This window comes from Haematobia irritans, chromosome 1 (assembly GCF_050003625.1).
Source record: "Haematobia irritans isolate KBUSLIRL chromosome 1, ASM5000362v1, whole genome shotgun sequence".
In the NCBI taxonomy this organism is placed as follows: domain Eukaryota; kingdom Metazoa; phylum Arthropoda; class Insecta; order Diptera; family Muscidae; genus Haematobia; species Haematobia irritans.
In genome coordinates this window covers 258,589,198-258,711,093 of record NC_134397.1, presented here as the reverse complement: position 1 = coordinate 258,711,093, position 121,896 = coordinate 258,589,198, and the positions used below count along the sequence as shown (strand labels likewise).

Genomic DNA, 121,896 nt, shown 5'->3' with positions numbered 1-121,896 from the left:
ATTGCACCACGGTGGCTCCCGTCACATGGTGTAGAGAATTATCTAGAATATTTTAAAAAAAGTTTTTTTTGAGCTGCATTATTTTTTCATCTTGTACAAACACAAAAATATTACACTATTCTCCCAAACAAATTTTATTATCGAGAAAAGAAATTTCCAAAAACATGTTAGTTGACATCTGTATTTAATGGTAGGGTATTGCTGAAAATATAGAATTAGCTATGACAAAAAGCCAAATCGCCTAAATACAAACAATAAGAAAATGCCGCCTCATTTAAAACGATTCGATTTGAAACTACAATGTATGGCAGGCGCGGACAATGAACAGCCAGAATGGACGTCAAATGTATGGGCCATGTACACCAACATCTATCTCAAAGCACCAGTTCACTATGAGAGAGTGCGGGAAAATGAAAAATTTCTGTGGCGCAATGAGATAGTGAGGAAAAAATAGCAAAACAATTCAACACTCGTTTCAGTTGTTTGAGAGCGTTAAACGTGAACGGTTGGAATACAAACAAAAAAAAAAGTTTTGAAAACGAATTGAAAATTTCCGTAGAAACAATCGAACGTGTCAACGACAACATCATCACAAATCAAAATAACGGTCGGTGAAATTTTCAAAAAAAAAAAAAAATAATTTTGAAAAGTGGCAAAAAATAAAATTTGGCAGTGTTTATATATTTTTTTTTAAAGAAATGATTCAAAATATTTTAAAACAATAAATAATTTGTTAATATTTTGAATAAACAAGAACAAAAAAAATCATATGGTGACCAAATTCAAAAAAAAAAAAAACAACAAGAAACCAAAAATATTTATATCACTATCTAAAAGAAATTAATAAATTAGCAAAAATCCCCAAAAAAATGAACACAGTGGGTCACATAAGACCAATGATTCACCATCGATATTAACGTCATTTGTATATGTAAACATAAATTGAAAGTGGGGATCATCGCCAGCTGACCCTATTGGGATTATATTAAACATTTTTTTTCTAATTTTCTTATGTTACCTTTGAAGTGTTTTTAGTTTTTCCTTATGGCATTGCTCCAAAATGCAACACACAAATTGTTACCCATTGCCTATGGAAGATCTTCTTTCATCATAAAATTTAACTACCCGTCTGGGCATGTGACACAACGTAAATCTTTTAAATGCCTGATTTTTTGGTTGTGTTTTTCCTGAAAACTAATTACCATACGTAAATAAATATTTTTTTCATTATTTTATGTTTATGTTCATTGCTAATGCTGGGCGCCAAGTATAAAATACATAATTTTTATGTAAATATCTATAGCCAATTCTCTATATGGGTCCATATATATATATATATTCCCATATTAAAATTTGTTTTATATACCCAGCCACATTAGGGTGGATAGAACAACTAATTTTGAAATTAATTACACCTAAGAAAGTGAACCCAGTTTTAAAGAAAATGTTGATTTATTTTAGAAAAAATTAAAATGGTGTCATAAATGCTGCAGTGGTTCCAAATCACTTTTCTGGAAATAATTCTGCAACTTTTGAACGGATAAAAATAACAACATAAATTTGTGTGAAAGCTGAGGTCTTTTCCTCTAAGTTTGCAAGTTTGTGGGCCCCTAATGGGTCCACCGGCTGACCTGTAGGCGTTGAATACTTCGGGATATGAATTTTAGTTGTAGCTCCCAAATCCGCAATTATGAAACGATTTCGATTATTTTCTTGTAAAGCCCTTTTTATACCCTTCACCACTACTGTGGTACAGGGTATAATAAGTTTGTGCATTTGTATGTAACGCCAAGAAGGAAAAGTCTGAGACCCATCGTTTAGTATACCGATCGTCTTAGAATTAAATTCTGAGTCGATTTAGCGATGTCCGTCTGTCTGTCTGTCTGTCTGTCTGTCCGTCTGTCTGTCTGTTGATGTATTTTTGTGTGCAAAGTACAGCTCGCAGTTTTAGTCCGATTGTCCTAAAATTTGGTATAGGGTCCTGTTTCGGCTCAAAGACGATCCCTATTGATTTTGGAAAAAATCGGTTCAGATTTAGATATAGCTGCCATATATATTTTTCACCGATCTGGTCATAATTGGCGTGTATATCAACCGATCTTCCTCAAATTCCGTACATCAAAATATTTTATGAGTCTCGAAAAACTTGCAAAATATCAGCCAAATCGGTTCAGATTTAGATATAGCTCCCATATATAGCTTTCGCCCGATTTACACTCATTTGCCCACAGAGGCCAATTTTTTGCTCCGATTTAGTTGAAATTTTGCACAGGGAGTAGAATTAGCATTGTAGCTATGTGTGTCAAATTTGGTTGAAATCGCTTCAGATTTAGATATAGCTCCCATATATAGCTTTCGCCCGATTTACACTCATATGACCACAGAGGCCAATTTTTTGCTCCGATTTAGTTGAAATTTTGCACAGGGAGTAGAATTAGCATTGTAGCTATGCGTGCCAAATGTGGTTGAAATCGGTTCAGATTTAGATATAGCTCCCATATATAGCTTTCGCCCGATTTACACTCATATGACCATAGAGGCCAATTTTTAACTCCGATTTAGTTGAAATTTTGCACAAGGGGTTGAATTAGCATTGTTGCTATGCGTCCCAAATTTGGTTGAAATCGGTTCAGATTTAGATATAGCTCCCATATATATGTTTTTCTGATTTCGACAAAAATGGTCAAAATACCAACATTTTCCATGTAAAATCGCCACTGTTTAGTCGAAAAGTTGTAAAAATTACTCTATTTTTCCTTAACTTCTAATGCATATATATCGAGCGATAAATCATAAATAAACTTTTGCGAAGTTTTCTTAAAATTGCTCCAGATTTAAATGTTTCCCATATTTTTTTACTAACATTGTGTTCCACCCTAGTGCATTAGCCGACTTAAATTTTGAGTCTATAGATTTTGTAGAAGTCTATCAAATTCTGTCCAGATCGAGTGATATTTAAATGTATGTATTTGGGACAAACCTTTATATATAGCCCCAACACATTTGACGAATGTGATATGGTATCGAAAATTTAGATCTACAAAGTGGTGCAGGGTATAATATAGTCGGCCCCGCCCGACTTTAGACTTTCCTTACTGGTTTGTTTTTGCAAAAATGTGGGGTCAGTATTTGGAAACTAGAAGTTGCGTTATCGGGCAAATCCTTCTTACTTCTTTTCTTAACTGCATTCCGGTGGGTCCCTAATGGGTCCACCGGCTGACATGTAGGCGTCGAATATATCGTGGTATGAATTTTTGTTTTAGATGTCAAATCCGCAATTATGAAACGATTTCGATTATTTTCTTGTAAAGCCCTTTTTTGTTTTTGCAAAAATGTGGGGTCAGTATTTGGAAACTAGAAGTTGTGTTATCGGGCAAATCCTTCTTACTTAAGATTATGGAACTAAGGGCATTAGCCACCGTGGTACAATGGTTAGCATGCCCGCCTTGCATACACAAGGTCGTAGGTTCGATTCCTGCTTCGACCGAACACCAAAAAGTTTTTCAGCGGTAGATTATCCCACCTCAGTAATGCTGGTGACATTTCTGAGGGTTTCAAAGCTTCTCTAATGTGGAACGCCGTTCGGACTCGTCTATAAATATGAGGTCCCTTAAACATGGAATCCGGCAGCACTCAGTGATAAGAGAGAAGCTCACCACTATGGTATCACAATGGACTAAATAGTCTAAGTGAGCCTGATACATCGGGCTGCCACCTAACCTAACTTAACAGCATTAGTTACAAGTTGAAAATTGTAGGCTCCAATATTTGGTATTAAAAAAAATACCGAAAAAAATAAATTTAAATTAAAATTCCCCATGAAAGTCCCCAATATATTGTTGACAAGTTTTTATGAAAAGTAATAAAAAGAGTACCAAACTTGGTACGTTTCCTTCCCCTAAATTCTCCAATTTAAAATAGAATTCCCCACATAAATTCCAAAAAACGGTTTGTTAAGTTTTTATGAAATACGAGTATAGTGAAATAGTCTCTCCTTCCTAATTTATTTTCATTTCTATAGTTATAGATTATATCATCCAAATCAGTGATGAAAGGATTTCTCAATTGTAAAAAAAATATCTCAATCATGCTAAGTAAAATTTTAAATAAGCCTTTGAACCCCCGCAATAAAATGCTGTCTCCATTTCTAAGCCTTTTGCTCCATTTATACCCTATTTCTTAAATTTTGAAGAAAAGAAGGACAGCTCTTTTTTAATAAAAGAGATATAGGCAAAATTCTTGTAAACCTGATTTATTATATTGGGTCGATTTCAAAAAAAAAAAAAAAATCCCAAAAAGTTCCCACCACATAAATGTCGCCTCCATCCAAAAACAAAATCTCAGATACTGGCAACTCTGGTTGTAACACTGTGTCGTATTTTCTCTCATTTTAGTGTTGTACTTTGGTACATCAGCTTATCCATGAAGTGAATAGTGTGATTGAGGATTTGGTGGCGAATATCCTCAAAATTGTAGTACTCTCTTTCTCTGGAATGTCCAAAATATACATTTACTATCTATGCAGGTGTAAACGAATTTTTTCGTTCCACCCTTATGTAGACATGTACATCTATTATGTCTTGTGCATAACGTAAATTATGTTACGTTAGATTTTTGTTTATTTGAAAAACAGCAAAAAACAAAAGAATTTAATATTTAATCATATCATTTTTTTGGCATGAAATTTGAAAGAGCAATGCACAGTGGGTTAGTTTTTGAGTAGATTTGAAAAATATTTTACACATAATAACCCGACAAACACTGGATTAGTAGTTGAGGTGAAAAAGTGATTACTAAGAGAATTTTTGGCATATCCACAGCAATACCTCATGCTTCGGAATAATGGTAAGTCATTATTCCTCATCGGAGGGTTTCGGTTAACAGACATCAGATTATTGTGGGTAGTACTACGAAGAAAAAATATATGTTTGTTTATTGCTCGCAAATTACATTGTTTGACCAAATCTCGTTCATGTTGTAGATAAACAAGATTTCCATTTAAAGGAAATTGCTTACTAAGTTACCTCCAAGATTATTTGGTAATGAGAATTGTGGCTGGCAACCGTTTAACTTTTGTTTTTTAGATTTTAGGACTTCGAAATAATGGTGTGAAAATATTTTTGTATAATGTCGTTCTATCTGAATTATCCTATTAAAATAATTCTTCAAGTGCACGATCTTTGATATAATATGATGAGCGTTGTTGTTCGTATATACGATTATTTGAATGATAACTGAAAAAAGTGAAAGGTACATGATTTCTTTGAGGTAGGTTAACTCATGGATACAAAATTTCGTGAGAATTTGTTAAATTTTTTGGTATTCTCTATATCTGACGTTTCTAAACATAGCTGTCTTGATCAAAGCTTTAGTATTATTTAGTGTATCCAAAATGCCACAGGCGCAAATGTCCGTTGGATTGAGATCCAGAGAGATTTGGTGGCCATTATGCCGTAGAAATTCTTCATTCTGCGTTCTTTGTTGGAATGTCGATAGACTGCGACCGATATTTTTGTCTGGCCAGGACTTCAATACTGCAATATTTATCAACTTTTGGACAAGCAAAAAAACATTTATATCACGCAGAAAAAATATCACCAAAAAGTTGTTCAATTAAAATTTGAATTGAATTTAAAAAAAAAAATATTCAATTAAAAATTTAATTGGTTCAACAAATGTTTTAATTGAAATAAAAATCAATGACAAACATTAATTGTATTAAATTGTATTTAAATTGGAACAATACATTTTTTATTGACTTTGGTTTATAAACTATCATTTCTGTGATTGAAGACATTTCAATAAAAATTAATTGGATCAATAATTTCATGATTGAAGACAAAACATTTTTTTGTGTGCCGAGAAATGTGTCTTCTATGCTAAGAAAAATTCGCATTCGTATTTTAAGGACATGACACATTTGGCTTCACGACAATACTTTTTCAGTGCATATAAGGAATGTGATCAACTCCTAGAGCAAAATGTTATTTTTGTTGTCATGTCCATGTTCCCGGACATGATTTCAACAACCATTTTATGTTTGGCTAAAGACTTTATGGATGTAGTCCAAACACATCTTGTGGTGTTGCATCCGTGATATCTTTCAGCTCATGAGTAATTTTTCTACCACTGAAGCCTTCGCTTTTCGGTCCGTCTGTCTGTCGGTCTGTCTGTCCGTCTGTCTGTTGTAGTCACGCTACAGTCCTCAATAATGAAGCAATCGTGCTGAAATTTTCCACAGACTCTTCTTTTGTCTGCAGGCAGGTCAAGTTCGAAGATGGGCTATATCGGTACAGGTTTTGATATAGTCCCTAAATAAACCGACCTCCCGATTTGGGGTCTTGGGCTTATAGAAACCGTAGTTTTTCTCCAATTTGCCTGAAATTTTAAATCTAATAGCATTTTAGGACCATAACAAGTAAGGAATGTCTAAAGTCGGGCGGGGCCGACTACATTATACCCTGCACCACTTTGTAGATCTAAAATTTCGATGCCATATCACATCCGTCAAATGTGTTGGGTGCTCTATATAAATGTTTGTCCCAAATACATACATTTAAATATCACTCGATTTGGACAGAATTTGATAGACTTTTACAAATTCTATAGACTCAAAATTTAAGTCGGCTAATGCACTAGGGTGGAACACAATGTTAGTAAAATATATGGGAAACATTTCAATCTGAAGCAATTTTAAGGAAACTTCGCAAAATTTTATATATGATTTATCGCTCGATATATATGTATTAGAAGTTTAGGAAAGTTAGAGTCATTTTTACAACTTTTCGACTAAGCAGTGGCCATTTTATAAGGAAAATGTTGGTATTTTGACCATTTTTGTCGAAATCAGGAAAACATATATATGGCAGCTATATCTAAATCTGAGCTACAATGCTATTTAATTCTACTCCCTGTGCAAAATTTCAACTAAATCGGAGTAAACAATTGGCCTCTGTGGTCATATGAGTGAAAATCGGGCGAACGATATATATGGGAGCTATATATAAATCTGAACCGATTTCAACCAAATTTGGCACGCATAGCTACAATGCTAATTCTACTCTCTGTGCAAAATTTCAACCAAACTGGGGTAAAACTCTGGCTTCTGGAACCATATTAGTACATATCGGGCGAAAGATATATATGGGACCTATATCTAAATCTCAACCGATTTCAATAAATTTTAGCACACTTGACTATAGTACTAATTGTTCTTCTTGTGCAAAATTTTAAGCAAATTAGGGTAAAACTCTGGCTTCTGGGCCTATATAAGTCCATATCGGGCGGAAGATATATATGGGAGCTATATCTAAATATGAACCGATTTCTTTCAAAATCAATAGGGTTCTATCCTGAGCCAAAACACATACTTGTGCCAAATTTGAAGTCGATTGGACTAAAACTGCGACCTAGAGTTTGATTACAAAAATGTGGTCACGGACAGACGGACATGGCTATATCGACTCAGGAGCCCACCCTCAGCATTTTTGCCAAAGACATCATGTGTCTATCTCGTCTCCTTCTGGGTGTTGCAAACATATGCACTAAATAATAATACCCTGTTCCACAGTGTGGTGCAGGGTATAAAAAAGTGTACCAAAAATGGTGAGTATCGGTCCATGTTTTGGTGTAGCTCCCATATAGGCCTATCTCACGATTTTACTTCTTGGGCTTCAAGAATCCGTAGTTTTGAAATCTGGAAGTACTTTAGGACCATAAAGAGGTGTGCCAAAAATGGTGAGTATAGGTTCATGGTTTGGTATAGCCTCCATATAGACCGATCTCCCGATTTTACTTCTTGGGCTTCTAGAATGCGTAATTTTTATCCAATTTGCCTGAAATTTGAAACCTAGAGGTATTTTAGAACCATAAAAAGGTGTGCCGAAAACTGTGAGTATCGGTCCATGTTTTAGTATAGCCCCATAAGACCGATCTCCCGATTTAACTCCTTGGCTTTCCAGATTTTACTTCTCGTAATCATTTAAATAATGGGGGTGATAATCTAAAGATTTTAGATTTCAAGTCAAGACGTTATTTCCTCATTTTCTTGCACACTTAGAATAAATAGATGGTAATGAATCCTCTAAACCTCAAACAAAAATGGTTCTTATATATCCAGAATCTGATATAGTCTTCTTAGGTAAAATCTTTAAACTTATCTTCGGGAAGTGTACTTGTTGAACTGCTCTGCTTGGGAGAATATCTGTCATCAAACTCCCCTGAAATTTTGAAGGAAACTATAAAATTCGATTCGTGGTAGTGGGTATTTAAGATTCGGCCCGGCCGAACTTACTGTTGTATATACATGTTTTGTCCACAATTTGGACCCGATGCAATATAATGGTATCGAGAAATTGTACAAGAATCGAAAGATTGATTTACATTTAAATGTTGGATGGCTCTAAAGATACCTGCTAGTGGTTTTCCAGCCAAATAGAAAACTAAGATACTCACACGTTTGAGTTCCATCACGAACGAAATTTTTTATACCCTTCACCACTACTGTGGTACAGGGTATAATAAGTCTGAGACCCATCGTTTAGTATACCGATCGTCTTAGAATTAAATTCTGAGTCGATTTAGCGATGTCCGTCTGTCTGTCTGTCCGTCTGTCTGTCTGTCTGTTGATGTATTTTTGTGTGCAAAGTACAGCTCGCAGTTTTAGTCCGATTGTCCTAAAATTTGGTATAGGGTCCTGTTTCGGCTCAAAGACGATCCCTATTGATTTTGGAAAAAATCGGTTCAGATTTAGATATAGCTGCCATATATATTTTTCACCGATTGGCGTGTATATCAACCGATCTTCCTCAAATTCCGTACATCCGAATATTTTATGAGTCTCGAAAAACTTGCAAAATATCAGCCAAATCGGTTCAGATTTAGATATAGCTCCCATATATAGCTTTCGCCCGATTTACACTCATTTGCCCACAGAGGCCAATTTTTTGCTCCGATTTAGTTGAAATTTTGCACAGGGAGTAGAATTAGCATTGTAGCTATGCGTGTCAAATTTGGTTGAAATCGGTTCAGATTTCGATATAGCTCCCATATATAGCTTTCGCCCGATTTACACTCAAATGACCACAGAGGCCAATTTTTTGCTCCGATTTAGTTGAAATTTTGCACAGGGAGTAGAATTAGCATTGTAGCTATGCGTGCCAAATTTGGTTGAAATCGGTTGAGATTTAGATATAGCTCCCATATATATGTTTTTCTGATTTCGACAAAAATGGTCAAAATACCAACATTTTCCTTGTAAAATCGCCACTGCTTAGTCGAAAAGTTGTAAAAATGACTCTAATTTTCCTAAACTTCTAATGAATATATATCGAGCGATAAATCATAAATAAACTTTTGCGAAGTTTTCTTAAAATTGCTCCAGATTTAAATGTTTCCCATATTTTTTTACTAACATTGTGTTCCACCCTAGTGCATTAGCCGACTTAAATTTTGAGTTTATAGATTTTTTAGAAGTCTATCAAATTCTGTCCAGATCGAGTGATATTTAAATGTATGTATTTGGGACAAACCTTTATATATAGCCCCCAACTCATTTGACGGATGTGATATGGTATCGAAAATTTAGATCTATAAAGTGGTGCAGGGTATAATATAGTCGGCCCCGCCCGACTTTAGACTTTCCTTACTTGTTTCTGATTGCAATTGACCAAATTGTTTTTTAAGCTTGTAAGGAATAAAATAAACTGTCACTGGGTTAAATATGTCAGCTGTCAGACTGGAGATGTTTTTGAAATAATGTCGGTTTCATTACATATCAGACACTGAATTATTACTGATTGGTTTAATTCCAAAGTATCTTTTTGGTTTGATCTCTTCTACCAATGTGCCTACCATAACGTTTTATATATTTCCCCCCAAAAAAATAAATGGTTTGCATAACACCCTCCAGACTCCTTCTATTGATTCAATGTAGTGATGATATGAAAAATTAAACAATCTCAGAAAATATTAAGTGCAAAAAAATAATTGTTTTTTTTTTCTAAAATAAAATAAAAAAAAACGAATATAGTTCATTCATTGGTTCTCTGGGTTAATGAGAATGTTGTACAGCCGCTACGTTCCCATTCAAACATCTGTGTTGTGTCAGAAAGAAGTCTGATGATGTATTCAACATGTGATATATAGACGGATAGGAGATTGCTCGATCACCATGGCATGGAGATTATACACTCGTAATCCATAATGAAATCTTTTTACACGACGACCGATCTTATCTAATTGTAAATGTGTTCTAGTAAAACTATGATGGTTTTTTTCCTCCATTTTTTATATTTCTAGAAAAGTGAATAAATAAAAAAAGGAGATCAGTTGAATAAATATTTCCATAATCTCATTTTGTTTCTTAGAATGGATTTTATAAATATTTAAAGAACAACTAGACTTTGTGCAAATGCATGTATATTTTTGTTTTGTGTTTTTTTTCTCGCTTTTTTATGCTGGGAATTTTAATAATGATTTATAAACATTTACTAGAAAAATTATTGTAAACACTGTGTGTGCAAATTAAAATTTACATTTCGATTTATTCAACCTTAATTTGATAGATGAAGTTGAGTTTTTATCCTGCACTATCAGTGTATCTGGAAAAATGATAAATATATTTCCATACACAGAAAAAAAATTTCCGTAGTTAAACTAACGCTAAATTTAACTTATTTTTATTGGAAAAAAATTATTTGCTTGTAGTTAAATTTTATTCGAAATTTACCACAGCTTAATGAAATCTTACTTTTTTTAAGTATGTCTCAAAAATTTTATGAACTAAACGTTAGTATAAAGTTCTATGACCGTACACATAAGTTCAATATGAACTAAAGCAAAAGAAGATTTTCATACGATTCCCAAAAATAGTAAGAATGAACTACTGTATGGTTAAAATGGTTATGATTTGGCGCCAATGATTTTCTTCTTTACTTTTAGTTAATTTTTTCTTCTATGAGATTATGTAATTTCGTGAACTGCAGTTAAAAAGTACAACAGGGCATTAAAATTTCCTGGTTTTAACAACGCTTTGTGGAAATCTCAAAATGTGGAGTAAAATTTAGTTAAATTTTCGTGCGAGGTAGTTTATTTTTATACCCTTCACCACTACTGTGGTACAGGGTATAATAAGTTTGTGCATTTGTATGTAACGCCAAGAAATAGTGGTCATAGGCCCATCTTTTAGTATACCGATCGGCTTAGAATTAAATTCTGAATCGATTTAGCGATGTCCGTCTGTCTGTCTGTCTGTCTGTCTGTCCGTCCGTCTGTCTGTATATGTAATTTTGTGCACAAAGTACAGCTCGCAATTTAAGTCCGATCGTCCTCAAATTTGGCATAGGGCCGTTTCTTGGGACAGAGACAATCGCTATTGGTTTTGGAAAAAATCGGTTCAGATTTAGATATAGCTGCCATATATATTTATCACCGATCTGGTCATAATTGGCGTGTTTATCAACCGATGTTCTTCAAATTCAGTAGATCCGAATATTTTATAAGTCTCGAAAAACTTGCAAAATATCATCCACATCGGTCCAGATTTAGATATAGCTCCCATATATATCTTTCGTCCGATTTAGACTCATATGACCACAGAGGTCAAAGTTTACTACCGATTTACGTGAAATTTTGCATAAAGAGTAGAATTGACATTCTGTCAATGCTTGGCAAATTTTATTGAAATCGGTTCAGATTTAGATATAGCTCCCATATATATCTTTCGTCCGATTTGCACTTATATGGCCACAAAAGCCAGAGTTTTGCCGTGATTTGCTTCAAATTTTGCACAAGGGGTACGTTTAATGGTATCGTTAAGTGTGTCAAATTTTGTTAAAATCGGTTCAGATTTAGATATAGCTCACATATATATCTTTCGCCCGATTTGGACTTATATGGTCTCAAAAGCCAGAGTTTTGTCCTGACTTACTTCAAATTTTGCACACGCGGTATTTTTACCGATACTATTGTATGTGCCAAATATGGTTAAAATCGATTCAGATTTAGATATAGCTCCCATATATATTTCGTTCGATTTAAACTTATATGGCCTCAAAATCCAGGGTTTTGCCGTGATTTGCTTCAAATTTCGCACAAGGAGTACGTTTAGTAGTATAGGTAATTGTGGCAAATTTGGTTGAAATCGGTTCAGATTTAGATATGGCTCCCATATATATCTCCAGTCCGATTTGCACTCATATGACCTGGGCGGCCAAAGTTATACTCCCATTTACGTGAAATTTAGCATAGATAGCAGAATTATTATTCTAACTATGCATGTCAAATTTAGTCAAAATTGGTTCAGGTTGTATATAGCTCCCATATATACGTACACCAGAGTTGGGGAAATATGGTAGACTGTTTCATATTTTAGACTCATTTTCAATGGGATTTTACTCCAATTGACTGGATAGTTTCCTCAGAGAATACAAATATGGCCAAAATTCTCACACTCTACACAAATTTCTGTGATGATTTCCCCATATCATAGCCATATCCTACACACTGCAATGCCAAAATTTCCACAGAACGGATGAGTTTTAAGTAAGGCTCCAAGTCGCCCGACTAGACCAAATAATATATCACAACCCACACTTGACCACATATCTTGGCGAGATTTAACCAATATCCTTGTAAAATTGCCACTGCTGAGTAGCAAAAATTGTAAATATTACTCTAATTCTCCTATATCTCGAATACATATGTATCGCCTGAAAAATCATAAATCTCTTTTGTACAATTGCATTAAAATTTCTCTCGCTTCATATTTCCCATATTTTGTTACTAACATTGTGTTTCATCCTAGGGCGTTAGCCAATTTAAATTTTAATTCTAGAGTTTTTGTAGAAGTACAAAAAATTGTTTCCACAAACAAACAATTGATTCCTTCGAACCGAAATTTTTCACTAACGAAGTTTTTTTTCTTATTCACAGAAAAAAATATCACCAAAATATTTCCAATTAAAAAGTTGAGTTGAGTTGAGCCTACCAAATACTATCGTGCGTGAGTGTGCGTGAGTAAGATTTTTCCGGCGTGAGTGTCCGTGAGCGTGAGTAAACTATTGCTCACGTGCACACCTCTACTATACATACATTTTTTGTCTAATATATACCACGTTTTAGTTTACCACAAGAAGTTTTAAGATACCACAACCGAAATAATTCAATTGTGGATGACAGTCTTTCGTACAAGATTCTACGCAATCCATGGTGGAAGGTACATAAGATTCGGCCTGGCCGAACTTACTGCCGTATATACTTGTTTTTTTTTTTTAGTTTTAATTAAAAATTTATTTCAAACAATCAATTTTTAATCAAACTAAAAACATTAATTCGGTTAAGAAAGTAATTGAAAATAGTTAAGTTTTTAATCAATAAATTAATTAAGTTTTGCAATCAACATCAATTAAAGCTTCAATCGAACCAATTAAAAATTATTTGAAATTTGCCAAAGAAATCATATTTTATCAAATGTTTTTTTTTGTCCAATTAAAACTGTGATTGATACTATCATTTTCAGAAGACAGAAGACATTTTATATAAAAAAATTAATTGGATCAATTAATTTCGTGATAGAATCAGAAGAAATGATTGAATCTTTGGCACTCGTTGCTACGTTTGTTCCCAACAAATTTTATATAGCCTGAAAGAAACAACTTCAATAGCAAAATAAAATTTCGATTGTCTAAAATTTTTTTTCCCAGAAAAGAAATTAATTTTTTTGCGTGTTTAATTGCCCATTTTCCTAAACTAATTCTCAAAATTTCCCACATCATTTTTGTTACATTTCAAATGAATCATAATTACAATATAAATAAAATAAAATTTCATTTGAATCTTTTCTCCATGGTACGTCGATTCACATAAAATCGTCACATAAAAAAACGAAAATTTAATGTCCTCCCATCTCTGTCGATATTGTCGATAATTTACGAGATCATTGACCATTTGTAACAGCACATGTCAATACATTCTAAGTTCTTTTACATCTCTAGCGTGAAAAATACTTTTCCAAATGTCTTGAAAATGTAGCAACAAAAACAAAGCAAAAACTTCCGGATAGCGACAATATGGCCAAGTTAGAAATTGTTTTAGGTATTGAAAGGCCTGTGCTGAAACATATGCTGTTCACATTGAGTATCTGTAAGATTCGCACATTCGAGAGATGTTTGACATGTGTGTGTGTGTGTGTGTGTGTGTGCGAAGTGGTCATATAAGTTCATTGGTTCCATCGTTCAGTATTTGTTTCAAATGATTTTTGAATGAACATTTGAATATTTGTAACAAATTGTTGATGTTGACAAGTTCTTTGCAATTTCATGTTTACTATTTTGAGAATTTTATATTTTTTGAAAAGCAGAAATACTATGAGGAAAAATTAAATTTTAAATCTATCAAATAATTAGGGAATAACCTGCAATTATATTATATGATAATTTATCGAATTTTTTGATTTTGCCCCAAATAAAAATTTATAGTTATCTACTATCACTTAGCAAAAATTTTGGCGGATATGGAATTTTCAAATTTCCGTTCACAAAGCAACTGTGTCTTTCGCGTAGATTTTTTTTTGAGCTTCATAAAAATTTCCAAAAAAAGATCTAATTTGTCTAATAGACCAGCATATATGGCATATTTCATTTCTGGCTCCTCATAATTAATTAAACCTTCAATTCCACAACCGTATAAATGAAGACCATTCACCAAATTCAAAAAAAAAAAAAAAAATTAAAATTTTATTGGGATATAGCACAGAAAAAGTTATTAACGCTTATGTGTAGAGAATGAAATATATGGCTGTTGATGCCCTAAAAGGCAAACAATTTAATTCGTTAGAAATTTATTAGAATGACAAAACATTTTGACATTTTCTTTTTCGTTTTTGATTGTTGATGATGTCTATGTTGATGGTATGGTGTAATAAAACAAATGTTGAAAGTATTTTTATGGTCATTAATGCGGGTAGCATGACACTTGCGTTACAAGGCTCGATACATTTGTGGAATATTAAATTGATCAGTCATAATAATTAAAGTAATTATCGAAATTATTATGATTGGATCCGCTACTTATAATGTGTGCTAGAGTTGATTAATAGAAATGTATTAATCATAAAATTTAATTGATTTTGTCTGTTGCGAGTTTTACATACTTAATTCTATGGTTATTGACAAAATTTATAATCTCACCAAAACATTAGGTTTTTTCAAATTTTGAGCGACGAACGGCACGTGTTAACGTCGTTTAATCAGGCTCAAATTTTGGCTATCCCAATATCTGGAAAGGGGATTCGTCTTGTGGGGTTAAGACGAACAAGATTCCGACATTTTTTTTGCCCCATATAAGTTGCGATCACTCTAATGTGTATTTATAAATCAAAATATATTTTTAAACCAAACAAGTATATACGGCCGTAAGTTCGGCCAGGCCGAAGCTTATGTACCCTCCATCATGTATTGCGTAGAAACTTCTTCTAAACACTGCCATCCACAATCGAATTACTTAAGTTGCGGTAACGCTTGCCGATGGCAAGGTATCTTAAAACCTCCTAACACCATCTTCTAAATTGTATGTAAGTACATACGAGGTATATATTAAATCAAAAAAGATCGATCCAATACGTATATAATTCAGTTTGACAAAGTAGACATAAAATTTTGACAAAATTTTCTACAGAAATAAAATTTTAAGAAAATTTTCTATAGAAATAAAATTTTCACAAAATTTTCTATAGAAATAAAAATTTTGATAAAATTTTTTTTATAGAAAATTTTGACAAAAATTTCTACAGAAATAAAATTTTAACAAAATTTTCTATAGAAATAAACTTTTGACAAAATTTTCTATAGAAATAAAATCTTGGTAGATTATTTTTGGCTCGAGTGGCAACCATGATTATGAACCGAATAAAATTTGAACAAAATTTTCTATAGAAATAAAATTTTGACTATGATGAAAATTTTATTATGAACCGAATTTGCTGCAAGTAGAGGATGCTGATGAGGAATGTGGTAATTCCGAAACAGCTGTACATCCAACCATCTTGCAGTCTATAGGGCTTTGCCCAAATAAATTTGACAAGCATACTTTTCCTCTGTTGGTTAAGCTACACTTGTAGCTTAGTCAATGCATGGCTTTAAGCTGAGATCAAAAAACAAAAAAACAACAATAACGATTGAAGAGAAGCCAATAATAACAAACAAAACGAATGAAGATAGAGGAAGCACGCTCAAAAACAAACCCAGCCTAATACATACAAATCGATGATTTGAGTTTGGCAAAGGAAAAGAGATATGCTGGCAAATTTGTTTAGGCAGTAGCCGACTATCAAACCCTTTTTCGGGAGGTTCAAGTGTAGTTCACGTTGGGTTGAGTGAATTACCCGAATTTATTCTGATAATTGGTTGATAGTTTTGCTGCAAGTAGAGGATGCTGATGAGGAATGTGGTAATTCCGAAACAGCTGTACATCCAACCATCTTGCAGTCTATAGGGCTTTGCCCAAATAAATTTGACAAGCATACTTTTCCTCTGTTGGTTAAGCTACAATTGTAGCTTAGTCAATGCATGGCTTTAAGCTGAGATCAAAAAACAAAAAAACAACAATAACCGAATAAAATTTTAACAAAATTTTCTCTAGAAATAAAATTTTGACAAAATTTTCTATAGAAATAAAATTTTGACAAAATTTTCTATAGAAATAAAATTTTGACAAAATTTTCTATAGAAATAAAATTTTGACAAACTTTTCTATAGAAATAAAATTTTGACAAAATTTTCTATAGAAATAAAATTTGGAAGATTATTTTTGGCTCTAGTGGCAACCATGATTATGAACCGATATGGACCAATTTTTGTGTGATTGGACCAATTTTGGTATGGTTGTTAGCGATGATATGCTAACACCACGTTCCTAATTTGAACCGGATCGGATGAATTTTGCTCCTCCAAGAGGCTCCGGAGATCAAATCTGGAGAACGTTTTATATGGGGGCTATATATAATTATGGACCGATATGGACCAATTCTGGCACGGTTGTTAAAGATCATATACAAACACCATGATCCAAATTACAGCCGGATTGGATGAAATTTGCTTCTCTTAGAGGCTCCACAAGCCAAATCTGGAGATGGGTTTATATGGGGTCTATATATAATTATGGACCGATGTGGACCAATTTTTGCATGGTTGTTAGAGACCATATACCAACATCATGTACCAAATTTCAGATAGATCGAATGAAATTTGCTTCTCTTTGAGGCTCCGCAAGCCAAATCTGGGGATCGGTTTATATGGGCGCTATATATAATTATGGACCGATGTGGACCAATTTTTGCATGGTTGTTAGAGACCATATACCAACACCATGTACCAAATTTCAGGCGGATCGGATGAAATTTGCTTCTCTTTTAGGCTCCGCAAGCCAAATCTGGGGATCGGTTTATGGGGGCTATATATAATTATGGACCGATGTGGACAAATTTTTGCACGGTTGTTAGAGACCATATACCAACACCATGTACCAAATTTCAGACGGATCGGATGAAATATGCTTCTCTTAGAGGCTCCGCAAGCCAAATCTGGGGATCGGTTTATATGGGCGCTATATATAATTATGGACCGATGTGGACCAATTTTTGCATGGTTGTTAGAGACCATATACCAACACCATGTACCAAATTTCAGGCGGATCGGATGAAATTTGGTTCTCTTTTAGGCTCCGCAAGCCAAATCTGGGGATCGGTTTATATGGGGGCTATATATAATTATAGACCGATGTGGACCAATTTTTGCATGGTTGTTAGAGACCATATACAAACACCATATACCAAATTTCAGCCGGATCGGATGAAATGTGCTTCCGTTAGAGGCTCCACAAGCCAAATCTAAGGGTCCCTTTATATGGGGGCTATACTTAAAAGTGGACCGATATGGCCCATTTTCAATACCATCCGACCTACATCGATAACAACTACTTGTGCCAAGTTTCAAGTCGATAGCTTTTTTCGTTCGGAAGTTAGCGTGATTTCAACAGACGGACGGACGGACGGACGGACATGCTAAGATCGACTCAGAATTTCACCACTACCCAGAATATATATACTTTATGGGGTCTTAGAGCAATATTTCGATGTGTTACAAACGGAATGACAAAGTTAATATACCCCCATCCTATGATGGAGGGTATAAAAATAAAATTGGGTTATCGATCAATATATGAAGGCGTTGTTGGTCCGATATTAACCCCATTCTGCACTGAAAAAAATATTGTCGTGAGGTCAAAGATTTCATGTCTTTAAAATACGAATGCAAATTTTGCTTACCATAAAAGACGCATTTCTTTAGCATATAGTTTTTTTCCTTGACCAAAAGTCGATAAACTTTTCAATGAAGTCGTATTGTCCTTATAATTAAGTGGTTTGATTTAAAAATGGATATCATAACATGAAAGAAAAAATGTTTGGGCTAAGGTCAACTTGACTTTAATAATTCAGAAAAATATCTTTAAATTTAATGAAATTGTCTTTAAATTTGTTATCTTTTTGCATCTTGACTACAAAGCAAAAAATCGTTCAAATATAGAACATGTTTTTCAACACTTTATTTTAAAGACATTTTTTACTTGAAACACATCATAATTTCTACTAGAAGTCGAGTCTTAATTTGGAAAATAAAGTCGTCGTTAACTGGTTTTTAAAGGACTTTGATAGCATATGAAGAAAAAAAGCTGAAAAAGCGAAAAATTAAAATTTGCTTCCTAGGAGCAAGTACACAAAACCCGATTTTAAAAGAGAATTGTGTCTTAAAAGTATCCTTACTTGTATTCTCCGCTTCTTTGGCTTGGAATCAATACCAAATTTTTTAAAGTAAAGACAAAATCTTTGGAACCGAGTATGCTTTTTTTTCAGTGTATATATATGGGATATACTGTCCAAATCAGTAACGTAGGCACATGAGGAGGCAACTCTTCGAATCCTCACGATATAATTTCACAAAAATAGTAAAATGTCTAAGTAGAGTAAATTGTAAATTAGCGCTTGGGCCCCCAAATAAATGTCGTGGAATAAAGACGAGGAAATGTTTTTTTTTTAATATTTTGACCCATTCAAAGCCTTTTGTAAGAATGTAGGAATTAAAAAGAATTTCATATAAAACATGATTGCAAACCTGATTTATTAGATTGAATTCGAAAAATCTCCACAAAAATTGCCAAATTCGTGGAAATTACCCACCAAATCCCCACACAGAAAAAAATATCACCAAAATATTTCTAATTAAAAAGTTAATTGAGGTTGAACAAATTAATTGATACAATTAACTTTTTAATCAAGATAGAAATATTAAGTCAATTAAGTCGATGATTGGAAATTTAAAAAAATTTAATTAAAACATTAATTTATACAATTAACTTTTTAATCAAATTCGGAAGACTAAGTCAGTTAAAGAAAGTGATGAATATTTTTTAATTTTTAGTTAAAAATGTATTTCAAACAATCAATTGTTAATCCAAATAAAAACCAATTCAGAAAATAATTGAAAATAGTTGCATTTCTTAATTAAAAAATTATTTGAGTTTTGCAATCAACATCAATTAAATTTTTAATTGAATCAATTAAAAAATTAATTGAAATTTGCTAATGAAATCAATTAATATTTTAATCAAGAATTTTTTCTATGACCAATTAAAACTGTGATTGATACTATCATTTTCGTGATTGAAGACATTTCAATTAAAAAATTAATTGGATCAATTAATTTCGTGATTGAATCAAAAAAATTTTTTTTTGTGTGCAAGTACTCAAATCAAAACTTTCGTCCCCTATCCACGAAAAACTCCGATTGGGGGAAAATTCCCAGTACTGGCAACACTTCCCAGGAGGCTCATGATTTCAAGTGGATGAGGCTCCACAAGAGGCTCCGCAAACCAACTCTGAGGATTGGTTTATATAAATAAAGGTCCTATATGGACCAATTTTTACATGGTTGTTAGAGACCATATATTAATACCAAGTACCAAATTTCAACCAGATACGATTAAATTTACACTTCCATGAGGCTTCAAAAGCAGGGTTGGCCTGTCGCAAACTGTGACTTTTGTGACATACGTTTACGACGGTATAATACGTTGTCGCAAAAGTCGACAACAATGAATTTGCATCACTTCTTAAGTTGTGTACCGAATTCAGTGTTTTGGATGTGAATTAAAAAATTGGTGATATTTTGCCAAACAAATAATTTTTAATTTTTTTTGTGATATTTAATGCATTCTATCTGGAAAGGATTTAGCATTTTTCAACAATATTTAAATAATTTGCACCCTTTTAGTAATTATACCCTAAACCACATAGTGGTCAGGGTATAATAAGTTTGATCGGCCAAAAAATGTGCCTACCAGAAATATTGATTTTAGACCACATAAAATATATACCGATCGACTCAGAATCACCTCCTGAGTCGATCTAGCGCTTGGTGTCCGTCCGTCTGTCCATGTATTTGTTGTTCACAGGATTCCGGTCGCAATTATTAACCGATTTGGATGAAATTTGGTACAGGGTGTTTTTTGGGCACAAGGACGAACGCTATTGAATTTGGAAGAAATCGGATCAAATTTAGATATGGCTCCCATATATATGTATCGCCCGATTTCGACATATGGAGTCACGTTGCGCTTTTTTACTCACCGATCGTCATCAAATTTTGCACATAGTAAACTTTATGTCTGCAAAATTTTATCGAAATCGGTTCAGATTTAGATATAGCTCCCATATGTATGTATCGCCCGATTTTCCCAAATTTGGCCATAAAAACCTTATTTATTAAGCGATCTTACTCAAACTTGGCTTACTCTAATCTTTTATGGTACTGACAATATGTGCCAAAAATAATCGAAATCGGTTCAGATTTAGATATAGCTCCCATATAAATATATGTATCGCCCGATTTTGCCAAATTTGGCCGTAAAACCCTTATTTATCAACCGATAGTGCTCAAAGTTGGCTAAATATAATCTTCTATACCTCTTACTGTATATGCGCAACTTCATCGAAATCGGTTCAGATTTAGATATAGCTCCCATATATATGTATCGCCCGATTTTGCCAAATTTGGCCGTAAAACCCTTATTTATCAACCGATCGTAACCAAAGTTGGCTAAATGTAATCTTCTATAGCTCTAACTGTATGTGCGCAATTTCATCGAAATCGGTTCAGATTTAGATATAGCTCCCATATATATGTATCGCCCGATTTTGCCAAATTTGGCCGTAAAACCCTTATTTATCAACCGATCGTAACCAAGGTTGGCTAAATGTAATCTTCTATAGCACTAACTGTATGTGCAAAATTTCATCGAAATCGGTTCAAATTTAGATATAGCTCCCATATATATGTATCGCCCGATTTTGAAAAATTTGCCCCTAATAACCTTATTTTTGACCATAGGGGCCTCATTTACTAACTGATCGTACTCAAATTTTACACAATGTGACCTTCTGTGGTATCAATCATACCTGACAAATATTATACAAATTGGTTCAGATTTAGATATAGCTCCCATATATATCTTTAGCCCGATATGAACTTATATGGCCCCAGAAGGCAGATTTTTGGCCGAATTTGGTTGAAATTTTGCACCAGGAGTACAATTAGTAGTATAGTCAAGTGTGCAAAATTTGATTGAAATCGGTTCAGATTTAGATATAGCTCCCATATATATCTTTCGCCCGATATGGACTAATATGGTCCTAAAAGCCAGAGTTTTGGCCCAAATTGGTTGCAATTTTGCACAGGGAGTAGATTTAGCATTGTAGCTATGCGTGACAAATTTGGTTGAAATCGATTCAGATTTAGATATAGCTCCCATATATATCTTTCGCCCGATATGCACTTATATGGACCCAGAAGCCAGAGTTTTATCCCGATTAGCTTGAAATTTTGCACAAGGAGTACAATTGGTAGTATAGTCGGTTCAGATTTAGATATAGCTTTCATTTATATTTTTCGCCCGATATGGACTTATATGGCCCCAGAAGCCAGAGTGTTGGCCCAATTTGGTTGAAATTTTGCACTAGGAGTACAATTAGTAATATAGTCATGTGTACCAAATTTGATTGAAATCGGTTCAGATTTAGATATAGCTCTCATATATATGTTTTTCTGATTTCGACAAAAATGGTCAAAATACCAACATTTTCCTTGTAAAATCGCCACTGCTTAGTCGAAAAGTTGTAAAAATGACTCTAATTTTCCTAAACTTCTAATGCATATATATCGAGGGATAAATCATAAATAAACTTTTGCGAAGCTTCCTTAAAATTGCTTCAGATTGAAATGTTTCCCATATTTTTTTACTAAAACTGGGTTCCTCCCTAGTGCGTTAGCCAGCTTAAATTTTGAGTCTATAGATTTTGTAAAAGTCTATCAAATGCTGTCCAAATCGAGTGATATTTAAATGTGTGTATTTGGGACAAACCGTTATATATGTAGCACCCAACACATTTGACGGATGTGATATGGTATCGAAAATTTAGATCTACAAAGTGGTGCAGGGTATAATATAGTCGGCCCGCCCGACTTTAGACTTTCCTTACTTGTTTTTATACTGTTTTTAACCTATTTAAAAAAAATAATTTTTTTTTCATTAAAAATATGAAAAAAGCGAGGTATAAAAAAATTGAGTTAAAAGAATAAAGAACAACTTTGGAAGGACAGTTTTGGAAGTGCTTTTAAAGTTGTGTCTTTTTTGCTGGGATATATTATAAGCTAAATTTGAAGACACTCAATTTACACAATATTAAAGATAAATTTCTCTAGAATAAAGAACTTTTAATTAAAATAATAACTATATTACTTTTCTTTAAATTTTAGGGTAGAAAATGTTATATTTGTGTGCCACCATTAAAGTCACATGTCTTTTAAATAAAAAATCGTTAAAACAAATAAAAACATTTTTGGTATTAAGAAATAATTTTTAAATTAACTGCGATGTTGAATTTTTACATTTTTAAAGCTTCAAATATAGGCTAAGACTTGTTTTGAAGATTTTTGCATCGTTGCTTTAATTTAATTAAGAAAACGTTTTTTACTTTAAAGTATCTATTATAATTTGGATTTTTAAACTGACATTTAATTGTTCGTGAATAGCTATAGGTAATATATCGCAAAAACAGAATGAAAATTGTATAAATGAGATCTGTATCCGAATTTTAATTTTTAGAACTTAAATTTAAAGCTAGATAGTTAAAAAAATGCCTTTATTTTAAAGAAACAGCAAAAGGAAGAAAAGGTGCAGATTTTAGATTTTAAAATATAGATTTGATCTTTTTTTTATTATTTAATAAAATTTGGGTTTAATTTCAACAGGATTACGATTAGTGACCCAAATCGTAATCTTGTTGGAATTAAAACCTATCTACAAATATTTTCTAATTTATTACGAGAATTATTTGTATATCCATGTGCTTTATTATAATTTATTATCCATAATTGTTTAATTAGCAATTTCCTTGGCAAATTTTTCTCAGCAAAGATCATGTAATAATAAGATCAATAGCATCGGCTTTTTTGTTTTTCTATATAATTACAGATAGGAATTTGTATTTTGTGTTTTAGATGAAAAGACAATTAAAGTTGTACGTTATTATTTAATCAGTTGAAATTAATTGCCTTTGGCAAAATAAAAAAAAACACACAATGGCAATATTTACGGTTTCCATTGTTGGTTGTGCTTTCAGCGATGAAATAAAAACAGCATCAACTCATTGATCTTTTTCATTTCATTCATGGTAAATGAAAATAAAAAAAAAAAAACTAAAAACATTTCAATATCGCCAAACTAGATAACAACAAAAGTGTATAGTAGAACCAACAATTAGCGTAGGAAATACCAATAGAGATATCCAATCGCCTCTCGGAAATTTTCAATTAATTTAAGCTAAATGAAATTTTTTTTTTCAAAAAAAAAAAAAACACACACACACACAGATCGATAGATCCCACTGAGACTATAGGAAAGGGAGGCAAAATATGTATTAAATATGTGCATATTAAGCCTTGAAAATAGATTACATTCAGTCTACCAAAAACTAAAAAAGATAATCGCATTCTCCGGCAGCCAACCACACACATATATAAATGTCAATGTCGAATTGCAATGGAATTGCTTTTACCCTCTCTTCTACTACTAGAATTATTTTAAAATGTGGGCTAATTTGCTTTCTATACACATTTCTTTAAATATAGAAATGCTATAGTACATCGACAAAAAATATATAACAATAATATTTTCATTTAAAAAGTTGATTGAAAGTGAATATGTAATGAATTAAAAACAATTAACTGACAAAATGTATATTTTAACTAAATTAAAATATTAAGAATTTGATTGAATATATTAATTATCCCTATGCAAATTTTAATTAAATTAAAGAAAACAAGTATATACAGCAGTAAATTCGGCCGGGCCGAATTTTAAATGCCCACCACCATGTATAATAGTTTACTATGAAAACTCTTCGTCGTAGTGGGTTACTTGATAATATATATATATATATAATTGTAGGGGGTTTGATGACAAATCTTCTCCCAAACGAGCCAGCTTTAAAGATTCTACCTATGAAGACCAGATAAGATTCTGGATTTATGAGATCCAATTTTGTTAGAGTTTTAGAGAAAATATAAACATATCGTGTATATGTTGAAATTACGCCTTGATTTAAAATCTTAAATCTGTAGATTTTTCCGCATTTATTTAAATACGATGAGTAAAGTCTGGAACTTTTACTTTCAGTTTGAAGCAATTTTCATGATCAGTGCGCCTGCTATACCCTGTGTATTCTGTGTATTCTTTTTTGAGAAAATAAAAATAATTTTCGAGCGGAGAAATATATAAGTTGGCAATAAGCATTTAAATGGTTCTCAAATGCCGCAAACATGTTCTATTATTTAAATTATAGAATTTGAGACCATTATATGGTCAGGAAAATCATGTACCTGACCATTCAATTTTTTTACTTTTTTGCGGAGAAAAAAGTATTTTTATAAAGGGTGATTTGTTAAGAGCTTCATAACTTTTTTAAAAAAAAAAAACGCATAAAATTTGCAAAATCTCATCGGTTCTTTATTTGAAACGTTAGATTGGTCCATGACATTTACTTTTTGAAGATAATTTCATTTAAATGTTGACCGCGGCTGCGTCTTAGGTGGTCCATTCGGAAAGTCCAATTTTGGGCAACTTTTTCGAGCATTTCGGCCGGAATAGCCCGAATTTCTTCGGAAATGTTGTCTTCCAAAGCTGGAATAGTTGCTGGCTTATTTCTGTAGACTTTAGACTTGACGTAGCCCCACAAAAAATAGTCTAAAGGCGTCAAATCGCATGATCTTGGTGGCCAACTTACCGGTCCATATCTTGAGATGAATTGTTCTCCGAAGTTTCCCTCAAAATGGCCATAGAATCGCGAGCTGTGTGGCATGTAGCGCCATCTTGTTGAAACCACATGTCAACCAAGTTCAGTTCTTCCATTTTTGGCAACAAAAAGTTTGTTAGCATCGAACGATAGCGATCGCCATTCACCGTAACGTTGCGTCCAACAGCATCTTTGAAAAAATACGGTCCAATGATTCCACCAGCGTACAAACCACACCAAACAGTGAATTTTTCGGGATGCATGGGCAGTTCTTGAACGGCTTCTGGTTGCTCTTCACTCCAAATGCGGCAATTTTGCTTATTTACATAGCCATTCAACCAGAAATGAGCCTCATCGCTGAACAAAATTTGTCGATAAAAAAGCGGATTTTCTGCCAACTTTTCTAGGGCCCATTCACTGAAAATTCGACGTTGTGGCAGATCGTAAGTCTATTCATGATGAAATGTCAAAGCATACTGAGCATCTTTCTCTTTGACACCATGTCTGAAATCCCACGTGATCTGTCAAATACTAATGCATGAAAATCCTAACCTCAAAAGAATCACCCTTTAGTTTACGTATAGACATGTCTACAACCATTACATGGCCATAAAGACCATGTACATTGTTTTCGTGACCATTTAATTTTTTAATTTTTTTGCAGCGACAAGAATTTTATAAAAACATTGAGCAGGTACACACAATTTTCATTTTGCGCGTCAGTCGTGTGTTGATTGTTTCTAGGAATGGACGGAGAATACGGAATTATTGTGTTTTGTGTTAATTTATTTATTCAGAAATGGCACGTGGTTTTATGTGAATACAAAAAAGGAAAGTGTAATTGAAAAATTGTACCTGGTTTTTGTTCTGTATTTTGATATATGGTATAATTTATTTTTATTTGCAGTTACATGATGTCTGCGTTGGTACATTTGATGGGCACGAAGTAAATATGGAATGATTACTTATTGTTGAAATTGAACCAAACTAGATTGTGTAAAAATATGTGATGTTTGCTTGCACGACATTATAAATACAAATAAACAATGACTTAGTTTATAAATAAATAAAAACAAATAAATAAAGTTGATTTTGTGTTTTCTTTTCTCAAGTGGCGTCCTTTTTTCGACGACGAAAAAAGTTTTTTCATAAAAATCAAAACATTTTAGGCTGTGACCATGTTCCATGTTTAACTAGAAGAAAAACATTTTTGACGAATAACATAATATTTTAGATCGTGACCATTGTCTTTTAATGGAAACAAAATTCTTGTTATCAATATAATAACATTTTAGATGAGGACAATTGTATTTTTCTTAGAACCATGTTCACTGAGCCAACATGGTTGCAAGTTAAAATGTTACATGGTCGCCGCAAAAATAGCTGCTATCATATTATTTTGCTCTTCGAATATGATTGTGACAATCATGTTTCTTCTCTGCGTGTAGAGACAATCGTTGAATAAACGAAAACACTTTATAAGAAAAAGAAATTTCGTTTGTCTAAAATTTTATTATAGATTACTAATTTCCAGCAAATCGGATAAAAACTACGGATTCTAGAAACCCAAGAAATAAAGCCGGGAGATCGGTGTATATGGGGGCTATACCAAAACATGGACCGATAGGCACCATTTGCTACTCACATATTTGTGATCTTAAAATATCTCCAGATTTTCAATTTTAAACAAATCGGCCAGAAAATAAGTCTCTAGACGCCCAAGAAGTAAAAATCGAGAGATCAGTCTATATGGGGGTTATACCAAAATATGGGCCGATATACCTCAATTTCGGCACTCTTATTTGTGGTCTAAAAATACCTCTAGATTTCGAATTTCAGGCAAATCATGTAATAAATACAGTTTATTGTAGTTCAAGAATTTCAGGCAAAGCGGATGGTAAATATAGAAGCCCAAGAAGCAAAATGGGAGATCGGTCTATATGGGGGCTATACCCACAAATGGACCGATGGGCACCATTTTCGGCAATCCTTTTTATGGTCCCAAAAGAACTCTAGATTTTCAATTTCAGGAAAATCGGATAGAAAATATAGTTTCTAGAAGCCCAAGAAGCAAAATCGGGATATCGGTCTATATGGGGGCTATACCAAAACATGGACCGATGGGCACCATTTTCGGCACACCTTTTATGATCCTCAAATACCTCTATATTTCCTCTATATTTCAGGCAAATTGGATAAAAACTACGGTCCTACGGTCAACTATAGGCCCAAGACTCCAAATCGGGATGTTGGTTTATATGGGGGCTATATCAAAACATGGACCGATGCGGACCATTTTCGACACACCTCTTTATGGCCCCAAAATGCCTTTAGATTTTCAATTTCATACAAATCGGATAGAAAATTCTGTTTCTAGACGCGTAAGAAGCAAAATCGGGAGGTCGGTCTATATGGGAGCTATACCAAAACATGGACCGATATGGACCATTTTCGACAAACCTCTTTATAGTCCCACAATACCTCTAGATTTTTAATTTCAGGCAAATCGGATGGTAAATATAGTTTCTAGACGCCAAAGAAGCAAAATCGGGAGATCGGTCTATATGGGGGCTATATCATAAAATGGACCGATACGAACGATTTTCGACACACCTCCTTATAGTCCTAAAATACCTCTAGATTTTCAACTTCAGACAAATCGGATAGAAAATACTGTTTCTAGACGCCTAAGTAGCAAAATCGGGAGATCGGTCCATATGGGGGCTATACTAAAACATGGACCGATACGGACCATTTTCGAAACACCTCTTTATGGTCCCAAAATACCTCTAGATTTCCAATTTCAGGCAAATCTGATAAAAACTACGGTTTTTATAGGCCCAAGACCCCAAATCGGGAGGTCGGTTTATATGGGGACTATATAAAAACTTGGACCGATATAGCCCATCTTCGAACTTGACCTGCCTGCAAACAAAAAACTAATCTGTGCCAAATTGCAGGACGATAGCGCCATTATTGAAGCCTGTAGCGTGATTACAACAGACAGACAGACGGACAGACGGACAGACGGACATGCTTATATCGTCTTAGAATTTCTCCCTGATCAAGAATATATATACTTTATATAGTCGGAAATCGATATTTCGGTGTGTTACAAACGGAATGACAAACTTATTATATCCCCGTCACCATTTTATGGTGGTGGGTATAACAAGTATATATGGCCGTAAGTTCGGCCAGGCCGAATCTTATGTTCCCTCCACCATGGATAGCGTAGAAACTTCTACGAAAGACTGTCATCCACAATCGAATTACTTATGTTGTGGTATCTTAAATAGTTTTCTAAATTGTGAGTTAGTCCATACGTGGTATATATTAGACAAAAAAAGGTACATCCATAGAAAAAATCATGAACGGCGTTGTCATTTTGAAACGATCCGTTCATGAAAATGAATCGACACACATGTGCTGTCAAACTGAGAACAGATGGGGACAATCTGACAACGTAAAAATGACACCATAAGTTTTCAAAACAACAACCAGCGTTCATGATCTGAAAACGTAATGGTTACGAATTTATAAACAAAATTAAAAAAAGATTTCCCCTACCGTGACTCGAACCTGTGTTGCCTGCACGATACACGTTAACAGTCGCCTTAGCACATTGCACCAACGGCGGAGTTGACATAACAACGTCTAACGATTATTTTAAGACATTTCATGACCAAAGAAAAACGAATGCCGTTCATGAAATCGTGAACGCCCGTGGACGAAATCGTGAACATTCCGTTTTGATTTTTTGTGAACGTTTCCGTTTCATTTTGACAACGTCCGTTCACGATTGTGAAACGCAATTTTTTCTATTAGTGTATGTGTAGGTAAGTCTACAAATAATTACTAATCGATATGGACTTTTGCACGGTACGTAGAGAGCCAGAATTGAAATATGGGGGTCGCTTTTATGGGGGCTATATGCAATTATGAACTTGATATGGGCCAATTTTTGTGTGATTGGGGATCGATTTATCTGAGGGCTATATATAACTATAGACCGATATGAACCTAGTTAGGCATGGTTGTTAACGGCCATATACTAGCACAATGTACCAAATTTCAACTGACTCGGATGAAATTTGCTCTTGCAAATGGCTCCAAAACCAAATCTCGTGATCGGTTTATATGGGGGCTATATATGATTATGGACTGATATGGACCACTTTTGGCATATTGTTAAATACCACATACTACCATCACGTACTAAATTTCAACCACATCGGATGAATTTTGCTTCTCCATAAGGCACCGGAGGTCAAATCTTGGGATCGGTTTATAAGGAGCTATATAATTATGGACTGATATGAACCAATTCCTGCATGGTTGTTGGATACCATATACTAACATGACGTACCAAATTTCAACCGAATCGGATGAATTTTGCACTTCCAAAGGGCTCCGGAGGTCAAATCTGTGGATCGGTTTATATGGGGGCTATATATAATTATGGACCGATTTCGACCAATTCTTGTATTGGTGTTTGAGGCCAAATATAAACACCACGTACCAAATTTCAACTGAATCAGATGAATTTTGGTCTTCCAAGAGGCTCCGGAGGTCAAATCTGGTGATCGGTTTATATGGGGGCTATATATAATTATAGATCTATGTTGACCAATTTTTGCACGGTCATTAGAGACCATATACTAACACCATGTACCAAATTTGAGCCCCATCGGATGAAATTTGCTTCTCTTTTTGAGGCTCCGCAAGTCAAATTTGGGGATCGGTTTATATGGGGGCTATATATAATTATGGAATGATGTGGACCAATTTTTGCATAGTTGTTAGAGACCTTATACCAACACCATGTACCAAATTTGGGCCCCATCGGATGAAATTTGCTTCTCTTAGAGGCTCCGCAAGCCAAATCGGGGGATCGGTTTATATGGGGGCTATATATAATTATGGACCGATGTGGACCAATTTTTGCATGGTTGTTAGAGACCATATACTAACACCATGTACCAAATTTCAGCCGCAAACACCGCTCAGAATCATCAACACTTTGTTGTTTTTGGTCAAATGTGAGCTCGCGCGGCACCCATTTTGCACAGAGCTTCCGCATATCCAAATATTGACGAATGATATGACCAACACGTTCCTTTGATATCTCTAAGGCCTCTGCTATCTCGATCAACTTCATTTTACGGTCTTTCAAAATAATTTTGTGGATTTTTTTGATGTCGGTAACCACCTCTTTCGGGCGTCCACTGCGTTCACCGTCCTCCGTGCTCATTTCACCACGCTTGAATTTTGCATATCAATCAATTATTGTTGATTTCCCTGGGGCAGAGTCCGGAAACTCATTATCAAGCCAAGTTTTTGCTTCCACCGTATTTTTCCCCTTCAGAAAACAGTATTTTATCAAAACACGAAACACCTTTTTTCCACTTTTTTCACAATAACAAAAGTTGCTTCACAAAAGACGCTCTATTTCATAAACTAATTGACTTACAGATGTCAAATTTTGACACGAATCATTTGGAGGTTGGTACTATATAAAAATAATATGCATTTAATACTAGCGACGCCATCTATATGTCAGACCGGGGTCTTATCAGCCAACCTGTTATGTATTAACCGGTTTTGCCAAATTTGGCTATAAATTCCTTATTTATTAACCAATCTTACTCAAAGTTGGCCAAACCTAATCTTCTATAGTACTTACTATATGTGCAAAAAATTATCGAAATCGGTTCAGATTTAGCTATAGATCCCATATATATGCATCGACCGATTTTCCCAAATTTGCCCATAATACCCTTATTTATAAACCGATCTTACTCAAAGTTGGCCTACTCTTATATTTTATAGTACTAATTATATCTGCCAAAAATCATGAAAATCGGTTCAGATTTAGATATAGCGCCCATATATAGACATCGCCCGATTTTCGGAAATCTGGTCATAATAGCCTTATTTATTAAGCGATCTTACTGAAATTTAGCAAAAAGTAACTTTCTGTGGTAGCAACCAAACCTGCAAAATATCATCGGAATCGGTTCTGATTTAGATGTACCTCTCATATATATGTAGCGACCGATTTTGAAAAATTTCCCCTAATAAACTTATTTTGACCACCATTCATTCATTTTCGACTTCATTTGTTAACTGATCATATTCAAATTTAGCACAAGGTAACCTTCTGTGGTATCAACCAAACTTGGAAAATTTCATCCAAATCGGTTCAGATGTAGATATAGCTCCCATATATGTACATCGCTCGATTTTCTTAAATTTTGGCCATAAGACACTTATTTACTAACTAATGGTACTCAAATTTCTAATATTGAAGTATTAGCCGATCATAGTTAGACTTACATGTAGCTCTTACATACATATATTTCCCAAGTTTCACAAAATGTGATTTATTAACCACACTAATTTAGCTATTTCCTCTTTTTTAATAATGGACTCAATATTAATGGCATACTAACTCTGTAGGTTCAGAACCAACTATATCTCCTAATATCAGACATTTCTGTTCAGATTGTGATACAACTCCTATGAACATGTACCCCTTAATGTTCTTAAATATGGAAATGCGGTTTATGCTCCAAACCTATACCAATAATACCCCACAAATGGATATGTTTATTAATTCAGTAGGGGTGGTTTAGGGTATGATATAGTCGACCCCATCCGACTTTCTACTTTACTCACTTGTTTTGCTTATGGCCCTCCTTAAAAAATCATTTTTTTATGTGTATTTAATTTGTAATAATTTTTTTTTATTTTTTCAAATTCTCACCCGAATTATTTCTAAGTGTATGTGAAAATCTGTTTAACATTCAATAAATTGCCAAAAGCAATAATTCATTTGGAATGGCAATTCAATGAGTGGGCGCTCCATTAGAATAATCTAATACTGCGTCATATTTATATAAAATTTAATTTCATTTCGATTCATTTCATTGCAGTAGCCAGAAAAAGCAAAAACAACAATAATTTCTATTTTGGCTTTGAATATCGAGTGTAGTGCACCATAACCACCACCAACAAATCGTACATTGCATTTTGAGACTTTGTGTGGTTGGGTTGGTTGGTTGTTTGGTTGGGGTACACTTAATATTTTAATTATCTACCATGCCTTTTAAGGAGATCATAGCCCCGTTATTACCACCCAAGTGCTTGTGTGTGAGGTTTTGTGTCACTACACAAAGTTCAAGCCTTTTTGTAAGGCCATGATATTGTATGCTGATGGTACTCAAAGTATCCTCTTGCCCCTTTCTATGGTAAAAAAGAAACATTTGGAATGCCTTGAAGTGTATACTATAATTTTTTCTACTATAATGTCAATGAAGAGTGGGAGGATTTTTGGTTTTTCATTGGTTGTGGGTTGGGAATGTCTTCCTTTATTATTGTTATTACCCAGTTTGATGATTTGCCACTTTGGATTGGCAAATTTAGATATTTTGTGTTAGCTTGAATTGCTAATGCCTGACACGCGACAACAATTTTTCAATTGTTTTATTCAAGGTGTGATAATTTGCAAAATGCAATTGATATTCTAAATAGGGTGGCTCGTGGTAATAGAAACAAGTTCCATTTTAGTTATTTTTGTGAGATTGTGGTTAGCACTGGAAAAAAATATTGATGTAATATGAAAGATTGTGCAGCCTAAATTTGAAGACCCCGATATTAAAGACAAATTTCTTTAAAATAAATAAATTTTAATCGCATGTCTGTGAAGTAAAGTAAATTTCCCTTAAAATACAGAAAAATATTGTTGAGTTTAAAAAAATAATTTTTAAATTAACTGAAATATTTAAACTTTGGATTAAAGATAAAAAGTCTGCAAATATTTTTATTATTTTGTTTTTTAGGGTTTTTCATATTTGGTTTAAATTTTTTATTGAAATTAAGAAAACAAACTAAATTGAAGTACACTCAAAAAAAAATGAACACTTTACACTTTACAGCCAATTTAATACTATTTTAGTTTATGAAATTATTATGTTTTGATAAGGTTGTCTTCACTTTAATAATTTTTTGCGTACGTTAGTTAAATGCACTAAAAGAGGGGGAAATTATTCAAAATAATGTATAAAGATTTATTAAATTCGTGTCGCCCACAAAATAATTCAGAATTTCTTTAAATTTGTAAATTTTACCAAAATTTACAAATTTTGGTAAAATACTAGACATTTTTGCAAAATTTTAACTCCAATTTGTTCTTTCAAAATAATATAATTTTCTTTAATAATAAAAAAAATAATTTTCTAAAACATCCAAATTTTTCCTTCTTGTGGTTTGACTGTTTTTTGAGCGTAACATATCTGGTCTGTTTTGGATTTTTATACCCTGCGCCACACTGTGGAACAGGGTATTATAAGTTAGTGCATATGTTTGCAACACCCAGTAGGAGACGAGATAGACACATGGTGTCTTTGGCAATAATACTCAGGGTGGATCCCTGAGTCGATCTAGCTATGTCCGTTCGTCTGTCTATGAACACATTTTTGTTATCAAAGTCTAGGTCGCAGTTTAAGTCCAATCGCCTTCAAATTTGGCACAAGTTCCTGTTTTAGGTCAGAATTTGGAAGAAATTCAGATTTAGATATAGCTCCCATATATATATATATATATATATATATATATATATATATATATATATATATATATATATATATATATATATATATATATATATATATATATATATATATATATATATATATATATATATATATATATATATATATATATATATATATATATATATATATATATATATATATATATATATATATATATATATATATATATATATATATATATATCTTTCGCCCGGTTTTCCGTCATATGACCACAGGGGTCAAAGTTGTACTCCGATTTACGTGAAATTTTGCACAGAGAGTAGAATTATAATACTGAGTACACAGAAAAAAAATTTCCGTAGATAAACTAACGTTAAATTTAACTTATTTTTATTGGAAAAAATTATTTGCTTATAGTTAAATTTTATTATTTTTATCGAAATTTTCCACAGCTTAATGAAATCTTACTTTTTTTAAGTCTGTCTCAAAAAAATTTATGAACTAAACGTGAGTATAAAGTTCAATGACCGTACACATAAGTTCAATATGAACTAAAGCAAAAGAAGATTTCCGTACGATTCCCAAAAATAGTAAGAATGAATGATTTTCTTTTTTATTTTAGTTAATTTCTTCTTCTATAAGATGATATAATTTCGTTAACTGCACTTAAAAAGTACAACAGGGCATTAAAATTTCCTATTTTTAACCAGGGCTGTGGAGCCGGAGTCTTGGAGTGGAAGTCTGAATATTTTGCTGGAGTCGGAGTCGTAAAAATTTTGCTCGACTCCGACTCCGGCTAAACCAAATTTTTTAAAACACTTCACATTTTTGTAACTAAGCAAGTTTTTTTTATGCAAATTAGTTTCCATTGCCTTATTCATTCGATCAATGTACAGCATGATTGTAAATGAAAATCAACTTCCAATTACGTCTATCTTTTTATTTTTCCTAGAATGTTAGACTAGCAGATGGGCTGGATCGATCTATTTTAATGCCCATATCAATTTATTTGAAATATTTCGAACAATAGAAATTATTTTTTTTTAAATTTTATTTTAAGGCCATATACATGTTGAATATTGACAGAATTTTTTTTCAAAGTTGTTTTTGATAGAAAATTTTGTCAAAATGTTATTTCTATAAAAAGTTTTGTCAAAATTTTTTCAAAGTTGTTTTTATAGAAAATTTTTTTCAAAATGTTATTTCTATAAAAAGTTTTGTCAAAATTTTATTCCTATAACAAATTTTGTCAAAATTTTATTTCTATAAAAATTTTTATTACTATAGAAATATTCTTTTCTAAAGAAAATTTAGTCAAAATTTAATTTCTATAGAAAATTGAGTCAAAATGTTGTTTCTATAGAATATTTTGCAAAATTTTATTTCTATAGAAAATTTTGCAAAATATTGTTTGTTACACAAAAATTTTTTCAAAATTTTATTTCTATTGATAATTTTATTTCTATAAAAATTTAAGTCAAAATTGTATGGTAATAGATTTTTTTATTAGAAAATTTGGTCAACATTTTATTTCTATAAAAAACTTTGTCAAAATTTTATTTCTATAGAAACTTTAGTAAAAATTTTGTTTTTGTAGAATATTTTGCAGAATTTTATTTACTACACAAAAATGTTTCTAAAATTGTATTTTTATTGGTTATTTTTTCAAAATTTTATTCCTATAAGAAAAAATTGTCAAATTTTATTTCTATAGCAAATTTTCTCAATTTTTTTTTACTGATGCTCACTGATACTCACTGCTATAAAAAATGTATTCAAAATTTTATTACTATAGAAATATTTTTTTCTATATAAAATTTAATCAAAATTTTATTTCTATAGAAAAGTTTGTCAAAATTTTGTTTCTATAGAATATTTTGCAAAATTTTATTTCTATAAAAAATTGTGCAAAATTTTATTTCTATAAAAATTTTATTCAACATTTTATTTCCATATATTTGGTCAAAATTTGATTTCTATAGAAAATTTTGCCATAATTGTATTTCTATAGAAAATTTAGTCAAAATTTTGTTTCTGTAGAAAATTTTGCAAAATTTTATTTCTATATAAAATTTTGCAAATTTTTATTTACTAGACAAACATTTTCCCAAAATTTTATGCTCACTGATACTCACTGCTAAGTCGAAAAACTTATAGAAATGACTCAAATTTTCAAATTTTTCAATGAATGAATCATAAATGCATTTTTGCGAAATTGTGTAAACAATTATAAAATCGCCACTGCTAAGTCGAAAACTTTTAAAAGTGACTCAAATTTTCCTTTATTTCTAATACCAATATTGTCAGATTTATAGGTACGTATTTGGGACAAAAACCTTTATGTATAGCATCCGAAAAGCAAACTAAAGTTTAGGATCCGCAGTTTACGAAATAGTAAAGACAAATTTCCATAAAAAAATGAAATTTTACTACATATTATTACAAAAATTGTTCGAGCTTATTGAACAGGAAGATTAAGGGAAATGATACTATTAAGATACTGAAAATAAAATGCCAGATATCAATCTCGCAAACCTGTCTTTTATTACTGGACACTAGTATAAGCTGTATTATAGATGCAATAGTATTTTATCGAGAACATCTCATCGGTATGGACAGGTTGCAATCCATTTTCAAATATTGTTTGCTTAATTTAACAAATTTTCATATATTTATGTTGATTTTCTTACTATTATATCTACATTATTTGACCTATAGTGCGAATGAGTAATTTTAAAATTGGGACATGTTTGCGTATGCCTAATATTAATGTGATTCCATGTTATTCATACGCTATGTATTTCAAACTTAAAGGATTTCAAAGAAAAACTTATATATATATATATATATATATATATATATATATATATATATATATATATATATATATATATATATATATATATACATATATATATATTTATATATATTTATATATATATATATATATATATAAATATATATATATATATATATATATATATATATATATATATATATATATATATATATATATATATATATATATATATATATATATATATATATATATATATATATATATATATATATATATATATATATATATATATATATATATATATATATATATATATATATATATATATATATATATATATATATATATATATATATATATATATATATATATATATATATATATATATATATATATATATATGTGTGTGTGTGTGTGTGTGTGTGTGTGTGTGTGATCGAATCTACGCTTCAAGATTTTAATGTATTACAAAATTAATAATTGCAAATTTTATACATTTATTATAAAAAAATATAACATATTACTTTATAAACTATCACTTTATAATCCCAATTAAATGCTTTTAGAATAGAAGTGCAGTGAACCCTGAAAAAAAAAACCTCCCCAATTTAAATGAAATTGCGGAAACTGTGATATTCGAAACACCAGATGTTACTACGGGAAATGCAATTGCAAGCACATAGAATTGTATAAATCTGCGTAACGTTAATGAATGAAGCAAAAAAGTGAATGGGCGAAGTGAAACACCAACATGATAATTGAAATATTAAAATAGAAAGAAATGAAAGAATTATTGAAATAAATAAAACCAACCATTAAGGCGTGAAAATCTAATTGAAATTCAAATATCAACAAGAGAAATATCGAAAACCAACACTTGAGTATCAGTTTAATTGAAAATTTTACGTTGGTTCTTTCTTTTTTTGTTTTTGCTCTAAGGAAATACAAACGTTTTGTTTTTATGCAACATAAATTTTCTATTGCACACTAGTCTATATTAATTCAACAAGGAAATCATCAGTCAGCATCAATAACTCGACATCAGTGAAAGAATCTACGGGAAATAATATTTTGTGGAAATAAAAATAATTTTAAATAAAATAAAAACAAAACTCAACATAGCTGCCTAAAATGACGAAAGCTAAATGGATTTGGTATTTGCCATTGACGATATTCGGTGAGTAAAAACAAACACAAATTTGCAATATGTTTACCATTTAATGTTCATGTATTTATGGCCTTTCGATTTATGTTTTATTTTTGTATTTTTATACCCTTCACCACTACTGTGGTACAGGGTATAATAAGTTTGTGCATTTGTATGTAACGCCAAGAAGGAAAAGTCTGAGACCCATCGTTTAGTATACCGATCGTCTTAGAATTAAATTCTGAGTCTATTTAGCGATGTCCGTCTGTCTGTCTGTCTGTCTGTCTGTCTGTCTGTCTGTCTGTCTGTCCGTCCGTCTGTCTGTTGATGTATTTTTGTGTGCAAAGTACAGCTCGCAGATTTAGTCCGATTGTCCTAAAATTTGGTATAGGGTCCTGTTTCGGCTCAAAGACGATCCCTATTGATTTTGGAAAAAATCGGTTCAGATTTAGATATAGCTGCCATATATATTTTTCACCGATCTGGTCATAATTGGCGTGTATATCAACCGATCTTCCTCAAATTCCGTACATCCGAATATTTTATGACTCCCGAAAAACTTGCAAAATATCAGCCAAATCGGTTCAGATTTAGATATAGCTCCCATATATAGCTTTCGCCCGATTTACACTCATTTGCCCACAGAGGCCAATTTTTTGCTCCGATTTAGTTGAAATTTTGCACAGGGGGTAGAATTAGCATTGTAGCTATGCGTGTCTAATTTGGTTGAAATCGGTTCAGATTTAGATATAGCTCCCGTATATAGTTTTCGCCCGATTTACACTCAAATGACCACAGAGGCCAATTTTTTGCTCCGATTTAGTTGAAATTTTGCACAGGCAGTATAATTGGCATTGTAGCTATGCGTGCCAAATTTGGTTGAAATCGGTTCAGATTTAGATATATCTCCCATATATAGCTTTCGCCCGATTTACACTCATATGACCACAGAGGCCAATTTTTAACTCCGATTTAGTTGAAATTTTGCAGAGGGAGTAGAATTAGCATTGTAGCTATGCGTGCCAAATTTGGTTGACATCGGTTCAGATTTAGATTTAGCTCCCATATATATGTTTTTCTGATTTCGACAAAAATGGTCAAAATACCAACATTTTCCTTGTAAAATCGCCACTGCTTAGTCGAAAAGTTGTAAAAATGACTCTAATTTTCCTAAACTTCTAATACATATATATCGAGCGATAAATCATAAATAAACTTTTTCGAAATTTCCTTAAAATTGCTTCAGATTTAAACGTTTCCCATATTTTTTTACTAACATTGTGTTCCACCCTAGTGCATTAGCCGACTTAAATTTTGAGTCTATAGATTTTGTAGAAGTCTATCAAATTCTTCCAGATCGAGTGATATTTAAATGTATGTATTTGGGACAAACCTTTATATATAGCCCCCAACACATTTGACGGATGTGATATGGTATCGAAAATTTAGATCTACATATTGGTGCAGGGTATAATATAGTCGGCCCCGCCCGAGTTTAGACTTTCCTTACTGGTTTTTTACTAACATTGTGTTCCACTCTAGTGCATTAGCCGACTTAAATTTTAAGTCTGTAGATTTTGCAGAAGTCTATCTAATTCGGTCCAGATCGAGTGATATTTAAATGTATGTATTTGGGACAAACCTTTATATATAGCCCCCAACATATTTGACGGATGTGATATGGTATCGAAAATTTAGATCTACAAAGTGGTGCAGGGTATAATATAGTCGGCCCCGCCCGACTTTAGACTTTCCTTACTTGTTTTATTTAATATTCGATTGATTTCTTGTTTGGTAAACTGCCATACATTTTCGAAAGACAAATAGTCACTACGAACAGATGGCCGAATATTTCCTTTATGATTGAAAAAAGGGTGTCCATATTGGAATGTTATTTAATTTGCATTCAAATTTTGCAAAATATTTCTCTCCAACACAGAGGTACTTCACAAACTTTCTATAGAAATAAAATTTTGAGAAAATTTTCTATATAAATAAAATTTGGAGAAAATGTTCTATATAAATAAAATTTGTACAAAATGTTCTATATAAATGAAAGTTTTACGAAATTTTCTATAGAAATAAATTTTGAAACATTTTCTATAGAGAAAAACTATTTTAGAAAATTTTCTGTACAAATAAAATTTAGTCAAAATTGTCTATAGAAATAAAAATTTGTCAAAATGTTTATAGAAAAAAAACTTGACAAACGTTTTTATAGCAATACAATTTTGAAAAAAAATTCTATAGAAATATAATTTTGACAAAATTTTCTTTAGAAATAATATTTTAGCAAAATTTTCTTTAGAAATAAAATTTTGACAAAATATTCTATAGAAATAAAATTTTTTGACAAAATTTTCAATGGAAATAAGATTTTGACAAAATTTTCCATAGAACTAAAATCTTGAGAAAATTTTCTATAGAAATAAAGCTTTGAGAAAATAAAATGTTGGCAAAAATTTTTATAGAAATACAATGTTAAGAAAATGTTTAATAAAATAAAATTTAAGAAAATTTTTAATAAAATAAAATTTTAATAGAATTTTTAATAAAATAAAATTTTAAGAAAATTTTTAATACAATAAAATTTTAAGAAAAATTTTAATAAAATAAAATTTTAATAAAATTTTTAATAAAATAAAATTTTAAGAAAAATTTTAATAAAATAAAATTTTGAAAAAATTTTAATAAAATAAAATTTTGAAAAAATTTTCTATAGAAATAAAATTTTGACAACATTTTCTATAGAAATAAAATTTTGAAAAATTTTTCTATAGAAATAAAATTTTGACAACATTATCTGTAGACATAAAATTTTGACAAAATTTTCTATAAAAATAAAATTTTGAAAAATTTTTATATAGAAATAAAATTTTAACAACATTTTCCGTAAAAATAAAATTTTAACAAAATTTTCTACAGAAATAAAATTTTGAAAAAATTTTCTATAGAAATAAAATTTTGACATTTTCTATAGAAATAAAATTTTGACAACATTTTCTATAAAAATAAAAATTTGAAAAATTTTTCTATAGAAATAAAATTTTGACAAAATTTTCTATAGAAATAAAATTTTGACAAAATTTTCTATAGCAATTAAATTTTGACAAAATTTTCTATAGAAATAAAATTTTGAAAAAATTTTCTATGGAAATAAAATATTGAGAAAATTTTCTATAGAAATAAAATTTTGGTACAATTTTCTATTGAAAAAAAATTTGGTAAATTTTCTATTGAAAAAAAATTGTCAAAAGTTTCTATAGAAATAAAATTTTGACAAAATTTTCTATAGAAATAAAATTTTGACATTTTCTATAGAAATAAAATTTTGACAACATTTTCTGTAGAACTAACATTTTGACAAAATTTTCTATAGAAATAAAATTTTGAAAAAACTTTCTATAGAAATAAAATATTGACAACATTTTCGATAGCAATTAAATTTTGACAAAATTTTCTATAGAAATAAAAATTTGTCAAAATTTTTTATCGAAATAAAAATTGACAAAATTTTCTATGACAATTAAATTTTGATAAAATTTTCTATAGAAATAAAATTTTGACGTTTTCTATAGAAATAAAATTTTGACAACATTTTCGGTAGAAATAAAATTTTGACAAAATTTTCTATAGAAATAAAATTTTGAAAAAATTTCTATAGAATAAAATTTTGACAAAATTTTCTAAAGCAATTACATTTTGACAACATTTTCTATAGAAATAAAATTTTGACAACATTTTCTGTAGAATTAAAATTTTAATAAAATTTTCTACAGAAATAAAATTGTGACAAACTTTTCTATAGAAATAACATTTTGATCAAATTTTCTATAGGAAAAAAAATTGGTAAAATTTTCTATTGAAAAGGATTGTCAAAAGTTTTAATATTAATAAAAATTTGACAAAATTTTCGGTAGAAATAAAATTTTGAAAAACATTTCTATAGTAATACAATTTTGACAACATTTTCTATAGCAATTAAATTTCGACAAAATTTTCTATAGAAATAAAATTTTAACAAAATTTTCTACAGAAATACAATTTTGACAAACTTTTCTATAGAAATAACATTTTGATCAAATTTTCTATAGAAAAAAAAAATTGGTAAAATTTTCTATTAAAAAAAATTGTAAAAATTTTCTATAGAAATAAAGTTTTGACCATATTTTCGATAGAAATAAAATTTTGACCATATTTTCGATAGAAATAAAATTTTGACAAAATTTTCCATAGAAATTAAATTTTGACAAAATGTTTTATAGAAATAAAAATTTTCCAATATTTTTGATAGATATGAAATTTTGACCAATTTTTCTATAGAAATAAAATTTTGACAAATTTTTATTAAAGAAAAAAAAAATTTGGTCAAATTTTCTATGTAAATAAAATTTGGTAAAATTTTCTATAGGAAAAAATGTAAAAAAAAAATTTTCTATAGAAATAAAATTTTTTAAAAATATTCTATAGAAAAAAAAATGTCAAAATTTTCTATAGAAGTAAATATTTTTGAAAATTTTCTATAGAAAAAAAATGTCAACATTTTCTATAGAAATAAAATTTTGACAAAAATTTTTATAGAAATAAAAATTTGTCAAAATTTTTTATAGAAAATAAAATTTTGACGAAATTTCCGATAGAAATTAAATTTTGACCAAATTTTCTATAGAAATAAAATTTTGACATTTTTTGTAGATATAAAATATTGACAAGCCTCATAAATGTAAAAAGAAAGATAAATACTACTATCAAATTATTGATAAGTTATCTTCCATCACTTACTTTACTTTTACTTCCAGACTACTATATATGGAGGCATAGTTATGTTAGTTTATTTTGTTTTACATTACTTCGGTCTACATTGCGAATGATTAACTTTAATATGCGGACATACATGCGTATGAAAAATATTACTATCATTTCACGTTATCAAGACGCAATATGGGCCAATATTAGATGCTATCATTGCTATGAAATAAAATATTTTCGTTATAGTTTACATCACGCCAAACCATTCGGTCAAAAATCATTTAAATGACGTATCATTCACCATAGAAGCTATGATATATATTTACTATCAACATTTGGACAATTTGTTTTATTTATATGACTAAAACAAAATAATGTTAATGATTTTATGTATAAATTTAAAATCATAAAAACATGAAAGAGGTATTCAAACGTCACATGCCGCACAAAATGCGTCAATCGAAGGAAGACGGAAAGACTAGTGAAATAAAGAATTTTCAATTAGTTTTCATAAAATAGAAATTTAAAGACTGACCAACCCCTTATTTAAAAAAAGTTAACATTTACTTGAAATCTACAAAATTCCTTGGAACAATTGTGCACTAAATTGCTACTATAGACGAACCGTTTTTTTAAATTTGTCTTAAATTTTTTTATATTGTAAAAAAATATAGTTAATTGAATCATTTTATTTGAGGTATTTGAAGAGGTAAATTTTCCAAAGCCTTAGCATTATTTTTTTCGTGAAAATTAAATTTAATTGTCTGATCACACTCCCAGCTGAGTTTACTGGGTACATTGTGTGGCTACCGTTGTTATGGTTGAGTTGTGGATTTAATTGATCTCAATTAATTAGAAAAACTCAATTAGTGGGATTATATTTTTAATTTTTCTAGATGAATATAATCAATTGATAGGTATATTAAACATTTTCAAATGAAAAGAAATTAATAGATGGTACATTGGACTAAGATAAAAACATGTTGAACTGAAAAACTTTTTGGGGTTCGGTTGATACTGTGATTGATCCCTGGACCCTTTATGTAAAAAGCGACAAACTAACCATTGCACTACGGTGCCTTCATAATCCTTTTGTTAGCTCAATGTAGCACAATGCTAATCACGCGCACCTTTCCTATAAAGGATCCGATATTCGTTCGCACACCAAAGATTTTTTCAGCGGTTCAATTTCCAATACAATTTGAATAGACATTGCGACATCTCTTTTGCGAGCAACAAATAAATGATGCCACACAGAAAACATTTTTTGATTCCATCAGAAATTAATTGATATAATTAAATATTTCATAGAAATTATGTTTAACTTTGAACTAATAACGTAGTTTGTAAATACAATTTTGTTATATCAACAAAAATATGGTTGAACTTAAATATTTTCTTTAACAACAATTTATTGCATGTTCAAAAATTATAATAGGTGTGTTCCTTTACTTTACTCGTAGTAAAAAATAGTAAAAGAGAGAAATATTGAAAATCCTCTCAGATTTCTATATTTGCTAAATGTACAGAAACGAAAATATAGTAAAAATGTCAAATAAAAAATAAAAGAAGTATTGTGATTTGAATAAATATTTTCAAAACATGTAGGTAAATTAAATACTTTTATATCGAAATTTTTTTTGACAAATGGCAGATTTTTTGCAGGAAACTTTGAAATCCTTATTACGATAGAAAGAAGCTATGGTTTTTACTTTGTTATAAAAAGTACTCCTTTTGCAAAATTTTTAATCAATGTAAAACTCTGGCTTCTGGGCTATAAAGTAGAGTAATAGCGCATATTATCAGTATCTTATAAGGTGGGGTTTTTCATTCCGTTTGTAACACATACAAATAACGAATTCTGACTATAGAAAGTATATATAGTCTTGATCAGGGAGAAATTATAAGACGATGTCTCTCTGTCTGGCTATCTGTTGCAATCAGGCTACTTCCTTCAATAATGAACCTATAGTGCTGAAATTTTACCAGACACGTTTTTCTTCTACATGCAGGTCCATTTTGAAGATGGGACTACTTCGGCCTAAGTTTCGATTTTGCTTCCATATGAACCGACCCCCCCAATTGGGGTCTTCATGACATAGACATTAAAACTTTTATACGATTTGCATGAAATTCAAAACGTAGAGGTACTTTTGATCCATTAAAGGGGGTGCCGAATTTGGTGTGAGTCGGTCAATGTTTTGGTACTTTTTTCGAAACAAGTGGTATTGGTTCGGCATTGTTTTGAAATTCCAAATTGTGGAGTCTACACGTTAAATCTAAAGCACAAAGGTGCACAAAATTTTCCTCCAGAATACGTAGAATTTTATAAGGAATGTAATCCTTCTAGACTCAAAATACAGACCCCACTTTGTTCAAATTTTGCAAAAAAATAAATTGTAAGGCCCTATCTCGCAAATATTAGATATATTCGCATACATACACAATCTTTTTATGGTAGTTTATAAGTTCTATCCAGCAAAGCAAAAATCATGAAAATCGGTGCATAATTGCGCGTTTGCCAAGTAACACTAGATTTCATACATCCGAGGTGTCCAACTTCCAACGTCTATAGACCAGCCCGTGAATCCACTAGGGACCTACAAACCTAAATATAGAGAAAAACATTTCAGCTTTGACACAAAGATGATGATATCTTAATCCATTAAAAAGTTACAGAATTATTTCCAAAAAAGCGATTTGGAACTACTTTAGTTTCGAAAATTTGAAAACAAATAATTATTTTTGTCATGACATATCTACAACCTTTACTCGAAAAAATTTGTCGAGTAACTTGTAGTAAAAAAATTTTAAAAGAGACATGCATTTTAACATTGTTCTCTTAAAATTGTTTACTACTTTTACTATTTTTTGGGGTTGAGGAACGGTCTCTAGTAAAAACTAGTAAAAGTAGTAACTAGTAGTACGTAAAGGAACACAACTAATATTATTTTGTGTGTAATTGGCCTACACAAATTAACTGATTTCTTCGGAAATTTTCTTTTCTTTTTTAATTAATTAAATCATTGAAATCAATGAAATCATTTTTTATAAATGTATAAAAAAATAGGTTTAACACTATTTGGATTTAAAAAATTTAAATTATATTTCGTAGTTGTATATTATTCCTGTAGAAAATTTTGTCACCATTTTATTTCTATAGACAACATAGTCAAATTTTTATAGGAAAATTTTGTCAAATTTTTTTCTATAGAAAAATTTGTCATAATTTTATTTCTATAAGAAATTTTGTTAAAATTTTATTTCTATAAACAATTTTGTCCAAATTTTATTTCTATAGAAATTTTATCAGAATTTTATTTCTATAGAAAATTTTGTCAAAATTGTATTTCTATAGAAAATTTTGTCAAAATTGTATTTTTATTGAAAATTTTGTCAAAATTTTATTTCTATGGCAATTTGTTTCAAATTTCGTCGAAAATTTATTTCTATAAAAATTTTTTTCAAAATTTTATTTGTTGTTTGTTTTGTTATTGTTGGTTTCGTTCTTTAATCATTGTTGTTGTTTTTGATTTCAGCTTAAAACCATGCATTGACTAAACTACAAATGTTTGTCAAATTTATTTGGGCAAAGCCCTATAGACTGCAAGATGGTTGGATGAACGCACGTTTCGGAATTACCACATTCCTCATTAGCATCCACTACTTGCAGCAAAACTATCAACCAATTATCAGAATAAATTCAGGCAGTTCACTAAACCCAAAAGTGAACCACACTTGAACCTTCCGAAAAAAGGTTTATGATAGCCGGCTTATGCCGAAATAAATTCATACAAACATTTCTCTTTTCCTTTGCCACCATCAAATCATCGATTTGAGTGCAGTTGGCTGGATTTATTTTGAGCGTGCTTCCTCTTTTTTTCATTCGTTTTGTTTTGTTATTGTTGGTTCCTTTCTTTAATCATTGTTTTTCCTCTGTCGGTTAAGCTACACTTGTAGTTTAGTCAACGCATGGTTTTAAGCTGAAATCAAAAACAACAACAAAATTTTATTTCTATTGAACATTTTGTCAAAATTGTATTTCTATTGAAAATTTTGTCAAAATTTTATTTTGAAAGAAAATTTGTCATTATTTTATTTCTATAGAAAATTTTGTCAAAATTGTATTTCTATTGAAAATTTTGTCAAAAATGTATTTTGATAGAAAATTTTGTCAAAATTTTATTTCTATAGACAATTTTGTAAAAATTTTATTTCTATAGAAAATTTGTCAAAATTGTATTTCTATAGACAATTTTGTCAAAATTGTACTTCCATTGAAAATTATGTCAAAATTTAATTTCTCTAGAAAATTTTGTCCAAATTTTATTTCTATAAGAAAATTTTATCAATATTTTATTTCTATAGAAAATTTTGTCAAAATTTTATTTCAATAGAACATTTTGTCAAAATGTTGTTTCTATAGAAATTTTTGTCAAAATGTTCGGTCCAGATTTAGGTGTGGCACCCATAAATCTCTTTTGTTCGATTTAGACTCCAAATAGTCTAATCGGCCCAGATTTACACAAATCTCCCATATATATGTTATTCCGATGACCAAAATACCAATATTGTCTTTATAAAATCGCCTCTGCTAAGGCGAATGATATATTATAAAAGGAATATGCGAAATTGCATAAAAATGGATTTAGATTTAAATATTTCTCAATTTTTTTTAACCTTCTTGTATGGTATAATGGTTTAATGTATCACGTATTCATTTAGGTATCTACGGAATAGATACCAATCTCAACTCATGTTAAAAATTTTATATGCAAAGATTTCTTCTATGGCCTTAATCCCTCTCAGTCGTCTATGGCAGATATATGTATATGTGCATTTAATTGAAAAACTAATAAAAAACGAGATCACATCCCATTAGAAAATAGAACAAAAATTAGTGTTACCAGTAATTCTAAATTATGAGAGTCTTAAATCATCTAATTTTCAGAATAAGACATTTATGTAGACAAATTATGGTCTATAGACTGTGATGACTAATACAATCCTGGAATTTGGTCATTGAAAAAATTCCCAGAAAACCTAAATGAATCATGTTGTCTTTTAAACATTTTTTCACAAGTATTTGTAATTTTTAACAAAAATATCACTTTAGTCGCAGAATGTCTGGCAAGATTTGGAATTCACAAAAGTTTTTTTTGTCATATATATGTACACAGAAACATCTGTGATGTTTAAATAAAACAAAAACATGCCACATTTTTTTTATAAAATTATTTTCAAACACTTTTTGGCATTCATACATGACTGATCGCTGTGCATTAAGCCAAATCAACATCGACCAACTTATCCAATCTTATCCATGACCATCACTACCACAAATATGAAATTCTAGTCTGTATCGGCAAAAAAAAAAAAAATAATTTTGGTCGTTTATAAAAAAGCTTAAATAAGAACAATTTATTTTATAATTCTGTCAACAGACTTTTTTGTTTATTGCATTTTTTCTTCCACAAGCATTTAGGATCAACGACTATTAAAAGGAAAGGTTGCACAATGGGTCATATTAGAAAAATAAAATATTTTGATATTTGTGTCCCAGGTGCTACTGTATGGATATGCAAATCGAATTTCTACCCAGAAAATATAAGCTTCCAAAAAAAGTGGTTTGGATCTCCTATTTATGATCCAAATTGTAAAATTTTTAATCTTGTTTTTATTGTTTTTTCCTTTTTTGTTGATTTGACCAAAAGACCTTCATCGGAAGGAGAAAAATTAATGGGGGATCCCGGGATGCTCTTGTCCAATTTTTGTTTGCTGTGTATAGGTAGTAATTTTCCCTCGTTCATATAATCGTGATAGAATAGTATTTTTTTTTTTACTTTTTATACCTACCACCATAGAATGATGATGGGGGTATAACATGTTAAGTTTGCCATTCTGTTTGTAAAACATCACAATATCCATTTCCATCCTTTATATATTCTTGATCATGGAGATATTCTAAGACTATATAACCATTGTGATACCACAGTGGTGAACTTCTCTTATCTTATCACTGAGTGCTGCCCGATTCCATGTTAAGCTCAATGACAAGGGACCTCCTTTGCCGCGAAACCACTTAGAGAAGCTTTGAAACACACAGAAATATCACCAGCATTACTGAGGTGGGATAATCCACCGCTGAAAAAAATTTTTGTTGTTCGGTCGAAGCAAGAATCGAACCCTTGTGTATGCAAGGCGCGTATGCTAACCATTGCACCGCGGTGGCTGAATATGGTATGTATCGCTCCATCTGTGTGTATCGGCCCCATATAGATCGATCTGCCGATTTGACTTCTAGGATCTCTAGACACCGCAATTCTTATCAGATATGTCCGAAATCTAGAGGTACTTTAGTTGCATAAATAGGTGTTCTGAATATGGTGTGTATCGGTTCATCTGTACACTGAAAAAAATATTTACCTGCTTGGACAAACTTCATAGTTTGCCAAACATTTTTATGAAATTTATGAGTTGTATATCTTGAATTGTTATGAATTTGAATTGTATAATAATGAATTTGATTATATTGTAATTATCGAGTTTTATGAATTTCTCTATTTTGAATAGATATTACTAAAAAGTCGCCGAATTGATATCGATAACGCCTATTGTGAATATTAGCTTTATAAAATTTAGTAGAATAAGCTATCCATTCCTTAAGATCCTTACTTTCTTTCACTTCTGCATCAACTACACAACGGTGAGCATCATACTTCTTCTCTATCACTTTCCCTACAATTAATTATCTAATAAATAAAATTTTAATTTTTTAAATTCAAAACTGAAACCTCTACTTTGTTATTTCTACTCGTTTTCCGGTTGGGTTTCACGTCATCAACATTTTGTTTATTATTTCTCATTACTTGGAGAAATAATAAAACAAAATACACATACAACCTTATACAGTCCACTCATCTCATACAGGGGATCCCATCTATCACATTGGTTCTCAACTGTCATTTTGCAATCTCCCCACACATCTGTGCACTGCTATTAAAGATTACGCAACCTAAATTTTAGGATGTGCAATTTACAAAATGTTCAGGACAAATTTATTTACAATAATGCAAATTTAATTAAAATATAGTTTATAATCTTTGCTTCAAAATTTTTTTTTCATTAAATTTAGTATGCAAATTTTGGAAATTTGCGTCCCTCCGTTAAAGCCACATGTCTTTAAACCTAGGCAAAATTTCCTTAAAGTAAAGAAACACATTCTTGATTTAAAGAAATCGTCCTTAAATTAACTGAAATATTGAATCTTAAAATTTAAAATAAAAATGCTTCGAATATAGGCTAAGACTTATTTTGAGGATTTAGCATCTTCGGTTTAAAGTTTTTTTTTTTTTGGAATTAAAAAATCTCTGTTTACTTTGAAGTACTCGTTATAATTTGGATTTTTAAACTGGCATTCGTTTGTACGTGAATAGCTTTATTAATATACTGCGAAAGGAGAATGAAAATTCGATAAATGAGATCTGCATACTAATTTTAATTTTATTGATCCTAGATTGAAAGCCAGATAGGTCGCTAAAAATGTCTTTATTTTAAAGAAGCCGCATCTATGGCTCGGAATCAATACCAAAATCCTTAAGGGAAGGTAAAAATCCTTGGATCCATGTAAACTTTTTTTTGAGTGTATATATAGGCCCCCATATAGACTAGTCTGCCGATTTGAATTCTTGAAGTTTTGGTAGATTTTGCAAAATATTCCTCTCTACTTCAATTTTTTATATAGAAATAAAATTCTGACAAAATTTTCTATAGAAATAAAATTTTGACAAAATTCTCTATAGAAATAAAATTTTAACAAAAATTTCTATAGAAATAAAATGTTGACAACATTTTCTATAGAAATAAAATATTGACAAAATTTTCTATACAAATAAAATTTTTTGACAAAATTTTCTATAATAATAACATTTAAAATTCGATTCAAAATATTTTTCTCCAGCTCAATGTACTCCAATTTTGTATAGAAATAAAATTTTGACAAAATTTTCCATAAAATAAAATTTTGACAAAATTTTCTATAGAAATAAAATTTTGACAAAATTTTCTATAGAAATAAAATTTTGACAAAATTTTCTATAGAAATAAAATTTTGACAAAATTTCTATAGAAATAAAATTTTGACAAAATTTTCTATAGAAACAAAATTTTGACAAAATTTTCTATAGAAATAACATTTTGACAAAAATTTCTATACAAATAAAATGTTGACAAAATTTTCTATAGAAATCAAATTTTGACAAAATTTTTTATAGAAATAAAATTTAAACAAAATGTTCTATAGAAATAACATTTTAACAAAATTTTCTTTAGAAATAAAATTTTTACAAAATTTTCTATAAAACTAAAACACTTTTGACAAAATTTTCTATAGAAATAAAACTTGGACAAAATTTCCTATCGAAATAAAATTTTAACAAATTTTTCTATAAAACAAAATTTTGGCAAATTTTTCTATAGAAATAGAATGGTGATAAAATTTTCAATAGAAATAAAATTTTAACAAAATTTTCTATAGAAATAAAATTTTGATAAAATTTTCTATAGAAATAAAATTTTGACAACATTTTCTATAGAAATAAAATTTTGACAAAATTTTCTATAGAAATAAAATTTTGACAAAGTTTTCTATAGAAATAAAATTTTGACAAAATTTACTATAGAAATAAAAATTTGACAAAATTTTCTATAGAAATAAAATTTTGACAAAATTTTCTATAGAAATAAAATATTGACAAAATTTTCTATACAAATAAAATTTTTGACAAAATTTTCTATAGAAATAATAAAATTTAAAATTCGATTCAAAATATTTTTCTCCAGCTCAATGTACTCCAATTTTGTATAGAAATAAAATTTTCTATAAAATAAAATTTTGACAAAATTTTCTGTAGAAATAAAATTTTGACAAAATTTCTATAGGAATAAAATTTTGAGGAAATTTTCTATAGAAATAAAATTTTAAAAAATTTTCGATATAAATAAAATTTTAACAAAACATTCTATAGAAATAAAATTTTAACAAAAATTTCTATACAAATAAAATGTTCTCAAAATTTTCTATAGAAATAAAATTTTGACAATATTTTCTATAGAAATAAAATTTTGAGAAAGTTTTCTATAGAAATAAAATTTTGACAACTTTTCTGTAGAAGTAAAAATTTTGACAAAATTAACCATAAATTCAATGTCTTTAAAAATTTTAATTTTCGTATTAGATCATACTATCAAAATCCATTGTAAATTCTCCTTTTTTGTAGAAGTAGTAACTTGCCCTTGATGGTACAAGCTAATTCAAGGCATATATTTACATACACCCAAAAAATTGCCACTTGTCGGGGGGATATAAATATTTAATAAATAACTTCAAAAATAAAATAATATAACATTTTTTTCAAAGAAGAAATGTGTTTAGAGTGTTAAGAGATAAGACTGTACTTTGCCAATGAGAACTCAAGTACTTCGATTTTATACATAGAAAAAAAAATTCACGAAAATTTTTCAAGTTAAAGTCTTAATTGACTTTTAAAAAATATTTAATTAAAATTTTAATTAATTCACCAAATTGTTTAATTGAAGCAAAAATCTATCACAAAAATTAATAGTATCCATTAATTTTTTAATTGGACTTTCAATTAATTTGTTAATTTCTGTGATTGAAGAAATTTCAATTAAAAATTAATTGGATCAATTAATTTCGTGATTGAAAACAAAATATTATTTTTTGTGTGTATGACAAACTTCTGTAGAACTTTGTACGCTATCCATTGTGAAGGGTACATAAGATTCGGCTTGACCGAACTTTCGGCCGTATTAACTTATTTTCCATGACATTAAAATTTCCTATAAAATTTGGTTAAAACTGTTTAGACAAATTTCCCGAAAACTGGATATTTTTTAAATGATTTTAAAAACTATTATTTATTTTGTAAAGTTTTTTTTAGCATCATTAAGTCTCTACCACATGGTGGCGCCCATCTGTCAGCAATTCACTTTATCAATAAACAATCAATTATCAACTTGCACCTACAACCACAAAAGTACCGATATGTCTGTTGATTACTCATAGGGGTATTCTAGAAAAAGTGAAAGACGAAAAAAAATCATGTTTTCAGTTACGCAGTATTTCATTTGAACTGAAGCTGACATTTCATTTAGCATCAATTTCTTGGCATTTGTTACACGCCCAACATAGAATCTTCAAAACCAATATTACGTTTGTATCTGGTGGAGGAAAAAGATATAGCGAAAGCAAACACGCTTTACTACAAAGATACCACATCTAATTTTTTTATGGTCGTGGGAAAATTTCAACGTTGTTGTCTATTCGTATCTAAGAATTTGCCTTGTCGAACAAGTGCGTATGTTTCTAAGGAAAAGATGAGCTTTTCGCCACTCTTCATTATGTTGGCGGAAAAAAAAATATGACGCATCGGTGTTTATTTTTATTTAAAACAATTTACTGTTATTTATTTCGAATTATTTTTCGTCGTGTTTTTCGTTTGCTTTTTGTTGTATCGCTAGCTACAAACTAAACTAAACAAACTAATGGGTGTAGAACATCATGTTTGTTGAAAGGTCGTGATGATGAAAATCATGTTTTATGAGTTCAATATTTTTGCTGATGCAATTTTTATGGTGTTTTGGTTTTATTTTATTTTATTTTTAATTAATAGAAATGGTGATATAAAGGATAAAAGTAAAACTAATTTTCATAAAAATTAATAACTAATATCGAAAATGCTGCTTTTAGGAATTATTTATTATACCACAGTTGTATATTACTACTAGCGTAACCCGGCCCGCTTCCCTGCGCCTCTTGAAGGATATTTTCGTTAACTTAGTCAACCATATCCTTCGGTCTGCAAACAAATTCGAAACTAATTCAAATTTGAACTATTTTAAAGAGTAGGGTCAGTGGAAGTCTTCCACAAAAACTGAAGTGCTGATTAATCAATCCATGGTTTCAACACACGTGTCCCGTACATTTAAAAAAATCGGACTACTTGCGTTTTCGTTTATATACAGAAATAGGGCAGTTACGCAGATATAAAACGGACATGGCTTAACAAACGTCGGATAGGGTGTGTTCCCCTTCAACCAATTTTTTGTTTTTTAATTGTTCTGTATTCAAATCGTTGGACAATCTTCTACATTTCCATATTAACATTTTTTAAAGTGTTGGACATGGAGAACATGCCCAAACATATACCGGAAAATGAAGCACCCTCTACGTTGTCTGTAAACTTCATGTAAATTTAAGTTTTTTTACTTAAAAAAGTCTGGCAGAAGCCTGTGGAAAAATTATGTTATAAAATTATGTACCGAGTTCCCATTTATCGATAATCCTCTTTCTTTTTCTATTTTCAAAAACCCCCCTTCGCTCCTCACCGACCAGATATCGTAAATACACGTACCCTATATTCATTTCACAAACTACCCAACTTCACTATTCCTTTTCCCCAACCAGACATCGAAAAATCATGTATAAATTTAATCATCTTCTCCCAATTTCAAGTAAATCGGAGAAGGTTAGATTTTGCTCTATTTTTTTTAAGGGATGGCCAAATTTTTAAACAGCAGGGCAAGGGGAGGCCCCTCTCCCCTTCCGAAAATTACAAAATCAGATATTCATTATAATAATAGAACCTACCCTAGATCCTCTGTAAATTTCAAGTACATTGGAAAAGTTTAATTGTTTCACGGTATGTACACCCAAAAAAAAGTGACCTCTTCTTTAAGTTAAAATGAACTTATTTTGAAGAAAATTGAACTTCGTATAGCGCCAAAGACTTTTTTATTTGTTTGAACGATATGCTTTTCGTAGAAATTAGGTAGAATGCATTACATACATTAGTTAACATCTTCCTATATTTATGTACCACTATACTACAGAATGAAAAAATTTAACTGAATTGAAATCATATATGGAATGATTTTATTGAAAATTTTTCATTCATTTGGATAAATCTTACATATTTCTGGTAAACCTTTTACTTCAAAATTAGAACTGCTTATCTTCGTTTTTAAATAGAATTTTATTTATTTATATAGGCAATTTTTTCTTCAATAAAAGACATGTTTTATTAATATATTAAATATATTTATTTAGGATCAACAGCATCGACTGGCCTTGAAATATTAAAACACATTTTTTTCTTCTTCTAGTACCTTTCACTTTGAATAAGTTGCTGCTAGCAATTTTGTCCACCTTTTACAATTTCAATACCTACAAATATAAACAAAAAATCTTAAACCAATTTTTTCACAAAAGGGTAGCGTCACTGAATATTAACTGATAATCGAAGATTCCAAAATGAAGTCGAATGAAGGGGTTGTTATTCTGCTGGTGTTTTCTTTTTTGTAAACCAATTTTCAAAAAACGAAAATTTTTCTCACTAATTTAAAATAACAAATATTTTATATATTTTATTTGTTTTTTTATTATATTATATTATATTTATTTTTTAACAATCTCTCCGTATACCATAACAACGCGATTCCAACTAAAACACAACCCACGCGCAAACATATCGATGACAGGTATCGATTTCAGGTAGATAAATGAAATGTAGGAAATTTTCCTATATTCTAATAAGTGTGTTTCCTTAAGTTTTGAAAGGATTGAATACTTCATAGTAGGAATATAAATAAATAAAATAAATAAATAAATGTATCATTTTATAAGAAACTTTACTAAATTTGAAGAAACTTGGTTTTAGTTCGCTTTTTGTTTATTTTTACGAATGCTTTGTTATCAGTGAATAAAATTTTCTTGTTCAGTAGTAAATTCTTATACCCAGCGAAGAAAACAGTATTAGTAAAATTACATGCCTTATTCTAGTTAATGAACTATTCCTAACTGCTTTCAGTTTAGGATTTTTTTACTGAAACAAGTAAATTTTATTATTTGACACACAAATTTAACTGAATTGAAATAAAATGGCTAAACTAAATTAATGAACATTTTTTCCTATAATTTCGAAGACGCTTTTTTCTGGGTGTACTTGAGGAGAAATGAGGTCTCCATGTGCTCTTTTATTTTTCCGCGACCAAATATTAAAAAATCATATTCCTCATATAAATTTCATAAACTCTCCCAAGTTCTCAGTTAATTTTCAGTAAGTCGACAAATTTTAGTTTTTTCACTGTACTTAAAAAAAGTCGGACAAAGTGGAGGCCCCCCTCTTTTCGACCCAATATCGAATAATAAAGTAGCTGTTATTTGCCTAGACGCCCCCTTCTCTGAAAGTTTCAAGCAAATCGAATAATTTTGTTCCAATTTTCAAAAAGTCGGGCAAGGGGAGGTCCCCCTTCCCATCCAAATATTTAAAAATCAGGTACTCCATAATAAATGCATAACCTCACGGCGTGTTTTCTGTTAATCTCGAATAAGTCGGAGAATTTTTGGTTTTACTGTACTTTAAACAAAAATTGAATAAGGGGTGGTTAACCCAAATCGGAGAACTTTGGCCCAATTTTGAAAAAGTCGGGCCGATCCCCCACCAGATATCAAAAAAATTAGGTACCCTATTGTCACCACATGATTACCCTCTACGTTCTCAGAACATTTTTTCATGTGAAAAAACAAGTAAGGAAAGTCTAAAGTCGGGCGGGGCCGACTATATTATACCCTGCACCACTTTGTAGATCTAAATTTTCGATACCATATCACATCCGTCAAATGTGTTGGGGGCTATATATAAAGGTTTGTCCCAAATACATACATTTAAATATCACTCGATTTGGACAGAATTTGATAGACTTCTACAACATCTATAGACTCAAAATTTAAGTTGGCTAATGCACTAGGGTGGAACACAATTTTAGTAAAAAATATGGGAAACATTTAAATCTAAAGCAATTTTAAGGAAACTTCGCAAAAGTTTATTTATGATTTATCGCTCGATATATATGTATTAGAAGCAGTGGCGATTTAACAAGGAAAATGTTGGTATTTTGACCATTTTTTTCGAAATCAGAAAAACACATATATGGGAGCTATATCTAAATCAGAACGGATGTTAACCAAATTTGGCACGCATAGCTACAATGCTAATTCTACTCCCTGTGCAAAATTTCAACTAAATCGGAGTTAAAAATTGGCCTCTGTGATCATATGAGTGTAAATCGGGTGAAAGCTATATATGGGAGATATATCTAAATCTGAACCGATTTCAACCAAATTTGGCACGCATAGCTACAATGCTAATTCTACTCCCTGTGCAAAATTTCAACTAAATCGGAGTTAAAAATTGGCCTGTGTGGTCATATGAGTGTAAATCGGGCGAAAGCTATATATGGGAGATATATCTAAATCTGAACCGATTTCAACCAAATTTGGCAAGCATAGCTACAATGATAATTCTACTCCCTGTGCAAAATTTCAATTAAATCGTAGCAAAAAATTGGCCTCTATGGTCTCTAAATGGTATCTAAATCTGAACCGATTTGGCTGATATTTTGCAAGGTTTTCGAGACTCATAAAATATTCGGATGTACGGAATTTGAGGAAGATCGGTTGATATACACGCCAATTATGACCAGATCGGTGAAAAATATATATGGCAGCTATATCTAAATCTGAACCGATTTTTGCCAAAATCAATAGGGATCGTCTTTGAGCCGAAACAGGACCCTATACCAAATTTTAGGACAATCGGACTAAAACTGCGAGCTGTACTTTGCACACAAAAATACACCAACGGACAGACAGACAGACATCGCTAAATCGACTCAGAATTCAATTCTAAGACGATCGGTATACTAAACGATGGGTCTCAGACTTTTCCTTCTTGGCGTTACATACAAATGCACAAACTTATTATACCCTGTACCACAGTAGTGGTGAAGGGTATAAAAATGGAGAGGTTTGTCGGGGACTATGTACAATAATTGAGCGATATTGACCAATTTTTTCCCGGTTGTTAGAAGGCATATACATACATCGCATACAAAATTTCCACCGGATCGAATGGAATTTATTCCTCAAAGAGGCTCCGGTAGTCAAATTTGGGAGTCGGTTTATATGGGGGCCATACCGAAAAGTGGTCCGATAGGGGCCATTTAAACTACCATCCGACCTACTTCAATAACAAATATTTATACCAAATTTCAAGTCGATAGCTAGTAGTTTCGTTCCAAAGTTAGATTAATTTCAACATACGGACGGAAATCGCTAGATCGACTCAAATCTTTAGCACGACCCAGGATATATACTTTATGGTCTGAGTCTGAGGTCTATATTTTGATGTTTAACAAACGGAATGATAAAGTTAATCGAGGGTATTAAATGACAAAATTAATAAATCTCGTTATCGATTTATCAAGATCATCAAATCATAAGGCACTGGAAGCCAAATCTGGGGATAGGTTTTATGGGATGTACAATTAATTGTCATTGACAACAATTGCAGTGAGCTCCATTTGAAATTCCAAATCAATCTTTTCTCGTTAAGTTCCAAATGAATACTAATTTCTTTATTGAATATAAACTTATATCTAGAATATTGAAAATCTTAACCTAATCTAGAACAAGACAACAATAATCTGTTATCATTCTTCTATTAGCTCTCTTATTACCTACAAACGATCCCAAGTGAACATGCAGCACACATTCACGTCCATTAGATCTTTTGTTGTAACCCTTTGAAAACACCCTCATACACAAGTGTTTCTTAGAATAGGTGGTTCATTTTGATCGTTTCTGGAAATGAACCACCTATTCTAATCGTGGAAAGAGAAAGTAATAAACTTAAATATAAACACTATGCTGGAGATTATTGATATTTAGGTACATAACATAGGACGTATTTGTTCCATATGCATTTGTTTTGATTAGAACCCCTCAGAGATCCCATGTTCAAAGCATATTTGGTTTGAACATGGGGGCTGGATAATATGTTAATATAGACCGATATGGAAAAAATTTCCATGGTTGTTAGAAGACATTTACCAACATCATATACCGGTTGAAAAACCGGATCGGAAGAAAGTTGCTCTTACTAGAAACTCCGAAAGTTAATTCTGGGAATAGATTTATATGAGAGCTATGTTTGAAACTGGTCCGATATGGTCCAGTTGTAATACCATACGTTATACATTCATAAAACCTACTTGTACAATGTTTTTAGTCGATAGCGCCATCCTATGGCGGAGGGTATAAAACGTACCAAATCAAAAAAGTACCAAATCAAGGAACATTTGCGAGTACCAAAATCGTACCAAATTTATCAACTCGGACAAGTGTATTAAATTGGCAAAAACAAATATGGATCAGATATATTAAATACTAAAATGCAGTTGGACTACAGTTGTGTATGGAACTAAACCAGCTTTGAAAACGGGCATCTCTAATCTAAAAGGTAACTTAGTTGCTTAAGCAATACCTGTTTTCCCTATTTCTACATGTACCAAAGTACCAAGTAGTACAAAATGGGGGTCGATGGTCTTAACTGTATTGTGAAAATATTAAATACGCACCCATAAGGCTAGAAAAACTCACCGGTTGGTTCTTAAGCTAACAGTATAAAAAAGCAGTTGTGCATTATTTTGTTATCATCTACAAATCAAAGGTCTAAACTTTCAAATGCTGGCTCGTGGTAAAAACTGCCCATGATTATACTGATTTTAAGCTAATGTTAATCAGTTAATTTTTTAATAAAAATTATTATTTGGTTTCGCAATTTTCCTAATATGTATATTTTATATATCTTCTCTTTCTAGTCCTACTCTATCACACAGTCGATGCTGATCGACCTCAGGGATATTTTCGTGAAGTTTGCCACTACCGAAAGACACAATTGGTACGTAACCTAATCAATGGGTTTTCATATTTGTATGTAGCAAATTATTTTATATCCCAAAGTTACAGCCAGTTAGTGAGCCAAGACGTCATCTTCATGCCATTCGAGAGCAAATGCAAATTCGAGCCACCTTACAGGGCCCCGAAATAGATGCATATATACTACCTTCATACGATGAACATCTTAATCAGGAGATTAGTAGACGGGATCAGCGTTTGAAATATCTAACAGGATTTAGTGGAACAGATGCTATAGCAGTGGTGACACAAAGAGGAGCAGCATTATGGGTACAAAATCGTTATGTCCAACAGGCTGATGGTGAATTGGATTGTGAATGGGAAATCTATAGACTGAATGATACGGTGACCTTGGCCGATTGGTTGGGGGTAAGTGGGGCCATAAATTGAAGCTAAGATAGCTTTAAAATGTGTTTTATTTTTCTTCTAATTCCTGCAGTATTATTTGAGACCTGGTCAACGCATAGGAGCTGATCCTCATTTGGTCCCCCATTATATGTGGCGTAAATGGGAAAACGATTTGGAAGAGAAAATCCTAAAACTTAGAAATGTCAATAACAACTTAATCGATATGATATGGAAAGATCGTCCAGAACCGGATAAGATAACCATTCATGTTTTATCGAAATCCTATGCTGGAGAGAAATGGGAAGATAAAATTAAGGAATTACGTGATCGACTACATCATCTGAAGTGTGATGCTATGATAGTGACATCTTTGACTGAAATTGCCTATTTGTTGAATATCAGAGGAAAGGATTTACCCTTCACACCAGTTATCAAGGTAGATATTTGTTATAAATATACTCGTATGAACTTAAGTGTTTATAATGTCCTTTATACTCCTATAGTCATATCTCATTGTAAGCCATTACGATATCTTCTTGTATGTGGATAGTTTCAAAATGACCGAAGCTGTGGCTGCCCATTTACATACGGAATGCTATAATTCGATGTGTGTCAAGTAAGTACTTATGCATTTATTACGGAAGAGCAAGCTGATGTTCCTGTAAACTATGAACGTCTGTTAGTTCTTTCTATAAAATGAAGGAAATGGGTTCTACCGTAGGTTGCGTGATTTAGTTATCCGATGTTACAGATACTTGTAGACTTTTAGAAGTCAGGTGTAATGTCGCTTTTGCCTTATTAATGAATTCTATTCATGATAGGTTAGGTTAGTTTAGGTTGGGTTTAATGGCAGCCCGATATTTTAGGCACACCTTAGACTATTCAGTCCATTGTGATACCACAGTGGTGAACTTCTCTCTTATCACTAAGTGGGGGCCACCGTAGTGCAATGGTTAGTATGCCCGCCTTGCATACACAAGGTCGTGGGTTCTATTCCTGCTTCGACCGAACACCAAAAAGTTTTTCAGCGGTGGATTATCCCACCTCAGTAATGCTGGTGACATGTCTGAGGGTCTAAAAGCTTCTCTAAGTGGGTTCACTGCAATGTGGAACGCCGTTCGGACTCGGCTATAAAAAGGAGGTCCCTTGTCATTGAACTTAACATGGAACCGGGCAGCACTCAGTGATAAGAGAGAAGTTCATCAATGTGGTATCACAATGGACTGAATAGTTTAAGTGAGCCTGATAACAGGTTGGCTGATATGTCCCAGGTCTAACACATCGATGGCGTCGCTATTAAATGCATATTATTTTTATATAGTACCAACCTTCAAATGATTCGTGTCAAAGTTTGACGTCTGTAAGTCAATTAGTTTGTGAGTTATAGCGTCGTTTGTGAAGCAACTTTTGTTATTGTGAAAAAAAATGGAAAAAAAGGAATTACGTGGTTTGATAAAATACTGTTTTCTGAGGGAGAAAAATACGGTGGAAGCAAAAACTTGGCTTGATAATGAGTTTCCGGACTCTGCCCCAGGGAAATCAACAATAATTGATTGGTATGCAAAATTCAAGCCTTGTGAAATGAGCACGGAGGACGGTGAACGCAGTGGACGCCCGAAAGAGGTGGTTACCGACGAAAACATCAAAAAAATCCAAAAATGATTTTGAATGACCGTAAAATGAAGTTGATCGAGATTATAGAGGCCTTAAAGATATCAAAGGAACGTGTTGGTCATATCATTCATCAATATTTGGATATGCGGAAGCTCTGTGCAAAATGGGTGCCGCGCGAGCTCACATATCACCAAAACCAACAACGTTGATGATTCTGAGCGGTGTTTGCAGCTGTTAACTCGTAATACACCCGAGTTTTTCCGTCGATATGTGATAATGGATGAAACATGGCTCTACCACTACACTCCTGAGTCCAATCGACAGTCGGCTGAGTGGACAGCGACCGGTGAATCGTCTCCGAATCGTGGAAAGTCTCAAAAGTCCCCTGGCAAAGTTATGGCCTCTGTTTTTTGGGATGCGCATGGAATATTTTTTTATCGATTATCTTGAGAAGGGAAAAACCATCAACAGTGACTAATATATGGCGTTATTGGAGCGTTTGAAGGTCGAAATCGAGGCAAAACGGCCCCATATGAAGAACAAAAAAAGTGTTGTTCCACCAAGACAATGCACCGTGTCACAAGTCATTGAGAACGATGGCAAAAATTCATGAATTGGGCTTCGAATTGCTTTCCCACCCACCGTATTCTCCAGATCTGGCCCCCAGCGACATTTTCTTGTTCTCAGACCTCAAAAGGATGCTCGCAGGGAAAAAATTGGCTGCAATGAAGAGGTGATCGCCGAAACTGAGGCCTATTTTGAGGCAAAACCGAAGGAGTACTACCAAAATGGTATCAAAAAATTGGAAGGTCGTTATAATCGTTGTATCGCTCTTGAAGGGAACTATGTTGAATAATAAAAACGAATTTTGACATAAAATGTGTTTTTCTTTGTTAGACCGGGGACTTCTCAGCCAACCTGTTACATCGGGCTGCCACCTAACCAAACCATCACTAAGTGCTGGCCGATTCTATTTTAAGCTCAATGACAAGGGGCTTCCTTTTTATAAACGAGTCCGAGCGGCGTTTCACATTGCGGTGAAACTACTTAGAGAAGCTTTTAATACCCTCAGAAATGTCACCAGAATTAATGAGAGGGAGTTTTTATATTCGACACTATACAGGGCCCGAAAAAAATTGAAGTAACCTCAGGTGCCGCACGAGACTTAATCTTCGGACCAGAACTCTGGAATGGAACACACAACGATATACTGAAGATACCCATGTCAGGCGATACATTCCTTGTTGGCTACGCTGAAGACATAATCTCTGTGATAAAATAGGGAAACACTGAAGATATTCAACGCGAACTTCGTCAAACCGAGATGTGTACGTGGGAAATACTGGTTAGGTTCGCATAACTTTCAGTCAGCCATGCAAAAGATCAAACTGTTATGATAACGCCTCTAAAGACTGGGCAGGCTTATGGCAAACATAGGAGGACCTCTTCCAAGTATAGGAACGATACTCATGGAGATCAGAAACAGCATATTACTCTGTGTATGTGAGATTGAGAGAAAACTAACCATTTGTGGGAACGAAGACTAAAAGTAGACGGTCACGCACCACGTTGTGGTCCACCTCGACGAAAGTGTGCTAAAGCGTTTCCGTGGAGGAAATTATACCCCAGGGGAAGAGGGATGGATTTTTATCGTCAGTATCGTTGACTGTAATGGAGACTGGCGTACGGTTGGACTCTCTGCCAGGCGCATAAAGTATTTTCCAACCCTTACCCGCAAAAAATTACTTTGAGGGGATAAACCACCGCTGAAAATCTTTGAGGTGTCGTGACTCACGAAAATTTTCGTGACTCACGCGTGAGTCGTGAGTCATACTCATGGCAACGGCGTGAGTGTGCGTGAGCGTGATTAACAAACCAAAATGTCGTGCATGAGCGTGAATCACGAAAATATGATCTTCGTGAGTGTGCGTGTGTAAAGATTTACGCTCACGAAAATAATCCCGCTCACCAACATAAAACGCTTAAGAGTTAAATTCATGTACAATTTTAGTGACACCTGGATGTTAAGAGAGTAATAACGCTCTCGATTTTAATAATGCTCAAGTTTTCAGACACGTTGCTAAGGTAAATTACTCCAAAAATTATTCGTAAGTCACGACATTTTTCGTGATATTTTTTGTGAGTCACGGTATTTTTCGTGAGTCACGACATTTTCGTGCGTGAGTACAAATTTTCTTTTCGTGAGTGTGCGTGAGCGTGAGTCCTACCAAACAATATCGCGCGTGAGTAAGATTTTTCCGTCGTGAGTGTGCGTGAGTAAAATATTACTCACGTGCACACCTCTAGTGTTCGCTCTAAATTGGGATTAAACCCATGACCACGACCAGAGTTGCTTCCCCGTACTTACAACCGTACAACTTTTGAAGACTCACGATCACGGTCGCATTCTAGTGACTCACGAAAATTTCCCTAAATTAATAAAGTTCTCCTAACTCAAGGAAATTCCCCTGACTCATGAACAATGTCGTGATGAATTGCCTTGCCACACGATGACTCCCGAAAATTCTTACAATTCATAAAAATCTCCTGACTCGTAGAATTAGTGATTCACCGGTGAGTTGTTCAGTAAACGTTGAAGTATCGTTTGTCGGCGATAATAATGGACATGCTTAGAATTGTCTACATAGTTTAGTTCGTTGGTTATCTGAAAACTTGAGTATCATTGGAACAGTGAGCGTGATCGTAGGTCATAAAATGAGTTTGACTACAATTGTAAACGTGAATTTTTTCGTGAGAATGATTTCCAAACATTTTCGCTCTCGATCTCTCACGAATTTCGATGTCGCAGGCTCAAGATCACGCACGTGCTATTTAATTTCAAGTGTGAGTCACGACAATTGCCTGCCACTTCTAGAGTGAGTTAAGATGGTGAATTAAATAAATGTCGAATCGACCCAACAAATATGTATACTATAGTCGTTTTATCCTTATCGAGTTAGATGACGTAGATCAGACGGTGGGCATAAGCTTTCCTGCATATAGGACAGCCTTTGCCTTCTTCGGAACACTTTCGGCGGGTGTAGTTCACTGTTTCGAAAGTCCTTTGGTCTCCGGTATGTATCAATAAATCCGTGTTCCGCCGACTCTCAACGAAAAGTAAAGATGGACGCTTAAACAGCATCCAAAACTGCTGAAGAATGATTTCGCCCATGAAGAGAGTAAACGTGAAATGTTGGTCTTTCTCATAAATCGGGTTGGTGTAGCCCTATAATCGTTTTATCCTTCACGAGGTAGTTGATGTAGAGCAGACATTGTAAACTCGACAAATGTTGGCAAAACTTTCCGATACATTTTCGAAGGGAAGGACCCTTGATCAAAGTTTGGCGCACAATATAACCGACTCGATCTTTCGAAACGCTTACATTTACCACTTATTCACGTACCTTAAATAGGCGTTCTGTCGATGCAAGATCGTTGAGTTTTTAACTTATAATGAAAGGGAAGACTCTTATGAGTATCTTCCTCGAGTCGATAACGATAGGAAACCTATTACGATTGAATGGAATGAAAGACTCTTATGGGTGACTTCCACAAATAGCCATTTAAGGGAACTACGCATTTGTATACATAATTTTCCTGTGCAAATCTTTAGGATGTAATGTAAGACTCTTAAGAGTGACTTTTTCGCATATTTATTAAATCGATAGTAAATCATATCGAACATTTAAAAAATTTTCCAGGATCAAGGACTATGAACAAGTTTGGAATGATATTCGTACATATTCACAAATCTGGAAGACGGTTTTGATTCCAGCACCATGTGTTCAAGATCAAGGAGCTTCAGAAATGGTCTATTCATCTTTTCCACAAAAAATCGTCTTTGAACATATGTCACCGGTGATTATGATGAGAGCCCAAAAGAATTCCGTAGAGCAGGAAGGTATGCGTATGGCCCATATAAGAGATGGGGCAGCAATATGTGAGGCCATGAGTAATTTGGAGACAAGGGTAAGTAACGAATACAAATCATATCTAATATCATCTAATATTTATCCCTTGCTATCTCTTAGTTCTACACTGAACAATGGACTGAGGAAAAAATCAAATATGAAGTAGATCGTTCTCTTCTATCACAAGAACATGCCAAAGGTCTATCTCTGCGTACTGTGGTGGCCTATGGTGATCATTCCTCATATCCCTTTTACATTTCCAGTAATGTTACCGATATTGAGGTAACCGATCAAAGTCTTCTTGTCATCGAATCCGGTAGTCAGTATTATGATGGTACTACAAATGTTGCAAGAACTTTCATCTTTGGTGAACCCACAAATGATATGAAACAAACCTATACCATGGTATTGGCTGGTATTTTGAGATTATCACATTTGAAATTTCCTTCAGATTTGAAGGTATCAAAATTGGATGCACTGGTCCGAAGCCCTTTGTGGGTGACCATGAGTGATTATCCAGGAGCAACTGGGCATGGTATTGGAGTTTATGGTGCTGTGCATGAGCGTAAGTTAATACAAATTAGAAAATTAGAAAAATTCATTCAATGGAGGGTTGTAAGTGCAATTTTTGTTGAGTATCGCACACAGCAAAAATATCACATGACATTAATAGAGCCAAGTACACGCAGAGAAGAAACATGATTGTCACAATCATATTCGAAGAGCAAAATAATATGATAGGAGCTATTTTTGCGGCGACCATGAAACATTTTCACCTGCAACCATGATGGCTCAGTGAACATGGTTCTAAGGAAAATAAAATTGTTCTCATCTAAAATGTTATTATATTGATACAAATAATTTTGTTTGAATCAAAAGAAAATCGCCACGATCTATTCGTCAAAAATGGTTTTCTTCCAGTTAAAAGAACATGGTCACAATCTAAAATGTTTTGATCTTTATGAAAAAAAAGGATGTCACATGAGAAAAGAAAACACTAAATTAATTTTATTTATTGATTTTTATCTATTTATAAATTAAATCATTGTTTATTTGTATTTATAATGTCGTGCAAGCAAACATCATATATTTTTACACACTCTATTTTGGTTCAATTTCAATAATAAGAAATCATTCAATATTTACCTGTGCCCATCAAATGCATCAACGCAGACATCATGTAACTACAAATAAAAATAAATTATACCATATATCAAAATGCAGAACAAAAACCAGGTACATTTTTATACCCTCCACCATAGGATGGGGGTATATTAACTTTGTCGTTCCGTTTGTAACACATCGAAATATTGCTCTAAGACCCCATAAAGTATTTATATTCTTGGTCGTGGTGAAATTCTGAGCCGATCTTAGCATGTCCGACTTGAAACGTGGCACAAGTAGTTGTTATTGATGTAGGTCGAATGGTGTTGCAAATCGGTCATATCGGTCCACTTTTACGTAAAGCCCCCATATAAACGGACCCCCACATTTGGCTTGCGATTGCTCTAAGAGAAGCAAATTTCATCCGATCCGGCTGAAATTGGGTACATGGTTTTAGTATATATGGTCTCTAACAACCATGCAAAAATTGGTCCACATCGGTTTATAATTATATATAGCCCCCATATAAACCGATCCCCCGATTTGGCTTGCGGAGCCTCTAAGAGAAGCAAATTTCATCTGATCCGGCTGAAATTTGGTACATGGTGTTAGTATATGGTCTCTAACAACCATGCAAAAATTGGTCCACATCGGTCCATAATTATATATAGCCCCCATATAAACCGATCCCCCGATTTGGCTTGCGAGGACGCTAAGAGAAGCAAATTTCATCCGATCCGGCTGAAACTTAATACATGGTGTTAGTATATGGTCCCTAATGGCAATGAACAAATTGGTCCATAATTATATATAGCCCCCATATAAACCGATCCCCCGATTTGGCTTGCGAGGACGCTAAGAGAAGCAAATTTCATCCGATCCGGCTGAAATTTGGTACATGGTGTTAGTATATGGTCTCTAACAACCATGCAAGAATTGGTCCACATCGGTCCATAATTATATATAGCGCACATATAAACCGATCTCCAGATTTGGGTTGCGGAGCCTCTAAGAGAAGCAAATTTCATCCGATCCGGCTGAAATTTAGTACATGGTATTGGTATATGGTCTCTAGCAACCGTGCAAAAATTGGTCCATATCGGTCCATAATTATATATAGCCCCCATATAAAACGTTATTCAGATTTGATCTCCGGAGCCTCTTGGAGGAGCAAAATTCATCCGATCCGGTTCAAATTAGGAACGTGGTGTTAGTATATGGTCGCTAGCAACCATACCAAAATTGGTCCAATCACACAAAACTTGATCCATATCGGTTCATAATCATGGTTGCCACTAGAACCAAAAATAATCTACCAAAATTTTATTTCTATAGAAAATTTTGTCAAAATTTTATTTCTATAGAAAATTTTGTCAAGATTTTATTTCTAGAGAAAATTTTGTAAACATTTTATTCGGTTCATAATAAAATTTTCATCATTGTCAAAATTTTATTTCTATAGAAAATTTTTTTCAAATTTTATTCGGTTCATAATCATGGTTGCCACTCGAGCCAAAAATAATCTACCAAGATTTTATTTCTATAGAAAATTTTGTCACAAGTTTATTTTTATAGAAAATTTTGTTCAAATTTTATTTTTGTAGACATTTTTGTCAAAATTTTCTTTCTATAGAAAATTTTGTGAAAATTTTTATTTCTATAGAAAATTTTGTGAAAATTTTATTTCTATAGAAAATTTTGTTAAAATTTTATTTCTGTAGAAAATTTTGTCAAAATTTTATGTCTACTTTGCCAAACTGAATTATATACGTATTGGATCGATCTTTTTTAATTTAATATATACCACGTATGGACTTACATACAATTTAGAAGATGGTGTTAGGAGGTTTTAAGATACCTTGCCATCGGCAAGCGTTACCGCAACTTAACTGCTACTTGTGGGTGGCAGTGTTTAGAAGAAGTTTCTACGCAATCCATGATGGAGGGTACATAAGCTTCGGCCTGGCCGAACTTACGGCCGTATATACTTGTTTAATTTCCAATTTAATGGGTTTGAAAAAATTGATTATATACACAGAAAAAATTTCACGAATTTCCAGTAAAAATTTTTATTGAATTTTCAAAAATATTCAAATAAAAAATTTAATTCATTCAACAAAGTTTTTAATGAAAACAAACATCAATCACAAAAATTAATAGTATCAACTGATTTTTTAATTGATTTCGGTTAGTGATATTATAATTTCTGTGATTGAAGGCATTTCCATTAAAAATTAATAGGTTCAATTAATTTCGTGATTGAGTCCACAAATTATTACTTTGTGTGTATTAATGATTCAATTAATCTTTTTATGTACGAGCATGTACAGAATATAGTTAGTAGCAGGGCTGTGAAGTCGAGCCAATTTTGCTCGACTCCGACTCCAGCATTTTTCATCAGCTCGACTCCGACTCCGGAGTCGACTCCGGGTAATATAACTAAATCTCATTTTAATACCACTAATTTGAAGTTCTATTTTGGGGGGTACCGTAAGTGGATCGATATAAAGTCTTAATTTCACATTAGGTCTAAATTTCACATTAGATGCCAATTGAACTCTACATTTCAAATATAGGGCAACCCATCATAATATGAGAAGATACCAACAGTATATGTATTTGTGGATCAAAATTATTGATACTATCTCAAATCCTTTAAATTTGTTGCGAGCTATAAAAAGGTTTATATTCCCATATGCATGAATTTGAATCTGAATCGATTTAGACAAAATTGTATATACTTCTACAAAATCTATGCACTTAAAATTTAAATCTAACGTTATGGGACGTAACACAAATTTAACAAAAAAAAAATGTCGGGCGGGCCGATTATAATATACTCTGCACAACTTTGTATTTAGATATACATTTTGATAAAATCTCAAATCAGACTTCTACAAAATCTCGGGCAATATTTGGGAAATATTTATAAATGTTTAGACAATTTCGTAAAAATGCATTTATGATTCATTCATTGAAAAATTTGAAAATTTCAGTCATTTCTACAAGTTTTCAACTTAGCAGTGAGTATCAGTAAGCATACAATTTTGGAAAAATGTTTGTCTAGTAAATAAAATTTTGCAAAATTTTCTACAGAAACAAAATTTTGACTAAATTTTCTATAGAAATAAAATTTTGGCAAAATTTTTTATAGAAATCAAATTTTGACCAAATATATAGAAATAAAATTTTGAATAAAATTTTTATAGAAATAAAATTTGGCAAAATTTTTTATAGAAATAAAAGTTTGAAAAAATTATCAATAGAAATACAATTAAAAAATGTGTTGCAAACTAAATTTTGCAAAATTTTCTATAGAAATAAAATTTTGACTAAATTTTCTATAAAAATAAAATTTTGACTAAATTTTATATAGAAAAAAAAAATATTTCTATAGTAATAAAACTATGAATACATTTTTTATAGCAGTGAGTATCAGTGAGCATCAGTAAGAAACAAAATTTTGAGAAAATTTGCTATGTAAATAAAATTTGAAAATTTTTTCTTATAGAAATAAAATTTTTAAAAAATTGTCAATAAAAATACAATTTTAGATAAATTTTTGTGTAGTAAACAAAACTCTGCAAAATATTCTACAGAAGCAAAATTTTGACTAAATTTTCTATAGAAATACAATTTTGACAAAATTTTCTATAGAAATAAAATTTTTACCAAATTTTCCAATAAAAAAATCTGTTACTATAAAATTTTGGTAAAATTTTCTATAGAAATAAAATTTTGACTTAAATTTTTATAGAAATAAAATTATCAATAGAAATAAAATTTTGAAAAAAAAATTGTTTAACAAACAAAATTTTGCAAAATTTTCTATAGAAATAAAATTTTGCAAAATATTCTATAGAAATAAAATTTTTACAAAATTTTCTGTAGAAAAAAATATTTCTATAGTAATAAAATTTTGAATAAATTTTTTATAGAAATAAAATTTTGACAAAATTTGCTATAGAAATAAAATTTTTACAAAACTTTTTATAGACATAACATTTTAACAAAATTTTCTATAAAAAACAACTTTGAACAAATTTTCTGTCAATATTCCACATATGTATATGGCCTTAAAATAAAATTTAAACAAAAAAAAATACTTTCGATTGTTCGATGGGCATTAAAATGGATCGATCCAGCCCATCTGCTAGTCTATCATTCTAGGAAACATAAAAAGATAGCCGTAATTGGAAGTTGATTTTCATTTACAATCATGCTGTACATTGATCGAATGAATAACGCAATGGAAACTAATTTGCGTAAAAACTTGCTTAGTTACAAAAATGTGAAGTATTTTAAAAAATTTGGTTTAACCGGAGTCGGAGTCGAGCAAAATTGTTACGAATCCGACTCCAGCAAAATCTTCAGACTCCGACTCTAAAGGTTGAATTACATATCATGCGTTAATCCGTGCGTTGATGGAAGGGTTGATTTTTTTCTATTTGAAGCACTCTAACCGAGCTGTTGCTTTGAAAGAGAAAATTCAACTCTTCAATGAACGGTCGCATTAACGCATGGTATGTAATTCCACCTTAAGACTCCGACTCCGGCTCCACCGCCCTGGTTAGTAGTCCACTTTTTAATATAAATTTCTTCAATATAAATTTCTTCTAAAAATAACCAAAAAACAGTTTATTGATCCGATTACAAAATTAATTGCTTCAAATAATTAATAATTCTATTGATTTTTTTTAATTTAAATGATTTTTTTTCTATGTGTGATTTAATTGAAAATTAGTTGAATTTCAATTAAAATTGTAATTGAAAAATATAACTCATATTTTTATAAGAATTTCAAGGGCTATGGATTTGAATGTTTGAATTGATTCAATTTATTTATTAATTAATAATATTTACAATTAAATTATAAATATAGTTGTAATTGATAATTAAGGTCTTAATTATCAATTGATTCAATTAAAATATTAATTGGCCGAATTAAATTAAATTATATGTTTTAACTAAATATTTTATCAAATTTAATTAAAATTTTATTTTTTTTATTAGACATCGTTTTACGTGGACTATTGATTTTTGCATAACTTTGTTTTTAATCACATAATTTTTTTAATCATATAATATAACATCTATTCTGCAGTTGAAATTTTCAATTGCTGGATTTTGTACGACCCTTATAGTTTTTATTTTGGATTTGCTTAGGTTAATTCTAAAATGGTATTTTAAGTTCTCTGTATGGTATATTCCAATAAAAATACTTTATTTTTATTTTATTTATAAAAAGCCCGTTTTAGAATTAATCTAAGAGAATCCAAGAAAAGAAATTTTACAATTTTCATAGAATTTGTTTGTTTTTTTTTTATATTTTAGCTCCAATATCTGTGGATTATGGTCAAGACAATCATTTCCATTTCAAAGAAGGATATTTCTTTTCAAGTGGTAAGATTATTTTGTACAAGGCTCTCATAAACCATAAGATTAAAATGTAAATTCCCATTTAATTTCATTGTAGAATCTGGTCATTATAAAAGTGGAGATTATGGTGTACGTTTGAAGAATGTATTGGAAGTGAAAAATACCCATAATGTTCATCCATCAGGAGCCCGATATTTAGCATTCCAAGATGTAACTTTAGTGCCTTATGAACCTAGACTAATCGATGGAACTTTATTGAGTTCCTTGGAGGTAAAACTAAAATATAAAAATATTCCAACAAATTAAAATTTAAATTTCCAAATTTTCCAGAAACGTTGGCTAAATGAATACAATGGAAAAATTCGTCAATATGTCGGAGAAGAACTTAAACGCCAAGGCAATATGAGAGCCTTCTATTGGATGATGAATAAGACACGGCATATACGCGAATATTTACCCGAAGAAGAATATCGGGCAGCCACAGGTGCTGGTTCACGATCGAATGCCTTTTTAACAATTACAGTACCTGCATTACTATTGGGTCTTACTGTATTTGGTACATTTCTGCGATGGTTATTATAAGACATATATTTTTATAAAAAAAAAAAACTGTTTTTGATTTTTTTGTTTTTTTTACTATAAGTACTAAGTTAGTTAACCCAAGAAGTAATTTTTCACAATTATTAGGGACCAAATGAAATTCTAATGCAATACTCCTTGTAAAAAATGTACATTTTGACAATAATATTCGTAATTATAATAGATTTTCACTCGAAATTAATATAGCGTAGTTAGCCGAAAATGTGAGAAAATTTTATTACTAATTGATATAATTCAAGTAAACCATGTAAATTAATTATGATTATTGATATAGGTTAAGTTGAATATTGTAAAGAAAAGATGAGATTTTCAAAAAAAAAAAATAAATTGACAAAGAGACATGTATTATTTTTATAACAAAGAAATTTTAATTTGTGTTTAATTGGAGTTTGAAAATTCGAGAATAAACAAAAAATGTTTATTGGATCCAATGATTTTAATCTTACTTTAAGGATTTTTGTATTGATTCCGATGTGGTTTCTTCAAAATAAAGACATTTTTCAGAGACCTATGTAGCTTTAAATCTAGGATCAATTAAATTAAAATTAGGATACAGATTTCGTTTATAGAATTCTCATTTTCTGTTTGCGATATATTAATATATCTATTCACGCACAAACAAATGACAGTTAAAAAATTCAAATTATACCAGATACTTCAAAATAAAGAATACAAATAATTCTTAGCCTTTGCTTGAAGCGTTTTTATCTTAAATGTAGCTTAACCAATAGAGGAAAAGTATGCTTGTCAAATTTATTTGGGCAAAGCCCTATAGACTGCAAGATGGTTGGATGTACAGCTGTTTCGGAATTACCACATTCCTCATCAGCATCCTCTACTTGCAGCAAAACTATCAACCAATTATCAGAATAAATTCGGGTGATTCACTCAACCCAAAGTGAACTACACTTGAACCTTCCGAAAAAGGGGTTTGATAGTCGGCTACTGCCTAAAACAAATTTGCAAGCATATCTCTTTTCCTTTGCCAAACTCAAATCATCGATTTGAATGTAAATGGCTGGGTTTGTTTTTGAGCGTGCTTCCTCTATCTTCATTCGTTTTTTTGTTATTGTTGTACAAGTGTAGCTTAGTAGTTTAGTCAATGCATGGCTTTAAGCTGAGATCAAAAACAACAATAACGATTGAAGAGAAGCCAATAATAACAAAAAAAAAAACGAATTAAATCTTAAATAAATATTTTTCCAGTGTACTGTTAACAGTGTTTAAGTGTACTATTGTTATCACAGTAACCATCCAAACCACCATCTTAACATATGGACAGACAACTGCCACCCAGGAATATTAGTTTCATCTTCATCCTGAGATCCTGCGTTACAAAGAAAAAGCCGCTATATTGAAAAAAATGATATAAGCATGTCCGTCTGGCCGTCTGTCTGTCTGTTGTAATCACGTTACAATAATGGGGATATCGTCCTGAAATTTGGCAAAGAATCGTCTTTTATGTTATCTGCATACAGGCCAAGCTCGAAGATGGGCTATATCGGTTCAGGTTTTGATATAGCTCCCATATAAACCAGTCGCCCGATTTAAGGTCTTGGTTTTCATTTCATCTAGAACCATAAAGAGGTGTGTGGTATCGGTTTTGGTATAGCACCCATATAGACCGATCTCCCGATTTTACTTCTTGGGCTTTTAACATCCGTAGTTTTTTCCCAATTTGCCGGAAATGTGAAATCTAGAGGTATTCTAGGACCATAAAGAGTTGTGTCGAAAATGGTGAGTACCGGTCCATGTTTTGATATAGCCCCCATATACACCGATCTCCCGATTTTACTTTTTGGGTTTTAGAATGCGTAGTTTTTATCCAATTTGCTTGAAATTTGAAATCTAGAGGTATTCTAGGACCATAAAGAGCTGTGCCAAACATATTGTGTATCGGAACAGTTTTTGATATAGCCCCCTTATAAACCGGCCCCCCGATTTGGGGTCTAGTTTCTAGAACTACAATTAAATGTGCTGAATACTGTGTGTATCCTTCCATGTTTTGTTATAGTCCCCATTACACCGAACTCCCGATTTAACTCCTAGGGTTTCTAGAAATTCTAGTTTTTATCCGATTTGCCACAAATTGAATATATACTGTCATTTTAGACTCATAACAAAGTGTATATGATTTAGTTTTATCGGTCCATTTGGTAAGGCCTCCATATAGACCGATTTCACTTATTGAGGGTATAGAAGGCACACTGATCATGAAAATTGCTTGAAACTGAATGCAAAATTTCCAGATTTTACTTCTCGTAATCACTTAAATAATTGGGGTAAAAATCTACAGATTTTAGATTTCAAATCGAGGTTTTATTTCATCATTTATTCTTGCACACTTACAAAACTCAAACAAAAAATGGTTCTTATAAATCCAGAATCCCATCTAGTCATCATAGGTAAACTGAAGCGGTGAACAGCTACAAGATTAATCCCGTTCTCGGAGTCCGGCCACCGGCCAATAGCATCCAAGCAAGGTCTTTTCACGATAGTGTTGCCCTAAGATCAGACAAGTGCATCCGTCTTAATTCATATCTCTCAGTGATTGCTAGCATCGTAGCTGACGCGTGTCTCATCTGTAATTAAGGGCCGCATGACACTCGTCACCTTTTCGTTTGCCCAGCCACGTAGGTTTGGCTGGCAAACTCTGGACGCATCCAATCTTAGTCGCCGAGTTCCTCGGTCTGAATACAATTAATCAATCGTTCGACCAGGATGGGTGTTCTCATAGTGGATGATTCCTTTCTAGGGTGTCAAAAAAACTGAGTTAAAACAAAAATGTTTTCTGGTTTATCGAAAATCCATATTTTTTGAAAACCGGTTATCGGGTTTTTATTTTGCCTAAGACCGGTTAAAAAGGAAAAAATAAAAAAATCTGTGAAAATGAGTTCTAAAGACTTATTTTGTAAAAAAAAAAAATTGACGATTTATTGTAATAAAACTTTCGGAGAAAACATACGGCCGAATTTCATTGAAATATACGAAACTGGATAACCGAAGCTCAAAATCGAATTAACAGAAAATGCTCTTTATACCCTGCGCCACACTGTGGAACAGGGTATTATAAGTTAGTGCATATGTTTGCAACATCCAGAAGGAGACGAGATAGACACACGGTGTCTTTGGCAAAAATGCTCAGTGTGGGCTCCTGAGTCGATATAGCCATGTCTGTCTGTCCGTGAACACATTTTTGTAATCAAAGTCTAGGTCGCAGTTTTAGTCCAATCGACTTCAAATTTGGCACAAGTATGTGTTTTGGCTCAGTATAGAACCCTATTGATTTTGGAAGAAATCGGTTCAGATTTAGATATATCTCCCATATAGAGCTTTCGCTCGATTTACACTCATATGACCACAGAGGCCAATTTTTTGCTCCGATTTAGTTGAAATTTTGCACAGGGAGTAGAATTGGCATTGTAGCTATGCGTGCCAAATTTGGTTGAAATCGGTTCAGATTTAGATATAGCTCCCATATATATGTTTTTCTGATTTCGACAAAAATGGCCAAAATACCAACATTTTCCTTGTAAAATCGCCACGGCTTAGTCGAAACTTTTGCGAAGTTTCCTTAAAATTGCTTCAGATTTAAATGTTTCCCGTATTGTTTTACTAACATTGTGCTCCACCCTAGTGCAGTAGCCGACTTAAATTTTGAGTCTATAGATTTTGTAGAAGTCTATCAAATTCTGTCCAGATCGAGTGATATTTAAATGTATGTATTTGGGACAAACCTTTATATATAGCCCCAACACATTTGACGGATGTGATATGGTATCGAAAATTTAGATCTACAAGTGATGCAGGATATAATATAGTCGGCCCGTACGACTTTACGACTTCCTTACTTGTTTTTCACTATACCTACTGGTTCAGTTTTTGTAACGGAATTCCGTTTACTGCTTAACCGGCGTCGAGTTTCGACACTATATTCCTTTCCAATTTCAGTATGACTTCGAAGTATCAATCACCAGTGTTCAGTTTTTGTAACGGAATTCCGTTTACTGCTAATCTCAGTATGACTTTTCGAAGTATCAATCCTCAGTGTGCGAGCATTAGTTCAACTTCACCACCCTTGCACTATGATTTTTTCACACATTTTTATCGTATTTGAACGTCTCCTAGTGCCATTCGCTTCAGAAATGGTTCGATTTGATTTTGTTTCAAAGTTAAATTTTTCAAAGACAATTCATATGACATTTGGTATTGAATTTGAAAACTGTCTCAAAAGAATCAGTTCAAGGCAGCAATTTGCTTTGGGGTCGTTCGTAAATAGCAAAACCGCATAAAATTGAATTATATATCTTCGCGGTTTTGGTGGTCGCAATTTTTAAACCATCTATGTAACCTATAATCTATGATTGCATTCAAAGTATATCCGAATATGAATAGGTATTGGGATATATTCTCTCATGGGCACTTTTTTCTATATTCTCTGGCAGCCAGTCTTACAATCCCGATTGGTGATGACTATTTAATTCCTTGGAAATGTACACAGGAAAAAACATTATGAGGAATAACTTTTTTGATTTCGTTGGTTTAAAGATTCGTTAGAAGGAAAGTTTTGTGGAAACAAGTAAAATGTACTGATCTGGTATACCCTTTACGAAATTGTACCTTCTCATAAAAAATGTAAAAATTGCATTGGAATGTTGGCTCGTTTTCCTCGTTTTCAGCTACCAGTTATATTATATTTATTCAGTATAAAAATTATCTGAATATTCGAATAATTTCGTTCCATTAGCAATGACTTTAACTTGTATGAAATCGTAACCGATACCTCCTGCGGTAATAATGCAATTAACATTCGTCGTCGTCACGGTGAAATCGATTTCAGTAAAGTCAATTATAGGGCCCTGACCACTTGGAGGACAATTTAATGTTAATTCTGCATTATGAGGAGTAGACCATGTCACTCGATCATGGCCAGAACAGGTAACACGTGCTATGAAATTAAATTTTAGCATTAATAATAGAATAAAAATTAAAGCAATTTTTTTGTAAATTAATTTACCTCTTTTAGCCAGGCCTGCTGTACAACGATATGAATATTGCGATTCTCCAAGATGTCCTTCTTCAATATTCTTTAGTTTGATCTGTATTTGTTGTTTGGCTTCCACTTCAATGTATTGAAGAATATCATCATTGGCATTGCTATATCCTACGATAGCCGCCAGTAAGGCGATGATAAGAATTTTTCGGCAAATTAACATTTTGTATTCGCAAATATTTTTGTGTAAATGTTCGAAATTCATTATAATTGAGTATTTATATAGAATTGCATTCTTTGTAATTTATATATTTTGTTTTTCTCTTTATTATCTGTGTCTGTCATTAATTTTATATATATATCGGATTGTACGTGTGAATATTGTAAACAAAAAAAAAAACAAAAAAACAATATGTATATAAAAACAAACAATTTTAATTTTTTTGTTTTAATATTGCGCATAAATATATAATATAGAATATTATTAATATCGTGTTATATATATATATGGAAATTACTAAAGTCAAAAGTCAGAGGTGGTTGACTATATTATACAAGTACTCACCACCACCCTGTGGATAAAGACTCACAATTCGTATTGCATCATTTGTGGAACATCGAACTGAACATATGTGCATACAATTTCGGTAAGTGTGGTCATGTTGTACCAATTTAAATTATTTTGATTCAAAATACAAACACAAATTTACAGTGCCATATGTATATGATGGTTAATGCGGTGAAGAATGTATAACAGTTGATTTAAATAATGTTTGGTGGAATTTAAAGTTAAAATTTTAAAATAAAATTAACGATTTAGACAAAATATGCTAGAATGTTAATTAAACTGTCTAAAAACACATGAGATCGTATTGGCAGACCGCCGATTTACGGAAATTTATCCGATGGATGCCGTGTTTTCCATAGAAAAGGGCATAACTGTGGCAGACCAGTGTGTGAAGATATTTAAACTAAATTGTGGCATGGCATTTTGCGTTTGTAAAAAGCTGTGCTATTTACTATAGCTATCATAACGACCAATTTTCCGATTGGCCTTCTTTAATCCAATTTACTTAAAATTTAAAATATGGAAGTTTTTAGATCCAACAAAGCTATGCCAAATATAGCTTGCAACGATCAATGTTTCTATATAACTCCCTTATAGACCAATCTCCCGATTCTTTGACACAGCGTTGCCATTATTTGGGGATTTTCACCAAATGGGGATTTATTTGTGGGTGTGGATACATTTTTTGAGTTTGGGATATAATGAGGAATGTCTAGAAATTTGGTGATTTTTGTAGATATTTATACCCTGCGCCACACTGTGGAACAGAGTATTATAAGTTAGTGCATATGTTTGTAACACCCAGAAGGAGACGAGATAGACACATAGTGTCTTTGGCAATAATGCTCAGGGTGGGTGCCTGAGTCGATATAACCATGTCCGTCCGTCCGTCTGTCTGTGAACACATTTTTGTGATCAAAGTCTAGGTCACAATTTGAGTCCAATCGCCTTCAAATTTGGCACATGTTCCTAATTTGGGTCAGAATAAAACTCTGTTGATTTTGGAACAAATCGGTTCAGATTTAGATATAGCTCCCATATATATCTTTCGCCCGATATGTACTAATATGGACCCAGCAGCCAGAGTTTTATACCGATTTGCTTGAAATTTTGTACAAACATAACACTTAGTCGTAAAGTCAAGTGTGCAAAATTTGATTGAAATCGGTTCAGATTTAGATATAGCTCCCATATATATCTTTCACCCGATATGGACTTATATGGCCCCAGAAGCCTGATTTTTGGCCGAATTTGGTTGAAATTTTGCACTAGGAGTACAATTAGTAGTATAGTCAAGTGTGCAAAATTTGGTTGAAATCGATTCAGATTTAGATATAGCTCCCATATATATCTTTCGCCCGATATGCACTTATATGGACCCAGAAGCCAGAGTTTTATCCCGATTAGCTTGACATTTTGCACAAGGAGTACAATTAGTAGTATAGTCATGTGTGCCAAATTTGCCCGATATGGACTTATATGGCCCCAGAAGCCAGAGTTTTGGCCCAATTTGGTTGAGCTTTGGATGAAATTTTGCACTAGGAGTACAATTAGTAATATAGTCATGTTGAAATTTTGGTTGAAATTTTGCACTAGGAGTACAATCAGTGAAATCAGTTCAGATTTAGATATAGCTCCCATATATATGTTTTTCTGATTTCGACAAAAATGGTCAAAATACCAACATTTTCCTTGTAAAATCGTCACTGCTTAGTCGAAAAGTTGTAAAAATGACTCTAATTTTCCTAAACTTCTAATACATATAAAGGGTGATACGGTCAAAATTTGGTCAAGGAAAAACGCGTGTAAATCGGTGAAATCGTTTATTTAAAAAATCAAAGTAAATTTCTTTTTCAAGTTCAATTAGTATAAAATTCAGGAAAAATATTCAGTTAGGCTTTCGCTTTTCCAAATCCAAGCGTGAGGCCCGCTTGACACCTGCCATCAGATTTTGTACAGCCACCTTGTCCACCTTCTTCGCCGCAGAAAGCCAGTTTGCCTGACTTAACTGCTGCTCGTCCTTAGCAGTTTTTTTGGTCTTCTTTAGGTTCCGCTTGACAATAGCCCAGTATTTCTCAATTGGGCAGAGGTACGGCGTGTTGGGAGGGTTCTTGTCCTTGGGAACCACCTGCACGTTGTTGGCAGCGTACCACTCCATGGCCTTTTTACCGTAATGGCAAGATGCCAAATCCGGCCTAAACAGTACGGAACAACCGTGTTTCTTCAGGAAAGGCAGCAGACGTTTATTCAAACACTCTTTAAGGTAAATTTCTTGGTTGACAGTCCCGGAAGCTATGAAAATGCTGCTTTTCAAGCCACAGGTACAGATGGCTTGCTAAACCAGATAGTTCTTTGCGAACTTTGACAGTTTTATGTGCTTGAAAATATCTGCTACCTTTCCCCTTCCTTTTGCCGTATAAAACTCCTGTCCCGGAAGCTGCTTGTAGTCGGCTTTGACGTAGGTTTCATCGTCCATTACCACGCAGTCAAACTTCGTCAGCATCGTCGTGTACAGCCTCCGGGATCGCGCTTTGGCCGTCGTATTTTGTTTATCATCGCGATTTGGAGTCACTACCTTCTTGTAAGTCGATAGTCCGGCTCGTTTTTTGGCTCGATGCACGGTTGTAGACGATACATCCAGCTTATTTGCGGCATCTCGGAGAGAGAGGTTAGGGTTTCGCTTAAAACTACCGGCAACTCTCTTTGTCGTCTCAGCGGCTTCCGGTTTTCGATTTCCCCCCGATCCAGACTTCCTTGCTGTCGACAAACGTTCCCCAAACACTTTAATTACATTTGTAACGGTTGATTTGGCAACTTTTAGCGATTTTGCCAGCTTTGCGTGCGAGTAGCTCGGATTTTCGCGATGCGCGAGCAAAATTTTGATACGCTGCTCTTCTTGCTTGGACGGCATTTTGACAACTGAAGAGTGAATTCCAAAATCAAAATAGGAGCAACATTCTACACACACACACACACCCACCTTCAAAATGAGGGGTGTTCACCGTATCACCCTTTATGTTCCAGTAAATTCAATTGAAATTCTTTATATTAAATTTATGGTCTCAAATGTCCATAACAAACCCCCTAAGATTATAGGTTCTTCTTTAGTACAGATACGTTATTAATCAAATTGCACCAATTTTTATTTTATTTATTTTGGCTTATGTTTTTATTTATGACAAAAAAAAATCCATCTCTCTTTAATGCATCCAAATTATGTTATGTTACTTTATAAATACATAGGAAAAATAAAATAGAAAATAGGAATTTCAGCACACACACACACAATGGCCCTTAATAATTATAAAAATTATCCGAATAATCAAAAAGCTCGGTTCCATTTGCTATGACTTTCATTTGTATGTAACTGTAGCCTATACCTCCAGCAGTGATGTAACAATTCACATTGGTTGTGGTAACTGTAAAGTAAATATCAGCAAAGGCTATAATTGGCCCCTGGCCATTGGGAGGACAATTCAAAGTCAATTCCACATTATGAGGTGTTGTCCATGTGGTACGATCATGACCAGAACAGGTGACACGAGCTAAAATTTGCAAAAATATCAATACAAATTATACACTTTCCGAAATTAAAACTCCATCAATTACCTGTTTTAGTAGTACCCGCAGTACAGCGAAAAGTATATTCTGTATTTCCCAGACGTCCTTCATCTGTCTTTAGTAAAGTTACATTGGTCAACACTTTAGGATCAACTTCCACTGCTTTGAGATTGGGGTCTGTAGCCTGAACATATCCCAAGCTAGCCAGTGCGACAATAATAAGAATTTTGTTAAACATTTTATCGGTTTGATTGATTTATAATGAATGTCTCTATAGTCAAGCAACGGTTTATTTATATCGATTTAATTTCTTTGTGTGTTTCTTGTATTCTTCAAATTGGTTAATATATTTAACAGTTATCTGGAATATTTCAAAAATATTTCATAAGTGATATGTCTTTATTTAAGGTTAATCTATAATTTCCTTGGAAAGTTTATCGCTTCAAAAGAAAAAGATATATTATATTTTTTATATATACAATTTTTGCATGGTTGTTAGAGACCATATACTAACACCATGTACCAAATTTCAGCCGGATCGGGTGAAATTTCCTTCTCCTAGAGGCTCCGCAAGCCAAATCGGGGGATCGGTTTATATGGGGGCTATATGTAATTATGGACGTATGTGGACCATATTTTGCAAGGTTCTTAGAGACTATATAAAGGGTGATTCTTTTGAGGTTAGGATTTTCATGCATTAGTATTTGACAGATCACGTGGGATTTCAGACATGGTGTCAAAGAGAAAGATGCTCAGTATGCTTTGACATTTCATCATGAATAGACTTACTAACGAGCAACGCTTGCAAATCATTGAATTTTATTACCAAAATCAGTGGCAGAAAATCCGCTTTTTTATCGACAAATTTTGTTCAGCGATGAGGCTCATTTCTGGTTGAATGGCTACGTAAATAAGCAAAATTGCCGCATTTGGAGTGAAGAGCAACCAGAAGCCGTTCAAGAACTGCCCATGCATCCCGAAAAATGCACTGTTTGGTGTGGTTTGTACGCTGGTGGAATCATTAGACCGTATTTTTTCAAAGATGCTGTTGGACGCAACGTTACGGTGAATGGCGATCGCTATCGTTCGATGCTAACAAACTTTTTGTTGCCAAAAATGGAAGAACTGAACTTGGTTGACATGTGGTTTCAACAAGATGGCGCTACATGCCACACAGCTCGCGATTCTATGGCCATTTTGAGGGAAAACTTCGGAGAACAATTCATCTCAAGAAATGGACCGGTAAGTTGGCCACCAAAATCGGTAAGTTGGCCACCAAAATCATGTGGGGCTACGTCAAGTCTAAAGTCTACAGAAATAAGCCAGCAACTATTCCAGCTTTGGAAGACAACATTTCCGAAGAAATTCGGGCTATTCCGGCCGAATTGCTCGAAAAAGTTGCCCAAAATTGGACTTTCCGAATGGACCACCTAAGACGCAGCCGCGGTCAACATTTAAATGAAATTATCTTCAAAAAGTAAATGTCATGGACCAATCTAACGTTTCAAATAAAGAACCGATGAGATTTTGCAAATTTTATGCGTTTTTTTTTTTAAAAAGTTATCAAGCTCTTAACAAATCACCCTTTACTAACACCATGTACCAAATTTAAGCCGGATCGGATGTAAGTTGCTTCACTTAGAGCAATCGCTAGCCAAATGTGGGGGTCCGTTTATATCGGGGCTATACGTAAAAGTGGACCGACAAGGCCCATTTGCAATACCTACCGACCTACATCAATAACAACTACTTGTGCCAAGTTTCAAGTCGATAGCTTTATTCGTTCGGAAGTTAGCGTGATTTCAACAGACGGACATGCTCAGATCGACTCAGAATTTTACCACGACCCGGAATATATATACTTTATGGGGTCTTAGAGCAATATTTCGATGTGTTACAAACGGAATGACAAAGTTAATATACCCCCCATCCTATGGTGGAGTGTATAAAAATGTACCCGCTATTTGTTCTGCATTTTGATATATGGTATAATTTATTTTTATTTGCAGTTACATGGTGTCTGCGTTGGTACATTTTACGGGCACGAAGTAAATATGGAATGATTACTTATTGTTGAAATTTAACCAAACTAGAGTGAGTAAAAATATGTGATGTTTGCTTGCACGACATTATAAATATCAATAAACAATGAATGAGTTTATAAATAAATAAAAACAAATAAATAAAGTTAATTTTGTGTTTTCTTTTCTCAAGTGGCGTCCTTTTTGCGACGAAAAAAAAGTTTTTTCATAAAGATCTAAAGAATTTTAGGTTGTGGTGTTCTTTTAATTGGAAGAAAAACATTTTTGATGAATACCATAACATTTTAGATCGTGACCATGGTATTTTGATTCAAACAAAATTCTTTTTATCAATATAAAAACATTTTATATGAGGACAATTTTATTTTTCGTAGAACCATGTTCACTGAGCCAACATGGTGGAAGGTGAAAATGTTAAATGGTCGCTGCAAAACGAGTTCCTATCATATTATTTTGCTCTTCGAATATGAGTGTGATAATCATGTTTCTTCTCTGTGTGCACGTGTTCCTACATTCCCTCCTCCTTTCCTACCACATAGCTAGGGGTGTGCAACTACTCTAGCCACGTGTCCCTACATTCCCTCCTCCTTTACTATCCGATAGCTAGAAGTGTGCGACCACTCTAGCCACGTGTTCCTATATTCCCTTCTCCTTTCATATCTCACAGTTGGAGATGTGCGACCACTCTAGTCATGTGTTCCTATCCTTCCTCATCCTTTCTTATCCCACACCTAGATGTGTGCGACCAAACTAGACGCGTGTTCTCCCTTCCCCTCATCCTTTCCTATCCGACAGCTAGATATGTACGATCACTCCAGTCACTTGTTCCCATTCCCCCTCATCCGTTACTACACCATAGCTAGAGGTGCGCGATCACTCTAGTCACGTGCTATCCTTTTTCTTTTATACTGCTAGAGGTTTGCGATCACTCTAGTCACGTTTTCTCCTTTCCCCCGTTTCTCCTATCTCTCGGCTAGAGGTATGCGACCACTCTAGCCACGAGCAGGATCTACACAAGCGATGACCGTTAGGACACAGCCTCTCCACATCCAGAGATCTCAACCCCAGGCCGGAGGGCTCCATAAATCTGGCATAAAGAGGATTAAAGAACTTGATCAATAGAGTCATTGAAAAGATAAAAAAGATTAAGGGATTTGTAGCTATATGAAGAGATGATGCACAGTGGGAGTAAAGATGATTCAATTTGTAAGAGGACAATTCTAATATGTTTTCTCCATAAGAAGCTAACATAATGGACCCAAAATTGAGTTATCTATCCCAGTCAGATCTATAATACAGGCTGTGAAAAGGTTCATTCGCCCGAACTGAAACATGTATAGTCAGGCGTGTAGACACCCTCAAAAAAATCGCTTCTGCAACATATACTCCAAACACATTCTGCTTCAAGCGTATATATTTTTAGGATTGCTCGAAACAAAATATTGTTTGTATTGTTCAAACATATTATGTCCCAATTTTATGTCCCAAACATAATATGTTCTAATATATTAACATATATGTCCCAAACATGTTATCCTAGTTCATGCACATTGTATGCTTGCACTTAAAAATATTGTGTTAAAAAATTTGAGTTCCAAACATATAATTTTTACATCCAAACATATGAAAAACAGTCTTTTTCGCCGTGTAGATTTGTATCTGGCGTTTTCTTTTCAATGACTCTATTGATCAAGTTCCTTAATTTAATTTTTGGCCATAAAACTCGAATAATATTAATTGTAAATATTTTTCAACAAATTCAAGAAAATGTACATAATTAGTTTTCATCACTTGTTAAAGAAAAAATTCGAGTTCAAAATTGCAAAAACCAGAAAAAGGGCTAATTATTGGAAAAATGTACAAATTTTTAAGAGATTCCCAACTATTTGGTGGGAAACACGAATTTAATAAATATTTATGCTTCATTCATTTCTAGGTTTTTGCCCTTTTTTAGTTCATGTAACTACACCCTAAAAAAAAATCGCTTCTTTAACATATGTTCCAAACATATTTTGCAGGAAGCACATATATTATTGGATACTGCCGAAACATTAATATGTTTGTTTTATGTGAACATATCATATGTTTGGAAGCATTTTGAGCCCAAAAATGTTATATGCTTGGAAGAATTTTTCCCAAAGACGATTGTGCTCATTGCCTAACATACTCGTAATTTTCACTTCCTCGAAATATTTTAGTTCTTGGCACTTTTTTCTGTAATACAAATAATGTTGAAGAAATTATTCACTTTTATAAATTTTTTAAATTTTACCTTTCGCCTGCACGGAGAATCGAACCGAGGACTATAATGTGCGTGAAGATAAATTGTAAATTTAACTAGTCGAGACACAAACCAGGTAGTTTTTGCCTGCGCACCTAATGGGTTAATTACAATTTGGGGAGATAAAATATTTAATGAAATTCAGCACTTTCCAACATATTTGCGCAAAATATTTTGGTATTAAACGAAAGATCTTGACAAGTACTATAAATGCAAGTGGTTGTCATGTTCGAAAGCGTCCCATAAATGTTAGTTTTGCAGCTATATTTTAAAAGTCAGTTTGTCCAACTTGAAATAAAGTTAAACTACGCCCACTGTGCAATCCCTGCTCTAGATTTTTTGGTATCAAATGAAAGCTCTTGATGAGTACTATAAACGCAAGTGGTTGTCATGTTCGAAAGCATCATAAAAATATCGATTTTTATCAAAAAGAAAATTACTTTTTTAGAATTTCAAAAAAAGTGCACATTGGCCCACTGTGCAACACCTGCTCTACAGTGTTTGGTATCAAATGAAAACTCTTGATGAGTACTATAAATGCAAGTGGTTTTTATTTTCGAAAGTTTCCCAAAAAAAATTGTTTTAAGCAAAAGTAAAATTAATTTGCGAAATTTTAGAAAATATCGCACCAGCGCCCACTGTGCAAAACCTGCTCTAGATTTTTTGGTATCAAATGAAAGCTCTTGACGAGTGCTATAAATGCAAGTGGTTCTCATGTTCGAAAGCATCATAGAAATATCGATTTTTATCAAAAATATAATTAATATGTCAGAATTTAAAATATAGTGCACGCGGGCCCACTGTGCAATACCTGCTCTAGATTTTTTGGTATCAAATGAAAGCTCTTGATGAGTACTATAAATCCAAGTGGTTGTTATATTCGAAAGCATCACAGAAATATCGATTTTTATCAAAAAGAAACTTAGTTTGCACGAAGTTACAATATAGGACACCCGTGCCCACTGTGCAAAACCTGCTCTAGATTTTTTGGTATCAAATGATTTGCAAAAAATCTAGAGCAGGTTTTGCACAGTGGGCGCTGGTGCGATATTTTCTAAAATTTCGCAAATTAATTTTACTTTTGCTTAAAACAATTTTTTTTTGGAAACTTTCGAAAATAAAAACCACTTGCATTTATAGTACTCATCAAGAGTTTTCATTTGATACCAAACACTGTAGAGCAGGTGTTGCACAGTGGGCCAATGTGCACTTTTTTTTAAATTCTAAAAAAGTAATTTTCTTTTTGATAAAAATCGATATTTTTATGATGCTTTCGAACATGACAACCACTTGCGTTTATAGTACTCATCAAGAGCTTTCATTTGATACCAAAAAATCTAGAGCAGGGATTGCACAGTGGGCGTAGTTTAACTTTATTTCAAGTTGGACAAACTGACTTTTAAAATATAGCTGCAAAACTAACATTTATGGGACGCTTTCGAACATGACAACCACTTGCATTTATAGTACTTGTCAAGATCTTTCGTTTAATACCAAAATATTTTGCGCAAATATGTTGGAAAGTGCTGAATTTCATTAAATATTTTATCTCCCCAAATTGTAATTAACCCATTAGGTGCGCAGGCAAAAACTACCTGGTTTGTGTCTCGACTAGTTAAATTTACAATTTATCTTCACGCACATAGGACTATACAGTTTGTAAGCCAACAAACTACCCACTGGACTACGTAGCTGTTATAGTCACCAGTAGATAATTATCGTTATAAGTTACACTTATATAGCATAGTTTGCAGCGCCCACGAGCCCATGCAAACATAACATTATTTAACAGAAACATACATTTGTTTGCCACGTGGGCTCTCCTGTCAACTCTCCCGGTTTCCATCTCTATTTCTTTCTCTATACTCTCTCTGTCGCTTTGAATAAAATATCACAACATATGTATGTTTAGTCGAAATTTGTAAATTTATATATGTTTGCATTCACACATATGATTTTTATGAAACATTCATGCCCCAATCATAATATATTCTAACATATTAACATAGATGTCCCAAACATTTAGTATTAGTTTAGGAATATTCCTTGTTTGCACTTAAATATATTGTGTTTTAAAATTGTGCCCGAAACACATTTTGTTTATATCGGAACATATGAAAAACATATTTTTTTAAGAGTGTATCGTACGCAAAAAATTATCAAAGTCAAAGAATTATTCTCATAACCTAATAAGTCTATCAACTAAAATAGATTGATTAAAATAATTTGGATTTGGTTTCATTTAGGGTCGACTTTTTTTTTTTTTTTTTGAGTGCATACTCATCAGTTCTCTTTATTAGAATTTAAGTTATATAAAAATATGCCAAAAAATACACTGACGCGAAAATGCAACACAGTTCCGAAACGGGTTAAACAATTTTGTGTTACCCTGTTGTTGAAGTGCATTATGGTCCCTTCTCATAAACAATAATGATTACTAATCGATTGTTGGTACGAGTACAAAATCACTTTGATTACCTGGAGCATATGATAAGTGCGCTAGTGGCATATCACCTTTTTTTTGCTGTCGAATATTGCTTATCAGAAGACGTCAGTAATCAATACACCGATATTTAGATACTTCAATGTGGAGCAAATAAACAAACTCTACACTTCAGTCGTACTTCAGTTCTCTTTAAACTTTACAACGAAACGCAACATAATTAACGGAATAACGCTACGCGAAATTTCCTCTAATATCGAAAGATAAGCTAATAATAAAACCAAAAAAAAAAAGATATAGAAATATTTATTTATTTATTTTGAAAAAAGAATATGACAAATACAACAAAATCAACAATATGATGAAGCTACATAATTATATTGCTACAACATGCATAATTTTATTTATGTTTTGCTCAAGTCCTGTTGTAAATTGTGATAAAGTGAAAACTGTCACTTTAAGTACCTGGGACTTAACAAATGAAAACAAAAGTGAGTGAATGGCGATAATAAACGATCAATTGCAAAATGGCTTGTGATTCTTAGTGAATAATTCTAAATAAAAGAAAATTCATATTTTAATAATAAAGCAATAATTAAAAAATATTAATATATACACAGAATGATACTTTATACAATCGTATATTAAAGTTTCATATGCCAATATTTAATTGACAATGGGTATTAAAAGTTTAATCAATACCTCTTGGAATATTGTGCATTTTGCAAATAAAATAAATTTTATATTATGATAATACTAGAAACGAGTGAATGGCCATAATAAATTTCAATTCCAAAATCCTAATGATTGTTTGTGATTTTTTTTTCTAATTTTATAGAGAATTTATATCAAAATAAAAATATAAAACATATAAAATAATATTTCAATAAATAATAAAAAAAATATTAAGACGATTATTAAAATTTATAAATATTGGCATTTTATTTTTTTCCTATATATACAATCATAAATTAAACGTTCATATATCAATGCTTATAAATATGCCAATGGTAATGTGTTCTTAAAATCTCTCAATATTTTTTATTAAACTATTAGGAGACTATATAAAAAAAGTTATCAATTTATGCAGTGACTAACAACCGTAGAGAAAAAAATCGTGTTAGTAGAAAATACGAAAGTGGTCCCATAAGTATGCCGTTTCACCAAATGTAATTCCGTAATTACTTATGAAACGTCACCCCACATTTGTGACCCTGCTTAATTTGGGTTTTGTAGGTTATTTTCATACCGCCAAAAATTTTCCCCAATGTTCTGAAATTCGGAATCGCAAAATTTTAGTTTGGGCATAATTTCTTATCCCTGAAACTTACAAACTTAAATCTTGGTAATAAAGTTCTCTTTAATGAGAAGTTCAAATTAAAATTGTATGGGAGACCGAGAGTATCTCTATTTTTCCTTAAGAGAAAAATAAATTCTTGCCATTAACAATTCCGAATATCGGAACATGGGATTTTGTGTTCTTAGTTTTCTATATAATTTTTTGGAGCCGTACTTTATTTAGGTTTTGGGACTAATTTTCATGGGGCTCATATTCATAGCGTCGTTCAATTGGCTTTAGAGCCTGGACTGCAGTGTTGGCAGTTTTGGCGATTTCCCCAAATTGGGGATATTTTTCGTGAATGGAGATGACATTTCTGAGTTGGGGACATGGGGATTTGGCGGGAAATTTCCATAAAAGTGAGGATTTTTTCAGGAAAACGGTCTAGTCTTTTTTAACAAAATTTTATTTCTATATAGAAAATTTTGTCAAAATTTTATTTCTATATAGAAAATTTTGTCAAAATTTTATTTCTATATAAAAGTGTGTCAAATTTTATTTCCATCGAAAATTTTGTTAAAATAGTATTTCTATAGAAAATTTTGTCAAATTATATTTCGGTAAAAAATTTTGTCAAAATTTTATTTCTATAGAAAATTTTGTAAAAAATTTATTTCTATTGACAATTTTGTCAAAATTTTATTTCTATAAAAAATTTTTTTTAATTTTTTTTAAATAGAAAATTTTTTCAAAGTTTTATTTCTATATAGCAAATTTTGTCAAAATTTTATTTCTATAGAAAATTTTGTCAAAATTTTATTTCTATAGAAAATTTTGTTAAAATGTTATTTCTATTGAAAATTTTGTCAAAATTTTATTTCTATTGAAATTTTTGTCAAAATTTTATTTCTATATAGAACATTTTGTCAAAATTTTATTTCTATAGAAAATTTTGTCAACATTTTATTTCTATATAAAATTTTGTCAACATTTTATTTCTATATAGAAAATTTTGCCAAAATTTTATTTCTCAAAATTTTATTTCTATATAAAAATACTCTCAAAATTGTATTCTATATAGAAAATTTTTGTCAAAATTTTATTTCTATAGAAAATTTTGCCAAAATTTTATTTCTATAGAAACTTTTTTCAAAATGTTATTTCTATGTATATAGAAAATTTTGTCAAAATTGTATTTCTATAGAAAGTTTTGTCAAAATTTTGTTTTTATAGAAAATTTTGTCAAAATTTTATTTCTATATCGATTTTGTTTCAATTTTTTTCTATATAGAAAATTTTGTGAAAATTTTATTTCTATAGAAAATTTTGTCAAAATTTTATTTTTATATAGAAAAATTTGTTAAAATTTTATTTTTACATAGAAAAGTTTGTCAAAATCTTATTTCTATAGAAAATTTTGCCAAAATTTTATTTCTATAGAAATTTTTTTCAAAATTTTATTTCTATGTATATAGAAAATTTTGTCAAAATTTTATTTCTATAGAAAATTGTTTGCAAAATTTTATATTTATAGAAAATCTTGTCAAAATTTTATTGTTATAGAAAATTTTGTCAAAATTTTATTTCTATAGAAATTTTTTTCAAAATTTTATTTCTATAGAAAATTTTGTTAAAATGTTATTTCTATTGAAAATTTTGTCAAAATTTTATTTCTATATAGAAAATTTTGTCAAAATTTTATTTCTATAGAAAAGTTTGTTAAAATTTTATTTCTATAGAAAGTTTTCACAAAATTTTATTTCTATAGAAAATTTTTTCAAAATTTTATTTCTATAGAAAATTTTGTCAAAATTTTATTTCTATAGAAAATTTTGTCAAAATTTCATTGCTATACAGAAATCTTATTTCAAAATTTTATTTCTATGTGGAACATTTTGTCAAAATTTTCTTTCATTCTATTTGTTTTGTTATTGTTGGTTTTTTTTCTTTAATCATTGTTGTTGTTTTTGATTTCAGCGTAAAAGCAAGCATCGACTAAACTACAAGTGTAGCTTAACCAACAGAGGAAAATAATTCTTTTCCTCTGTTGGTTAACAACAACAAAATTTTATTTCTATAGAAAATTTTGTCAAAATTTATTTTTAACAAATTTTATTTATATAGAAATTTTTATTTCTATAGAGAAACTTTTTTTCAAAATTTATTTTCTATAGAAAATTTTTTCAAAATTTATTCTCTATAGAAAATTTTGTCAAAATTTTATTTCTATAGAAAATTTTGTCAAAATTTTATTTCTAAAGAAAATTTCGTCAATTTTTTTTCTATATAGACATTTTTTGTCAAAATTGTATTTCTCTGTTGGTTGGCAACAACAACATTTTGTTTCTATAGAAAATTTTGTCAAAATTTATTTTTTATAGAAAATTTTGTCAAAATTTTATTTCTAAATAGAACATTTTTTCAAAATTTTTTTTCCATAGAAAATGTTGTCAAAATGTTATTTCAATAGAAAATTTTGTCAAAATTTTATTTATATAGAACATTTTTTAAAAATTTTATTTCTATAGAAAATTTTTTACAAATTGTTCTACATAGAATTTTATTTCTATAGTCAATTTTGTCAAAATTTTATTTCTATATGGACATTTTTTTAAATTTGTTTTTCTATATAGAACATTTTTTTAAAAATTTGATTTCTATAGAAAATTTTGTCAAAGTTTTATTTCTATAGAAAATTTTGTCAAAATTTTATATCTATAGAAAATTTTGTCAAAATTTTATTTCTATAGAAAATTTTGTCAACACTTTATTTCTATCGAAAATTTTGTCAAAAATTTTATTTCAATATAGAATTTTTTTTCAAAATTTTATTCCTATATAGAAAATTATGTCAAAGCTTTATTTCTATATAGAAAATTTTGTCAAAATTTTATTTTTATTGTTTATTGCCATATAGAAAATTTTCTCAAAATTTTATTTCTATGTAGAAAATTTTGTCAGAGGTTTATTTCTATATAGAAAATTTTGTGTTTGCAAAATCTACCAAAAACAGCAAAAATTCTACCAATCTACCAATTTCTGGTAATATTATACCAACTTTGACAACGTGTCTACCACCCAATTTTGAATATTTAGAAGCAACTTTTTCGTTCATAAGTACAAGGTGACCGAACTCCCATTTGCATATCTCCATCAGTTGGAAGACGATTACAAGTTTCTTGGTGTTGTGGTTCGAAATCTTGATCTTATTGCAGCTTACAGGATTTGACAAAAGCATTCAATTTTGCTTTAAAAAAATGTATTGGGAATTTTTGTGGAAATTTAAATTTAAATAGGGGATTTTTGGGGACGAAAACATCATAAAAATTTAAGTTTTGAATTAATCCCACTCGATTGGAAAGAAAACATGACGAGTGCTCAGTATAATAATCCCCATTTTTTTTCTTCACAGAAAAAATGCCCACTTACCGGCAAATTTGAACTAAATTTCATTTATATTAGGTCCATATGCTTTACATTGTATTGTCATTGAATTTTATACACAAATTTTTGAGACATAGTAGGGTTTCTATAGAAAATTGTTTAAAAATTTTATTGCTATAGAAAATTGTTTAAAAATTTTATTTCTATAGTCAATTTTGTCAAAATTTTATTTCTATATGGACATTTTTTTAAATTTGTTTTTCTATATAGAACATTTTTTTAAAAATTTGATTTCTATAGAAAATTTTGTCAAAGTTTTATTTCTATAGAAAATTTTGTCAAAATGTTAGTTCTAAAGAAAATTTTGTCAATATTTTATTTCTATAGAAAATTTTGTCAAAATTTAATTTCTATAGAAAATTTTGTCAAAATTTAATTTCTATAGAAAATTGTGTCAAAATTTTATTTCTATCGAAAATTTTGTCAAAATTTTATTTCTATAGAAAATTTTTTCATATTTTATTACTATAGAAAATTTTGTTAAAATTTTGTTTCTATAGAAAATTTTGTCAAAATTTTATTTCTATAGAAGATTTTTTCAAAAATTTATTTCTATAGAAAATTTTGTCAAAATTTTATTTCTATAGAGAAATATTTTTTAGATTTTATTTCTATAGAAACTTTTGTCAAAATTTTATTTCTATAGAAAATTTTGTAAAAATTTTATTTCTGAAGAAAATTTTGCCAAAATTTTATTTCTATAGAAAATTTTTTACAAATTTTATTTCTATAGAAAATTTTTTAAAAATTTTATTTCTATAGAAAATTGTTTAAAAATTTTATTTCTATAGTCAATTTTGTCAAAATGTTATTTCTATATGGACATTTTTTTTAAATTTGTTTTTCTATATAGAACATTTTTTTAAAAATTTGATTTCTATAGAAAATTTTGTCAAAGTTTTATTTCTATAGAAAATTTTGTCAAAATGTTATTTCTATAGAAAATTTTGTCAAACTTTTATTTCTATAGAAAATTTTGTCAAAATTTTATTTCTATAGAAAATTTTGTCAACATTTTATTTCTATCGAAAATTTTTTCCAAATTTTTTTTTCTATAGAAAATTTTTTCATATTTTATTACTATAGAAAGTTGTGTTAAAATTTTGTTTCTATAGAAAATTTTTCAAATTTTATGTCTGTAGAAAATTTTGTTAAAATTTTATTTCTATAGAAAATTTTGTAAAAATGTTATTTCCATAGAAAATTTTGTCAAACTTTTATTTCTATAGAAAATTTTTCAAATTTTATGTCTGTAGAAAATTTTGTTAAAATTTTATTTCTATAGAAAATTTTGTAAAAATGTTATTTCCATAGAAAATTTTGTCAAACTTTTATTTCTATAGAAAATTTTGTCAAAATTTTATTTCTATAGAAGATTTTGTCAAAATTTTATTTCTATAGAAGATTTTTTCAAAATTTTATTTCTATAGAAAATATTGTCAAAATTTTATTTCTATAGAAAATTTTGTCAAAATTTTATTTCTATAGAGAAATATTTTTTATATTTTATTTCTATAGAAACTTTTGTAAAAATTTTATTTCTATAGAAAGTTTTGCCAAAATTTTATTTCTAATGAAAATTTTATTTCTAATTTATTTCTATTTTGGTAAAAATTTTATTTTTATATAGAAATATTTTTCAAAATTTTATTTCTATAGAAAATTTCGAAAAAAAAAAAATTATTTCTATAGAAAATTTTGTCAAAAATTTTATATCAATATAGAATTTTTTTCAAAATTTTATTCCTATATAGAAAATTATGTCAAAGCTTTATTTCTATATAGAAAATTTTGTCAAAATTTTATTTTTATTGTTTATTGCCATATAGAAAATTTTCTCAAAATTTTATTTCTATGTAGAAAATTTTGTCAGAGGTTTATTTCTATATAGAAAATTTTGTGTTTGCAAAATCTACCAAAAACAGCAAAAATTCTACCAATCTACCAATTTCTGGTAATATTATACCAACTTTGACAACGTGTCTACCACCCAATTTTGAATATTTAGAAGCAACTTTTTCGTTCATATGTACAAGGTGACCGAACTCCCATTTGCGTATCTCCATCAGTTGGAAGACGATTACAAGTTTCTTGGTGTTGTGGTTCGAAATCTTGATCTTATTGCAGCTTGCAGGATTTGACAAAAGCATAGAATTTTGCTTTAAAAAAATGTATTGGGAATTTTTGCTTTAAAAAAATGTATTGGGAATGTTTTGGGAAATTTAAATTTAAATTGGGGATTTTTGGGGACGAAAACATCATAAAAATTTAAGTTTTGAAATTAATCCCACTCGATTGGAAAGAAAACATGACGAGTGCTCAGTATAATAATCCCCACTTTTTTTTCTTCACAGAAAAAATGCCCACTTCCCGGCAAATTTGAACTAAATTTCATTTATATTAGGTCCATATGCTTTACATTGTATTGTCATTGAATTTTATACACAAATTTTTGAGACATAGTAGGGTTAAGGAATATTTTATTTGGCTAAGAAACGTTTCTTAAAAAATGTACAAATAAACTAAAGAAAAATATATTTTGCAATAAAAATAAATTAATTTTAAGTATGATTTTTTTCGGTGCATTCGGCGCTCCTCTCAGAAAAAAAATTCTCTAGAAAATGAATGTTATTATGACCTGATAACATTTGTTCTCACACAGAGGACAAGGTATCTAGGGTCTCTTGTATCTAATCAATAACAATTGGCAATGTTTAATATCGATTGTTGAGGTTTCTGTTTTGTGAGATAAGATTGAAAGACCAACCGTCTGCTACTTCCCACATTTTTTCACCTTTGATAAGGGACATGTGTTTGTGGTTCTGTATTTCGTTTTTTGTTCTTTTGTTTATGTGTCATAAATTTTCAATTTAATTAAGCGAACATTTTCTATTTATAAATTGTTAATAATCTATAAAAATATTAAAGTTTTATTCGAATAATTCTAAGAGTTTTGATTTTATGCGATTTCTTTAGCTATCATTGTCAATAACATTAAGGCTCCCATTGGTGTATACACGGCTTTAAAAACGAGATATGGTGATGTCTTGGAATCGAAGAACGATGCTGCCTTACGATGGATAGTCAATCAGACATGGACTTTTTCAACTAAATTTAGTGGTGAGTTTTGAAAATATTGTGTAGCGTAGTTTTAGGTTTTCTGGTAACTATATGTATATTCAAATTTCCGGAAGCAATTCAACTATACCATTCCAAAATAAGATTTTAAGGGTTAATAACAGGTTGGCTAATAAGTCCCCGGTCTAACAAAGAAAAACTCATTTTTATACCCTTCACCACTACTGTGGTACAGGGTATAATAAGTTTGTGCATTTGTATGTAACGCCAAGAAATAGTGGTCATAGACCCATTTTTTAGTATGCCGATCGGCTTAGAATTAAATTCTGAGTCGATTTAGCGATGTCCGTCTGTCTGTCTGTCTGTCCGTCCGTCTGTCTGTTTATGTAATTTTGTGCACAAAGTACAGCTCGCAATTTAAGTCCGATCGTCCTCAAATTTGGCATAGGGCCGTTTCTTGGGACAGAGACAATCGCTATTGGTTTTGGAAAAAATCGGTTCAGATTTAGATATAGCTGTCATATATATTTATCCCCGATTTGGTCATATTTAGCGTGTTTATCAACCGATTTTCTTGAAATACCGTACATCCAAATATTTTATGAATCTCGAAAATCTTGCAAAATATCAGCCAAATCGGTTCAGATTTAGATATAGCTCCCATATATATATCTTTCGTCCGATTTAGACTCATATGACCACAGAGGCCAAAGTTTACTACCGATCTTCGTGAAATTTTGCACAGAAGGTAGAATTGACATTCTACCAATGCTTGGTAAATTTGATTGAAATCGGTTCAAATTTGGATATAGCTCCCATATATATCTTTCGTCCGATTTGAACTTATATGGCCACAAAAGCTAGAGTTTTGCCCTGACTTACTTCAAATTTTGCACAAGCTGTACTTTTAACGATACTATTGTATGTGCCAAATATGGTCAAAATCGATTCAGATTTAGATATAGCTCCCACATATATATATTTCGTCCGATTTAAACTTATATGACCTCAAAATCCAGTGTTTTGCCGTGATTTGCTTCAAATTTCGCACAAGGAGTACGTTTAGTAATATAGGTAATTGTGGCAAATTTGGTTGAAATCGGTTCAGATTTAGATATGGCTCCCATATATATCTCCCGTCCGATTTGCACTCATATGACCAGGGGGCCAAAGTTATACTCCCATTTACGTGAAATTTCGCATAGATAGCAGAATTATTATTCTAACTATGCATGTCAAACTTAGTCAAATTGGTTCAGATTGTATATATCTCCCATATATAAGTACACCAGATTTGGGGAAATATGGTAGACTGTTTCATATTTTAGACCCATTTTCAATGAGATTTTCCTCCAATTGACTGGATAGTTTCCTCAGAGATACAAATATTACCAAAATTCTCACACTTTACACAAAATTCTTTGATGATTTCCCCATATCTTAGTCATATCCTACACACTGCAATGCCAAAATTTCCACAGAACGGATGAGTTTTAAATAAGGCTCCAAGTCGCTTTGAACTGACTCTTTACAAAAAAACAAAAACGAAATGTAGGAAAATTATTTTTTGGAACATTTTTTTTTTCGCCGAGAGAACAGGATCATTTTCTATAGATTTGAGAGAGGCTTTTCAATCGACAGTTTATTGATCCCAAAAGTGATAAAGCGAGAACGAGAGGCACTAATCGCATCTGTGGTCTCCGTAGTCTCCAAGCCAACGGCATACCACAATTTATACCAGCCGAAGTTACCAATGTCATCAACAGCGAAAAAACCATCCAAGGCGCTTGGCACTGACGGAATTTCTATGCTATTGCTGAAGAACACTGTGTTGAGTACTTGACCATACTCCTCAATTTGTCTTTGGAGTCACCCATTATATCTGATGCCTGGCAAATGGTTAGGGCGAGTTCAGTACTGAAGCCAGGAATATACTCGAGAAAAGGGATTCATACAGATCCATTTCCCTTCTTTCGCCAGTAGCCATGACAGTTGAGGCAGTATTGCTACCCAACCTTGTGGAGAATTTTCCAGTTACCAATCACCACCGTGGTGCAATGGTTAGCATGCCCGCCTTGCATACACAATGTCGTGGGTTCGATTCCTGCTACGACCGAACACCAAAAAGTTTTTCAGCGGTGGATTATCCCACCTCAGTAATGCTGGTGACATTTCTGAGGGTTTCAAAGCTTCTCTAAGTGGTTTCACTGGAATGTGGAACGCCGTTCGGACTCGGCTATAAAAAGGAGGTCCCTTGTCATTGAGCTTAACATGGAATCGGGCAGCACTCAGTGATAAGAGAGAAGTTCACCACTGTGGTATCACAATGGACTGAATAGTCTAAGTGAGCCTGATACATCGGGCTGCCACATAACCTAACCTAACCTAACCTAACCTACCAATCACCAACATGGATTACGTAATGTTCATAGCAGAACAAAAGCTTTGAATGTCCTTTCAGCATACATCAATAGGTGATGTCATAGGACAGTCCTCGTCGCGCAAGACCCATCGAAGGCATTCCATACGCTCAACCATGCCAGACTATTCGAGGACATCGAAAACATGTCCCTACCGGCAGGAACCAAAGGTAGGGTTCTTAATTATCTGTGAGCGTGCCATGAGTGAAAATTAGGGATAAAAGTTGAGAACACGTAGAACGAAACATGGAGTTCCCCAAAGTGGGGTGATATCTCCGGTACCGTTCAACCTCTATTCTCTATTTCACTCCTTCCTAACGGCGTTGAAATTGTATCATATGCGAACGACCATACAATCATGGCTCCGCGCTAGAAACAAGGTGCTACACCCTCAAAAAAAATCGCTTCTTTAACATAGGTTCCAAACATATTTTGCAGGAAGCACATATATTATTGGATACTGCCGAAACATTAATATGTTTGTTTTATGTGAACATATTATATGTTTGGAAGCATTTTGAGCCCAAAAATATTATATGCTTGGAAGAATATTCTTCCAAAGAAGATTGTGCTCATTCCCTAACATACTCGTAATTTTCACTTCCACGAAATATTTTAGTTCTTGGCATCTTTTTCTGTAATACAAATAACGTTAAAGAAATTATTCACTTTTATAATTTTTTTAAATTTTACCTTTCGCCTGCACGGAGAATCGAACCGAGGACCATATAGTTTGTAAGCCAACACACTATCCACTGGGCTACGTAGCTGTTATAGTCACCAGTAGATAATTATCGTTATAAGTTACATTTATATAGCATAGTTTGCAGCGCCCACGAGCCCATGCAAACATAACATTATTTAACAGAAACATACATTTGTTTGCCACGTGGAGCAGCGGTTAGCATGTCTGCCTTGCATGCAAAGGGTCGTGGGTTCAATCCCTGCTACGACCGATTTTTTTTTTAATTTACACATTTATATTTATACTATATTAAATTTTTATAATGAAACTTCGAAATGTGGGTTATTAAAGATTTATAGTCAGTAACAGTGCTTGATATAAACGAAATTGACTGATTTTTGGATAAAATATTATTTTTTTTTATTGCAAAAATAACAATTTTGTAACAAAAAACTGTTTTTGGTACAAAACTTTAAAATTTGGAAGGAATTCAAAAACTCTAACAAAAGAAGAACGTGGAGTCGAGTATAAACATACATAAATAATTTTATAATATAAACATAAATTTATTTAGGTTTGAACAGTTTTTTATTAGCATTTAACACCATCGCTCTAAAATGTCTTTTATTTTTCATTAATAATTCATTTTAAAGAAAATAAACTTTTTAAATTGTTTTAGCTGCAAAACTCGAACTTAATGCCCGCTTTTATATTTGAAGGTGTCCGTCAACTCCCCGTGGACTACTTATTAATAAAGAGGAACTAAACTTTGTTTTTATAAATTTTACTGTGTAATTTTTCACTATTTCCTCCTTATTTCATTTTACTGTCCCAACTCTATAAAGAGTATAGTGCCCTTTCGTTATTTTTATGAAGACTCCTGATTTCTTTTAACGAACCAAGAAACCGTATTTATCATTTTGGCACCATAATATTTAGACTTAAGCATATCAAATTATTGGCATCATAAAACAGTTTTTCGAAACAACATACAAGCAGGTTCACAGAAATTATTCTCTTTTGACTCTTTCGCTGTGTTATGTTGATATCTTTCGTCAACTCTCCATCTCTATTTCTTTCTTTATACTCTCTCTGTCGCTTTGAATAAAATATCACAACATATGTATGTTTAGTCGAAATTTGTAAATTTATATATGTTTGCATTCACACATATGATTTTTATGAAACATTCATGCCCCAAACATAATATATTCTAACATATTAACATAGATGTCCCAAACATTTAGTGTTAGTTTAGGAACATTGCATGTGTGCACTTAAATATATTGTTTTTTAAAATTTTGCCCGAAACATATTTTGTTTATATCGGAACATATGAAAAACATATTTTTCTAACAGTGTAGAGACACGCAGTGGAGTAACATATATATCTGCCAGAACTGTGTCCTTAGAACTGTAACAGGATTTCTCTGGATCACCTTTATATGGAATCCAAACAGTAAAACAAGTATCTCCTCGGTTGTTTTCATAGTAATCATCCAAATCACCATCTTGTGGATAGGCAACCAATACCCAGGTAAGGGTTAATCTTCAAATCTTGATATTCAGATCTTGAGAGCGAAATGCAGTGCTTCAAAGGAGAGCCTCTAGGTTAGGTCTGAATAGAATACATGAAGATGCTGTAGCTGAAGCGATGGGAAGCTACAAGGATAAGGCTGTTCTCGGGGCTCGACCGCCACCCATAACCGGGGAGAAAACAGACCTCCCCCGACTAGTTTTGCAGTCGCCTTAATTCGTATCTATCAGTATTTGATGACAGAGCAGTTGCAATGTGTGTCATCTGCAATCAAGGGCGACGTGAACGCTTCAACTTTTTGCTTGTCTAGCTAAACCAAATTGACTGACCAACAGATTACTTAGAATACCACCCATCCTAGTCGCAGACTTTCTTGAACTCGGTTTCAGCTGGTGTACCAAAGCAAAAACTGTTACAACAAAACAAATGACCACCAACTGTGGTATCACTATGGACTGAATAATCTTAGTGAGTCTAAAATAACGGGCTGCCACTTTAACTAATAGAGTTTACCTACATCCATATCATTACAATTCGGTCCTTTTGATTTATGTTAACTATATTAAAAGTCACACGTTCCAATTAATTCAATTAATAAAATAGAATAAAGTAGTATAAGTTGTGGGATTCCACGATTGATTCACTAATCTATATTAAATTTTCTTCTAGCTAGTATTGAAAATAATACCAAAGTCAATCTAACCTTCCATGGCATCGATACAGTGGCTACTATACGTCTAAATAATCACGTCTTGGGCAATACCGACAATATGTTCATTCGTTATTCCTATGATATTTTACCCTATTTGCAATCGGATAATAGTTTAGAAATTGAAATTAAATCACCTTTATTAGTGGCCAAAGAGAGAGCCGATGAACTTATTGCTCAGGATAAACAGGCTCCACCCCATTGTCCTCATGTAAGGGAAAATGGTGAATGTCATCGGAATATGTTAAGAAAAATGCAAATGAGTTTCGGCGGAGATTGGAATCTGGCTGCTCCATCTATGGGAATTTGGAAAACTGTCGATGTGGAGTATTATGAAGTTGCCATTATGAGAGATGTCGATGTGGCCATACGGCGCAATGATACCCATTGGACTTTGGATATAAGAGTATTTCTTAGCACCGGAATGAGGGAGAATTTCTATGCTGAATTACATTTTATAGCAGCGTGAGTATATTTGGGATATTTTTTCTTGGAAATTTTATATTTTTAAGATTTTTTGTCTTGCATAATACTTTTAGGGAACTTTTGGATGCCCCATATATTCTGAAGAAAAAATTGATTTTATACAATTCTCCACAAATTGAATTTGTCATTCACATACCTAAGGTAACCATTTAAAAATTTATATATAATTTTTTCATTAAATTTTTTTCTTTCGTTATCTCTCTTAGGAAAAAGTACAATTATGGTGGCCTAATGGTTATGGAGAACCAAAATTATATCCCTTGTATTTCAGAGCTTACTGTTGGAAGGATGTAAATGGGCCAGCCCTTAGGTCAAAAACTCGATCCCAAAAGACCCTTAATATTGGTTTCCGTACTATTGAATTGGAAGAAGATGTAGATGGTAAGCTGTACAAATTTAAAGAGAGGTGGTGTGATAAGTAATGAGTCTCGTAGTCAGTTGAAAGAGTACTACAAGTGTACGGCTTCCACCAGATCGATGCGTGTAGAAATAGAAGATTCCGAGGATAGTAGAAAAATAGGAAAATGCATGTATTCATGTTTTTGGATCATTATATTGACAGATAGCTGATTAAAAGTGCACAAGAATGCTGAGACAGTAGGCTTTCGGAAAGATCGCTTGGATAATATTCTGAACGAAATTTTGGATATGAGAAAGTTCTCGATGGAAAAGTTAGGATGACGAAAGAGCATCCGCCGAACGTGACTCTAAGAAAGCTAATACTATCCCATCATTTTCTTTTTCTGGGAAAACTTTAACAGTGTTCGACGCTGAAAGAGTTTCTGGATTGTTTCATGACAGTCTGCGAAACAGTAGACATTGCTCGGCGACAGTGCTGTGAAGAATGCCAAGACTATCCCATCGTTTTCTCTCTCTTCCTTTCTCTGGGCAAGAAACATAATCGTGAACAGTTTTCGACATTGTTTTAGCACGATCCGCACGATCACTCCCATTGTTTTCTCTCTGTAGATAACAATCTTTAACAATCGTGAGCAATTTCCGATGTTGTTTTACAACGATCGGAGAGAGTTTCTGGATTATTTCATGACAGTTGGCGACACAGTACACCCCCGCTCGGCAGCCTTGTTTCGATAAATGTGAAGACTATCCCATAGTTTTCTCTCTCTAGGCAACAATCGTATTGGTGAGCAGTTTTCGACGAAGTTTTAGCACGAATTTCGAGCATGAGAAAGTTCTCGACGGAAAAGTTACGATGACGACACATCCAGAACAGCATCCGCCGAACGTGACTCTAAGAAAGCTAATACTATCCCATCGATTTCTTTTTCTGGGAAAACTTTAACAGTGTTCGACGCTGAAAGAGTTTCTGGATTGTTTCATGACAGTCTGCGAAACAGTAGACATTGCTCGGCGACAGTGCTGTGAAGAATGCCAAGACTATCCCATCGTTTTCTCTCTCTTCCTTTCTCTGGGCAAGAAACATAATCGTGAACAGTTTTCGACATTGTTTTAGCACGATCCGCACGATCACTCCCATTGTTTTCTCTCTGTAGATAACAATCTTTAACAATCGTGAGCAATTTCCGATGTTGTTTTACAACGATCGGAGAGAGTTTCTGGATTATTTCATGACAGTTGGCGACACAGTACACCCCCGCTCGGCAGCCTTGTTTCGATAAATGTGAAGACTATCCCATAGTTTTCTCTCTCTAGGCAACAATCGTATTGGTGAGCAGTTTTCGACGAAGTTTTAGCACGAATTTCGAGCATGAGAAAGTTCTCGACGGAAAAGTTACGATGACGACACATCCAGAACAGCATCCGTCGAACGTAATCCTAAGAAAGCTAATACTACCTCATCGTTTTCCTTTTCTGGGAAAACTTTAACAGTGTTCGACGCTGAAAGAGTTTCTGGATTGTTTCATGACAGTCTGCGAAACAGTAGACATTGCTCGGCGACAGTGTTGTGAAGAATGCCAAGACTATCCCATCGTTTTCTCTCTCTTCCTTTCTCTGGGCAAGAAACATAATCGTGAACAGTTTTCGACATTGTTTTAGCACGATCCGCACGATCATTCCCCATTGTTTTCTCTCTGTAGATAACAATCTTTAACAATCGTGAGCAATTTCCGATGTTGTTTTACAACGATCGGAGAGAGTTTCTGGATTATTTCATGACAGTTGGCGACACAGTACATCCCCGCTCGGCAGTCTTGTTTCGATAAATGTGAAGACTATCCCATAGTTTTCTCTCTCTAGGCAACAATCGTAATGGTGAGCAGTTTTCGACGAAGTTTTAGCACGATCCGAGAAAGTTTCTGGATTATTTCGTAACAGTTAGCGAAACAGTAGACTGTACTCGGGGACGATGTTCCGAAGAATGGGAAGACTATGCCATCGTTTTCTCTCTGGATAAATATCGTAACCGTTAGCAGTGTTCGACGCTGTTTTAGTACAATCCATGAGAATTTCTGGATTGTTTCATGACAGTTCATAAAGTATTATATCGCGCTCGGCGACCGTGCTCCGAAGAAGGTAATGACTACAACAATCTTAATCGTGAGCAGTTTTTGATGTTGTATTAGCACGATCGGAGAGACTTTCTGGATTGTGTAATGACACTTGGCGAAACCGTTGACTGCCCCCGGCGACATCGTTCGGAAGAAGGTGAGCGTACCGCAAACGTGGCACATTTCCTCTATTTGGGCAACAATCTTAACCGTTACCTGTATTCAACGCTGTATTAAAAAGATCCAGAAGAGATTCTGGATTGTTTAGATTCAGCGACAGTGTTCGGAAAAAGGCCAAAACTATCCCATTGATCTAAAACGAGGCTCGTTTTCTCTCTTTGTGCAACATTCTTTACCGTTTGGGAGCCACCGTGGTGCAATGGTTAGCATGCCCGCCGTGCATACACAAGGTCGTGGGTTCGATTCCTGCTTCGACCGAACACCAAAAGTTTTTCAGCAGTGGATTATCCTACCTAAGTAATGCTGGTGACATTTCTGAGGGTTACAAAGCTTCTCCAAATAGTTTCACTGTAATGTGGAACGCCATTCGGACTCGGCTATAAAAAGGATGTCCCTTGTCATTGAGCTTAATATAGAATCGGACAGCACTCAGTGATAAGAGAGAACAAGTTCACCAATGTGGTATCACAATGGACTGAATAGTCTAAGTGAGCCTGATACATCGGGCTGCCACCTAACCTAACCTAACCGTTATCAGTATTCGACGCTACTTTAACATGATGCAATGGAATTTCTAGATTGTTTCGTGAGAGTTGGTGAAACGGTAGAACGCGCTCGTCATCCGTGATTCGATGAATGTGAAGACTATCCCATAGTTTTCTCTCTTTCTCTGGGCAACAATCCTAATGATGAGCAGTTTTCCACGCTATTTAAGCACGACCCGAGAGAGAGAGGGTTTTGTGGCAGTTGACGAAATGGTGGACTGCATTCAGCCGTAAACGCGACAACTTTTCTTTCAGGATTGTTTCGAGAAACAGTGCACTGCACTCCGCGACCATACTTTGAAGAATTCGAACACTATCTCATACGCAGCAAATATGACATTATTTCTTTCTCTCCGGGCACCCGTGAGTGATGCTTGACACTGTATTAGCTTGATCCAATAGAGTTTCTGGACTTTTGCGTGACAGTTGTCACAACTGTGGACTACACCATACTCCGAAGAAGGCGAATACTATGGCATCGACCTCAAACGTTGCACTTTCCCCTCTCTAGACACCATTTTTAAAAGTGCTAGTCAGTGATTTTGCTCGATCCAGGATCGTTTAGTGACAGTTGGCGAAGCAGTAGACTCCACTCAGTGATCAGGCTCCGAAGAGCACGATCATCACATGTTTATTCCCATCGGAATAAAAATGTGATCACCCCAAATTCCTGACAGAAATTTTAGTGCATGATAAAGCTGTTGGTGGCGCGGTGGATGTCGTGTTCACCAAGTCCGGATAACGAGCGCAATCAAACAAGATCAATCCGAGGAAGATTATGCTTTATTTTGTGGTAGTCAACAAAGCACGGATCCACACACTAAGGAATAGTCGATAACATACAATTAATTTCAACTTAAATGCATCCCCATAGACCGTAAAGTTGATCGCCACCGTTAGGTTAGGTATAGTGATAGCCCGATGTTTCAGGCTCACTTAGAATATTCAGTCCATTGTGATACCCGAGTGGTGATCTTCTCTCTTATTACTGAGTGCTGCCCGATTCCATGTTTAGCCCAATGACAAGACATCATTTTTATAGCCGAGTCCGAACGGCGTTTCACATTGCAGTGAGACCACTTATAGAAGCTGGGAAATACCCAGTAATGTCACCAGCATTACTGAGAGGGGATAATCCAAAATGGTGATATACTACCTTACATATCTCAACTTGACGCAGGCGACTTAGTCGAATTATTCTGTAAATTGTGGCCCCGAGCGAGGTCTTTTTGTTTCGGAAACTCTCTTGCTGAACACAGAGGTTAGAAAAATAAGGAGAAGTTTTCTCCTCAACGAAGGCTGATTTCTCAGGCCTCGAGAAAAACGTCAGTTATTATTTCTGAATGGGTGGTCACATGAGGTTAGGTAGAGTGGATAGTGTATGGACACATTGAGACTCAGGTCACCTACTTCAGGGTTGGTAATTATATTAATCACTTGGTTTTCTTTACAGATTATGGACGAAGTTTCTATTTTAAAGTCAATGATCATCCGATATTTATAAAAGGAGCCAGTTATGTACCATCGCATATACTTCCAGAGCAGTCCTATAGAGAATCGACATTGGAGCATATTGTAAAATCTGCAAAAGAGTCTCATTTGAATATGATACGTGTATGGGGTGGTGGTCTATATGAATCGGATACATTCTACAATTTAACAGATTATTACGGCCTACTGGTATGGCAAGAGATGGCATTTTCGCGGGCCACATATCCCATGACTTTCAAAGATTTTGTAGAGTAAGATTGAATAGAAAATCTGAATGAAATCAATTTTTTACTACATTTTCAAAATTTATTTCTAGATCCATACGTTTGGAGGTCTACCAAAATGCCAAACGTTTGGCCTTCCACCCCAGCTTAGCCATGATTGTGACCAATGATGAAATTGAGTTATATTTGACTAAAAATAAAACCGAACTTGGAGATGACTCCCAACGTCTGGAAGATGAATATCGCCAACTCTTTATGGGTATCATACGTCATGAATTAGGTGTTATATCGCGAAATGATTTTAATCCGCGAGCAGGACCTATGATCTCAACTCCTTCAATGGGTGTTGAGGAGAGTAAAAAGGATTTATCCACAGAACCTCAAAATCCCAATTACGGTGATGGTAAGTTGAAAAACTAAGTGTGTATGACAGAAATCTAGGATAACTAGTAGGAAAATTAGTAGGTCCTTTTTTAGATAATAACACTAACTACAGATTTCGAAGGATGTACCGGCAAGCAACTTGAGGATCTTGTTTCTACCGCGGAGCTTATAATAAATTTTAGTGTTATGGGTAGATGACTTGAAAAGGCTGTAGAATGTAACCCCGAGAATCTTGGGGTAATTTGTGGTCGGCATTATTTTGCCATCGAATCTGACATTCAATTGCCTGCGTATTACCGCCATCCATGTAGTGAATAGTGTGGCTGAGGATTTGGTGGAAGATATCCTCAGATATCCATCTATTAATTAAATATCTGGTAAAATCAGCCAGGTAGACGTTCAATCGATCGCATATGTCATCAATGATTGGACAATAGTCCACATATGATACAATCTCGCCGTATCGAATTCCTTCGACTGAGATCTCACGATCTCTTGTGCTTTATGCAGATACTTGCTGCTGATGGTAGATTATTCCGCTACTACTTCCGCAGTGATCGTAAGCTAGAACTGTTAGGGAGATGCAGAGATCGCCTCCCTATATATTCCAACATTCAAAACACGGAGGCATACCCCTAGGGTAAATCTGGGAGCCACCGTGGTGCAATGGTTAGCATGCCCGCCTTGCATACACAAGGTCGAGGGTTCGATTCCTGCTTCGACTGAACACCAAAAAGTTTTTCAGCGGTGGATAAGAGAGAAGTTCACCACTGTGGTATAACAATGGACTGAATAGTCTAAGTGAGGCTGCCACATAACCTAACCTAACCTCAGCGGTGGATTATCCCTCCTCAGTAATGCTGGTGACATTTCTGAGGGTTTCAAAGCTTCTCTAAGTGGTTTCACTGCAATGTGGAACGCCGTTCGGACTCGTCTATAAAAAGGAGATCCCTTGTCATTGAGCTTAACATGGAATCGGTCAGCACTCTGTGATAAGAGAGAAGTTCACCAATGTGGTATCACAATGGACTGAATAGTCTAAGTGAGGCTGATACATCGCTGCCACCTTACCTAACCTAACCTAGGGTAAATCTGATATTGACGTTGCCATAAGATTGAAATCAGTATTTTTTGCCGATATGGGTGAGTGTGTGCCGGTAGAAGTTTAAGTGTTCCAAAACAGTGAGAATAAGCTGCAAAGACCTGTGAAAAGAGATATGATCTTGGTGAACTTCTACTAAAGACCCAACAAGGCGAATAAGATTAGGGAGAGATTTCATGAGAATCGCAAGTAAAATGAGTCGATTTGCCCATGTTCATAACTAAGCGTCTCGTGTTACAACTGTCTCACAATTGCCAAAACTTTCGGGAGAACTAACTGGACTCGTTTCATTAAAGATTTTGCAAATCTTGATTTCCGTAGATTAATTTCATATTGATTTCGGTAACCAGCTTTACATTATTATTGAGCAAAAACCATTCCATGAGATCATAGATCACTTTTTTATATGATTCCTAAACTATATTTTTTTGTTTTACAGTTCATTTCTGGCAAGATGAGAAAGATGCATGGGATCCAGATATCTATCCGCGAGCTCGCTTCATTACCGAATTCGGATTTCAAAGTCTGCCAATCATGGCGTCATGGAATCGCACCATGAACGAAAATGATGATCTCAATTCTATCGTAACCCATCGTCAGCATGATCCAAAAGGTTTTCTACCCATGATGAAATTGATTACAAGACATTTTAGCTTGCCCGCCATGGATTGGAATGAAAATATCGATAAATTAATATATATTAGTCAGGTGTCACAAGCTATGGCTGTGAAGACTGCCACGGATGTATTCCGTTCGGAACGTTCACATAAGAGAACAATGGGAGCAATGTATTGGCAATTGAATGATGTTTGGGTAGCACCGACTTGGTCCAGTATAGACTATTTTGGGAATTACAAGGTAAGGCAATGGCAAATGGCATATTTTAATTAGAAGACAATTAAAATAAAAAATACAATTCGTTTAATTGGTTAACGCCGATTTGCACATCATCGGTAATTGAAGTGATCGTGTGGAGTGTAGATGGTCGGGAGTCGAATCACGGTTGTCACTCAAGCCAAAACTAATCTACCAAAATATGAAGAAAATTGTAGCAAAAATCGACCAAATTTTAAAATTTTATTTTGAATTTTTAATCAAATTTTTGTGGTTAGTATGAAAAAACGTCTTTTCTTCGAAAAAAGGTTTTATTACAGTACTTTAAACGTTTATTTCAGTATTTGTAATACTATGATCTCTCCTATTAACGAAAATTGTTTGAGTGCACAAATATCCCTTGAATTCTAAATGGGTCTAAACGTTTTAAAAAATTATGCTGTCACAAACTGAAAATAGAAAAACTACTTATACTGGACTTTGATAGACCTAACAATAAAATTAAAATTTTTAAAGATATTAATTTATCGAAAATTTTATTTCTATTTTTGTCAAAATTTTATTTTTATAGAAAATTTTGGCAAAATTTTATTTCTATTTTAATCCTATAAAAAATTTTGTCAACATTTTATAGCTATAGAAAATTTTGTCAAAATTTTGAAAAAAGGTTTTATTACAGTACTTTAAACGTTTATTTCAGTATTTGTAATACTATGATCTCTCCTATTAACGAAAATTGTTTGAGTGCACAAATATCCTAAAACGTTTTAAAAAATTATGCTGTCACAAACTGAAAATAGAAAAAACTACTTATACTGGACTTTGATAGACCTAACAATAAAATTAAAAATTTTAAAGATATTAAAGATATTAATTTATCGAAAATTTTATTTCTATTTTTCTATTTTAATCCTATAAAAAATTTTGTCAACATTTTATAGCTATAGAAAATTTTGTCAAAATTTTATTTCTACAGAAAATGATGTCAAAATTTTATTTCTGTAGAAAATAAGTCAAAATTTTATTTCTTCAGAAAATGTTGTCAAAATTTTATTTTTAAAAAATTTGTGTCAAAATTATATTTCTACAGAACATTTTATTAAAATTTTATTTCTACAGAAAAATGTCTCAAAATTTTATTTCTATAGAAAATTTTGTCACAATTTTATGCCTATAGAAATTTTTCTCAAACTTTTATTTCTGTAGAAAATTTTATTTCTATAAAAAAAAAAAAAATTGTCAACAAAATGTTAACTCTATAGAAAATTTTGTCAAAAAATGTTAATTCAATAGAAATTTTGTCAAAATTTTATTTCTATAGAAAAGTGTGTCAAAACTTTATTTCTATAGAAAATTTTGTCTCATTTTTTTCTATAGAGAATTTTGTCAAAATTTTATTTCTATAGAAAATTTTGTCAAATTTTTATTTCTACACGGATGAAAAAGACTGTTTTCATATGTTTGGCTATAAACATTATATGTTTGGAACACAAATTTTTAAACACAATATTTTTGAGTGCAAGCATATAATATTCATAAACTAGCATAACATGTTTGGGACATATATGTTAATATGTTAGAACATATTATGTTTGGGACATAAAATGTTTTTAAATATAATATGCTTGGATGCAAACATATATTAATTTAGAAGTAGCCTATAAACATATATGTGTTTAGTAGATTGGATCGCTATTTAACAGGGTTGTTGCTTGTTATTACAAAATTAACATTTTATTTTTCCTTGGGCAATTGATCAGCTACTTCTTCGATCCTTACAAACTGTGTGGCCCGCTGTTCGAATCCCCGTCCGGCAAAAGGTAAAATTAAAATAAAAAAAAAATCATACAATTGAATAATTTCTTCTACAATGTTTGTATTACAGAAAAAGGTGCTAAGAATTAAAAAATCTCGTGGAAGTGAGAAAGATGTGGGGGAATATACAATTGGGCAGAAACAAAATTTTGAGCATTCAGGTCGAAAACCTATGTTGTTAGCACCTATATTACCTGTTTATTTTCATAATTCATTATGATTGTAACTATATAAATAAATAAAATTTTGAGCACAATATTGTTTGGGAGAATTTTTTTAAGCATATAATATTTTGGGGTGCAAAATGCTTCCAAACATATTATATGTTCACATAATAACATATTGTTTATTGGAAGACAACATTATTGAATTTGGATGCAAAAATACAAAATGTTTGGAACTTAGACTACCCAAACATATATTGTTTAGACCAATATGCTTTCAAACATATTATATATTGGAAGAGATCAAACATATAAATGTTTGGGCAATACCCAAAAATGTATATGCTTGAAGCAAAATATGTTTGGAAGTATATGTTACAGAAGCGATTTTTTGTGAGCGTGTATAGACAATTTTATAAAAATTTTATTTCTATAAAAATGTTTGTCAAAATTTTATTTCTATAGAAAATTTTGTCAAAATTTTATTTCGTTATTGTTGTTTTGTTTAGCTTAACCAACAGAGGAAAAGTATGCTTGTCAAATTTATTTGGGCAAAGCCCTATAGACTGCAAGATGGTTGGATGTACAGCTGTTTCGGAATTACCACATTCCTCATCAGCATCCTCTACTTGCAGCAAAACTATCAACCAATTATCAGAATAAATTCGGGTAATTCACTCAACCCAAAGTGAACTACACTTGAACCTCCCGAAAAAGGGTTTGATAGTCGGCTACTGCCTAAACAAATTTGCAAGTATATCTCATTTCCTTTGCCAAACTCAAATCATCGATTTGAATGTAGTTAGCTGGGTTTGTTTTTGAGCGTGCTTCCTCTATCTTCATTCGTTTTGTTTGTTATTGTTGGCTTCTCTTCAATCGTTATTGTTGTTTTTGACCTCAGCTTAAAAAAAAATTATTTCTATAGAAAATTTTGTCAAAATTTTATTTCTTGCAGTCTGTAGGGCTTTGCCCAAATAAATTTGACAAACATTCTTTTCCTCTGTTGGTTAAGCTAACTTGTAGTTTAGTCAATGTATGGTTTTAAGCTGCAATAATAAAAAAAAAACAACAATGCTTAAAGAACAAAACCAACAATAACAAAACAAAAAGAGTGGAATATAGAAAATTTTGCTAAATTTTATTTCTATCGAAAATTTTGTCAACATTTTATTCCTATAGAAAATTTTGTCAAAATTTTATTTCTATAGAAAATTTTGTCAAAATTTTATTTCTATAGACAATTTTGTCAAAATTTTACTTCTGTTGCAAATTTTGCCAAAATTTTATTTCAACAGAAAATTTTATCAAAATAAGAAATTTTGTGATAAATATATTTCTATAGAAAATGTTGTCAAAATTTTATTTCTACAGAAAATGTTGTCAAAATTTTATTTTTATAGAAAAAAAAGATGTGGACTTATTCATTTGGAATCCCTTGAGTGCCGTAAAATAAAATGTTCTATTTTGTTCGTTTATAAAGTAATTAATGGATTTATAGATTGTCCGTCTATTCTTCAGTTGATTAGTTTTAATGTACCGGTGCACTGTTTACGAAACCATGATTATTTTGCTATTCCAGCTCATAGAACTAATTATGCATCCTTTGAACCAATTTTGAGATCTTTAAAGGAATTCAATCACTTAAATAATAAATTTTGAATTAGATTTTTCAATTTACCTAAATAGATTTAATACTTTCTTAGACTTCATTTATTTTTATAATGTCTAGTCTGCAAGGAATGTATTCCATAGACTGAATAAATAAATAAAAAAACAAGTATATACGGCCGTAAGTTCGGCCAGGCCGAAGCTTATGTACCCTCCATCATGGATTGCGTAGAAACTTCTTCTAAACACTGCCATCCACAATCGCATTACTTGAGTTGCGGTAACGCTTGCCGATGGCAAGGTATCTTAAAACCTCCTAACACCATCTTCTAAATTGTATGTAAGTCCATACGTGGTATATATTAAATCAAAAAAGATCGATCCAATACGCATATAATTCAGTTTGACAAAGTAGACATAAAATTTTGACAAAATTTTCTATAGAAAAAAAATTTTGACAAAAATTTCTACAGAAATAAAATATTAACAAAATTTTCTATAGAAATAAACTTTTGCAAAATATTCTATAGAAATAAAATCTTGGTAGATTATTTTTGGCTCGAGTGGCAACCATGATTATGAACCGAATAAAATTTGAACAAAATTTTCTATAGAAATAAAATTTTGACAAAATTTTCTATAGAAATAAAATTTTGACAATGATGAAAATTTTATTATGAACCGAATAAAATGTTAATAAAATTTTCTCTAGAAATAAAATTTTGACAAAATTTTCTATATAAATAAAATTTTGGTAGATTATTTTTGGCTCTAGTGGCAACCATGATTATGAACCGATGTGGACCAATTTTCGCATGGTTATTAGAGACCATATAACAATATCATGTACCAAATTTCAGGCGGATCGGATGAAATTTGCTTCTCTTTGAGGCTCCGCAACCCAAATCTGGGGATCGGTTTATATTGGCGCTATATATAATTATGGACCGATGTGGACCAATTTTCGCATGGTTATTAGAGACCATATAACAATATCATGTACCAAATTTCAGGCGGATCGGATGAAATTTGCTTCTCTTTGAGGCTCCGCAACCCAAATCTGGGGATCGGTTTATATTGGCGCTATATATAATTATGGACCGATGTGGACCAATTTTTGCACGGTTATTAGAGACCATATACCAATACCATGTACCAAATTTCAGCCGGATCGGATGCAATTTGCTTCTCTTTGAGGCTTCGCAAGCCAAATCTGGAGATCGGTTTATATGGGGTCTATATATAATTCTGGACCGATGTGGACCAATTTTTGCATGGTTGTTAGAGGCCATATACCAACATAATGTACCAAATTTCAGCCGGATCGGATGCAATTTGCTTCTCTTTGAGGCTTCGCAAGCCAAATCTGGAGATCGGTTTATATGGAGTCTATATATAATTATGGACCGATGTGTACCAATTTTTGCATGGTTATTAGAGACCATATACAAACATCATGTACCAAATTTCAGCCGGATCGGATGAAATTTGCTTCTCTTTGAGGCTCCGCAAGCCACATCTGTGGATCGGTTTATATGGGGGCTATATATAATTATGGACCGATGTGGACCAATTTTTGCATGATTGTTAGAGACCATATACCAACACCATGTACCAAATTTCAGCCGGATCGGATGAAATATGCTTCTCTTAGAGGCTCCACAAGCCAAATCTGGGGATCGGTTTATATGGGGTCTATATATAATTATGGACCAATTTTTGCATGATTGTTAGAGACCATATACCAACACCATGTACCAAATTTCAGCCGGATCGGATGAAATATGCTTCTCTTAGTGGCTCCCCAAGCCAAATCTGGGGATCGGTTTATATGGGGGCTATATATAATTATTGACCGATGTGGACCAATTTTTGCATGATTGTTAGAGACCATATTCCAACACCATGTACCAAATTTCAGCCGGCTCGGATGAAATATGCTTCTGTTAGAGGCTCCACAAGCCAAATCTGAGGGTCCCTTTATATGGGGGCTATACGTAAAAGTGAACCGATATGGCCCGTTTTCAATACCATCCGACCTACAGCGATAACAACTACTTGTGCTAAGTTTCAAGTCGATAGCTTGTTTCGTTCGGAAGTTAGCGTGATTTCAACAGACGGACGGACGGACGGACGGACATGCTTAGATCGACTCAGAATTTCACCACGACCCAGAATATATACACTTTATGGGGTCTTAGAGCAATATTTCGATGTGTTACAAACGGAATGACAAAGTTAATATACCCCCATCCTATGATGGAGGGTATAAAAAAATTGTCAACATTTTATTTTTTAAAAAATTTTATTTTTATAGAACATTTTATTAAAATTTTGTTTCTAAAGAAAAATTTCTCAAAATTGTATTCCTATAGATAATCTTGTCAACAAATTGTTAATTCGATAGAAAATGTTTTCAAAATTTTATTTCTATAGAAAAGTGTTTCAAAACTTTATTTCTATAGAAAATTTTGTCTAATTTTTATTGCAATATAAAATTTCGTCATTTTTTTTATTTCTATAGAAATTTTTGTCAAAATTCTATTTATATAGAAAATTTTGTCAAAATTTCTATAAAAATGTTGTCAATATTTTATTTCTATAGAAAATGTTTTCAATATTTTATTTCTATAGAAAATTTTGTTAAAATTTTAGTTCGATAGAAATTTTTGTTAAAATTTTATTTCTATAGAAAATTTTCTCAAAATTTTATTTCTATAGAAAAATTTGTCAAAATATGTTATATATTGAAAATTAGGATTATTTGTTTTAAAATCTCGAAAATCCCGCATGACAGCCTTAATGAAAATTCAAAGGACTGGTGCTGCTGTGAGTAGGTTGGGACCTTATTATACCCTCCATCATAGGATGGGGGTATATTAACTTTGTCATTCCGTTTGTAACACATCGAAATATTGCTCTAAGACCCCATAAAGTATATATATTCTGGGTCGTGGTGAAATTCTGAGTCGATCTAAGCATGTCCGTCCGTCCGTCCGTCTGTTGAAATCACGCTAACTTCCGAACGAAACAAGCTATCGACTTGAAACTTAGCACAAGTAGTTGTTATCGATGTAGGTCGGATGGTATTGAAAACGGGCCATATCGGTCCACTTTTACGTATAGCCCCCATATAAAGGGACCCTCAGATTTGGCTTGTGGAGCCTCTAACAGAAGCATATTTCATCCGAGCCGGCTGAAATTTGGTACATGGTGTTGGTATATGGTCTCTAACAATCATGCAAAAATTGGTCCACATCGGTCAATAATTATATATAGCCCCCATATAAACCGATCCCCAGATTTGGCTTGTGGAGCCACTAAGAGAAGCATATTTCATCCGATCCGGCTGAAATTTGGTACATGGTGTTGGTATATGGTCTCTAACAATCATGCAAAAATTGGTCCATAATTATATATAGACCCCATATAAACCGATCCCCAGATTTGGCTTGTGGAGCCTCTAAGAGAAGCATATTTCATCCGATCCGGCTGAAATTTGGTACATGGTGTTGGTATATAGTCTCTAACAATCATGCAAAAATTGGTCCAAATCGGTCCATAATTATATATAGCCCCCATATAAACCGATCCACAGATGTGGCTTGCGGAGCCTCAAAGAGAAGCAAATTTCATCCGATCCGGCTGAAATTTGGTACATGATGTTTGTATATGGTCTCTAATAACCGTGCAAAAATTGGTCCACATCGGTCCATAATTATATATAGCGCCAATATAAACCGATCCCCAGATTTGGGTTGCGGAGCCTCAAAGAGAAGCAAATTTCATCCGATCCGCCTGAAATTTGGTACATGATATTGTTATATGGTCTCTAATAACCATGCGGAAATTGGTCCACATCGGTTCATAATCATGGTTGCCACTAGAGCCAAAAATAATCTACCAAAATTTTATTTATATAGAAAATTTTGTCAAAATTTTATTTCTAGAGAAAATTTTGTTAACATTTTATTCGGTTCATAATAAAATTTTCATCATTGTCAAAATTTTATTTCTATAGAAAATTTTGTCAAAATTTTATTTCTATAGAAAATTTTGTTCAAATTTTATTCGGTTCATAATCATGGTTGCCACGCGAGCCAAAAATAATCTACCAAGATTTTATTTCTATAGAATATTTTGCAAAAGTTTATTTCTATAGAAAATTTTGTTAATATTTTATTTCTGTAGAAATTTTTGTCAAAATTTTTTTTCTATAGAAAATTTTGTCAAAATTTTTATTTCTATAGAAAATTTTGTGAAAATTTTATTTCTATAGAAAATTTTGTTAAAATTTTATTTCTGTAGAAAATTTTGTCAAAATTTTATGTCTACTTTGTCAAACTGAATTATATGCGTATTGGATCGATCTTTTTTGATTTAATATATACCACGTATGGACTTACATACAATTTAGAAGATGGTGTTAGGAGGTTTTAAGATACCTTGCCATCGGCAAGCGTTACCGCAACTCAAGTAATGCGATTGTGGATGGCAGTGTTTAGAAGAAGTTTCTACGCAATCCATGATGGAGGGTACATAAGCTTCGGCCTGGCCGAACTTACGGCCGTATATACTTGTTATTAATAATTACGGATGGTATAAACGAAGTGACGGGAGATTATTTATAAATATACATTTTAGCAATAGGATTTTGTAATAAGTATTTATTTCATGATTTTTCCTCTCCCTCTCTCTCTTTCAGTTAGTTTGGTATTGGTCCAAACAATTTATGGCTCCCACTTCAATCATTGCTTTGATTGACTCGACAAATGATCGCATCAATATCACTGTGACAAAAGAAGAACTTGTTGATGATATTGAAGAACCGGAAAAATACAATATCACCATGTACATATATCAATGGTCTGAATTATATTATCGACATGCGGAGACTTATGAAATAGATGTGGTAAGTTGAGTTGAAAACATTTTAATATAGATTTTCGTTTCATCTGTATCCTCTCGTTTGCAGCCATCCAATGGTTTCTATAGGAAATATATTGATCTTCCAAAGATCTTTAATGAAACTTTTACCATTTACAACAGTTTTTTGAAATTCAAATTGAATAAGAATAACAAAACTATTGCACATACATTCATATTTCCTAGTAATTTCCATCAGGTTATAGGAATGGCAGATCCGCAATTAAAGGTGAGTTTGGTTATTATAATGTTTATAGGGAATAGGATTTTGACTCTAATTATTTTTTTTATGTATTTCTTATTACAGATACGTTTCACTCCCGATAACTGTGATGACAAATCGACACGTTCCCGATTCAACTATTACAGTTTTTCGATAACGATTAAGAAACCTGCACTGTTCATCTATTTGGAACTCTATCATCCAAGAATTGAAAAATATAAACTCTCAGAGAATGGATTTGTGCTTACAGAACCGATCAAGTTGATACATGTGGAAATAGAATTGAAAAGTGAGGGATGTTTGGAATTGAAGCCAGAGCATGTTCGTATCTTAACAGTTAATCAGTTATTTATACCAAGTATCACAAGCCCTTATATAACGACTACGGATACCAGTAATGTAACACGGCATACAACACCGGCAATGACTTATGGATCAACGACTTCAGTGGAGGATGGAACAACTATATATGTCACAAAACCATAGATGGAACCCGGAAAACCTGGAGAAAATTGCAGTGTAGAAATACAGCTGCCAGAAATGCAACGTATTTCAAAATTAAGTTCCTTAAAGAGAGTGAAGAATTTTTAATTGAAAATAACATAAGTTCTTTTTCTTTAATAAGTAATATCGATTGTCACATAGTCTGTTATTCATAATCTAATATACAATTGAAAATGTTATATGCAAATGTATTTAAGTACCCTCTTCTTGTATTATTCCCATGTGATCGTATGTGATCATATTATCCGTAGTATTTGTAGTTTGTAGTCTAAGGGATAGTCGTCCCATCGAAAGTTAGGTTGGGCTGTAGAGGATGACAGCAATTCAAATTGATGGCAACTTAGACCTCTATAGATCCATTGTAATTCCTAGAGGTAATTAATTTTCTAATTTTTTCTTCATGAGAAGGTCTCCCTTACAATCACTCAAGAAATTTCATGTATCCGGCTTCCTTTAGTTTGCTTAAAACATCCAACTGATGAAGGTAAGTATGTTCCCTATGCTAAACTCTCACAGATCAATAAGATCTGCTGGATACTGGCGCAAAAAGTGGTACGAGTCTTCCGTTATATGGGTTTAAGCCCCGTTTACCACCCGAACCAAAAATAATCTACCAACGTTTGCAGAAAATTATACCAGAAAACTACAAAAAAATCCTATTTTGTATAATTTTATTTCTATAGAAAATTTATTTCTATAGAAAATTTTATTAAACTTTTATTTCTAAAGGTAATTTTGTCGAAAATTTATCTATTTAGCAAATTTTCTCCAAATTTCATCTCTATAGAAAATTTTATTTCTATAGATAATTTTCTCAAATTTTAATAAATTTTATTTCTGTAGATAATTTCGTCAAAGTTTTATCTCTACCGAAAATTTCCCTCAATTTTATCGATCGACATGGACAATTTGGTCAAAATTTTATTTCTGTATAAAATTTTCTAAAATTTTTATCTCTATAGATTTTTTTTCCAAATTTTATCGTTTTGTTTTGTTATTGTTGGTTTCTTTCTTTAATCACTGTTGTTGTCTTTGATTTCAGCTTAAAATCATGCATCAAATCGATGATTTGACGGTGGCAAAGGAAAAGAGATATGTTTGTACGAATTTATTTCGGCATAAGCCGGCTATCGTGTAAACCCTTTTTTCGGAAGGTTCAAGTGTAGTTCACTTTTGGGTTTAGTGAACTGCCTGAATTTATTCTGATAATTGGTTGATAGTTTTGCTGCAAGTAGAGTATTCTGATGAGGAATGTGGTAATTCCGAAACGTGCGTCCATCCAACCATCTTGCAGTCTATAGGACTTTGCCCAAATAAATTTGACAAACTTTCTTTTCCTCTGTTGGTTAAGCTACACTTGTAGTTTAGTCAATGCATGATTTTAAGCTGAAATCAAAGACAACAACAAATTTTATTTCTATAGAATTTGTTGTCAAAATTGTATTTCTATAGAAAATTTTCTCAAAATTTTATTTCAATAGAAAATCTTATCAACATTTTATTTCTATAGATAATTTTGTCAAACTTTTATCTCTATAGAAAATTTTTCTAAATTGTGTATAGATTTTTTTTTTTCAAAATGGAGAAATCGGAAAGAAAATTTGTCACAATAGAAATACATTTTGTAAAATTATAGAAATAAATTTTATAAATTTTTTTTTATAGAAAATTTTGTCATGATTTATTTGTATAGAAAACTTTCTCAAAACATTATTTCTTCAGAAAATTTTCTCAAAATTTTATTGCTATGGAATATTTTGTCAAAATTTTATCTCTATAGAAATATTTTTCAAAATTTTATTTCTATAGAATTTTTTGACAAATTTTGCCAAAATTTTATTTCTATAAATTTTTTTGTCGTTTTATCAAAATTTTTTTATACCCTCCACCATAGGATGGGGGTACATTAACTTTGTCATTCCGTTTGTAACACATCGAAATATTGCTCTAAGACCCCATAAAGTATATATATATTCTGGGTCGTGGTGAAATTCTGAGTCGATCTAAGCATGTCCGCCCGTCCGTCTGTTGAAGTCACGCTAACTTCCGAACGAAACAAGCTATCGACTTGAAACTTGGCACAAGTAGTAGTTATTGATGTAGGTCGGATGGTATTGAAAATGGGCCACTTTTACGTATAGCCCCCATATAAAGGGACCCTCAGATTTGGCTTGTGGAGCCTCTAACAGAAGCATATTTCATCCGATCCGGCTGAAATTTGGTACATGGTGTTGGTATATGGTCTCTAACAACCATGCAAAAACTGGTCAACATCGGTTCATAATTATATATAGCCCACATATAAACCGATCCCCAGATTTGGCTTGCGGAGCCTCAAAGAGAAGTAAATTTCATCCGATCCGGCTGAAATTTGGTACATGGTGTTGGTGTATGGTCTATAACAACCATGCAAAATTGGTCCACATCGGTCCATAATTATATATAGACCCCATATAAACTGATCCCCATATTTGGCTTGCGAAGTCTCCAAGAGAAGCAAATTTCATCCAATCCGGTTGTAATTTGGAACATAGTGTTAGTATATGATCTTTAACAACCGTGCCAGAATTGGTCCATATCGGTCCATAATTATATATAGCCCCCATATAAAACGTTCTCCAGATTTGACCTACGGAGCCTCTTGGAGGAGCAAAATTCATCCGATCCTGTTCAAATTTGGAACGTGGTTTTAGTATATGGCCGCTACCAACCATACCAAAATTGGTCCATATCGGTCTATAGTTATATATAGCCGATCTCCAATCACACAAAAATTGGTCCATATCGGTTCATAATCATGGTTGCCACTCGGGCCAAAAATAATCTACCAAAATTTTATTTCTGTAGAAAATTTTATCAAAATTTTATTTCTATAGAAAATTTAGTTCAAATTTTATTCGGTTCATAATCATGGTTGCCACTTGAGCCAAAAATAATCTACCAAAATTTTCTTTCTATAGAAAATTTTGACAAATTTTTTATTTCTATAGAAAATATTGTTAAAATTTTATTTCTATAGAAAATTTTGTTAAAATTTTATTTCTGTAGAAAATTTTGTCGAAATTTTATGTCTATTTTGTCAAACTAAATTACTTACGTATTTGATCAATCTTTTTTGATTTAATTTATACCACGTATGGACTTACATACAATTTAGAAGATGGTGTTAGGAGGTTTTAATATACCTTGCCATCGGCAAGCGTTACCGCAACTTAAGTAATTCGATTGTGGATGGCAGTGTTTAGAAGAAGTTTCTACGCAATCCATGGTGGAGGGTACATAAGCTTCGGCCTGGCCGAACTTACGGCCGTATATACTTGTTATATAAACAATTTTGTCAAAATTATATAGAGATACAATTTTGACAAAATTTTATATATTATGAAAATTTTATTTCTATAGAAAATTTTCTCAAAATTGTATTGCTATAGAATATATTGTCAAAAT

General features: G+C 32.2%; 4 protein-coding genes across 8 annotated transcripts; 2 read left to right on the top strand and 2 right to left on the bottom strand.

Annotated features, from left to right (window-relative positions):
- The first annotated feature begins 463 nt into the window (after positions 1-463).
- On the top strand, positions 464-72,817 carry LOC142220942 (xaa-Pro aminopeptidase 2). Of its 5 annotated transcripts, none has more exons than XM_075290411.1 (11): positions 464-607; positions 37,327-37,937; positions 59,400-59,479; positions 59,548-59,865; positions 59,936-60,280; positions 60,348-60,460; positions 65,160-65,427; positions 65,490-65,934; positions 71,808-71,876; positions 71,950-72,122; positions 72,183-72,817. In XM_075290411.1, the coding sequence occupies exons 2-11, from the start codon at positions 37,892-37,894 to the stop codon at positions 72,432-72,434; spliced, it is 2,109 nt and encodes a 702-aa protein (XP_075146526.1). In that variant the 5' UTR covers positions 464-607; positions 37,327-37,891; the 3' UTR covers positions 72,435-72,817. The 5 variants fall into 5 exon arrangements, with proteins under 5 accessions (XP_075146526.1, XP_075146491.1, XP_075146500.1 ...); XM_075290376.1 differs by having other exon boundaries at positions 59,542-59,865; XM_075290385.1 differs by having other exon boundaries at positions 466-607; positions 37,332-37,937; positions 59,542-59,865.
- A 4,277-nt stretch (positions 72,818-77,094) lies between these two features.
- LOC142220966 (uncharacterized) lies at positions 77,095-77,725 on the bottom strand. The gene is made up of 2 exons (XM_075290424.1): positions 77,470-77,725; positions 77,095-77,400 (listed from the first exon to the last, which is right to left on the bottom strand). The coding sequence occupies exons 1-2, from the start codon at positions 77,708-77,710 to the stop codon at positions 77,150-77,152; spliced, it is 492 nt and encodes a 163-aa protein (XP_075146539.1). The 5' UTR covers positions 77,711-77,725; the 3' UTR covers positions 77,095-77,149.
- A 3,406-nt stretch (positions 77,726-81,131) lies between these two features.
- Positions 81,132-81,872, bottom strand: LOC142219666 (uncharacterized). The gene is made up of 2 exons (XM_075288548.1): positions 81,623-81,872; positions 81,132-81,558 (listed from the first exon to the last, which is right to left on the bottom strand). Exons 1-2 carry the CDS (start codon positions 81,810-81,812, stop codon positions 81,308-81,310), a joined length of 441 nt encoding a protein of 146 aa, XP_075144663.1. The 5' UTR covers positions 81,813-81,872; the 3' UTR covers positions 81,132-81,307.
- Positions 81,873-88,490: 6,618 nt separating this feature from the next.
- On the top strand, positions 88,491-118,640 carry LOC142220926 (beta-mannosidase-like). Its single transcript, XM_075290354.1, has 11 exons — positions 88,491-88,831; positions 96,040-96,183; positions 101,453-101,957; positions 102,032-102,119; positions 102,185-102,359; positions 106,628-106,916; positions 106,982-107,292; positions 108,815-109,233; positions 117,502-117,708; positions 117,772-117,951; positions 118,030-118,640. Exons 1-11 carry the CDS (start codon positions 88,699-88,701, stop codon positions 118,429-118,431), a joined length of 2,853 nt encoding a protein of 950 aa, XP_075146469.1. The 5' UTR covers positions 88,491-88,698; the 3' UTR covers positions 118,432-118,640.
- The last annotated feature ends 3,256 nt before the right edge of the window (positions 118,641-121,896 follow it).

Bases quoted from the DNA above. Each gene is read 5' to 3' on its own strand.
- LOC142220942 (XM_075290376.1), top strand. From the start codon at position 37,892: ATGACGAAAGCTAAATGGATTTGGTATTTGCCATTGACGATATTCG. The intron at 65,428-65,489 runs GTAAGTAACGAA...GCTATCTCTTAG, and splicing joins TGAGTAATTTGGAGACAAGG to TTCTACACTGAACAATGGAC. The intron at 71,877-71,949 runs GTAAGATTATTT...ATTTCATTGTAG, and splicing joins AGGATATTTCTTTTCAAGTG to AATCTGGTCATTATAAAAGT.
- LOC142220966 (XM_075290424.1), bottom strand. From the start codon at position 77,710: ATGAATTTCGAACATTTACACAAAAATATTTGCGAATACAAAATGTTA. The intron at 77,401-77,469 runs GTAAATTAATTT...TTAATTTCATAG, and splicing joins AGCAGGCCTGGCTAAAAGAG to CACGTGTTACCTGTTCTGGC.
- LOC142219666 (XM_075288548.1), bottom strand. From the start codon at position 81,812: ATGTTTAACAAAATTCTTATTATTGTCGCACTGGCTAGCTTGGGATAT. The intron at 81,559-81,622 runs GTAATTGATGGA...TGCAAATTTTAG, and splicing joins TGCGGGTACTACTAAAACAG to CTCGTGTCACCTGTTCTGGT.
- LOC142220926 (XM_075290354.1), top strand. From the start codon at position 88,699: ATGATGAAGCTACATAATTATATTGCTACAACATGCATAATTTTATTT. The intron at 106,917-106,981 runs GTAAGATTGAAT...ATTTATTTCTAG, and splicing joins ACTTTCAAAGATTTTGTAGA to ATCCATACGTTTGGAGGTCT. The intron at 117,709-117,771 runs GTAAGTTGAGTT...TCTCGTTTGCAG, and splicing joins AGACTTATGAAATAGATGTG to CCATCCAATGGTTTCTATAG.